Source organism: Pongo pygmaeus, chromosome 2 (assembly GCF_028885625.2).
Source record: "Pongo pygmaeus isolate AG05252 chromosome 2, NHGRI_mPonPyg2-v2.0_pri, whole genome shotgun sequence".
Taxonomy (NCBI): domain Eukaryota; kingdom Metazoa; phylum Chordata; class Mammalia; order Primates; family Hominidae; genus Pongo; species Pongo pygmaeus.
The window spans coordinates 206,724,682-206,868,434 of record NC_085930.1 but is presented as its reverse complement, the minus strand read 5'-3'; the positions used below and the strand labels follow the sequence as shown (position 1 = coordinate 206,868,434).

Below are 143,753 nucleotides of genomic sequence, written 5' to 3'. Positions count from 1 at the left end.
TAGAACAGTTCAGTAATAATAATGAAAAATACATTGAATGCTTACTACACTCCTGGCACTGTTCTAAGTGGCTCAATGTGCGTTTCATGTAATGCTCACATCACCTTTTAAAGTAAGTAGCATGATTCCCCCCGCCCCCCCATTTTACAGATAAGGGAACTGAGGCATGGAGGGATCAAGTGTCCCACCCAGGGTTACAGAACTAGTAAGTGGTAGAACGTGGGTTTGAATTCATGACTCCAGAATCCATGCCCCTAACCACTACACTAAGTACTTTACAAACACTGGGTTACGAATGCAACCTGACAAAGACCTTCCAACAAATCTATAACACCTTAAAACTGTTCCTGGCCTTTCCCATGGTTCCGGTGAACAACCAAACACAGCATCAAAGTTGCCTCCAGAAAGAAACAGAATTGCTAGAGAGAAAAAGTAAAAGGTGTGTTTCCTAGGGTTGCCACAGCAAAGTACCAGAAACTTGGTGGCTTCAACAACAAAAATGTGTCGTCCCTGGCCGGGCGCGGGGGCTCTCGCCTGTAATCCCAGCACTTTGGGAGGCCGAGGCAGGTGGATCACCTAAGGTCAGGAGTTCAAGACGAGCCTAACCAATATGGTGAAACTGCGTCTCTACTAAATATACAAAAATTAGCCGGGTGTGGTGGCGGGCGCCTGTAATCCCAGCTACTCAGGAGGCTGAGACAGGAGAATTGCTTGAACCTGGGAGGCGGAGGTTGCAGTGAGCTGAGATCATGCCACTGCACTCCAGCCTGGACGACAGAGCGAGACTTCCGTCTCAAAAAAAAAAAAAGTATCGTCCCATAGTCCTGGAGGCCAGAAGTCTGAGATGAAGGTGTCAGCAGGGCTGGTTTCCTCTGAGCGTGGTGCGGAAGAATCTGCTCCCCGCACCGCTGCCCGGCTTCTGTTGGTTTGCTGGCAGTCTCTGGCACTTCTTGGCTTCTGCTGGATAGCCCTGATTACTGCCTTCTTCACATGGAATCCTCCTTGTGTGCATGTCTGCATGTAAATCTCTCTTTTTCATAACGATACCAGTTATCTTAAATTAGGGACCCAGTCTTTTCTGGTATGACCTCATCTTAACTAGTTACATCTGAAATGACCCCATTTACAAATAAGGTCACATTCTGACGTACTGGAGGATTTCAACATATAAATTTTCAAGGGGATGCAACTCAGCCCGTGACATTAGGTTTTATTGTTTCTTTCCTGTAGCAATTTTCAATCATTATACCTCCTTTTTTCAGAGGTAAGAAGTTTGATTTTAAGATGTGACAAACCACAGGTGCAGCTGCTCAGCTTTGGTTAGGCACCCAAATGTCATTGCCACTCCGATATAGGAAGGACCAAATCACTAATTCCTGAAAGAATCCTGATAAGGACACCTCTTTTTTTTTTTTTTTTTCTGAGACGGAGTCTCGCTGTGTGGCCCAGGCTGGAGTGCAGTGGCACCATCTCGATTCACTGCAACCTCTGCCTCCTGGGTTCAAGCGATTCTCCTGCCTCAGCCTCCCGAGTAGCTGGGATTACAGGCACCCACCACCACATCCGGCTAATTTTTGTATTATTAGTAGAGCTGGGGTTTCACCATGTTCGCCAGGCTGATCTTGAACTCCTGACCTCATAATCTGTCTGCCTTGGCCTCCCAAAGTGCTGGGATGGCAGGTGTGAGCCACCCCACCCGGGCCAGAACCTCTTTTAAATGACAGCCTCACTTTAGCTCACTAAGGGCCATAGAAAGACCCACAGAAGAGACAGTCTTGCCTCAGGTGCTCACTCTGGCGCTGCCATCACCTTGCTCTTGGTCTCTAGAGCTAGCGCTGTTTTTTCTCATACAGTTTTCCTGGTTATAAACCAGAGATTTTTGCCTGGCATGGTGGCTCACGTCTGTAATCCCTGCACTTTGGGAGGCCCAGGCGGGTGGATCACAAGGTCAGGAGTTCGAGACCAGCCTGACCAACATGGTAAAACCCCGTCTCTACTAAAAATACAAAAATTAGCCAGGTGTAGTGGCACTTGCCTGTAATCCCAGATACTCAAGAGGCTGAAGCAGGAGAATCGCTTGTACCCAGGAGGCAAAGGTTCCAGTGAGCCGAGATCGCGCCACTGCATTCCAGCCTAGGCAACAGAATGAGACTCTGTCTCGAAATGAATAGAGTAGAGTAGAGTAGGGTAGGGTAGGGTAGGGTAGGGTAGGGTAGGGTAGGGTAGGGTAGAGTAGAGTAGAGTAGAGAGTAGAGTAGAGTAGAGAGTAGAGTAGAGTAGAGTAGAGAGTAGAGTAGAGTAGAGTAGCGTAGCGTAGCATAGAGTAGAATAATAGAATAGACCAGAAATTTTTGCCTCCACTTGAGGCTGCTCAAATGTCACTCCTGAATGGTGGTCTCCTATTTCAGGGGAGAAGTACCTGGAGACTTAAAAACAAACAAAAGGCCAGGTGCACTCCAGCCTGGGCGAGAGCGAGACTCCATCTCAAAAAAAAAAACAACAACAAAAACAAACAAACAAAACTCCACTCTACCACTCCATGGAATTTAATTTGCCAGGGCATCTTATTTATTTATTTGAGACGGAGTTTTGCTCTTGTTGCCCAGGCTGGAGTGCAATGGCTCGATCTCAGCTCACTGCAACCTTCCCCTCTCGAGTTCAAATGATTCTCCTGCCTCAGTCTCCTGAGTAGCTGGGATTACAGGCACGCACCACCACACCCGGCTAATTTTTGTATTTTTAGTAGAGACGGAGTTTCTCCATGTTGGTCAGCCTGGTCTCGAACTCCCGACCTCAGGTGATCCACCCGCCTCGGCCTCCCAAAGTGCTGGGATTTACAGGCGTGAGCCACCGCACCCAGCTGCATCTTATCTTTTAAAAGCTTCCCACATATAGGCTATCTTGATTGTGATGGATATATACATACATCAAAGCTTATCAAATTGTGCACTGGTAAATATGTATAGCTTATTTGATGTCAGTTATTATCTCAATAAAGCTAATTTAAAGAAATAAAAAGCTCCCCAGGTGATTCTAGTGGGCATCTCAAAATGAGACTCATTGAACTAGGTCAGCCTCAGCAACAGCCCCAGGAAGGAAGACATCTGCTCCGGAATCGCGTCGTGACCAGCAGCTCCCCCAGGACTTAGACTGTGTGAGTCCTGTGCTATTGATCCAGTGGTCTTGCCTCAAGACCAAAATGATAGAACATTGCTGAGCTTCTCCCAAAATTAAAAAGAGGCACCTAAAAATTTTGAACTGAGGCTGGGCGCAGTGGCTCACGCCTGTAATCCCAGCACTTTGGGAGGCCGAGGCGGGCAGACTACGAGGTCAAGAGATCAAGACCATCCTGGCTAACACGGTGAAACCCCACCTCTACTAAAAATACAAAAATTAGCCGAGCGTGGTGGCGGACGCCTGTGGTCCCAGCTACTCAGGCGGCTGAGGCAGGAGAATGGCTGGAACCCGGGAGGCGGAGGTTGCAGTGAGCTGAGATCGCACCATTGCACTCCAGCCTGGACGACAGAGCAAGACTCTTGTCTCCAAGGGAAAAAAAAAAAAAAATTGAACTGCTAGGATTGTTATTCAGAGGTGTGGGGTATGTAAGAAAAAAGGAAAATCCCGAAACAACAAAATGAACACGCCCGCAGCCTTTAGTCGGCAGAGTCATGGTTTAGAAGGCAGTTGGTTGTCCTTTGAGGGTATTGCAGACCCGCCTCCCTCGCTCTACCTGCTGGATTGTGGAGCCAGCACAGCCAGTGAGGAACACGACACACCAGCAGCTCTCTCATCCAGTTGGCTGCCGATCTCCTTAACTCCAGGCTCACTAGTTCCAACTGCCTTTTCAGTATTTCCACCTCCGATTTAACATGTTCAAAACTGAACTCATTACCCTCACCCCCCAATCTTTTTTTTTTTTTTTTTTTTTTTTGAGACAGTCTTGCTCTGTCACCTAGGCTGGAGTGCAATGGCGCAATCTCGGCTCACTGCAACATCCACCTCCCAGGCTCGATCCTCCTGCCTCAGCCTCCCAAGTAGCTGGGATTACAGGCACCTGCCACCATAACCAACTGATCTTTGGATTTTTAGTAGAGGCGGGGTTTCACCATGTTGGCCAGGCTGGTCTCGAACTCCTAGCCTCAGGTGATCTGCCCACCTCAGCCTCCCAAAGTGTTGGGATTACAGGTGTGAGCCACCGCGCTCGGCCCCTCACCTCCCAATCTATTCCTCCTTTTCAATATCCTTTCTTAATAAACAGTACCATTATTGTCTCAAATGTCTGCACCAAAAAGTGTCTCACTCTTGACATACAAATGGTGTCCACATTTGTTCCTGAATTCTCTTATATACATCCCTCCTCCATCTTTAGTCACCTTAGTTTAGGTCCTCATCATTTTCTGCCTAGACGTCCTGACTCCCACCTTTCAGATATTGCTTTTTGTAGCTAATCAGGCCCCTGCTGAAAACCTTTGAATGGCTTCCTCCATGAAAAAATAGACAAAACCCAACTATTTAGTATGGCAATTATAGCCTCCCTCATCACTTGTCCAGCATGGTTCCAGACACAGCGGACCTATCTGTGCCTCCGTATCATAGCACGTCCTATCCCACTTGCCTGGAACAGTGGATTTATCCTCATTAGCTCCCACCTACTATCTTCTAAGCTCAGCTTAAACATCGCCCCAGGTTAACTATTCCCTCTCCTCTGCCACCCTGGGCCTCACCTGTAATTTCGTTAAAGCAGTTACCTCAGTTTCACGGTAGTCTGTTTCCACATTTGCTTTCACAGAAGCTTGTCAGCAACTTCGTTTTTTCCTTCTCATCTTTCCATCTCTAGTACCTGGTAAAAGCCTGGTATATAATGGATGTTAGAAAATAATTTGATGAATTATCTTTCCTGCCTTTTTCATTCTTTCTACATTACCAAGTGGATGACTAGTAGCTGGGTGGGCAGCGAGATCCTTCAAAATTTCAGAAGCTCAACTATGGCCAAATAAAACCTAGAGTGGCCTATGGAGTCACTGTCAGCTCCGTGACTCCATCGGCACTGAAGTTCCTGTAGGCTGTGCTCAGAAGGGTGGATTGCGCTGGCTTTGCCACCAGTCTCTGCTCAGAGCAGCGTCTTTGCTACCAACATGTCTTTTAGTAAGTAGCCCTCTGTCCATGCTGTTCTGGGCAATTTGATCATGAACTGTATCACTCTTTGGCCTATTGAGGGGTTAGAGATGTCATCAGCAACTCTCATTCCAACCTTAAGCCTCCTTTCCTTCCAAGGTGAAGATGACCAACAAGGGGACACAGATGAGTAATATACTCTTTAAACATGGGTTGGGAGTATGAACAAGTTAGCTACATTAAAATAAACAAAGATATCTGGTCTATTCCCACTACAATATGCCTCTAATGAATCTAACTTGAGATGCTACAATTTTAATACATTATTTCAAGGAGACTTTCTCAAGGGAGATATGACCTCAAAACCATTACTTGATTTTATCCCCATTTTATTTATAGAGGAAAGGGAGCAGAAATATAATATGGTGTACAAGTATCATATCATATCATAGACAGGACTTGACTTCCCTATCTTTTCTTAAATGTTCTCCTGCCTTAAAAGAAACAGAAATTAAGCACTATCAACAGGGTGACCTAAGGAAACTCCCCAAATGATTCCTACTTCTTGAGCCACTCATCATGAAATCCTACATACAAAAGTTGAATAACAATCTTAAATCTTAAAGGGCTACTTCTTTCAGCAAACTATATTCTGAAGACTAGAGAACATGTTGCTCTCAACTGTATTTTAGTGAACACATTAAATAAGAAGCAAACAGTTTGGGGGAGGATCCAAAAAAGAAATCAGGACAACAGACTGGTAAAGCTGTCTCTGGCATCTCCTTCCACTAAACAAAGCGGCAAATACACAAATACAGAACATTTACACCTATTTTTCTTTTACAAAATTTAAATGCTTTGGGCTGGGCACGGTGGCTCAAGCCTGTAATCCCAGCATTTTGGGAGGCCGAGGCACACAGATCACCTGAGGCGGGGGTTGCAGTGAGCCAAAATCACATCAACTGCTCTCCAGCCTGGGTGACAGAGCAACTTTGTCTCAAAAAAAAAAAAAAAAAAATTAAAATGCTTTGTATGAACTTTAACATATTAGGCAACTTGTTTAGCAACATAATCAACTGATTCTCTTTTAAGCTTTTGGATCACAGGAGCCATTTATTCAGCCAGTTCAGGAATAGCATGCCTGTCTCTTATAATTCTTGGCAAACAACTGCATTATCAAACAAGTGTCAGCAGGAGGGTGGGGTAGGGGGGCAGTAGAGGCAATTGGGAAATAAGACCCTAGTGAATTACTGTTCTCTGTCCACTTTCCATTCTAAACATGGGGAATGTGGATTCTATTATTAAAGCCATGGAATTTATAGGTAAATTCCATCACCACCTTTGGCTATTAAGGCACCCCAATTTTTCTTTCTGACCAATGTGTAAAAACTTTCTTTAAATGTAAGCAATCACAGGTGGTTAATGTTTAACTTTTTATTAAGAAACTAAGGCAAAACAACAGAATTCCAAAAAATAAAGATACAGAATTCTAATTTAAATTCTAAACAAATATAAAAATCAGAGTTTACCAGTATTTTTGAGTAGAGGGGAGTGGCTAAATGCATTCACAGTAATTATTTCTTCCTTACTAGCCTCAAGTTTGCAACCCTTTCCTTCCTGCTTCACTTGGACTAGAACAGACTTTCTCATTCATCTTTTGCTTCTACAATTTTTGCTTCTATAGTCTAAAACTTCAGAGGAGCTTTTGTCTTTCTCCGTAGTTCTTTCTCTGTTCCTTCAGCAAATATGTGAGCTCCTGCCTATTGGGCTTACATGTTGTGGCACAAAGATGAGTCCGTCAGAGATCCTGTCCCAGTTTAGGGGCGATATGACACCAATAAATAATCAATAAATAATTTTAAACAAGGTATAAATAAATACAGCATGAGTCAACTATAGACATATAAAACTAGGGAAATTTCAAGGAGAGATTACATTCAGCTAGAGAAACTAAGGAATGTTTTTGAGGACAGCATTTGGGCTGGGTGTGGCCTGTTCCTAATAAAGGCTTTGAAGTGGTCCTGATTATCTACCACAGTCCCAATTGTGGAACTGTGGTGGTCTCGATTTCTGGAAAGTAATCTTTTCAATGCTAACCTTTAAAACTCCTTAAATTTCTGGCCTGGAACGGTGGCTCACGACTGTAATCCCAGCACTTTGGGAGGTGAGGTGGGTGGATGGCTTGAGGCCAGGAGTTCGAGACCAGCCTGGCCAACATGGCAAAACCCCCTCTACTAAAAATACAAAGATTAGGGCCAGGTGCAGTGGCTCACGCCTGTAATCCCAGCACTTTGGGAGGCTTAGGTGGGTGGACCACAAAGTCAGGAGTTCGAGACCAGTCTGGCCAACCCGTCTCTATTAAAAATACAGAAATTAGCCAGGCATGGTGGCAGGTGCCTGTAATCCCAGCTACTCGGGAGACTGAGGCAGGAGAATCACTTGAACCCGGGAGGCAAAGGTTGCAGTGAGCTGAGATCACACCACCGCACTCCAGCCTGGGCAACAGAGCAAGACTCCGTCTAAAAAAAAAAGAAAAAAAAATTAGCCAGGTGTGGTGGCACATGCTACTCACGAGGCTGAGGCATGAGAATCGCTTGAACCTGGGAGGCAAAGGTTGCAGTGAGTCAAGATCGTGCACTCCAGCCTGGGTGACTCTGTCTCCAAAAAAGAAACACACACACCACTCCCTAAGTTTCTATCTCTTCAAACTACTCGCTTCTTCAAAATAACCAAAAAAATTAATATTAATATGACAATCTACATAGTTTGGGGATTTAAAAGTTAAAGCTGGGTACAGTGGCATACACCTGTAATCCCAGCTACTTGGGAGGCTGAGGCAGGAAGATTGCTTGAGCCCAGGAGTTCAAGACCCGCCTAGGCAGTAGAGTGAAACCCTGTCTCCAAAAACAAACAAAAGTTCATTATACAATAGTAGTTTCTTTATGGTTTAGGGCTCTGTTATTTTTGAAACTCTTTCTCCAGTCAAATAATTCTAAAAGGCAGAAAATGACTAATCACTGAGCAATGATTTCAAATATTAACTGGGTAAATCTTACTTTCTTTAGGTGTCTTATTGAATCCGTATCTACACTTTATGTGAATGAGGGAGATGAAATAAATGGCTTAACATTCAAGTCAAATAATGAGAAAATAATGGCAATTATGAAATGACATTAACCACAAATTCCTTGTATGAAAAGATTTAATGAATTATGAGCCATTGACCATTACAAACTTTAAGCCTTAATATTTCTTCTTTCCTATGTAAAACCAGGTAATTAAAACAGCCTGTCTCAGTATGACAGAAGACCATAGTAGGGATAACAGTAATGTCTGCTTCCACATCTGCATGCTTCGTTAACGAACCAAAGAAAGTGCTCCAGGTTCCCCAAGTCAACAAAGTATAGTCAGTTACACTTTCCCTGATCATACTATGAATTGAAACAGAACACTCCTTTGACTTTAATAGCACTTTCCATCCACAGCACAAGCACTTTCCCATTATTTTCTCCTTTACCCTCAATATCCTTGTGAGGTAGTGAAGGGAGGGAGCAAGGATTTTTTTTTTCTATTTTGCAGATGAGAAAACTCAAGGTGAATTTTAGAACAATGGTTCTCAACCTTGGCAGCATATTGAAATGACCAGAAAGTTTTTAAAAATCCTTATGACCAGCTCATATTCCAGACCAACATCAGAATCTTGGCATACGGAACCCAAGCATCGATGCGTCTTCAAACATTCCAAAGTGACTACAAAGTGTATTCAGCCAACGTTGAGAACCACTGGTTTGAATGATTTATACTCAATCTTCAGGTGCAACTGTCTTCTACCTAAATACTCTTCTCAGCACCAATGACAAAGATATCCCATTTCCTTGAACACTGTAGCAGTTTAATATTTTGTAGAGCTACTACTGGGTTTAAGTGACAAATTTACGTAAATGAAGGCTCTTCATTACCCAGATGCTCGTGCTGTTAACTTCAATTGCATATGATCTGCAAATGGGCTATTCGGGAATTTAAATCTTTGAGATAAGAATGGCTTGTTGTTAAATATTGAGGCAATTATTTCATTCTAGGTCCAATATGCAATAACCATGTGTTTCAGTTTTCCACTCAGCACCTTCAAAACTGTTGCAAATGAATGTTTACTAACAAGACAAAAGAGACAATTATAAACCAAACTCTCAACAAAATTCGGAATGGCCACATCACAACCTGAAAAAGAAACAAGTACTTAAAGGACTTGATCACTTTCTAACAAGTCCATCTTCAACCTGAACCACTTCTCTTGTTTAATCAAATTTTAAACTTTGCCGAATTGAGTTGTTCCACACCAAGAAAAATCAATTTCTATACCATCTACATTCTCTAATACGTTTAACATATAATTTCACTCAGTACACGGAGGTTTCTTCTTAACCTGGACATCGAAAAGAATCTTTAACAGATTTCATCTTTTCAAGCAATGTATCAAATACACAATAAATACTTGTAAACTTTTCAGGTGGCAACAATAAATCTTTGTTCTATGGCTAAAATCCCTTGCTTCGCAGGAGTATTGACAATCTTAACTCCCAAGGAGCAATCCAAGAATCCCGGCCAGCTGCTGGGTGTCCCTAATCAGATTTAAAACAAAACATACATACAGCAAGAACTCAGAAGTACAAAGATTTCGCTCGCCTTTGTCAATTCTTATGTATCTAAAACCATACAATTTATACTTTCATACAGAAAGATGTCTGTTTCTTTTCTAACAAAAGAAAAACTCTCAGCTCATGTGGGTTGGATTATTAATTCAAAAGCATTTTAGTGATGAGAAATAAGATTTGTAAGTCAAAATAGGAGTTAATGTTAAACTCTTCTACAATGAAACCTTCAAATATTGCCAACCTGAAGTTTTCAGCACAAGGTGTTATATTTCAAGTCCCATGGGGGCAATTATCTATAATGAGATTAAGAATATTCTTAACCTGTTTCAGGTGGGTAAGTAAACGTTTTCTTTATAGCCCCAATAACGAGTTTGAGGCTTAGATTAGTTGCATGATGTAAACAATATGAAATTAAAATTTTTTTGATAATATCTACAGCATTTATAGGGTTACAAAATAAAAGGACCATTAATCAATTCTTTTTTTTCTAGGCTCTATGACTAATAGCTTTCATATTTGAGGCCTACAAGAGCAAATGGCAATGTTCTGTGTTATGAGACACTTTCTTAGAAGGCCAAAAATAAAACTGGATACCAAAAGATACACATTACTATTATGTTGAGATCATCCTTACTGATACATGTATAATTAGAAATAGATTTGCCTTCCTTCAATCTTTAGCCAGGAGATTGAGAGATCTTTACTATGATTTTGAGAGTAAAAACAAAAACAAACCAGACTCTAACAGCTATGGGAACTGTAAGCCAAAAATAATACAAAATGAGTCAATACAACACATTTCCTTCTACAAAGAAGAAAATCCTCTTCTTTGTAGTTAACCCAGCTGTCCCCAAATGTTATTCCAATTTTGTAACCATGTAGTGGTTTTTAAGAAATTAGAACTAGAACAAAGCAACCTGTTTGTCCTTTTTTTTTTTACAGTTTTTTTTACACACATATTATATACAACTTTTAAAATAGCTGCACAATTTTATATCTCACTTTTAGAGAAGTGCAGTCCAGGCAGACCATGCTTCTCAATATATTAAAAATATTAAATAAAACCCAACCAGTTTCATACTTTTCTAATAGTCAAGCTGGCTGGAAAAAAAGGGACTGGAGAAAGAACAGGCAGTTGTAAAATGGGATCAGTCTTCACAAACACACTACTTAAAAATCTTGCTATTTCCTTATCTTATCCCTTTGACAGCATCTCTACAATCTCACCTTTAAAGCTGGAAATAACACATTGCTAACTCAGAGACAACATCGGGTGCAACATGCATATGTCAACTGCCCACTCAACCAACTGCAACCCTGAGGATTTTTCTGGCCCAGTAGAAAGAGGAAACACGAAGATAATCTCTGCTGTAGAGCTGCTTCTCCAGTTTACAACCTCATGTGTTTTCAGGATGTTTCTTGGACATGCACGTGTGACAGTCACTTCATGGTTCTACTTCCCATAAGCAGATCTCTCCTCCATTCTGTCTGTCATCACGAGAAAGCCACTGTCATCCGTCCAGAGGTTTTCCAAGGTAAACCAAAGTCACTTCTGTGTTGCCATATACAGCAGAAACTGCTGGGTATAAGCAGACCTTCGGAAGTCCTCTAAAGGCAACCCCCAGGAACTCATATCCACGTTCAAAAGCTAAAGTCTTATCTTCCATGTCCAAGATGACTCGAATTCTTTCTCCTATCTGCAAACAGACATCAAAAGGTTAGAAGAAAATCTGCCAAGGGCATAGCTAGAAGAAACAAGACACAAATCAAGAAGCTGAAAATATTAAGAATATTATCCTGAAAGCTATCTAGAAAAATCAGAAGGGAAGCTTTCTAGTCAGGAAGAAACATCTATAAAAAAAGGACATACATCTGGCCGGGCATGGTGGCTCATGCCTGTAATCTCAGCACTTTGGGAGGCTGAGGCGGGAGGATTGCTTGAGCCCAGAAGTTAAAGACCAGCCTGGGCAACATGACGAAAACCCATCTCTATTAAAAATACAAAAATTAGCTGGGTGTGGTGGCGCAAAGCCGGTATCGCACCACTGCCCACTGCACTCTAGCCTGGGTAACACATCACAAATGCTTACTTTGATAGTTTTGTTTTTAAGACTCACATGGAATCTACATTTAATTACTTACAATTTAATGTTTCACCTGAACACTCCCTAGATTGATTTTATTTACTCTTTGTTTAAAGGTTTTTCTTAAGGTTAAAACTAAAATCTATAACTTGGCATATTTTACCAAAAAGAGCAATCTAAATCAGCTTCTCAAATTACTATACTATACATACAACGGATTTTTTTTTTTTTTTTTTTTTTTTGAGACGGAGTCTCGCTCTGTCGCCCAGGCTGGAGTGCAGTGGTGTGATCTCAGCTCACTGCAAGCTCCACCTCCCAGGTTCACGCCATTTTCCTGCCTCAGCCCCCCCAGTAGCTGGGACTACAGGCGCCTGCCACCACACCGGACTAAGTTTTTGTATTTTTAGTAGAGACGGGGTTTCACCGTGTTAGCCAGGATGGTCTCAATCTCCTGACCTCCTGATCCGCCTGCCTCAGCCTCCCAAAGTGCTGGGATTACAGGCATGAGCCACCGCGCCCAGCCATACAATGGAATATTATTCAGCCATAAACAGAAATGAAATTTTGATATATGCTACAACATAGATAGACCCCGAAAATATTATGCTAAGTGAAATGAGCCAGACACAAAAGGCTAAATGGTATGATTCCATTTATATAAAGTATCTAGAATAGTCAAATACATATAGTTGTAGAATAGAGTTTACCAGGGGTGGGGAGTGAAGGAAATAGGGAATGAACATAATAGAGATTACGTTAGGGTGCAGAAAAAGTTTTGGGTATATAGAGAGGTGATGGTTACACAACACGTGTGAATGTATTTAATGCCACTGAATTGTATACTTACAAATGGTTAAAATAATAAATATGTATGTTTCACCACAATTTTAAAAATCACCATAGTAAGACACAGGTTTTAAAGTTTACAAAGCAGTTCCACATGTAATGTGGAATCATGAATAATCCAATCGGCCACAAATTCTAATGTAGAATATAGAATAGGCTTATTAAATAGTCAATTTGTGGTTCACAACTCTGAAACACCTGTTTGTTATAAAAAACAGCAGCACTGATTATTAAACGAAACTGGAAGCAGAATATATCCAGTTTTTTCCCATTTGGAAAAGTAAGCAAAAAAAAAAAAAAAGGATGTTTCATCTTTATAGTTTGCATTTATAAAACGATGTTGTATCTACAAAATTGGAAACAGAAAGTCCTAATGTTTGCAATCAAAATTTAATTCTACCTGATTATAACCCCTGCTTTTGTCATTTACTTTCTTTCACTGTACTTCCTGTTAACAGTAACTGCCAACATCTGCTTTTTTCCTCCCTTTGCCCACCTCACAGAGTAACCCACACCCCATTTTATGGATCTAAGAACCTCCAAATCATCATCACCACCACTCCTACCAACAAAATATTAACAAAGTAGAAATGAAAAGCTAATTTTGTTGGGTATTTGTGTTGTGTCGTATTTGTATTATCCCGTTTAATCCTCACACTAATCCTAGGAATTATCCCTATTTTACAGAAGATGAAACTAAGTAACAATTACTCCTGGTGAAATCTGCAAATCTGCTTCACCTTTGAGCACACAGCACGCACAAAGCACGCACAAAGCACAGGGTGGAGAAAGCGGAAGTCTTACCATCTTTAGGTGCCGGGGGTAAAATGTGGGAGACGGCAGAGCAACTGTAAACTTAGAGGAGGAACTCCAGAAGCAACAGAACCACAGAAAGGATGAACCCCAAAATCTGAGAATTAACTGCCCAAATCCCTGAGTGACCACTATATTACAAAGGCACAAGGTAAACCCCCAGAACTGAAAAAACAGCAAAGCTGAAAAAACTGAGCAGACATTAGCTGCTACACATCACATGAGACAGAGTTTATAGTCTGAGTATAGGCAAGTTAACTGCCTACTAAAGCAAGAAAACCTATACTTTTCAGAAGAATAAAGCAGTTTCTAGAAACAAAACATTCAGGAGTTACTACTACATATTATCTACACATCTAGGTTTCAATTAAAAAATTACTAGATATGAAAAGAAACAGGAAAGCGTGATTCATATTTAGGGGAAAAAAGAGCAATCAATAGAAGCTGAACTCAAGTGGGCCTAAGTGTTGGATTTGGTAAAGACTTCAAAGCAGCTATAATAAACATGTCCAAAGAATTTTTTTAAAATATAGTGTAAGTAAATAAATAAGGAATCTCGAAAAGGAAATTTACTCTAAAAAAGAACCAGGCCCAGTGTGGTGGCTCACGCCTATAATCCCAGTACTTTCACTTTGGGAGGCCGAGGCGGGTGGATCACGAGGTCAAGAGATTGAGACCATCCTCGCCAACATGGTGAAACCTCATCTCTACTAAAAATACAAAAATTAGCTGGGCATGGTGGTGGGCACCTGTAGTCCCAGCTACTCGGGAAGCTGAGGCAGAAGAATCGCTTGAACCCGGGAGTCGGTGGCTGCAGGGAGCCCAGATTGTGCCACTGCACTCCAGCCTGGCGACAGAGCGAGACTCTGTCTCAAAAAAAAGAAAAAGAAAATTCTAAAGCTGAAGTGTACAATAAGCAAAATTTACTAGCTCAGTTCAATAGCAGAGGTGAGATGGCAAAAGAAAAAAATTTATAACCTTGAAGACAGAACAACAGAAATTACCTAATTTAGGTCAAGCCCAGTGGTTCATGCCTGTAATCTCAGCATTTTGGGAGACTGAGGCAGGCAGCTGCTTGAGCTCAGGAGTTCAAGACCAGCCTGGGCAAAATGGCAAAACTCTGTCTCTACAAAAAATACAAATATTAGCCGGGCATTGGTGGGGAGCACCTGTAGTCCCAGCTACTCTGGAGGCTGAGGTTTGGGAGGATCGCTTGAGCCTGGGAGGCAGAGGTTTCAGTGAGCCAAGATCATCGTGTCACTACTGCACCACTGCACCACTGCACCACTCCAGCCAAGGTGTCAGAGCGAGATCCTATCTAAAAAAAAAAAAAAAAAAAAAAAAAAAAGGAAAAGAAATTATCTAATGCAAAGATTAGAGAGAAACAAGGTTGGGGAAAAAACAAGAACATAGTTTTAGAGGCAGAGATAAGGACAACAATCAAGCAGTCCAACACTTACATTAAAGGTAAATGAACTAAACACTTAAAAGTCAGAGACCGAAGCTGGGCGCAGTGGCTCACGCCTGTAATCCCAGCAATTTGGGAGGCCAAGGCAGGTGGATCACTTGAGGTCGGGAGTTCGAGACCAGCCTGACCAACATGGAGAAACCCCGTCTCACCAGGCGCGGTGGCTCATGCCTGTAATCCCAGCACTTTGGGAGGCTGAGGCAGGCAGATCACGAGGTCAGGAGTTCGAGACCAGCCTGGCCAACGTGGTGAAACCCCGTCTCTACTAAAAATACAAAAATTAGCTGGGTGTGATGGCACATGCCTGTAATCCCAGCTACCCAGGAGGCTGAGGTAGGAGAACTGCTTGAACCGGGACCCGGGAGGCAGAGGTTGCGGTGAGCCGAGATCATGCCATTGCACTCCAGCCTGGGCAACAAGAGCGAAACTCTGTCTCAAAAAAAAAAAAAGTCAGAGACAGAGACTGGGTTACATAAAAATCAAGAACAGCCAACTATATGCTGTGTAGGAGCTCCACTTTAAATACAAAGACAGAATGACAGAGGATTACTAGAGTCAAAGGAAGTCATTTCATAATAAAAGAATAAATCAGTCAGGGAGGTATAACAATTACAAATCTATATGCACCAGTAGCAACAAAGCTCCAAAATACATGAAGCAAACACTGAGAGAACTAAAAGAAAGAGACAAATTAGCAAAGATAGATGGAGATTTCAATACTCCTCTCAGTAAATAATAGAAGGGGTAGAAAAAAATCAGTAACACTATATAAGACTTGAACATTATCAATCGACTTCACCTAATTCTCATTTACAGAATATTCCATTCAGCAAAAGAATATACATTTTTTCAAGCACACATGGGACACTCATCCAGACAGACCACATATTAGAATAAAACAAATCTCAATAAATTTAAAAGGACTGAAACCATAGCGCATGTTCTCTGAAAAACAGACTTAAGGACTTTTCACTTACAAAATCATTACAAGGGTAGCGACAGGACTTCCTTTTTAGTGATAAATTCTACACACCCTTCTCCTTATAGTATCCGCAGAGCCTAAAAGGATAGTGAGGAAACATTCTATGAAAAAAATCCTTCCAGCTTTTATACCTCAGAAAATGGGATGTATTTTTGGTTCTTCTGCTTTAGTATGCCTGACTTGAGGTCATTACTGAGGCTGGAACTTTCACACCACAGGTGGCTCTGAAATATTCAATCTATAGTTCTTTAAAGACTTCCAACTTCTTATCAGATTATTGTATATTACACCCTGTTAAGTCTATAGTAATAAATACGGCTTTTACAAATAGGAACTATAATTTTAACTTGAGGCAAATGAGTATGCCTTAAGCCTAAGATGAAAAGAATAAAAAATACAGCAGTTTGCCTGAATTTGCCTGTCTCTGCAGAAATCACTGATGCCTCCAGGGGCTTTGAATCCACAAACAGAGGGTACACGCGTATGTGCATGCACAGAGCTATATTTACTGGGGTAAGGAGCCTAGAAAAAGATTTGGATGTGCTGTGATACAGGAAAGACGACCATCTAGAGCAGGGGTATTCAATCCTTTGGCTTCCCTGGGCCAGACTGGAAGAATTGTTTTGGGCCACACATAAAATACACTAACACTAAAGATAGCTGATCAGCTTTAAAAAAAAAAAATTGCAAAAAAACCTGCTAATGTTTTAAGAAAGTTTATGAATTTGCATTGGGTCGCAATCAAAGCCTCGTGGGCTGCATGCAGGCTGTGGGTTGGACAAGCTTGTTATAGAGCATGAACTGGCAAACTACAGCCCCTGGACCAGATCTGTCCTGCAGCCCGTAAATAAGGTCTATGGAATACAGCCACGTTCATTCATTTACATATTATCGATGACTGCTTTTGTACCATAAATAAGGTCTATGGAATACAGCCACGTTCATTCATTTACGTATTATCGATGACTGCTTTTGTACCATAAATAAGGTCTATGGAATACAGCCACGTGCATTCATTTACGTATTATCGATGACTGCTTTTGTACTATATATAGAGTTGAAACTTGTGACAGATCCTTACCTTGAAAATGACATTAAAAAAAAAAAAGTTGTGACAGAGACAATATGGACTGCAAAGCCTTAAAGATTTACTACCTGGCCCTTACAAAAAGCTTTGCCAACCCCTGATCTGGAGCAAAAATAGGCTGCTTAAAGTTGTATTAGGAAACAAATATTGAGATAGATCATTTATACATTTATTTTAAAATGGTCAAAAAATCTCCTTGAGGCTGGGCGTGGTGGCTCACGCCTGTAATCCCAGCACTTTGGGAGGCCAAGGCAGGTGAATCACGAGGTTAGGAGTTCAAGACCAGCCTGGCCAAGATGGTGAAACCCCATCTCTACTAAAAATACAAAAATTAGCCAGGCATGGTGGTGGGCGCGACTGTAATCCCAACTACTCGGGAGGCTGAGGCAGAGAATTGCTTGAACCTGGGAGGCGGAGGTTGCAGTGAGCCAAGGTTGCGCCACTGCACTCTAGCCTGGGCAACAGAGCGAGATTCCGTCTAAAAAAAAAAAAAAAAAGAGTATTTTTCTGCATAGCCAAAATCAAAATATAACACCCAACAAAATTAACTATAACCTCCTAACATTAAAAAAAAAAAAAATCTCCTTGAAGTCTGGGTATTTGAAAAAATAAAAATAAATAAAAATAAAAATTACCAAAAAGACAAACAAAACTGCTATATAAAAATTTGTAAATTTAAAACAAATTAAGGCGTGATTTGACAAAGGCCCATACTTGAGAAAAACCCCAGTTTCTCACCTGATATTTTGGTGCGTTGTTGCACTGTGGAAAACTGCCATTGACTTCTCCATTATGTAGTAGATTATTGTCCACCAGATTCCAGCCCCAGCTCTGGTCATCACTGCCCAGCAATGCCACATAACCTTGGCACTGCATGGGGGCCCGTTTCGTGGCAATTCCAATCACTGCCACAGTGCCCAGAGGGCCCTCCCACCACACTTCCCATGCATGGCGGCCCTCACTGAAACCAATCTTGGTCCTTGCACCATCAGTGCTCTGAGCAATGGGGTTTCGATGTAAAGTAAAGCCATTCTTCTTAATGTAGACATTCCTGGAGCAGTCATTAGTGCTGAAGGCATGTTGAAAAGCACGTATCTAAAAAGATGAAAAACAGACCAAATAAATAACAATTTTATTTTTCTTAAATATTAAAAAGTACCCAAACTTCAGGCTATATGTTTTTAAATAACGAAGTTATATATTTTAAAATAACACAAGTATTTCCAAATAATGGCTGAAGTTTCAGGATGGGATACTAACAGAATAAATAACATTAAAAATAACTGCCAACTGTTTCATCACTGACCAAAATTTTAAATTGTAGTATTTCCTCAAACAGACTTCTTAAAACATCAAAAGATACAAAAAAAAAAATCCTTATATCTTACAGATAATACTGAAACGTTTATGGATAAAATAATGGTACCTGGGAATTGCTCTGAAATATCCAGAGATGGAGTGGGAGAGTGTGCGATAGAAACATGAAACTAGACTGGCCATAAATTAATCATTGGCAAAGCTTGGTGATGGGTATAAGGAAGTTCATCAAACTATTTTCTCTACTTTTGTTTATATTTGATATTTTTATACCAAAAAGTTGAGATGTACAGTTTTCATATGGGCAATGTTGTCATCAAGAATAATTATATTTTACATAAAACAGAAACTTTAATCCTAGCAGCTCTAAAGTTTACGAAAAATTTTAGTAAACACAAACTACCTTAGATCCTCAGCCTACTTGCTGGATATGACTTATACAATAAAAAAATCACCAATCTCATTTTACCAAATCTAATAATCCCCTAGATAGCATCTAGGTTCAACTACTAGAATTTATAAAGAGAAGCTATCAATAAGACAAGTTAGTTGACTCTTCAGTAAATACAAAGGTTTACACTTCCAAAATAAAGAGGGTATGAAAATAGCTCTTCTATACAATTTCGCATAAACAATTTTAAACTTTTAGTTTGTGTATTTTAAATTTTTTTTAGACAACGTCTCACTCTGTCACCCAGACTGGAGTGCAGTGGCACAATCATAGCGCACTGCAGCCTTGAACTCCTGGGCTCAAGTGATACTCCCATCTGTCTTCCGAGTAGCTGGGGTTACAGGTTCGAGTCACTACGCCTGCCTGGTTTGTATGTTTTAAAAAAATCCCTTCTCTACTTTAGTCAAACTACCCAAAAGCAGTGGAAGGCTGGGACCTATGCTTCAGTTAACCTGAAAAATCAACTCCAGAGTCACAGAATGTCAGCATTTAGGAAGACCCTTAAAGGTCACCTAGTCTTTCTCAGGGATTTCAACTGCGAGTTAGTGCAAGAGGCCCAAAGAGAGATCAAGGATCCAGTTCCCTCATCACCTGTTCATTTACCGTTCGCTGGTACTCTACTGTTTCATTGAACTGCAGAGCACAGATTTAAAAAAAGACAACTATTTGTTTCCAGTATCCCATGCATTCACAATAAAACTGAAGCATTCCCAATGTTTTTCCTATCTGCTGGTATTATAAAATACTTTAAGGCACTTATAAGACCAAAACATAAGATTCAAGGAAGGCGCCGGGCGCAGTGGCTCACCCCTGCAATCCCAGCACTTTGGGAAGGCAAGGTGGGCAGATCGCCTGAACTAGGAGATCAAGACTAGCCTGGGCAACATGGTGAAACCCCAACTCTAGTAAAAATACAAAAAATTAGCTGGGCATGGCGGTGCACGCTTGTAATCCCAGCTACTCGGGAGGCTGAGGCAGAAGGAATGCTTGAGCCCAGGAGGCAGAGGATGCAGTGAGCCAAAATCACACCACTGCACTCCAGCCTGGGTGACAAACCGAGACCCTGTCTCAAAAAAAAAAAAGAAACAAAGACAGGAAAAGGAGATTAAATGGGGAAGGAACATGTTCCCAAAATAGCAAATACTGTCTAAATAACTCAAGAGAATAATATCAATAATTCGCTATAAAATATTTAATTAATATTTCCCTATGCCTACTCCCCAGTTCTTATAAATTCCAATTTCACATTGACAATATTGACAACCTCTTCCTCAAACTTCCTTTTTTTTTTTTTTTTTTGAGACGGAGTCTCACTCTGTCACCCAGGCTGGAGTGCAGTGGCTCAATCTCAGCTCACTGCAACCTCTGCCTCCTGGGTTCAAGCAATTCTCCTGTCTCAGCCTCCCCCGAGTAGCTGGGATTACAGACATGCACCACCACACCTGGCTAATTTTTGAATTTTGAATAGAGACAGGGCTTCACCATGGCCAGGCTGGTCTCAAACTCCTGACCTCAGGTGATCCACCTGCCTCAGCCTCTGCAAGTGCTGGGATCACAGGCGTGAGCCACCACGCCTGGCCCTCTCTTCCTCAAACTTCTATGACATCTTCCTATTTCCCTGGACTGATCCTGTATCATTTCCTTTTTTGGTGACCACCCTTCCTCTGCCCCAACCAAATTCTCCAAACTCAGTCCTCAACTCTCTATGTGAATTATTTCCAGACCTGTCTTTCTAAAACAGCACCTTTACTACATCTCATCCCAGTTCTATAACCTTTGGTAGTTCCATACTTAGTACCATTACCAACTGCAAATTTTTCTGCCTGGCTTTCAAAGCCCTCCAAATCTGATTCTTCCTATTTCCCTTTCTACCTTGATGATGTTCTTCTTGCTTAAAGTATTATATGTGCTTTCTTCTCCCACACATTCTCTAAGATCACCTCTATTAAGCTATTCTTAACCAGGGCCACCCGATTCCCTTTATTTCTCTCTCTGCTGAGTGCTTACCCACCACTTTCTGTACCACGTAACAATTTAGTAACTCTTATTTCCTAACACATCTTTAACCATTGATTCTAGTAAAAAATAACTTGCAAAAAAAATCTAATCTAATCTAAATTGATCAAACCTCAATAGGAAATAGAGGACAGAAGAACATGTCAAGCAACATGATGATAATGAAATCAGCAAAATCGAGCTGAGAGTAAACAACCTTGTTTCCTCAACAAATAAGATGGGAGGTTGGGGAGACGGTGAGTGAATATATAGACTAAAATAGCCTTAAGAGACATGTCAACCTTTGCCATGGGACCCTTATATAGATCTTGATTATATAAAATATAAGTTTAAAATGCAACATTTAACATTTATGAGACAACTGGGAATTTGAACACTGCATTTTTGACATTAAGGAATTAATGTACATTTATATTTAGATGTGATAACCATATTGTGATTACATTAAGTGTCTTTATTTTTTAGAAACAGATACTGGAAACTTCATATGAAATGGGAAAATAGGCCGGGCATGGTGGCTCACACCTGTAATCCCAGCACTTCAGGAGGCTGAGGCGGGCGGATCACGAGGTCGAGATCGAGACCGTCCTGGCCAACATGGTGAAAACCTATCTCTACTAAAAATACAAAAATTAGCTGGACGTAATGGCAGGCTCCTGTAGTCCAAGCTACTTGGGAGGCTGAGGCAGGAGAATCGCTTGAACTCAGGAGGCAGAGGTTGCAGTGAGCTGAAATCGCGCCACTGCACCCCAGCCTGGGCAACAGAGCAAGACTCTGTCTCAAAAAAAAAAAAAAAAAAAAAGGAAAATGAAGACCAAATTAATAAGTTAAAAACAACCCATAGCCTCACAGTCCCATGCACAACCTGGATTTTGTTATAGCAAAAGCAGCATGAAGACCTAGCTTAAAATCTAAGTCTGAACTTTAGAGAATTCTCATCAGATGCCAAGTATGACTGAAATAATTAACGCTACGGGGTGATATGTAAAACATGAACTTAAAAAAAAAAAAAAAAAACTAAACAGATTAACAAACTCCACTTTCCTGTTTTATGCTATCCTAAACCTTTTCCTGTCATTCTCTGTTATCCAGGCTCCTGGGAAAATCCATTTGACACCTCCATCTTCCTCATCCCATTCACCCAGTCAGCTGTCTACCTATGTATATTGTTTTCTACGACAGCTCTCCAGCCATCCCTTCTCTCCTCGACGTGCCTGTCTGGTCTTAAGTATCTCTGGTATAGGCACTAAGACCTGCCCTCTCCAACTCACCTATGGCCTAGCGTTTTTAAAGTACAGCCTTTGTCACTCTGCTGTTCAAACTTCTATGCTTTACAACTGTAGCACAAAACCCAAACTATAGACTGAAGGCTATATTTCAAAGCCCTCCGTGATATATCTAGTCCCATAATACAGCTTTATAATATTTCCCACTACTTCCTTTCATTCAATCTAACTATATTATTTTATATCTTTAGCGCAGATCTCTCCTCTAAGCTCCAACCTCCAACATTGCCTATTTGAAATCTCTGTCTCAAAAATACTGTAAATGCTGCTCTCTCAAAACTGAACTAATTGCCATTTCTTCAAAACCTAGCCCACCAGCCTGGGCAACATAATGAGACCACATCTCTACAAAAAAAAAAATTAAAAATTAGCTGGGCATGGTGGCACATGCCTGTAGTCCCAGCCACACAGAAGGCTGAAGTGGGAGGATCGCTTGAGCCCAGGAGCTCAAGGCTGCAGTGAGCTATGATCATTCCACTGCACTCCAGCCAGGGCAAAAGAGCAAGACCTCATCTCAAAAAAAAAATCTAGATCGAATGATCTCTACATTATGGGAGCAAAATACTAGGAGTCATCCTTACCACTTCCCTCTTCCTCATCCCTATTTCAAATCTATTGCCAATTCTATAGATTTTACTAAATCTGCCCATTTCTATCTCCTCCACTACCTATTTCTTAATCGGTCTACCATATTTCTAAGGTCCCCTTCCAACCAACAATTTAGTTCTCCATACTAAAGTCAGAAATAATCTCTTAAAATGCAAAATAATCATATCACCAATCCCCACACCTCAAATCCTTCTTGCTTACAACTCAAAATGGCTTCCCTACACTTTGGTCCCAGTCCACTTCTTCCATCTTATCTCAAACCAGCATCATCTTTGCTCTCTGTGCTCCAGCCACATTGATATATTTTCTGTCCCTCACACTCATAAGGTTCCTTCCTGGAAGGCTGTTCTCTCTCCCCTTGGCCTACTTATCATCCTTCAGGTCTCAGTACATGGATCACTTCCTCTGAGAAAGCCTTCCCTCACCTCTCCACCTAGGTTAAATTCTCCACTACTGACAATCAGAGCACTAGGTATTTTTCCTTCATACTACTTACCAGATGCGGTTTTACATCTGTGTGATTATTTGATTAATATCCATTTCCCCTACTAGACTGTAAGCTCCATAAGGCAAGACAACCATTAAGAGTCTGTGTTTGTTTTATTCGTCAGTGCATCTGCAAAACTGAGCATAGTGCCTGGCACTCATTTTTTTAAATAAAAATATATGTTGTACAAACCCTTTACTTTCCTCTTGTCCTGCTTCTGCTCAGAGTACTTCCTCTTCCTAAAATACTCAACTCCTCCTCATCTTTAAAATTCAGCTCAAATATAACCTCAACCTCAAATCTTCTGCAATCCTCCACTCAATTTGTAAATTCCTCCTTTCACTGAACTTCTAGTATACTTTATGTCTGTAACAGTAAGGAGCAATTTCTACCACACATTAACAGTTCTTTCTATACATTTTTCTCTCCTCTACTAGATTGAAAGACTTTCCTACTAGACCATTTGACTCCTTTTGAATTAATCTTTTATCCTCAAAATATTCAAGGAAAGTCCTACAATGTGTGAATGAACAGTGATTGGTACAAGTCTACAACATCTATAATGCACATAGCAGAAAGGCAAAGTATTAAAAACCTCAGAAACCTAAACTATCTCTGGAAGGATACAAAAGAAATCGTAAGACAGGTTGCATACATGGAGAGGAACTGGGTAGCTGGGGGACAAGGATGAAAGGAAAACATTTTGCTTGATATCATTTTGCTTCTATTGAAGCTTGACTCACACGAACACATTATCTATTACATATTATAATATGAATCTTGAATCATGTGAACATTTCTATTACAAGTCAATTATCAAAACAACAACTCCTAATTTAGGCTGGGTGCAGTGGCTCATCCCTGTAACACCAGCACTTTGGAAGGCTGAGGCAGGAAGATCGCTTGAGCCCAGGAGTTTGAGACCAGCCTAGGCAACAAGGTGAGACCTAGTGTCTGTAAAAAATAAAAAATTAGCCAGTGTGGTGGCACTTGACTGTAGTTCCAGCTACTCGGGAGGCTAAGCTAAGGAGGATCCCTTGAGCTCAGGAGGTCGAGGATGCAGTGAGCTATGATTGTGCCACTGCACTCCAGCCTGGGCGACAGAGGGAGACCCTGCCTCAAAAACAACAACAAAAACTCCTAGTTTAAAATAAGCAAAAACAATACACTTTATGGAAAAATAAAAACTAAATAAAATTTATGAAACCGACACATTTATCAAAGTAGGACAAAATTCCAATCGTCTGCACTCACCTATATAAATTACAAGCAGTATCCACTGAATAGCCACCACGCACAAATAGTCCTAGTAAATTATTGTTATTTCGCTTAACAGAAAAACAACTTGAGGCCGGGCGCATGAGCTCACGGCGGTAATCCCAGCACTTTGGGAGGCCAAGGCGACGATCACGAGGTCAGGAGATGACACCATGCTGGTTAACACGGTGAAACCCTGTCTCTAGTAAAAGTACAAAAAATTAGCCAGGCGGGGTGGCGGGCGCCTGTAGTCCCAGCTACTCAGGAGGCTGAGGCAGGAGAATGGCGTGAACCCGGGAAACGGAGGTTGCAGTGATCTGAGATCGCGCCACTGCACTCCAGCCTGGGCTACAGAGCGAGACTGCGTCTCAAAAAAGCAAAAAGAAAAAAGAAACAACTTGATAGTTTACATATTTAATGGCAATGTTCCCTATCTTCTATAACTAAAACCGGTTTCACTACGTAAGTATAAATTTTACATGCTTCACATGAAAAAAAAATTTTTACTTCTTACTCCGACCCGTTGGCAAGCTAGCATTAAAAAGGGGTGTTATCATGCGGTGGCTCACGCCTGTAATCCCAGCACTTTGGGAGGCCGAGCAGGGCGGATCACCTGAGGTCAGGAGTTCGAGGCCAGCCTTACCAACATGGAGAAACCCCAACTCTACTGAAAATACAAAATTAGCCGGGCATGGTGGCGCATGCCTGTATTCCCAGCTACTCGGGAGGCTGAGGCAGGACAATCGCTTGAACCCGGAAGGCAGAGGTTGCGGTGAGCCGAGATGAAGCCATTGCACTCCGTCTCAAAAAAAAAAGGATGTTATCCTTTTAGTTACTAATGCATTTATTATGTTTAATACATTGCAATCAGACTTCATCTTCTCTTATATATGATCTTGGTTGACTGCTATACTGAATAGCTGTTAACCATTCAACTGGACCCAAGGCCAAGACCCTTTGTTTATGCGGCCTGAGAGTCCTTTCAGCCCTACCACAACTTGTTCCTTGACATTTTTATTTTGTATATGAAGGCGGGCAGAATATGCAGGAAGGATGCAGTGAAACTGTAATCAGCACGTTAGATGACAAATAGAAAAAAAGAGACACCATTAACGTGCAACTATTAAAAAGTTAGGAAGGAAAACAGCCAATAACAGTAGGACAAAGCAGTATGTTAGGTGGTGCCCGTGGACGTTCTATAAAAGCCTGTATCTTTTAAGTGAGCAGGATGACCAGGACTACACTCACTTGTAAGCCTCAAATATAGTGGAGGGAAGTAAAGAGAACTTGGGGGAAAATAATGAAAAAAAATGCTTAAAAATCAGAGCTTGGAAAAGATGAGATAAACGTGGAGTGAAAGCAAACTAGAAACTTAGAAACTAAGCCCATGTTAAGGTAGCCGGGATAATTTAATATAATGTCTATTTGGAGGCCAGGGAGAAAATTAGGATGAAGGCATTAAAAGGTACAAGACTGGTGGTCTGTCTTTAACGGGGAAAACTGTCAGAAGTTGAATGAGTGATGCAAACTACCCAGCTGTTTGAAAAGTGGATCACGGAAGTGGGATGGTTAAGGAGCAGAACTTCGATCCAAAGAAAAGAGAATCTTTATGTTGGGGGGAGGTGAGGAAGATATTGACTGGAGCCATGGAAAGGCGGGCTGGTGAGGCGAGGCTTCTGACTCAGAAGCTTGGATGAGAAACACCGCCAACGACGCCGGGAAGCGGGACTGGGGGCAGCGGTGTGGCCCGGGGCTCTCTCACCTTGGCCTTGTAGCTGGGCAGGTTGCAGAGGATGTCCGTGCGCAGAGCCTCTTCTGCCAGGCTGCGGGTGCACAGGCTCCGCCACACCTCGCTGTTCTCATCGCCGTGCAGGCAGCGGTACCAGTGCTTGCACACCAGGGCGCAGCTCCGCAGCTCGGACAGCTCCAGGTAAGAGAACACCAACTCCAGCACCCGGCTGGGCAGCCGGCCCCCGGCCCCCGCGGCCCCAGAGCCCGAGCCCGCGCCCGCGCCCGCGCCGCCGCCGCTACAGCCAGCGCCGCCCGAGGCTGCCCCAGCCCCCGGGGCCGGCGCCGCCATCGCCTCACCAGCCGGCCCGAGGGCCGCCGCTGCCGCCGCCGCTTCCCGCCGTCTCTGCTCGGAAGGCCAAGCCTCGCCCGGAGACCGGAGCGGCTCGCTCACCGCCCCTTTCAGTGCCAACCGCCGGCGCCTCCACCACTCCCGCCCCTGCCCGGGGGCGTCCGCCGCGCGCCCCGCCTCACTGAGGGCAGACGCACCGGCTACACCGGCGTCCTCAGCCCCTCCCCCGCGGCTCAGCGCGGGCGCCGAAACCGCCCGACTCGCCCGGCCTCTCCGCGGCGCGCCAGCGGCTCCGCCATGCGGGTTGAGGGCACGAAGCAAGGGCGCACGCCCAGTTCGTTCGCGGTTCCTCTCGGCCCCGGATGTGACTGTTTGGCTGCGCCGTCTCACGCCTTCCGCTCGACGGGATTGGGCGCCGGCGGGTGAAGTCATCACTAGGCGCCGAGGAGGGGAGCGGGAAGCACAGGTATGAGGCTGGCGCAGGTGGCTTCGATGCTGCTTTCCGGTGACTTCGATGCTGTTTTCCAGTGCTTTTTCCTCTTTTTGGTCTGGTGGCTCCGCGTCTGCTCTCCTGGGCCCCCTTTCCTGTGATGTTTCCCTGTGTCCGTTAGGTCCTTGCTTCAGACTCCAACTCAACGCATGAAACTTTTCTTTCCTTGCTTGCCAGTTCCTAGCTCCCCCACCTTTTTGTGTAGCTTGGGCAGCGGAGGCCGTCTTTACCTGGTCAGGCCCTCTCGTTCTCCCTAAATGTGCCTTCGGAAAGTAAGGTGGCTGCGACTGAACACCCCCGCGCCCAAACCTTCAAGTGCCATTTGAGTGTTAGTTAAGTGCTGCCGTCTTTTGGACAAGATGTGGTCTTTACTGGATCCACCGCTTAGTAAGCAGATGAAGGCAGTGTAGTTTCAGTCAATTAAACATTCAAATAGGGAGAATGACGTGGAGGCTATAATTATAGATGGATTATAGAAGGGGAAGAACTTCAGCATCCCAGCTTGGGCAACATTGCGAGACCGTGTCGCTACAAAAAAATAGAAAAATTAGCCGAGGGTGGTGGCGTGCGCCTCTGGTCCCAGCTACTTGGGAGGCTGAGCCCGGGAGGTCGAGGCTGCGGTGAACCGTAATCGCACTGCTGTGCTCCAGCCTGGGCGACAGAGTGAGCCCCTAACACACACACACACACACACACACACACACACACTCCAGCCTGGGCGACAGAGTGAGCCCCTAACACACACACACACACACACACACACACACACACAGTGAGCCCCTAACACACACACACACACACACACACCCCCAAAGAATTTCAGCATTATTTGATTATACTACGGTTTCCTAGGTGGCCCCAAAAGTTTTCCGACAGCCTTTAAAGAATGCTTAGTAAGAGAATAATAATAACCATCATTTGAGCCACGGTGTGAACCAGGCACTATATACTACGTCATTTACGCAGATTTTTATATACGTAATTCTCAAAACAACTCCAAGAGCTAAGTAATTAAAATAATAGGGTTCACAGACTCCCTTGGTCAACTCCAATGTCTTGGAACCTTTATGTAGTAAGAAATGTTTTCTGAAGCTTCTTGCTATGTATAATCCATTTCTTAGTCTCTAGTAAAAGCAAAGGAACGGCGGCTACCTTCCCTACCCTCTGATTCATGGTGTTTGAGTATTACTTGCCTGTCCCTTCTCCTCATATGTCTTTTTCACCAAGTCCAGTAACCCTAATTCTTTTCATTCTTACCAATGCCAGCGCCACAGCCCTTCAATCATTGTGGTTGCTATCCAGCTTCTCCACATCAAGTCCAACTTTAGAATCCCCAAGCCTGTAAAGAAAAGTTGACCTGTGCTAACTCTGGTGATGGTGACTGTCTCTCACTAATTTCTTTGAAGTCTTCAAAGATAAGCAGAGTTGATCCATCTGAGAAAGGGATCATGAACTAGACAGAATGAACAGCCTTAAAGGCACAGACACTTGAACGGGACGGTGGTGGTATGACTGGTACAGAGTGTTTAAAGTAGAGATCATTCAGTTTTTGAAGACTGGCCTTTATCGTGTCACAGTACAGCCGAGGTAGAGCCTTTGAAGGATCGGATGTTGTTATTCTGGTACTAATCTAGTCCAGCCGCTTAGGTGACTTTCAACGGCAGACCGTCTCCTAAGCGCCCCAGGTAGAATTTCAAAGTAAAAGATGACCCTTCTCAACCCTCCTTTTCTTTTTTACAAATCTTTCACCTGCTCATCGCCTACCCCACCAAGCCCCTTCCCCATATTCAGTACTCTCATTCTGCGCTCTGGCTGATGAGAACTGCCAGCTGTGGCACTTCACGCTTTTAAAAAATGCTCTCGGCCGGGTGCCGTGGCTCATGCCTGTTATCCCAGCACTTTGGGAGGCCGAAGCGGGCGGATCACCTGCGGTCAGGAGTTCGAGACCAGCCTGGCCAACATGGCGAAACCCCATCTCTACCAAACATACAAAAATTAACCGGGCGTGGTGGTGCATGCCTGTCGTTCCAGCTACTCAGGAGGCTGAGGCACAAGAATCGCTTGAACCTGGGAGACGGAGGTTGCAGTGAGCCGAGATTGCACCATTGCACTCCAGCCTGGGCGACGAGAGCGAAACTCTGTCTCAAAAAAAAAAAAAAAGAAAGAAAAAATGCTCTCAAAATAACTCACCTGGCAGGGCACAGTGGCTCATGCCTGTAATCCCAGCACTTTGGGAGGCCAAGGTGGGCGGATTGCTTGAGTTCAGGAGTTAGACCAGCTTGGGCAACATGGTGAAACCCTGTCTCTACAAAAAATACGAAAATTAACTGGGCGTGGTGTTGCATGCCTGTAATCCATGCTACTTGGGAGACTGAGGTGGGAGGATTACTTGAGCCCAGAAGGTGGAAGTTGCAGTGAGCAGAGATTGGGCCACTACACTCCAGTGTGGGTAACAGAGGGAGACCCTGTCTCAAAAAAAAAAAAAAAAAAAAACAAGAAAAAACTCTCACCTTTCCCTCACCCACTCTGTGTGATTTCATTAGGTATTAGAAGGAAGTGATCTATTGTCTAATTAAAGTAATTTACAGTAGGATATGATTAACTGCTGTGCTTAACGCTTTAGGCAACTCCATAGGAAAAGAGAAGCTTGTTGACGTGAATGTGGGGATGGTGACACTTCACCTCTTTCTGCCAGGCTTTCCAGTTGCAGTCATAGAAAAGCAAGAAACAGTGGCTTGCCAACTCATTTCTGAAAAATTGTTTTGATTTAACCCAACTTTAATTACATTTTTTCCCACTACCCTTCTATCACAGCAATCTGATTAACTTTTTGATAGTGTTCTTTGGTGTGTTTCAAATAATAACAAATCATTTTAATTTTAGAGACTAAGTAAACAATTTTGGAGGCTCTAGTTGAATCACTGAGCAATAGTTTGCATAATAAATCTTGATTGACTAAAATTAATAGCCTCAGAGTGTATGGATTTCTGTTTCTGGGGCTTTCCAAACTCCCCCCCGCCCCCTCCCTCGCCCAGGCTGGAATGCAGTGGCACAATCTCAGCTCACCACTGCAACCTCCACCTCCCAGGTTCAAGCCCTCAGCTTCCCGAGTAGCCGGGATTACAGGCATGTACCACCATGCCCTGCTAATTTTTGTATTTTTAGTAGAGACAGGGTTTCTCCATCTTGGCCAAGCTGGTCTTGAACTCCTGACCTCAAGTGATCCGCCTTCCTCAGCCTCCCAAAGTGCTAGGATTGCAGGCGTGAGCCACCACACCCAGCCTCCCCCTGCCCCCGCCTTTTTTTTTTTTTAACATTCCCAGTAACAGTTATTTATTTTTATTTTTCTGACTAGATAAATGATCAGTAAATATTATCTATGTTATTTAGAGAGTAGGAGTTTAGTGTGTAGAGTTTAATAAGATGGAAGTGTTCTTGGGGTCTTGTGAGACTAATAGAACAAGAGTTACTACTGGTTCCATTGTGGAAAAATTTATAGGAACTGTAGTCTTTATAATAATCACTTTAAGGACAAAATTCGTTTATTGCCTATCTTCTCACACTTCAGAGTAAAATTTAACTGAATGAACCTTGAAGATTGAGTTAATCTTTTCTAGAAAAGAATTAAATTAGGAAGAAAACCTGCTAAAACTTTTGTCTGTCAGTCAGCATTTATTTGGCTCTCCTGTGGGTAGATTTGTAATGGAGAAACAGGAGCACTAGCAACCCTGCCTCATTCTTGTTTCAGAGAAAGCCTAAAATCTCAGCTGGGCCCCAAAACCTGTATGCACACAAATACCAGCAAATCTTAATACCAGCAAATCTTAATGCTCTAGAGTACAGACTTCCTGACTTCAAAGTTGATTCATCATAGCAAAATTAAAACTATAACTTGGCAAAAAAGTGATCGACATTCTAAAGATTTGAAAGCATTGGCTGGGTGCAGTGGCTCATGCCTGTGATGCCAGCACTTTGAGAGGCTGAGACGGGAGGATCGCTTGAGCCCAGGAGTTCAAGAACAGCCTGGGGAATGTGGGGAAACCTCATCTTTACAAAAAAAATACAAAAAATTAGGTGGGTTTGGTGGTGAGAGCCTGTAGTCCCAGCTACTCAGGAGGCTAAGGCGGGAGGATCACTTGAGCCTGGGGAGGTCAAGGCCTGCATGACAGAGCAAGACCCTGTCTCAAAAAAAGAAAAGAAAAAAAAAAAATTGAAATCGTTAAACAAAATTATTTGTAACTTAAATTGACTTTTCAATACTCAATTCAAATTTGTAGGATAGCATCTTTATCATGAGATAAGTCAGTATTACAGTTCCTAAGCCTAAATACTATCAGTGCCTTTCGTTTAAAATTTTGTTTTATCTGGAACTTTTGGCAACAGTCTTCGTTACGGCGTATTTACCTGCCACTGTTTCAGTATTTGTCAGCAAAAATCAAACCACCAGGGCTCCCTGTTTTTACCTCCCTCTGAGTCATTTCCTCTCCAATTCTCTCCTTTAAATATTATTGCTTTAGTCTCCAGTTAGTTTCCTCTGTATATTAGTTGAGTGCTTCTGCTTGAAAACAAAAGTTTAATTTTGTTTTTTTATTTTGTTATTTTTATGAACATTTCTGTATTTGATTTTGTGATCATGTTTCTGTTACCTTGATTACTAATAGATCAGTGATTTTTTTGCAGTCTAATCAGTGATCCTATAGTGTGACTAAAAGTAGGGGGAGGCTGGATGTGGTGGCTCACGCCTATAATCCCAGCACTTTGGGAGGCTGAAGTGGGTGGATCACTTAAGGTCAGAAGTTCAAGACCAGCCTGGCCAACATGGTGAAACCCTGTCTCTACTAAAAATGGAAGTTAGCCTGGCCTGGTGACAGGCGTCTATAATCTCAGCTACTTGGGAGGCTGAGGCAGGAGAATTGCTTAAACATAGGAGGCAGAGGTTGCAGAGAGCTGAGATTGTGCCATTGCACTCCAACCTGGGCGACAGAGCAAGACTCCGTCTCAAAAAAAAAAAAAAAAAAAAAAAAAAAGCTTTGTGTTGGGAATGGAAACTTTGGGCAGATTGCCAGATTATTTTAAATGATTTTATCTCTGTACCACTGGGCTAAATTCAAGTATCTTATCTGAAAATAGCACAACAGCTCAGGGGCTGGCATTCGGGTAAGCTCTCCTTTGCTTATGAAATGAAAAACTAAATTTGTCCAGGTAGATTTGTTTGCTTCCTTTTGTCTTGACCAAGATTACAGTTGTGTAAATTGCCCTGATTTCCTTTTTGCCTTGACCAGCAGGCAGGCAAGGCAGGCCGGTATTGTGTGGCATTTCCGGTGTGTGTATATCTGGGATTCCTAGAGGATGAGAAATCTAAATTTTGCACTGTTGTGTAAGTGCAGGTAGATGATAATATGATTAAACATATATGAGTACATTTTCAAGCACTGATGACTTACTGGTAACTTTTGGTCATTTTCTGTTTCTTCAAAGAATAATAACAAAACTGTTGTCAGGTGGAGTTGTTAGAAAAGGACCTTCATTATTTAAATATTTGGAGCCTGGGCAACATAGGGAGACCCCGACTTTGCAAAAAAAAATTTAATAAAATAAAAATTAGCCAGGCATGGTGGTGCACATAAGTGGTCTGAGCTACTCAAGAGACTGAGGTGGGAGGATTGCTTAGGCCTGGGAGGTCGAGGCTGCAGCGAGCCACGGTTGTGCCACTGCACTGCAGCCTGGGTGACAGAGCAAAACCCTGTCTCAAAACAAAAAACATTTGGGATCCATTACAAATCCTAAGAGTTAAGTGACCTTGGGAAAATTATTTAACATTTCTGAGACTCAGTTTTATTATCCCTAAAATGGAATAATACCAATCAAAAGGGTTGTTTTGAGATAAAATTAGATAACCTACTGAATAAGTGTCTGGTGGGGAGACCAAGGGCCTGCCATTTTCACCATTTCCCCAGGTGGTTATTAGTTTAATACAGATTCTGCAATTCCACCGTACATCAGGATCACCTGGAGGACTTACTAAAACACATTGCGGCCGGGCATGGTGGCTCATGCTTATAATCCCAGCACTTTGGGAGGCCAAGGCAGGTGGATCACCTGAGGTCAGGAGTTCGAGACCAGCCTGGCCAACATGGTGAAACCCCATCTCTACTAAAAATACAAAAATTAGCCAGGCATGGTGCCGGGTGCCTGTTATCTCAGCTACTCGGGAGGCTGAGGCAGGAAAATTGCTAGAACCCGGGAGGCGGAGGTTGCAGTGAGCCGAGATCATCCATTGCACTCCAGCCTGGGCCAACAGCAGCGAGACTCCATCTCAGAAAACAAAACAACAACAACAAAAGCACATTGCTTGGTCTCACCCCCAGTTTCAGATTCAGTAGATCTAGGGTTGGGTCTGGCAATTTGCATTTCTGACAAGTTCCTAGGTGATGCTGATGCTGCTAGTCTGGGGACCACACTTTGAGAGTACTGGTGCAGTATATGTGATGCCACTTTGCACCAACCTAATAAAAATCGAAAAAGTAACAATAGCAATACTTGTTGAGGATTCATTATGTATCAGGCACTATTATGTGTGATTTACATATATTATGATCCTATGAAATGAGTGTTGTTATTATTATCCTCATTTTATAGAGAAGAAAAGTGAGTGACAGAGAGGTTCAGTAATTTGTCCAGTCACCTAGCTACTACAAACCTGGAGAGCCTAGCTACAGAGCTCACCATCTAAAACATTATTTAGATAAGAGGTATAACCTGATGATTTTGCAGCCCTCTCTTTAAAATAATTTTTCTTAATTTAAAATATTTAGTGTTTATTCTTCTGTGGGTTCCATATGAAAGACTGGAGGACCAGCCTTACCTAGATCCCTGATGGCAAATGAAGCCCACTGAAGCATTTGCCAGCCAGGATATAACCCTGTGTTCAGCTAGGCTTTTGGAGACGTGATCTTTAAGTGTCTTTTTTTTTTTTTAATTAATTGAGTTTTTTAAAGATGTCTTTTTAAAACGTTTAAATGAAATATTGTTTATTACATCTGTCTCCTCCCATCAAGTCGATGTATAAAACATCAGATTACAGTTGTTTCCCCCACTTCACAGAGTCTCCGGGACCATTATGGCAGTCAAGTGGACGGGTGGGCATTCTTCTCCTATCCTCTGCCTGAACGCAAGTAAAGAAGGGCTGCTGGCTTCTGGAGCAGAGGGTGGAGATCTCACGGCTTGGGGTGAAGATGGAACTCCATTAGGACACACGCGGTTCCAAGGGGCTGATGATGTTACCAGTGTCTTATTTTCTCCCTCCTGCCCCACCAAGCTCTATGCCTCACATGGAGAAACCATTAGTGTACTGGATGTCAGGTCCCTCAGAGATTCCTTGGACCATTTTCATGTGAATGAAGAAGAAATCAATTGTCTTTCATTGAATCAAACGGAAAACCTGCTGGCTTCTGCTGACGACTCTGGGGCAATCAAAATCCTAGACTTGGAAAACAAGAAAGTTATCAGATCCTTGAAGAGACATTCCAATATCTGCTCCTCGGTGGCTTTTCGGCCTCAGAGGCCTCAGAGCCTGGTGTCATGTGGACTGGATATGCAGGTGATGCTTTTGCACAGAGTACTTGGGGAATTTCTAAGTGGGATTTGCTAACAGTCAAATTATTGATCACATGAAATAGCTTTGCTTTTTCTGTTTTCTACTAACATATCCATTTATGAACGATAAGCCTTATTTCTACATTTAATGCTAGTCTGATAAAACCTAATAGAATTTATTCACAAAGTAATCATTAATCCTTTACTCTTCCTTTCTCTATACTGTAAGATATTCCTAAAACCTGAAAATTCAAATATTTGATTGTAAACATCTGTTTAAACAAACAGTGAGTACTAAAGGCAGAGTTGGTTCACCCATTCTGTATAAACTCTGTTTAAACAAAAAGTTAGAGGGGTCTGTTTTTACTTTAAAGTTCTGGGGTACATTAACTGAAATAGTGTGTATTGGTGATCAGGATCAGAGCACTGTATTCAATGCTGAGTTTTGAAAGGAGCATCACGGCTGGGCGCGGTGGCTCACGCCTGTAATCCCAGCACTTTGGAAGGCCGAGGTGGGCAGATCACTTGAGGTCAGGAGTTCAAGACCAGCCTGACCAACATGGTGAAACCCTGTCTCTACTAGAAATACAAAAATTAGCCAGGCATGGTGGCGGGCGCCTGCAATCCCAGCTACTTGGGAGCCTGAGGCAGCAGAATCGCTTGAACCCAGGAGGCGGAGGTTGCAGTGAGCCGAGATCATGCCACTGCACTCCTGCCTAGGCAACAGAGTGAGAGAGTGAGACTCTGTCTCAAAAAAAAAAAAAAAAAAAGGAAAAAAGAAAGGAGCATCACAAATTGCCCAAATACAGAGGAAGTCCATCAGGAGAGTAGATGTGTCTAGAAACCCATTATGTAGAGAACTGGAGGCATTTAATTCTTAGTTTTCATGAGAGGAAAAAATGGAATATGCTGGTCTTCATAAGAGAAGTCATGGGAAAGCAGATTTGGGCTTAATGTAAACGTTTTCAAATAGCTTGAACATTCCTATGGCAGGATGTGCTTCCTCTTGAGAGAGTAAATCTCATCACTGGAGTGAGAGTCCTCATGATTTCTGTCTGTTGAGCACTTAGTTCTTGTCAATGCTTTGTGTATATTAGTTTTAATTCTAATCACACCCTCCTAGTTACTTTTTTTTTATAAATAAAGAAATTGAAATTCACATTAAGTATCTACATAGCCACCTGACTGGGATTCAAACCTCAATCTCTCTGGCTCCAAAGGCTATGTTTTTTCTCTAGGATGGCAGGTATTCAAGCAGAGTATCATCAATAATGTCACAGAAAAGTTTCTTGGTTTGGGGTCAGGTGGCTTCTAGAGAGAGAACCATTGTGAATGACCGATGTTTCCAGCACTGTTTAGGCATTTAATCTCTGTTCTCAGTTACATACAGTATCTTCTAAGATTCCATGTTCTTTTTAATACCATCAGAAGTTTTGACTTCCACCCTCTTGGCTAGTGGTCTTTACCTCTCCCTCCCCAACCCTGCATTCCCCTCATAATTGAATGATGAGACTTTTTGTTGTCACCATGCTGTTCCCCTCTCCTGCAAGCTACCAGTATTCAGTAGGCAGAATCAGTGGGTATCCTGCAGTGCTGGGATAGTCTCCAAACAATAAAGAATTGTCCCCCCAAAAACATCTGTAGTGCCTGGGTTGAGACTCACTCTACATGTATGGGGCATAGTGACCCTACAACCTCTACCTTCCTTTTCCACTCCTAGATTTTGACCAAGCCCTTTATAAATCTCCTACATTCTCCACCCTAGTGGTGATAATCTGCCCTTGTAGTTGTAAAGAAAGACCTATACAACCAGATGGATATGTTTTAAGTAGGCAGATTGTACAGTGTGTCTTCGAGTAGTCATTCTGTCATCCTTCAGCTATACCAGTTTTCCGTCAGTGGCTCATTAACCACTAGGCATGGCAATAGACAATTGTGTATGCAAAAGTGATGTGTACTTTTCAGATTAGATAAGGAATGGGCATTCAGAATTTACTGTCTTGCCCCTAGTTCCAGATAAGACGTTTTAGTGGCAGGCACTTGCTAGTGAACAGCCCAGGAAACAAGTATTTTGAAAAAGGGAGGCTCAGGTAATTTCTTATTTTGATTTGCCTGGTAAAATTGCTAAAGGTTCACGGTAGATTTGTTTCTACACTGGGTTGTGATGTAACACCCATACAACCATGCTTTTAAGAAATGACTTCCTTAACCGAAGTTGAAACTCTATAATTTTTTCCACGTTTGTCTTCCTAAAACCTGTTCATCCAGTATTATCCTGAACTTTAAGGATAGCCAGTCTATGGGGGAGCCCAAGAATGTAGGCATAATAATAGTGGAAGGGAGTTCTGACTATTTTGAGTTACTTCTCTCTGAGCAAACAAATTTTATCTCAAGGCAGGAATTGAATGATTGCCATGTTCAGCATACCTATCTTTGTTCTTATGTAACAGTAATTATAAAATTATTTCTTTTGACTTAGGTTTAAATAATTAGGCAGGGCCAGGAGTGGTAGCTTACGTGCCTGAGGGCTCATGCCTGGGATCCCAGCACTTTGGGAGGCCAAGGCAGGCAGATCGCTTGAGCCCAGGAGTTCGAGACCAGCCTGGACAACATGGCAAAACCCTATCTCTACAAAAAATACAAAAATTAGCCAGGTGTGCTAGCATCCACCTGTGGTCCCAGCTACTTAGGAAGTTGATGTGGGAGGATCACCTGAGCCCAGAGAGGTGGAGGTTGTAGTGAGCCATGATCTCGCCACTGCACTCCAGCCTGGGTGACAAAGTGAGACCCTGTCTCAAAAAAATAAAATAGGCAAAGTGCATTCAAAGAGGCAGGGACCCTGATAGCAAAGTGTGGTTCGTTAAGACACATGAGACTGCTTAATTTTTTATTTAATAAGTACAAAGTAATATTTATATATATGAGGTGTAAAGAATAACATTAGGCCAGGCACAGTGGCTCATGCCTATAATCCCAGAACTTTGGGAGGCCATGGCAGGTGGATCACTTGAGCTCAGGAGTTTGTGACCAGCCTGGGCAACATAGCGAAACCCCGTCTCTACAAAAGATACAAAAAGTAGCCAGGTGTGTGGTGAGTGCCTGTAGTCTCAGCTACTTGGGGGGCTGAGATGGGAGAATTGCTTGAGCCCGAGAGGTTGAGGTTGCAGTGAGCCAAGATTGCGCCACTGCACTCCAGCCTGGGTGACAGAGTGAGACCTTGTCTCAAAAAAAAAAAAAAAGAAAAAAAATTAAATAAATACCTGTATACCTACCATTCAACTATAGTTTTTTTCATGAAAGACTTAGAAAATTAAAACTGTCATATTTCTGTAGCATACATGTTGATTTTCTTTCCCTGCCCCTTTCTGCATCTGAAAACAAATGATTGAAGGGTTTGTTGTTCTTTCTGGATTTTTAAGACCAAAATACCAACACTTACAGACCAGGATGGTGGAGAAGGCTCTTTTGTTTGTTTATTTTTGAGACAGGGTCTTTGTCATCCAGGCTGGAGTGCAGTGGTACAATTACAGCTCACCGCAGCCTCGCACTCCCTCAAGTGATCCTCCCACCTCATCCTCCTGTGTAGCTGGGACTACAGGCACAAGCCACCACACCCAGCTAATTTTTTTTATTTTTGCTAGAGAGGAGGGCTGGCTCCCTGTGTTCCCCAGGCTGGTCTCAAACTCCTGGGCTCAAGCAGTCCTGCTTTGGCCTACCAAAGTGCTGGGATTATAGGCATGAGCCACTGCACCTGGCCTGAAGAGGCTCTTTATCTTGAAGATGAGTCTTTTATGTGGAAAGAAACGTTTTTGTAAAAGGGGAATTTTTTTTTGAAAGGTCACTTTGTTATGATTACATTCACTTCTGAACATTTGCTGGTTCCCCACTTTTTCTCCCTTCGATGTTTTGCAGAACCATAAGCCCCAAACTCTTTCATTCTTTTCTTTCACTATCTCTAGCTCTCTTGCTTAGGGTGAGAACTGCTTGAACAGCTGGTTGAGAAATTAAGTGTGAAACACCTCAGCGTCTTTAGCATTTTGGAAAAGTCAAGAAGCATAAAGGGAATGTCCAGACAAGAGCAGTCTGGAATCCTCAATCCATGGAAATGATTCTAGACTTGGCAGAATCTGGGATGGCTGTTAACACATTTAGATGATTTAAGTCAAATACAAAAGGTGTTTCAGCTGTTGAAACACTCTGGGTGCAGTTCATGTTTGAATGTCTTTGGAGGACAGAAAATACAGTCCATTCATAAGGGCTGTATGAGAAAGAACTGGGGCTATCTGCCAATATAGTGAAGCTAGCAGATTCTAGAATGTCCATTTTCCTTGTGTGTGTGTGTGTGTGTGTGTGTGTGTGTGTGTAAAGACGGAGTCTTGCTCTGTCCCCTAGGCTGGAGTGCAATGGTGTGATCTCCGTTCACTGCAAGCTCCGCCTCCCAGGTTCACGCCATTCTCCTGCCTCAGCCTCCCAAGTAACTGGGACTACAGGCACCCGCCACCATGCCCAGCTAATTTTTTGTATTTTTAGTAGAGATGGGGTTTCACTGTGTTAGCCAGGATGGTCTCAATCTCCTGATCTCATGATCTGCCTGCCTCGGCCTCTCAAAGTGCTGGGATTACAGGCGTGAGCCACCGCACCCAGCCATGTTTAGATTTTTTAATAGAAACTGTTTTGGGGCATTGTGGCTGATGCATATAATTCCATGACTTTGGGAGGTGGAGATGAGTGGATCGCTTGAGCCCAGCAGTTGGAGACCAGCCTTGGCAACATAACAAAAACCCGTCTCTACAAAAAAAATACAAAAATTAGCTGAGTGTGGTAGCATGTGCCTGTAGTCCCATCTACTTGGGAGGCTGAGGTGGAAGGATCACTTGAACCCAAGAGGTCAAGGCTGCAGTGAGCCATGGTCGTGCCACTGCACTCTAGCCTGGGTGACAAAGTGAGACCCTATTTAAAAAAAAAAAAAAACTATTTTCATATCAAGTTTCAGCACTCCTTCGTGTTATATTTTCTAATATTTATTTATTTTACTTTAGCTTATTTCAATTTGTTAGTACTTTAACTTCACCCAAATAGTGATTGTTAGTCACATAGTATAATGTTATAAACCCAATTCAAAGAGATTTTCATCTAAGAGAAGCAGAATGTAAGTGTTACTAGATGTCACTGCTTTTGAAAATAGGCCACTGAGAATAACCATAAGGGAAGTTACCTTGAATAGGAAACCAAATTCTTAATAGCATCAGCAATGGTAATCTTGCCAATTCAGATCTGTGCTTTTCACTGTCTAAACAAGCTCATGCTTTTTCCAGTGTCTGTTAAAATTGTGAGTTATAATTCAGGGATGATGGTAAACTACATGATAAAGCTGTCTGTTTGCTTTGAAAGTATTAAGAGTATTTTTATTTGCAAAATGGTTGATACAGGAAAAGAATGAATCACTAGATGATAATGTAAAACCCATTCACAAAGCTTATTAAAAAAAAAAAAAAAAACAGGTCGGGAAAAACAACGAAAAGCCAAATGAAATTAATACCAGGATGTCATATTAATCAACAGACATGTTTGGAATTTCTCCTCTTTCTCGGCCATTATGCTAGGCGTTAGCAAAGACTAAGTAAGTCTCAAGAAACTGATAAGCTAGTAGAATATGTCAGTTAATAGAATAGAAACTAGATACAGGAAGGAGAAGCCGGCTGAAATAGGAAAGCCTTCTTGGAGGCACCGGGACTGGGCTTAAGCCTCTTGGATGGGTAATTGGGTAATGTGAAAGGAAAGGAAGGCATTCCAGATGGAAGTCATTTCAGTGATATTCCAGATCGAGTTTATTTAGTTGATAGGCCTTTTGACCTATAACCAGCATAGACTAAAACTAGCAAATTTGATAATCTTTCGTTTTACTTGAAGAGATGAGAGCAGAAAAACCTTTAGAAACCGGCAGCTGCTTAACAATTACACTTTAATGGAGTTTATTAATCAAAAATTATTCAGGATCTTGTTTAATTCTACCTTAATTCTACCTTACCGCACTCTAGTTTTAGTCCCAGGGTAGCATTCCACTGGCATGTTATGGCAGCATTTGATTATTTTTTAATACTGCTGAGAACGTGCACTACTGCTCATTCTCAGACTACTTTAACGATTTTATTAGAAGCTGAAAAAGCATGATAGTTGAGCAAATTGGCTAGCATTTTGTATGACTGTGTAATTTCTTCTTATGTAAAGGTGATGCTGTGGAGTCTTCAAAAAGCCCGACCACTCTGGATTACAAATTTACAGGAGGAGGAAACAGAAGAAATGGAAGGCCCACAGTCACCTGGCCAGCTCTTAAACCCTGCCCTAGCCCACTCTATCTCCGTGACTTCGTGTGGTAATATTTTTAGTTGTGGTGCAGAAGATGGTAAGGTTCGAATCTTTCGGGTGACAGGAGTTAAGTGTGAACAGGAACTGGGATTTAAGGGCCATACTTTAGGGGTATCCCAGGTCTGCTTTCTCCCGGAATCCTATTTGCTGCTTACTGGAGGGAATGATGGGAAGATCATGTTGTGGGATGCAAACAGTGAAGTTGAGAAAAAACAGAATAGTCCTACAAAACGTACCCACAGGAAGAAACCTAAAAGAGGAACTTGCACCAAGCAGGGTGGAAATACTAACGCTTCAGTAACAGATGAGGAAGAACATGGCAACGTTTTACCAAAGCTAAATATTGAACATGGAGAAAAAGTGAACTGGCTCTTGGGTACAAAAATAAAGGGACACCAAAATATATTAGTAGCTGATCAAACTAGTTGTATATCTGTATACCCCTTAAATGAATTTTAAATCCAATAAAAACATTTGAAGAATTGTGGCAAAACTGTTTTTCAGATTAAAAGAAAGGTCCTGGTTCTTTATTTAAGCTGTTTGTTATATGTAAAATCATACTATTCTACTGTACAGATTTTAAGATATTTGAACAAAAGACAATTGGGTACTTATATAGTAAGTGATATATTAAAGTTTGGAGGAAGAGAATGAATATTCATTGTGTACCATGTACCAGCCATTTTACGTATATTTGATTTCTTGTTCCGAATCATTGAAGTGATTTCCCCCATTTTAGTGCCACAGGAATTAAGACTTAGAGATGTTAAGTAACTTAAAGATCCAGGAAAATTGCAGGCACAACGACTTGTCTGGAAAGGACCTTGTTAAGCTGCCTACCGTAGGGAGGCCCACATCCTGGTCCAAATCGGTCACCATATTAGTTATTTCTGTCAAGGCGCAGTGGCTCACGCCTGTAATCCCAGCACTTTGGGAGGCCAATGCGGGCAGATCATCTGAGGTCAGGAGTTAGAAACCAGCCTGGCCAACATGGCAAAAACTCATCTCTACTAAAAATACAAAAATTGGCTGGGCCTGGTGGCCTGTACCTGTAATCCAAGCTACTCAGGAGACTGAGACGGGAGAATCGCTTGAACCCAGAAGGCAGAGGTTACAGTGAGCCAAGATCACACCACTGCACTCTAGCCTAGGTGACAGAGCGACTCTGTCTCTAAATAAATAAATAAATAAATAACATTGGTTATTTCTGATCCCAGGATGTCATGAGGAGCATTACCAAGTTGGAAGAGGAAACCTGTTCTTGCTTGTTCTGTGTAAAGCCCAAATTGCTTTGCTGACAATTACCTTTCACTGTGTTTCTAAAAAACAAAAAGGGTTCCAGGGTCCAATCAGTTTAGGGTATTATGCAGCAATCCAGGCCATGATGCTGGTGGAGTGAGAATAAGTTGCAGTTATTAATAAGCAGAAATTCTGACTAAGCAGAAGATAAAAAAGAGAATAGAGGCCTAGATAGGGTGTCAAGAGTTAGGTTCCTTTTCATTAAGGCCTGGATTGCTGTCTTCTCTGCATGTTCTTTCAGCTTTCACTCATACTGCCTACTCTTATATTTAGAGTTTTTTAAATTTTAATTTAATTTTTTTATAGAGAGGAGCCTTGCTATGTTGGCCAAACTGGTCTCAAACTCCTGGCCTCAAGCAATCCTCCTGTTTTAGCCTCCCAAAGTGCTGGGAGTACAGGTGTGAGCCACCGTACCTGGCCTATATTCAAAGCTTTGAAGAGACCATCTGATTGGTTACCATTATTCTTGTTTGTGGAGATCTCTTTTTCATAAGTTCAGTTTTAGTCAGGACTCCTGTTGCAGGTGACAGAAACCAAATTCAAATTGGCTTAACAGAATAAAAAGGAATGTATTGGCTTAACAGAATAAAAAGGAATGTATTGGCTTACATAGCTGAGAAGTCCAAGAACAGTCAGGTGCATACTGCTGAGGCGACTATGCTGGCAGGGTAAGCAAAAGAAGCACCCCAGCCTAAGTTTACAGAGAAACAGGACATCATTTTGAATATAGCTTAGTTCTAATTGTCAAGTGGCCACTCAAGGTGACAAATAGGAACTTCAGTGGTCACCCCCCAGAAGCAAGCTTTCAATGTCCCCCACCTGTAGAAGGCTGAAAAACATCCTCCAAAGATAACAGGTTCTAATCACTGGAACCTGTATTACTTATTACCATTAAATATAAATTTTAATTAATTTAAAATATTAATTGTGAATATGAGATTGCTATGTAACTTAAATAATATAATATTATTAATATTTAATGATAAGTAAATTTATAAACATTTGGCAGAAGGATCTTTGCAGATCCGATTAATGAATCTTAAAGAATTATGTTAAAATAATATTTTGCAAATAACCTATGTACATCCTCCCATATACGTTAAATCATCTCTATTACTTATAATCCCTAATACAATGGAAATGCTATATATAGTATTCTGTATTTTTTATTTGTATTATTTTATTTTTTATCATTGTATAGTTGATTGACTCCACAGAGTGTGGAACCCATGAGTACTGAGGGATAACTATGTGCTTTTCTATTTTTATTGGAGTGTAAGATGCTTGAAGGTAAAGACTACCCTCTTTCACTTCAGAGCATATTGTGTGGCCTGTCCTAGGCTCCCCAGCCAACACAAACAGTACTCATAAGATATTAAATGAATCAAAGGAGATCCAGAAAGTTAAAATGTGGTTAGGAAAAAAAGCCTGAAGGGAACTGGTGGCAGGATTGCCTGACAACTAGACCCAACCCTTTGCTTGTTCTTCAAGTTATTTTTATTTTATTTATTTTTATTTTTTTGAGATGAAGTCTTGCTGTGTCACCCAGGCTGGAGTGCAGTAGTATGATTTCAGCTCACTGCAACCTCCACCTCCCAGGTTCAAGCAGTTCTCCCGCCTCAGCCTTTTGAGTAGCTGGGATTACAGGCACCCGCCACCACACCCAGCTAATTTTTGTATTTTTAGTAGAGACTCAGTTTTGCCATGTTGCCCAGGCTGGTCTCAAACTCCTGACCTCAGGTGATCCCCACCTCGGCCTCTCAAAGGGATGGGATTACAGGCATGAGCCTCCACACCCGGCCTCTTCAGATTATTTTTAACACCAGCTAACAGGGCTACACATTCTCCTAACCAATGCTGAACTCACAGACGCCTAAACATGCTCATTTCACATTTCTTTTTTCTTTTTTTTTCTTTTTTTTTTGAGACAGTCTTACTGTCACCCAGGCTGGACTGCAATGGCATGATCTTGGCTTACTGCAAACTCTGCCTCCTGGGTTCAAGCGATTCTTGTGCGTCAGCCTCCTGAATAGCTGGGATTACACAGGTTTGCCACTACACCCAGCTAATTTTTGTTGTTGTTTTCAAGATGGAGTTTTACTCTGTCACCCAGGCTGGAGTGCAGTGGCACCATCTCGGCTCACTGCAACCTCCACCTCTCAGGTTCAAACAGTTCTCATGCCTCAGCCTCCCGAGTAGCTGGGATTACAGGTGCCCACCACCAGCTAATTTGTATTTTTAGTAGAGATGGGGTTTCACCATGTTGGCCAGGCTTGTCTTGAACTCCTGACCTCAAGTAATCCACCCACCTCGGACTCCCAAAGTGTTGAGATTGCAGGTATGAGCCACCGCGCCGGGCCAATTTTTGTATTTTTAATAGAGATGCGGTTTCACCATGTTGGCCAGGCTGGTCTTGAACTCCTGACCTCAGGTGATCCGCCCACCCTGGCCTACCAAATTATTTCACATTTCATGTACCCTCTCCAAATTACAATCAGTTTGTGGTCCTGGATACACAAACTTGAGGCTGATACAGTGCCACCTACCGTAGGGAGGCCCACATCCTGGTCCAAATCGGTCCAGGATACTCTTTGCCAAGGGCAGAAATACTTTTCAGGATTAATCAGTCACATTCTGGCAGAATCATGTGTAGTTCTGGTGCCATCAGCCTATGACCAGCTCTCTCTTCCCTTGACCACAATTTTCCTATTTACAAGCAAAGAATTAGTGAAAAACAGTAATGCACAGCACATATGTTTTGTATGTATGTATGTGTGTGTGTCTTGTTGGCTGAACTATTTGAAAGTGAGGTACCTTGATACTTTGTATTAGTCTGTTTTCATGCTGCTGATAAAGACATACCCGAGTCTGAATAATTTATACAGGAAAGAAGTTTAATGGACTTACAGATCCACGTGGTTGGGGAGGCCTCACAATCGTGGTGCAAGGCAAGGAGGAGCAAGTCATGTCTTACATGGATGGCGGCAGGCAACCCGAGAGAGAGCTTGTGCAGGGAAACTCCCCCTTATAGAACCATCAGATCTTGTGAGACTTAATTCACTATCATGAAAACAGCATGGGAAAGACCTGTCCCCATGATTTAATTACCTCCCACTGGGTCCCTCCTACAACATGTGGGAATTCAAGATGAAATTTGGGTAAAGACACAGCCAAACCATATCATTTCACCCTTAGCCCCTCCCAAATCTCATGTCCTCACCTTTCAAACCCAATCATGCTTTCCCAACAGTCCCCCAAAGTCTTATTTCAGCATTAACTCAAAAATCCACAGTCCAAAGTCTCACCTGAGACAAGGCAAGTCCCTTCCTCTATGAGCCTGTAAAATCAAAAGCAAGTTAGCTACTTCCTAGATACAATGGGGGTACAGGCATTGGGTAAATACAGCTGTTCCAAATGGGAAAAATTGGCCAAAACAAAGGGGCTACAGTCCCCATACAAGTCCAAAATCCAGCAGGGCAGTCAAATCTTAAAGCTCCACAGTGATCTATTTTGACTCTCTGTCTCACATCCAGGTCACACTGGTGCAAGAGGTGGGTTCCCATGGTCTTGGGCAGCTCTGCCCCTGTGTGCTTTGCAGGGTGCAGCCTCCCAGCTGCTTTCACAGGCTGGTGTTGAGAATCTGTGGCTTTTCCAGGTGAATGATGCAAGCTGTCAGTGGAGCTACCATTTTGGGGTCTGGAGGATGGTGGCCCTCTTCTCACAGCTCCACCTGAGGGTGCCCCAGTAGGGACTCTGTGTGGAGACTCCTACCCCACATTTCCCTTCCACAGTGCCCTAGCAGAGGTTCTCCATGAGGGCTCTGCCCCTGCAGCAAACTTCTGCCTGGACATCCAGGTGTGTCCATACATCTTCTGAAATCTAGGCAGAGGTTCCCAAACCCCAGTTCTTGACTTCTGTGCACTCACAGGCTCAACACTATGTGGAAGCTGCCAAGGCTTGGGGCTTGCACTCTCTGAAGCCACAGCCCAAGCTCTATGTTGGCCCCTTTTAGCCATGGCTGGATTGGCTGGGACACAGGGCACCAAGTCCCTAGGCTGCACACAGCATGGGGACCCTGGGCCTGACCCACTAAACTATTTTTTCCTCCTTAGGACCTGTGATGGGAGGGGCTGCCATGAAGACTTCTGACATGCCCTGGAGACATTTTCCCCATTGTCTTGTGGATTAACATTTGGCTTCTTCTTAACTTAAGCAATTTTCTGCAGCTGGCTTGAATTTCTCCTCAGAAAATGGGATTTTCTTTTCTATTGCATTGTCAGGCTGCAAATTTTCCAAATTTTTATTCTGTTTCCCTTTTAAAACTGAATGCTGGCTGGGTGTGGTGGCTTACACCTGTAAACCCAGCACTTTGGGAGGCCAGGGCAGGCAGATCACAAGATCAGGAGATGGAGACCATCCTGGCTAACACAGTGAAACCGTGTCTCTACTCAAAATACAAAAACAAAATTAGCAGGGAGTGGTGGTGGCGCCTGTAGTCCCAGCTACTCAGGAGGCTGAGGCAGGAGAATGGCATGAACCCTGGAGGTGGAGCTTGCAGTGAGCTGAGATTGCACCACTGCACTCCAGCCTGAGCGACAGAGTGAGACTCCATATCAAAAAAAAAAAAAAAAAAAAACCTGAATGCCTTTAACAGCACCAAAGTTACCTCTTTAATGCTTTGCTGCTTAGAAATTTCTTCTGTCAGATACCCTAAATCATCTCTCTCAAGTTCAAAGTTCCACAAAGCTCTAAGGCAGGGGCAAAATGCCACCAGTCTCTTTGCTAAAACATAGCAAGAGTTACATTTACTCCAGTTGCCAACGAGTTCCTCATCTTCATCTGCAACCACTTCAGCCTCAGTTTCATTGTCCATATCATTATAAGCATGTTGGTGAAAGCCATTCAACAAGTCTCTAGGGAATTCCAAACTTTTCCACATTTTCCTGCCTTCTTCTGAGCTCCCCCAACTGTTCCAACCTCTGCCTGTTACCCAGTTCCAAAGTCGCTTCCACATTTTCAGGTATCTTTTCAATACCACTCTACTGGTACCAATTTACTGTATTAGTTCGTTTTCATGCTGCTGATAAAGACATACCCAAGACTTGGTAATTTATGCAGGAAAAAGGATTTAATGGATGTACAGTTCCACATGGCCGGGAGGCCTCACAATCAAGGCAGAAGGCAAGGAGGAGCAAGTCACATCTTAAATGGATGGCAGCAGACAAAGAGAGCTTGTACAGAGAAACTCCCCCATATAGTACTAGTGGAAACAAGCATATAACAGCCTCCCCAAGTGCTGTTACAGGCATGCGCTACCATGCCCAGCTGGAACAAACTTAAATTCAACAATTACGTATTTTTGGATTTTAAAAACTGCCTTATTGAGGTATAGTTCACATGCCATACAATTTATCCACTTAAAGTATACAAATCTACTTCTCTACAAAGTTCACAGAAGAATAAAGTATAAAAGTCAATGGTGTGTTTTTTTTTTTTAGACCAAGTCTCAGTCTGTTGCCAGGCTGGAATGCAGTGGCACGATCTCGGCTCACTGCAACCTCCGCCTCCCAGGTTCAAGCGATTCTCCTGCCTCAGCCTCCCGAGTAGCTGGGATTACACGTGCCTGCCACCACACCCGGCTGATTTTTGTATTTTTAGTAGAGACGCTGGCCAAGTCAATGGTTTTTAATAAATTGAGGAGGTCCTACTGGCGTCACCACAAGCTAATTTTAGAATCCCCTTATAGAACCATCAGATCTCATGAGACTTATTCACTATCACAAGAATAGCACGGGAAAGACCTGCCCCCATGATTCAATTACCTCCCACCGGGTCCCTCCCACAACACGGAATTCAAGATGAGATTTGCGTGGGGACACTCAAACCATATCACACTTGATCTCAAAACTTCAGCATGCGTCTCCTAAAAAAGGACATTTTCCAGTATAACCCTAATACTGATATCATGTATGAGAAACTTAGCAATAACTCACATTCTTGGTCTTGACTAGCAATTATGCCTCATGCCATCCTTACTGCACAAAAGCCCTGGTGGCAGGAGAGGGTAGCAGCCAGAACTGGTCAGAAGACAAGCCCCTCAGCAGCCATGAGCAGGGCTTATGGAGGTGAGAGGCTGGGGACAAGAGAAACCTATAGCTCAGTCTGGGGTTTGAGCAGAGGCAGGCCTTCTTTCTAGTCAGCCCTCTTCCTGTGGGATATTCCCAGCTGGGGAAGATTGTCCCTTTCACTGAGCTAGAGTTCACTTAGAGACTAAGTTGCTAGGCCAGGGCGACATTATGGAACAGTATAGAGTCTCGGCTGGAGTGAACAAGATACGCTGCCATCACCAGTACCACCTGGGTCATATCCAGCCCGAGGAGCAAGATCGAATCTAGGCCCAGGAGAGCATGCAGGAAAAATACAGACCACCTCCCCAGTACTTGATGACATCCCCTGCTAATCCCTGATTCTTGGTGAGGAACGGGGCTGGGCTGGGGCTGAATACAGCCTCCATCAAGTCCTCTCCATAGCCATAAAAAATGCTCGAACCCGAAGTTTACTTGGGCATTATTTTCCTGTAATTCTAGTCAGTGAATAAAGAAGCATCCAGAGCGTGGAGTGATCAAGTAAATACAAGTCCTATTGATTTACAAATATTGACACAACTGGTCACAGGTATGTAGTGGCCTAAAAATTGAGTGCAATTTTTTTACGTTTAGCTACTAAGTACTTAGAATTTCTACAAAGTGCACCATCAAATATGTAACATTATAAATTTAATACAGTGAAAAGTGTTTATAAGAATTGTATGCCTTCTGAGTTCACAGACTCTATTTTTATTTTTTTGAGACAGTCTTGCTCTGTCACTCAGGCTGGAGTGCAGTGGTGTGATCTTGGCTCAATACAACCTCCGCCTCCTGGGCTCAAGTAATTCTCCTGCCTCAGCCCCCCGAGTAGCTGAGATTACAGGTGCCCACCACCACACCCGGCCAATTTTTGTACTTTTAGTAGAGACGGGGTTTCACCACGTTGGTCAGGCTGTTTTCGAACTCCTGACCTCAGGTGATCCGCCCACCTCAGCCTCCCAAAGTGCTGGGATTACAGGCATGAGTCACCACGCCCAGCCTCGAAACAGAATTTTAAACACACAGATGATGGCACATTCCTTCCTTCTTAACTGTATCTTGGCTCTTTCACATAGATCTTTCAAAGCAGAAATTAAACCTCTGGGGAAATGTTGTTTCTAATATAAAAACAGGATCATATGCAGGAGAACTTGGAAGCCCACAGGATTGATGTCTTCCCGTACAGGAGGGGCTTGGGGAGGCAGCAGTTCCATATTCTAACTGGTCAGGTGATACCCATGCGTCAGGGGAACAACCAGATTGAAACTCAGGTCAGTCGGGATTCCCAGTGGTCTGCAGGTTCTCCAGTGTACTTTATTTTTACTTCACTTGCTGTTTCTTTATGTAATTAACCTATCAATGAAACTTACTAAACTTACTTACTAAACTTTTTTTTCTTTCTTAGTATGCCTATGTGTGTGTGTTGTGACTTCAGAAAAAATTTTAACAATGTCAGAGAGAAGACACACAGCGCTGTTTCACACACTGGAAATAATTGTTTTATAGTAGTAGTGGAAACAAGAATATAACTTTAAGGAACAAAACTTTATTTATTTTGAGACGAGGTCTTGCTTTGTTGCCCAAGCTGGAGTGTGTGGCACGATCATGGCTCACTGCAGCCTCGACCTCGTAGGCTCAAGTGATCCTCTCACCTCAGCCTCCCCAAGTGCTGTTACAGGCATGAGCCACCATGCCCAGCCGGAACAATCTTTTAAATTCAACCATTATATATTTTTGGATTTTAAAAACTACCTTATTGAGGTATAATTCACATGCCATACAATTTACCCACTTAAAGTACACAAATCTACTTCTCTACAGAGTTCACAGAAAAAATAAAGTATACAAGTCAATGGCTTTTAATAAATTGAGAGGGTCCTGCAGCATCACCACCACCTAGTTTTAGAAAACTTCTCTCCCCTAGCCTGGGAAAACCCATTGCTACCAAAACAAACAAACAAACAAACACACACAAAAATTAGCTGCTGCATGCCCGTGGTCCCAGCTACTTGGGAGGCTGAAGCAGGAGGACTGCTTTAGCCCAGGAGGCAGAGGATGCAGTGAGCCAAGATTGTGCTACTGCACTCCCAGCCTGGGCAACAGAAACAGACTGCCTAAAAACAAACAAAAAAAAATTATCTTCTCCCAAAAAGAAACCTCACTGGAAACAATTGGAACCCATTAGCAATTATTTCCCATTTCACCTTATACCACCACTTCACCCCTACCCTAGGCAACTGTTACTCTACTTTCTGTCTCTGTAGTTTGCCAACTCCAGACATTTCATATACATTGACTCATGCAATATGAGGTTTCTTCAGGCCTGCTTCTTTCACTTGGCATTATGTTTTCACGATAATGTTTTAGCATGCATCAGTACTTCATTCCTTTTTAGGGCTGAGTAATATTCCATTGTACTCATATACTATACCACAATTTGTTTATCTTCTCATTAGCAGATGAGTATGTGGACTGTTTCTGTTTCTGAGCTGTTATGAATAATGCTGCTATGAACAAGTATATACCTAGGAGTGAAACTGATGGGTCATATGGTAAATATGTGTTCATATTTTGAGGAACTGCCAGATGGCTTTCCAAAGTGACTATACCATTTTACATTCCCAGCAGCCTGTCTTTTTTTAATTATAGTTTTCTGAGTGAGTATGAAGTAGAATCTTACTGTAGTTTCAACGTGCATTTCCCTAATTACTAATGATGTTCTGCATCCCTTCATATGCTCACTGGTTTACACGTTCATGGCAAACAAATTGTTAGCAAAGGTACCAAGGTTATTCAATGGGGGAAATTTTAGTCTTTCTAACAAGTATTGCTGGAACAATTGGAAGCCATATGCCAAAAAATGAACCTCAACTGTTACATCATAAATAATGGGTCACAAAACTAAAAATAAGAGCTAATGCTCTAAAATGTAGGAAACATAAAAGAAGATCTTTGTGACCTTGCATTTGGCAAAGATTTCTTAAGACACAAAAAACATGAACCATAAAAGAAAAAATTGGAAAATTGGACCTTATCAAAGTGGAAAACTTTTGTTCTTCCAAAAAAAAACTATTAAGAAAATGAAAAGCTGGCCAGGCATGGTGGCTCACGCCTGTAATCCTAGCACTTTGGGAGGCCCAGGCCAGTGGATAGCTTGACCTCAGGAGTTTGAGACCAGCCTAGGCAACATGGTAAAACCTCATCTCTACAACAAATACAAAAATTAGCTGAGTGTGATGGCTCATGCCTGTAGTCCCAGCTGCCCAAGAGGCTGAGGTGGGAGAACTGCTTGAGCCCAGGAGACGCGGGGCGCAGTGAGCTGAGATCGTGCCACTGCACTCCAGCCTGGGTGACAGAGTGAGACCCTGTCTAAAAAAAAAAAAGAAAAAGAAAAAGAAAGAAAGAAAAGAAAAAAAAAAGGCAAACCACAGACTGGGAGAAAATATGTGTAGAATGTATACCTACTATAGAGCTTATATCCAGAATCTATACATATGGAACTCTTACAACTTAAAAAGAAGACAAAAAAACTAATTTAAAAATGGGCAAAAGATTTGGACACCTCACCAATATGCATATATAAATGGCCAATAAGTACATGAAAAGGTGCATGACATGAATAGTCATTAGGTAAATGCAAATTAAAACTACAATGTAACACCTGTATACACCCACTAGAATGGCTACAATTATAAAGACTGACAATGTTGACAGGAATGCGGAGCAACTGGAACTCTCATACATCGTTAGTAGGAATGCAAAATGGTACAGCCGCTTTGGAAAGCAGTTTGGCCACTTTTAAAGCTAAGCATATGCTTATAATATGACCTAGCAATTCTATTTTTAGGTATTTACTCAAGAAAAATAAAATACTATCACATTTGGGATTTTTAAGAAAAGAAAAAGAAATAATAAAAAAATTTTAAAGAGAAATGAAAAAATACGTTCACACAAAATTCTTGACCCAAATGTTTATAGCTACTTTGTTCATTATAGCCAAACTGGAAATAACACAAATGTCCCTCAACTGTTCAACAACTCACAGTGTGTCCGTGCACTGGAATACTATTGAGCAATAAAAGGAACAGATTGTGGACACAGGCAAGAACATGGACAAATCTCAAAAGCATTATGGTATGTGAAAGAAGCAAGTATATGCCTAGCAGACTAAATACTAATGATTCCATTTATATCCAAATACTATATGATTCTATTTATATGACATTCTGGAAAAGGCAAAACAGAAAGCAGCTCAGAAGTTTCCAGGGGTCAGAGGCAGGGTATAGGATTGGCTGCAAAGAAGAACAAGGGAAGTTTTCAGGGCGATGGAGGATATTCTGTGGTATTTATCGTGATTCTGGCAGTTGTTATATGACTGTAAACATTTGTCAGAGCTCAGCAAGCTGTACTTTTTAAATTATTGAATTTTATTGTATGTAAGTTATATCTCAAAACTAATTTATTTTTATTTTTTTAAATTAGAGGTGGGGTCTTGCTGTGTTGCCCAGGCTGGTCTTGAACTCCTGGCCTCAAGCAATCCTCTGGCCTCAGCCTCTCAAAGTGCTAGGATTATAAGTGTGAGCCACTGAATTGGGGCTGAAAACTAATTTTTTTAAAGGTTCCTTGCTACAAAGTGCAGTTTCAAGACAAGTGTCTTAGTGCTTTTTCTGGACCTATTACTACCCCAAATCTCTTGTACTAGAGCTTCAAGCTTTCACCACCATTAATGTTTATATTGTCTTGATTTACTTTAATTCTACTAATTTTTCACTTAAAATAAGGATTTTTTTTTTGTTTTTGGAAACAGAATCTCGCTCTGTCGCCCAGTGCAGTGGTGCTATCTCGGCTCACTGCAACCTCCATCTCCCAGGTTCAAGCAATTCTCCTGCCTCAGCTTCCCATGTAGCTGGGATTACAGGCGTGCACCACCAGCCTGGCTAATTTTCGTTGTGTGTGTGTATGGGTTTTTTTTTTTTTTTTTTTGAGACGGAGTCTCACTCTGTCACCCAGGCTGGAGTGCAGTGGTGCGATCTCAGTTTACTGCAAGCTCTGCCTCCCGGGTTCACACCATTCTCCTGCCTCAGCCTCCCAAGTAGCTGGGACTACAGGCGCCTGCCAGCATGCCCAGCTAATTTTTGGATTTTTAGTAGAGACGGGGTTTCACCGTGTTAGCCAGGATGGTCTTGATCTCCTAACCTCATGATCCGCCCACCTCGGCCTCCCAAAGTGCTGGGATTACAGGCGTGAGCCACCGCACCCGGCCTTTTTTTTTTTTTTTTTTTTTTTGAGATGGAGTTTCACTCTTGTTGCCCAGGCTGGAGAGCAATGGTGCGATCTCAGCTCACTGTAACCTCTGCCTCCCAGGTTCAAGCGATTCTCCTGCCTCAGCCTTCTGAGTAGCTGGGATTACAGGCACGCACCACCATGCCTGGCTAATTTTTTGTATTTTTAGTAGAGACAGGGTTTCAGCATGTTGGCCAGGCTCGTCTTGAACTCCTGACCTCAGGTGATCCACCCACCTCGGTCCCCAAAGGGCTGGGATTACAGGTGTGGGCCACCGAATTTTCATATTTTTATTAGAGACAGTCTCATCATGTTGACCATGCTGATTTCGAACTGACCTCAAATGATCCACCCGCCTCGGTCTCCAAAAGTGCTGGGATTATTATAGATGTGAGCCGCCATGCCCGGCCTAAAATAAGGATTTTTAAAATTAGGCTTCACAACTTAAATTAATACTTTTTCCATATTTTCTTTGTCTCGTTTGAAGTTATGATGTTAGAAATAATAATACAGGCCTGGTGTGGTTGCTCACGCCTGTAATCCCAGCACTTTTGGAGGCCTAGGCAGGTGGATCACCTGAGGTCAGGAGTTTGAGACCAGCCTGGCCAACATGATGAAACCCTGTCTCTACTAAAAATACAAAAATTAGCCAGGCATGGTGGTGCACACCTGTAATCCCAGCTACTCAGGAGGCTGAGGCAGGAGAATTGCTTGAATCTGGGAGGTGAAGGTTGCAACGAGCTGAGACCACGCCATTGTACTCCAGCCTGGGAGACAAGAGTGAAACTCCATCTCAAAAAAAAAGAAATAATAATACAAGCAGGGCATGGTGGCGCATGCCTGTAGTCCCAGCTACTCGGGAGGCTGAGGCTGGAGGATGACTTAAGCCCAGGAGTTTGAGGCTAGCCAGAGTTTGAACTGGGCATGTGTTCAACAGAAACACCTTGACTGGCTTTTCAGCAAACACAGTCCCCCCAGAGTTAACAGTGACTCAAAACAAGGGCCAGTAACCTCCTTCCCCAGTTCCACCATCAGTTCTCCTTAAAACAAGGGCCAATAACCTCTTTCCCCAGTGTTCCACCATCAGTTCTCCATAAAACAAGGGCCAGTAACCTCTTTCCCCAGTTCCACCATCAGTTCTCCATAAAACAAGGGCCAGTAACCTCTTTCCCCAGTTCCACCATCAGTTCTACATAAAACAAGGGCCAGTAACCTCCTTCCCCAGTTCCACCATCAGTTCTCCATAAAACAAGGGCCAGTAACCTCCTTCCCCAGTTCCACCATCAGTTCTCCATAAAACAAGGGCCAGTAACCTCTTTCCCCAGTGTTCCACCATCAGTTCTCCATAAAACAAGGGCCAGTAACCTCTTTCCCCAGTTCCACCATCAGTTCTCCATAAAACAAGGGCCAGTAACCTCTTTCCGCAGTGTTCCACCATCAGTTCTCCATAAAACAAGGGCCAGTAACCTCTTTCCCCAGTTCCACCATCAGTTCTCCATAAAACAAGGGCCAGTAACCTCCTTCCCCAGTGTTCCACCATCAGTTCTCCATAAAACAAGGGCCAGTAACCTCCTTCCCCAGTTCCACCATCAGTTCTCCATAAAACAAGGGCCAGTAACCTCTTTCCCCAGTGTTCCACCATCAGTTCTCCATAAAACAAGGGCCAGTAACCTCTTTCCCCAGTTCCACCATCAGTTCTCCATAAAACAAGGGCCAGTAACCTCCTTCCCCAGTTCCACCATCAGTTCTCCATAAAACAAGGGCCAGTAACCTCCTTCCCCAGTGTTCCACCATCAGTTCTCCATAAAACAAGGGCCAGTAACCTCTTTCCCCAGTTCCACCATCAGTTCTCCATAAAACAAGGGCCAGTAACCTCCTTCCCCAGTTCCACCATCAGTTCTCCATAAAACAAGGGCCAGTAACCTCTTTCCCCAGTTCCACCATCAGTTCTCCATAAAACAAGGGCCAGTAACCTCTTTCCCCAGTGTTCCACCATCAGTTCTCCATAAAACAAGGGCCAGTAACCTCCTTCCCCAGTTCCACCATCAGTTCTCCATAAAACAAGGGCCAGTAACCTCCTTCCCCAGTTCCACCATCAGTTCTCCATAAAACAAGGGCCAGTAACCTCTTTCCCCAGTGTTCCACTATCAGTTCTCCATAAAACAAGGGCCAGTAACCTCTTTCCCCAGTGTTCCACCATCAGTTCTCCATAAAACAAGGGCCAGTAACCTCTTTCCCCAGTTCCACCATCAGTTCTCCATAAAACAAGGGCCAGTAACCTCTTTCCCCAGTTCCACCATCAGTTCTCCATAAAACAAGGGCCAGTAACCTCTTTCCCCACTTCCACCATCAGTTCTCCATAAAACAAGGGCCAGTAACCTCTTTCCCCAGTTCCACCATCAGTTCTCCATAAAACAAGGGCCAGTAACCTCTTTCCCCAGTTCCACCATCAGTTCTCCATAAAACAAGGGCCAGTAACCTCTTTCCCCACTTCCACCATCAGTTCTCTATTCATCACGGTGGTAGTTGAAGTAACGGAAGAATGTATCTTCCACGTCATATCATAGAGCGTCTTGGGTTTGAAAACACACAATATCTAAAATGTTTAAAATAAATGACAGGTATATATATTCAGATTTTTTTCATCTAAAATTTATAAACTGAGAATGCATAAACCAAGTGATGGGTGTAATTCAATTAGAGAAAAATTTTATGATTGAGTCATTTCTCTGCCCAAAGGTAGTATCAACTTGCCAAATGCAAAAGAACCTGCTGTAAAGCAGCTTTGTGAAATCTATGATGTGAGAGATGACTTAGTTTCAACAAATCAGCATCAGCCATCATAGTATGTTAATGCTGTCAATTTAATTTTATTACTTGTAATTTGTTTTGTATTTAATACGTAGGTTTGTTTTGCTCTTATAGTTGCATAAGAGCTATAAGCATAAGAAATTTACACTTGGCCGGGCACGGTGGCTCACGCCTGTAATGCCAGCACTTTGAGAGGCTGAGGTGGGCGGATCATGGGGTCAGGAGTTTGAGACCAGCCTGGCCAACATGGTGAAACCCCGTCTCTACTAAAAATACAAAAATTAGCTGGGCGTGGTGGCGAGTGCCTGTAATCCCAGCTACTCAGGAGGCTGAGGCAGGAGAATTGTTTGAACCCCAGAGGTGGAGGTTGCAGTGAGGCAAGATTGTACCACTGCACTCCAGCCTGGGCGACAGGGCAAGACTCCATCTCAAAAAAAAAAAAGAAATTTACACCTGATATTGGGTTTAGACACATTTAAGCAGCATTATGCTAAAAACAATTTTAGTATAATAATTGTAATCAATCCTGAAAGCGTAATAATTTTTTCTTTTAGAAGTGTACAGTGCTCATAGCCTTGACACGGTGGCTCACTCCTGTAATCCCAGCACTTTAGGAGACCAAGGCAGGCAGATCGCTTGAGTCCAGGAGTTTGAGACCAACCTAGACAACATGGCAAAACCCTATCTCTACAAAAATACAAAAATTAGCCAGGCCTGTAATTTCAGCTACTCAAGAGGCTGAGGTGGGAGGATCACTGGAGTCTAGGCGGTTGAGGTTGCAGTGAGCCAAGATCACACCACTGTGCTCCAGCCTGGGTGACACAATGAGACCATGTCTCAAAAAAAAAAAAAGAAAGAAATATACAATACTCAGCCCAGTACGGTGTCTCACACCTGTAATCCCAGCACTCTGAGAGGCTGAGACTGGAGGATTGCTTGAGCCCAGGAGTTCAAGACTGCAGTGAGCTATGACTGTGCCACTGTATTCCAAACTGGACAAGACAAGGAGACCCTGTCGGAGAAGGAGGAGGAGGACGAAGGAGGAGGAGGAGGAGGAGGGAGGAGGAGACACAATACTCAAACTTGAGTTCATAGACTTGTAGATAGTGTCCTAAAAATTCTCTTGAGGGACCTGTAGCATTTCGAGACCAGGACTCGGTCAATGGCGATACTGGGAAATGTGGAGAAGATAGAAAGGTTAGAACTCAGTTTGCTGCGGAAGCAGTTATTCTGATGGAGCACAAGGATTTTTCAGTCTAAATTCTAAGATAGCCAGGTAGCAAAGCTAGTGAAATTATCATTAAGAGATACTGGAGTGGAAAATGGAGCCCAGGTTTCTGGCCTCAGTGACTGGGTGGATCCCGATTTCATAAATCCAGGTGGGAAGCACAAGACGGTGAGCAAGTTTGACTACTCAGACCTTATCCGCCCTGACTGGCTCTGACTAGCCATTTGGGTGACATGACCACCAGTTCTCCAAATAGCACGTCGCTTCTGGTATTAGTCAGAATTCTTGCTGGCATATGACAGAACCCACTGGAGAGGCCGGGGCTGTTTGGAAAAGGCTGTTTGCCTTCCTCTTACCAGAGTAAGGCAGAGGAGGCACTGGGCAGAACTTCTCTTTCTCCTTCTCTTAAATGTCTTACTCTTAGACTTGCTCTTTTTTAAATAACATACTCTAATTTTCTAATTGGTGTTCCTTGTCTTTTATAGAGAAGTGTTACATGTAGGGTTCTAAGAATTTTAAATTTGCCCTTCCTGCATTGCTCTGTAGAGGTTCAGCGCCCCCTAGCGACACAATCCACAATTTTCCTAGGTAAGCCGATTGATTGATTGATTGATTGATTGATTGATTGATTGATTTTGTTTTTTTGAGAAGGACTCTCGCTCTGTCGCCCAGGCTGGAGTGCAGTGGTGCGATCTGGGTTCACCGCAACCTCTGCCTCCCGGGTTCAAGAAATTCTCCCGCCTCAGCCTCCCCAGTAGCTGGGATTACAGGCACCTGCCACCACACCCAGCTGATTGTTGTATTTTTAGTAGAGACGGGGGTTTCACCATGTTGACCAGGCTGGTCTCGAACTCCTGACCTCAAGTGATCCACTCACCTCGGCCTCCCAAAGTGCTGGGATTACAGGCATAAACCACCGCGCCCCGCCCAGAGATTTTGATATCCTTAATAATCAATTAACTTGACTACTCACCACCTGAACTTTTTCAATTTTTTTCTTTTCTATGTAAGTTGGGCAATCATACATATCTTTTATCAACTGTATTTCTTGTTAATAAATGCTTTATGGCTCTAAGGAACCGTTATTATTTCGGTATTTAAATTTAAAATTTTTTTGCCCAAGTAGATTTCTTTACAATCAATCTATTTTAAATTTCCAGGGCTGAGCACAGTGGCTCATGCCTGTAATCCCAGCACTTTGGGAGGACGAGGCGGGCCTCGTCACTTGTGACCAGGAGTTCAAAACCAGCCTGGCCAACATGGTGAAACCCTGTCTCTTCTAAAAATACAAAAATTAGCTGGGCGTGGTGGCTCGCGCCTGTAATCCCAGCTACTCAGGAGGCTGAGGCAGGACAATCGCTTGCACCCAGGAGGCAGAGGTTGCAGCAAGCCAAGATCACACCACTGCACACCAGCCTGGGCTACAAAGCGAGACTCTGTCTCAAAAAAAGAAAAAAATAATTTCAAAAGTTTAAAAATTATTTTCCAAAAAATGTTATTTCCCAGGGTAATGGCATCCTTGTTTATGTTTATGCAACATCATTCATCTCTGCTATCCCACTGTGTATTCCCATTGTCTCTTCCCATCATTGACTGTGGTCACTTCCCTCAAAGCTTGTGTCTTCTGAGACCAGTGGTTCATAACCCTGGTTGCAAATCAGATTCACCTTTGTTGATTTAAAAACTATCTAGGCCTGGCGCAGTGGCTTACTGCCTGTAATCCCAACACTTTGGGAGGCTGAGGCTGGTGGATCACTTGAGGTCAGGAGTTCAAGACAAGCCTGGCCAGCATGGTGAAACCCCGTTGTCTGTACTAAAAGTAAAAAAATTAGCCAGGCATGGTGGCTGGCACCTGTAATCCCAGCTACTCAGGAGGCTGAGGGAGGAGAAACACTTGAACCAGGAAGCAGAGGTTGCAGCGAGCCAAGATCATGCCACTGTGCTCCAGCCTGGGTGACAGAGCAAGACCCTGTCTCAAAAAAAAATAATAATAATTAAAAAAAAATTAAAACTGTCTAGATGTCTGGATCCTATCTGTCAAAAAACTGATTCAATACCAATTACAGAATGAGTTTAACAGGTTACAGTATCATTTAGCATGTTGCAAATCAACTTATCCTTCCAGAATACTAACAAAATCTGTATGAAATATTTTTAAAAATGAATCTGTACACTTATCAGAATGGTTAATATAAAAAATAGTGACAATACTAAATGCTGGTGAGTATGTGGAGAAACTGAGTCACTCCTACATTGGTGGTGGGAACGCACAGTGGTACAGCTACTCTGGAAAACAGTTTGGCAGTTTCTTACAAAACTAACCATGCTACTACCGTATTACCCATATTATCCAGCAGTTGCACTCCTGGGCATTTATTCCAGAAAAATATTGGACACAAATATTTATAGCAGCTTTATTTGTGATAGCTCAAAACTGGAATAAGCCCAGATTCCTTCCACAGGTAAATGGTTAAACAAATTATAGTACACCCATACTATGGAATACTACTCAGAATTAAAAGAATCAAACTATTGATGCATGCAGCAACCTGAACGTTTAGATAGATTTTTTAATCTATTGCCATGAATTTGTTTGTAATATCTGCTTAGCTTTTTTTTTTTTTTTTTGAGACAGTCTCACTCTGTCGCCCAGGCTGGAATGCAGTGGCATGATCTTGGCTCACTGCAACCTCCGCCTCCTGGGTTCAAGCGATTCTCCTGCCTTAGCCTCCTGAGTAGCTGGGATTACAGGCGCGTGCCACCACGCCCGGCTAATTCTTTGTATTTTTAGTAGAGACGGGGTTTCACTGTGTTAGCCATGATGGTATCGATCCCCTGACCTCGTGATCCGCCCGCCTCGGCCTCCCAAAGTGCTGGGATTACAGGCGTGAGCCACCACGCCCAGCCTATAATATCCTCTTAGCTTTTTGTCATCTGTTTACATGTATAATGATGTCCCCTTCTTCAATCCTGTTATTGGTTATCTGTGACTTCTCTTATTTATTAATCTTGTCAGGAGTTTTTCAGTATCAGTAACCTTTTCAAAGAACCATTTAAAAATTATTTATTTATTTAGAGAGATGATCTCACCCAATTGCCAAGGCTGAAGTGCAGTGGCACAATCATAGCTCACTGCAGCCTCAAACTCCTGGGCTCAAGTGATCCTCCTACTTCAGCCTCTCGGGTAGCTGGGACTACAGGTGCACACTGCCTCACCTGGCTAATTTTTAATTTTTTGTAGAGACAGGATCTCCCTACATTGCCCAGACTAGTCTCAAACTCTTGGCCTCAAGTGATCCTCCAACCTCAGCCTCCCAAAGTGCTGGGATTACAGGCTCAACCCACCATGCCCCACCTAAATTTATTTTTTAATGACAAAAAATATATATATTTATGGTACATAACATATATGTGTTTACATATATATATATACACATATATATATGTAAACATGAAATATGTTTACATGTGGAGTGGCCAAATCAAGCTTGCTAACATATACATTATCTCACAAAAAAAGTCACTTTTTAAAAAATTCAACCCTCAAGTGGAACCAGAAAAGACATTTTATTTCTTTAGATATGTGGTCTTGGTATGTTGCCCATGCCAAGCTCAAGTGATCCTCCTGCCTCAGCCTCCCAAGTAGTTGATACCACAGGCACATGCCACCATGCCCAGCTTCTTACCTTTTTTTTTTTTGCGATGAATTGTGGGAACTCAGGGACCCCAAACGGAGGGACTGGCTGAAGCCATGGCAGAAGAACATAAATTGTGAAGATTTCATGGACATTTATTAGTTCCCCAAATTAATACTTTCATAATTTCTTACGCCTGTCTTTACTGCAGTCTCTGAAGATAAATTGTGAAGATTTCATGGACATGTATCACTTCCCCAATCGATACTCTTATAATTTCCTATGCCTATTTTTACTTTAATCTCTTAATTCCGTCATCTTCGTAAACTGAGGAGGATGTATGTCACCTCAGGACCCTGTGATGATTGCGTTAACTGCACAAATTGTTTGTAAAACGTGTGTTTGAACAATATGAAATCTGGGCACCCTGAAAAGGAACAGGATAACAGCGATGTTCAGGGAACGAGGGAGATAAGCATAAGGTCTGACTGCCCACGGGGCTGGGCAGGACAGAGCTGTATCTTTCCTATTGCAGAAAACGAGTAGGAGAAATATCGCTGCATTCTTTTCCCAGCAAGGAATCACCCTGGGAAGGGAATGCATTCCCGGTGGGGGGGCATGGACGGCCACTCTGGGGCTGTCTGCCTTATGCCGTTGAAGATGAGGAATGAGATAACGCCCCGGTCTCCTGCAGCGCCCCCAGGCTTGCTAGGATTAGGAAATTCCAGCCTGGCGAATTGTAGTCAGACCAGTTCTCTGCTCTTGAACCTTGTTTTCTGTTAAGATATTTATCAATGACAATGCGTGCACAGTGGGACATGAAACCTCATCAGTAATTCTAATTTTGCCCTGGCCTTGTGACCTTGCTCTGCCCTTCTGCCTTTGTGAGCTTTTATTGCCATTTGAATGAAGCGTGTGATCTCCGGGACCCACTCCCTGTTCATCCCCCCTCCCCTTTTGAAATTCCTAATAAAAACTTGCTGGTTTTGCAGCTCAGGTGGGCATCACGGAACCTGCCGACATGTGATGTCACCCCCGGAGGCCCAGCTGTAAAATTTCTCTCTCTTGTACTTTCTCTTTTTTTCTCAGACCAGCTGACATCTAGGGAAAATAGAAAAGAACCTATGTTGAAATATTGGGGGCTGGTTCCCCCAATAATGAGCACACTTAAGAACTATTCTCTTAGCAAATTTCAAGTATACAATACAGTATTATTAACTATAATCACTGTGCTGTGTATTAGATCTCCAGAACTTATTCATGTTATATTGAAAGTTTGTACTCTTTGGCCAACATCTCCCATCTCCCCAGCCTCCTAACCAGCCCTGGCAACCAACATTCTACTCTCTGGACCTGCTTCTAGAAGTTTCACTTTTTTCAATTCCTCATATAAGTGAGATCATGCAGTACTTGTCTTCCTATGCCTGACTTATTTCTCGTAACATAATGTCCTCCAGGATCTTCCATCTTGTTACAAATGACAGAATTTCCTTCTTTTTAAAGGCTGAATAGTATTCCATTGTGTATATATACTATATTGCTTATGTACTTATTTTTTAATGTCATCCATGATGAGCATGTAGCACATTTTTTCAGCATATTGTTTTTCAAATTAATTTTTTTTTTATTTTGTAGAGATGAGGTCTCACCATGTTGCCTAGCCTGGTTTCAAACTCCTGGGAAAAAGTGATCCTCCTGCCTCAGCCTTCCAAAATGCTGGGATTGTAGGCATGAGCCACCATGCCTAGCATACCACATTTTAAAACTTCGTTTGTTGATGGCTCCTTAAGGTGATTCCGTATCTTGGCTATTATGAATAATGCTGCAATTAATGTGGGAGTGTAGGTGTCCCTTCAACACACTGAGTTCATTTCCTCCAGATATGCACCTAGTATATATCATTGCTGGATCATATGGTAGTCCTATTTTTAATTTTTTCAGAAACCTCCACACTGTTTTTCATAATGGCCGTACTAATTTACATTCCCATCAATAGTGCGCAAGGGTCGAAGAACTAATATTTGCCTTTGATAATTCTATTATTTATTTCTTTATATTTCATTAATTCCTGCTCTAATCTTTATTATTTCTTTCATTCTAATATCTTTAGGTTTAATTTGCTCTTTTTCTAATACCTTGAGATGAACACTTATCTCACTGATATGTCCAGCTTTTATTTTGCATTTGAGACTAAAATTTCTTCAAAGTACAGTTTTAGCTACCTCCTTATTGTCTTATGTCACATTTTCATTGTTTTTCAATGAAACATTTAAAATTTTCATTATATTTTCTTCTTTGAGACATGAATAATTTAGAAACATGGTAAAACACTGAAACTTTCTTCATGATGTTGGTAACAAGAGAATAGAATGAAGCCTGTAATCCCAGCACTTTGGGAGGCTGAGGCAGGCACATCACCTGAGGTCAGGAGTTTGAGAATAGAATGAAATTCCCATGATTAATTCTATTCAACATTCTGTTGAAGGTGTAGACATTACAACAAAACAAGAAAAAGAAATGAAAGACATAAGAATTGGAAAGGAAGAACTAAAACTGTCATTCACAGACAACATGATTGTGTTTGCAGAACAAGGGCGGATGCGGTGACTCACGCCTGTAATTCCAGCACTTTGGGAGGAAAAGGTGGGCAGATCACCTGAGGTCAGGAGTTTGAGACAAGCCTGGCCAACATGGTGAAACCCCGTCTCTACTAAAAATACAAAAATTAGTCAGGTGTGGTGGCATGCGCCTGTAGTACCAGCTACTCAGGAGGCTGAGGCAGGAGAGCCACTTGAATCCAGGAGGTGGAGGTTGCAGTGAGCTGAGATCATGCCACTGCAGTCCGGCCTGGGTGACAGAGCTAGACTCCATGAAAGAAAGAGAAAGAAAGAAAGAAGGAAAGAAAGAAAGAGAGAGAGAGAGAGAGAAAGAAAGAAAGAAAAAGCATCTACAGATGAACTACTAAGTGAAAAATGGATTTAGTAAGGTTGCTGAATAAAAAGGTAAATATAGAAAAATTGGTCGTATTTATAACAGCAATAAGAAAAAAATTAAATACTACTTACAACACCATCAAGAAACATCAAATACCTAGTAATAAATCTAATGGAAAACATGCAAAAACTCTACAGAGGAAACTACAAAACATGACCGAGGAAAATTAAAGAGAATCTGAATAAATATACATATCATATTCATGAATTAGAAGGCTAAATATTATGAAGATGTCAATGTAATTCTACCCAATATCCCAGCTTGTAGTGTTCTAAAAATTATCAAGCTTATTGAAAATTTTATATGAAAATGCAAATGGCCCAGAATACCCCAGATAATCTTGAAGAACATAGCTGGAGGACTCACACTGTATGTTATTAAGACTTTTTAATGAAGCCAAAATAATTAAGATTGAGTGTGATTTGGGCACAAGAATAAATAAGCAGACCAATGGAACAGAATAGAGGATAGAAATAGATGCTTACATGTATGCAAACTTGATTAATGACAAAAGTCCACTGCAAAGCAGTGAGGAAACTCTTTATAATAAACGGGATTGAGTCAGTTGTATATCCATATGGAGAAGAAAAGAATCTTGACCTACTTCACATTAATCCAAAAAACTAAATTTTAGGCATATTACAGATATAAATGTAATAGGTAAAGTGGTGAAGCTTCTAAAAGGAAAAAAATATTTTCATGACCTTGGGGTAGGAAAAATTTCATATATAAGACATCAAAATGAAAACATGATAAATTGGACTACTTTAAAATTAAGAACATTAGTTCATGAAAACACACCACCAAGATGATGAAAAGTAAGCCACGGAGTGGACCGGGCGCGGTGGCTCAAGCCTGTAATCCCAGCACTTTGGGAGGCCGAGGCGGGCAAATCACGAGGTCAAGAGATCGAGACCATCCTGCCCAACATAGTGAAACCCCGTCTCTACTAGAAATACAAAAATTAGCTGGGCTTGGTGGCATGTGCCTGTAGTCCCAGCTACTCAGGAGGCTAAGGCAGGAGAATCACTTGAACCCGGGAGGCACAGGTTGCAGTGAGCCGAGATTGTGCCATCGCACTCCAGCCTGGGCGACACAGAGAGACTACATCTCAAAAAAAAAAAAAAAGATACAATGCACTTTGGGTGTTCAGGGGAAAGGGTGGGAAGGGGGCGAGGGATAAAAGACCACACATTGGGTACAGTGTACACTGCTCGAGTGATGGGTGCACTAAATCTCAGAAATCACCACTGAAGAACTTATGAAACCAAACACCACCTGTTCCCCAAAAATCTACCGAAATAAATAAAAAGTAAATAAAATATAAAAATGGTAAATTTTGTTATGTATATTTTTGCAAAATTTAAACAAACTTTTCTGGCTCACACCTATAATCTCAGCACTTTGGGAGGCCAAGGCGGGAGGACCACTTGAGCCCAGGAGTTGGAGACCAACCTGGGCAATATAGCAAGACTATGTCTTAATTAATTAATTAATTTATTTATTTATTTATGGAGACGGAGTCTCGCCCTGTCGCCCAGGCTGGAGTGCAATGGCACGATCTCGGCTCACTACAACCTCTGCCTTTTGGGTTCAAGCGATTCTCCTGCCTCAGCCTCCCGAGTAGTTGGGATTACAGGTGCGCGCCACCACGCCCGGCTAATTTGTCGTATCTTTAGTGGAGATGGGGTTTCACCATGTTGGCTTGGCTGGTCTCGAACTCCTACCTCGTGATCCGCCCGCCTCAGCCTCCCAAAGTGCTGGGATTTCAGGCGTGAGCCACCGCGCCCGGCCTCAGAAGCCCCACAGTGGGCCTCTTCTTACATTTCATGGGCCAGAATTCTGCCACCTGTCCGTTCCTAAACCAATGATAATGGCAATAATAATAAAATTGCTGTGATTGATTTATTCTAAGACTCACCCCCCATTCTCACACTGGGAAGGGGCTCAGCTTCCCCTGAAGCACGTGGCTGCCCAATACTCAAAACAATATCTGGATTTTGCTAAGGAGAAAAAAGCAGTGGCGGGGATCAGGGAGGACCCAGCAAGGTTTTTCCCACTGGAGCAGGGACTGATTCCCAGGGGGCACCGAAGTTTTTCCGGAGACGCACCTGAGACGGACTGACTCCCACCCGGAGTCCCTGGGGAGTTATAAATGTCCCTTAGATCTGTCCCCTCAGCTCTCCATTCCGGGGACCAGCGTCCTGAGACCGGCCGCCATCGCCTCACGCTCAGCGGCGGGCGTGGCCCGGAGCCGCCTGCGGGTGGAGGAAGCGGCCGCCAGCGCCCCCTGGAGGCTCGGACCGGCTCCACTCCCGCGGCCCCCGCCACCGCCCAGCTCCCCGCGGAGGCGCCCAGGCCGGTCTGATCCCGAACCCAGGGCGGAACAACCGCGGCGGCGTTGCCCTGAGTGGAAACGCGGCCTCCGCAGGGGGAGAAGATGCTGGGAGCCGGGTGGGGCCGGGAGGCGCGACACCGCAGTTCTCCGTACTTGAAGACACCCATCCAGGCCATCTTTCCAGTCGGCTGCAGGGACACGTCCTACAAGGGCGTGCTGGAGGCTGAGCTAGCAAAGCTGGGGCGAGGGCGGGACGGTGGATCATTCGCAGACGCGGAGGACTCGACATCATCACACCAGGGTGTCCGGCACCTTACCCAAGGCCAGGAATAGCAACTCAGATGTTAAATCGTGTCAAACATCTGTGGAGAAGATGGCACCTTTTTCTTCTTTCTTTCTTTTTCTTTCTGTCTGTCTGTCTGTCTGTCTGTCTCTCTCTCTCTCTCTCTCCCTCCCTCCCTTCCTTTCTTTCTCTCTCTCTCTTTCTCTTTCTTTCTCTCTTTCTTTTTTTCTTTTTTTTTTTTTGAGATGGAGTCTCGCTCTGTCGCCCAGGCTGGAGTGCAGTGGCGCAATCTCGGCTCACTGCAACGTCCACCTCCCGGGTTCAAGTGATTCTCCTGCCTCAGCCTCCCGAGTAGCTGGGATTAGAGGCGCGCCACCACGCCTGGCTAATTTTTGTATTTTTAGTAGAGACGGGGTTTCACCATGTTGGCCTGGCAGGTCTTGAACCCCCGACCTCAGGAGATCCGCCCGCCTTGGCCTCCCAAAGTGCTGGGGTTACAGATGGGAGCCACAGCGCCTGGCTAATTTTTGTGTTTTTAGTAGAGACAGGGTTTCACCATGTTGGCCAGGCTGGTTTCGAACCCCTGGACTCTAGGGATCTGCCTACTTCAGCCTCCCAAAGTGCTGGGATTACACTGCCCAGCCAAGATGGCACTTTTGACAACATCTGTTTGTCTAGGTCAGCAATGAGTCAGCAATTGACTTCTACAGAAGTTTGGCTTTGAGATGACTGAGACAAAGACAGATAAAGGATAAGAGGATGGAGCCTGCAGATGCTCAGGAGTTGCAGAAAAACCTCAAAGTCCCTTCTGATCAGAATGGAGATATGCAAAACACAACTGAACAAGTCACAAAATGAACCTTCTTGCACTTGGTTGTCAACAAAAAAAAGACAAGCTCATTGGTTTTCACCCCCTCTTTCTTTTAAAGCTTTCCTGCACTGCCATGTTTTTGTTTTTCCTTCTTTCTTTTCTTTTCAAAGTTTTAATACTTTCAAGGACTTTAAAAATGAACATGTTTGGGCGCAGTGGCTCACGCCTTGTAATCCCAGCTCTTTGGGAGGCTGAGCTGGGTTGATTACCTGAGGTCAGGAGTTCCAGACAAGCCTGGCCAACGTGGTAAAACCCCATCTCTACTAAAAATACAAAAATTAGCCAGGCGTGGTGGCGTGTGCCTGTAGTCCAGCTACTCAGGAGGCTGCGGCAGGGGAATCGCTTGAACCTGGGAGGCAGAGGTTGCAGTGAGCCGAGATCGTGCCACTGCACTCCAGCCTGGGTGACACAGAGCAAGACTCCAACTCAAAAAAAAAATCATGTTTTGATTGTTTCAGTTCTCTTATTTTTGTGAGGTAGTTTGAAGGCAGGAGAAGGTAGATTTGTTTAATTTCACAGTTAAGATGGATGGTTCTAAAAATTTGGGTGTCAAATAATTTCACATTTCTTAGCTTGGAGTTCGAGACCAGCCTGGGCAACATAGCAAGACTCTGTCTCTGTTTTTTTTTTTTTGGAGATGGAGTCTCACACTGTTGCCCAGGCTGGAATGCAATGGCGAGATCTCAGCTCACTGCAGCCTCCGCCTTCTGGATTCAAATGATTCTCCTGCTTCAGCCTCCTGAGTAGCTAGGACTACAGGCGCCTGCCACCGTGCCCGGCTAATTTTGGTATTTTTTTAGTAGAGACAGGACTTCACCATGTTGGCCAGATGGTCTTGACTTCTTGACCTCGTGATCCGCCTGCCTCGGCCTCCCAAAGTGCTGGGATTACAGGCATGAGCCACCGCGCCCGGCCCTCTTAGCTGTTTTTTTTTTTTTTTAGTCCTGCTTTCACATCGAAGGGCAGAGCCTACAAAATATTGTATATTTCAAAAGACAAAAAGAAGCAGCAGTGATATCTTGTTTTCTAATTCATAGACGAGTTTAGTGTGCTTGTGGTACCTTGGGCTTTGAAAGCCTTTGTGGGATACCAATCCCTAGACATTATCTTCACTCCAGCTTTAGTCCTTCCGAGCACTCTCAGGAGTGGGACCATTACTATCTCTGGAAGAAATGCTGAGCATATTTTTTATTATTATTATTATTATTTTTGGATACAGAGTCTCGCTCTGTCGCCCAGGCTGGAGTGCAGTGGCAGATCTCGGCTCACTGCAACCTCCGTCTCCTGAGTTTAGGCGATTCTCCTGCCTCAGCCTCCCGAGGTAGCTGGGACTACAGGCACGCGCCACCACGCCTGGCTAATTTTTATATTTTTGGTAGAAACAGGGTTTCACCATGTTGACCAGGCTGGTCTTGAACTCCCGACCTCAGGTAATCTGCCTGCCTTGGCCTCCCAAAGTGCTGAGATTACAGGGGTGAGCCACGGTGCCTAGCCGCATATTTTGATTTTTAAAGCAATTATTTCTTCTCTTCTTGCTGGTGGGTGGGGCACCTTGGGTAAGTAGTGTTATACTTTGGTCTAAGTATTTGAGTTAAACTGCTTTTTTGCTAAAATGAATGGGCTGGTTTTTAGCAGGTTTATTTTTCCTGCTGTTGTTACTAATGGCATTAACTTTTAGAGTCGGAACTGGTAAGATTGATTTTTTAAAATGTCCCAGAGATATGGCTTCTGACTGACCTAGAGATTTGTCATAATTTAACTTTTTTCTCCTGCCCTTTTTCTTCAGTAAATCCAACAATAACCCAGGTGTGGTGGCTCATGTCTGTAATCCCAACACTTTGGGAGGCCAAGGCGGGTGAATCACTTGAGCCCAGGAATTGGAGACCAGCCAGGACAACATAGTAAGATGGCTGTCTCTACATAAAAATTAAAACAAAAAAAAAATTAGCCGGGCGTGGTGGTGCATGCCTGTAGTCCCAGCTACTTGGGAGGCTAAGGAAGGAGAATCACTTGAGCCCACGAGGTCGAGGCTGCAGTATGCCATGATCATGCCACTGCACTCCAGCCTGGGCAGCAGAGTGAGACCCTGTTTCTAAAAAAGAAAATGTTGGCTGGGCGCAGTGGCTCACGCCTGTAATCCCAGCACTTTGGGAGTCTGAAGACCAGCCTGGGCAACATGGTGAAACCTCATCTGTACAAAAAAAATCCTAATTCCATATAGGTTATTAACCCTAAATAAACGGAAGCAGGTGTTTTCTCTTGGACATACTGAAAATATTTAAAAGAAAGCTTAGATGGCAGCATGAGCATGAAGAACCAAGAAAGCATACTTGGAGTCAGTGTATTGTTAACTACCTTTCCTTTGCTTAATTCAAGTGCTCGAGTAAGAGCTATCAGCTCAGCTAATTGAGTGCTTGGAGGGAGAGACACACTTTCAATGACGTCATTTAGAGTGACTACTGCGTATCCTGCCTTATGGATTCCTTGTTCTACAAAAGAGCTCCCATCTGTGAAGAGGGTCCAGTGCGGGTTCTCTAGCGGTTTCCCTGAGATCTTCCCTGGCTGCATAGGTCTGTATTAGGACTTGTTCACAGTCATGTTCAGGTTCCCTAGTTTCCTTGGGTAGGAAAGTGGCTGGATTTAGGCGAGAACAATTTTTTTTTTTTTTGGAGACAGAGTCTCACTCTGTCGCCAGGCTGGAGTGCAGTTGGCACAATCTCAGCTTAATGCAACCTCCACCTCCTGGGTTCAAGTGATTTTCCTGCCTCAGCCTCCCGAGTAGCTGGGACTACAGGCATGCACCACCATGCCCGGCTAATTTTTGTATTTTTAGTAGAGATGGGGTTTCACTATGTTGGCCAGGCTGATCTTGAACTCCTGACCTCATGATCCACCCACCTCAGCCTCCTAAAGTGCTGGGATTACAGGCGTGATGAGCCACGGCACAAGTTTTTAATTGGATGTTGGAACCCTCTAACAGCAGGGCCTGATAGTTAAGGAGTCGACTATTTGTTAGCCAAAGGCTCCCCCTAGAGTACAGTAGTCCTGCCATGTTATGTGGGGTGTAAACATTTAAATCATTTCCCAGGGTTAATTTGGGGGCTTCTGGAACCAGTAGGGCCACTGAGGCAATGGCTCAAAGGCATGCTGGCCATCCTTTAGCCACCAAATCAAGTTCCCTACTTAGGTAACCCACTGGCTGTTGAGCTGATCCTCAAGCTTACGTTAAAACTCCCAGGGCCATTCCCTTCCTTTCTGATACATACAGATGGAAGGTCTTCCCTACGGGAAGGCTGAGATCTAGTGCCTTAAGCAAGGCTCGTTTTAGCTGGTCAAAGGCCTTTTGAGCTTCAGGTTCCCAGGTTAAAAGATGAGTTTTAGGCCGGGCGTGGTGGCTCACGCCTGTAATCCCAGCATTTTGGGAGGTCGAGGTGGGCAGATCACGGGGTCAGGAGATCAAGACAATCCTGTCCAACATGGTGAAACCCCGTCTCTACTAAAAATACAAAAATTAGCTGGGCGTGGCGTCGCGTGCCTGTAATCCCAGCTACTCAGAGGCTGAAGCAGGAGAATTGCTTGAACCCGGGAGGTAGAGGTTGCACCACTGCACTACAGCCTGGCGACAGAGCTAGACTCCGTCTAAAAAAATAAAATAAAATAAAGATGAGTTTTAGCTCCCTGAGCTTCTTTTATGAGGTTATAAAACAGGTGGACTATTTCACAATACCCAGGTATCCATAGTCTACAAAATCCTGTAATGCCCCCAAATCCTCTTAGTTGCTTGAGGGTTTTAGGGAGAAGGGAGGAAGAAATAGGCTGAATCATTTCTTCCCCTAATGCTCCAGTTCCCTTGGACAGCACTAAACCCAGGTACTTCACTGAGATTTTGCAAAGCTGGGCCTTGGGTTTTGAATCCTTATATCGTCTGTTAGCTAAGAAGTTAAGAAGAGCTTCAGTGCCTTCCTGAGAAGCTTCCTTAGTTGGGGCACAGAGCAGAGTATCATCAACGTATCATCATCCCATCCCATTTGAGGATGGGAACACTCAGAGACATCTTTTGACAGTGCCTGTCCAAACAGATGAGGCCTATCTCAAAATCCCTGAGGCAGCAACATCCATGTTAACTGCGTGGTCTGGCCAGTGGGATCTTTGAAGGCAAACAGGTATTGAGAGTCAGGATGTAACAGTATGTAGAAAAAGGCATCCTTTAAACCTAGGACTGTAAACCATTTAGTTCCCTCAGGTATTTGAGTTAACAGGGTAAAAGGATTAGGTACCATTGGATGGATTGGAACTACAGCTTCATTAATGAGGCAGAGGTCCTGAACTAGTCTCCATTCCCTGTTGAGTTTTTGCGCTGCTAATATTGGGGCGTTGCAGGGGCTATTACAGGGTTTGAGGAGGTCCTGCATCTTTAGGTTATCGACAATGGCTGCTAGCCCTTTCCTAGCCTCTGGATTTAGGGGATATAGTCTCTGATTAGGAAAAAAAATGAGATCCTGACTAGGCATGGTGGCTCACGCCTGTAATCCCAGCACTTTGGGAGGCCAAGACAGGTGGATCACCTGAGGTCAGAAGCTCCAGACTGGCCTGGCCAACATGGTGAAACCCCGTCTCTACTAAAAATACAAAAATTAGCCAGGCATGATGGCACATGCCTATAATCCCAGCTACTCAGGAGGCTGAGGCAGGAGAATCGCTTGAACTCAGGAGGCGGAGGTTGTGGGGAGCTGAGATCACCCCACTGCGGTCCAGCCTGGGCGAGAAAGCAAGACTCTGTCTCAAAAAGAAAGAAAAGAAAAGAGAAAAGAAAATAAGTGGGATCCTTAAGATGAATCTGGACTGGCCTAGAGGTTATAGCTCAACCTCTTCTTTGTTGAGTAGCCCACATTTCTGGATTAATGTTAGCTTCCATCAGGGGGAGACAAAGAGTTTGTCCTGGGGCTGTAAGGATGCTGGCCCCCCTGTGAGCTAGAATATCTCTACCTAATAAAGGAGTGGGACTTTCAGGCATGATTAAAAAGGCATGTGTAAATAATAGGTCCCCTCCATCTGCAGCTAAGGGGTTAAGAAAAATATTGGATTAGAGTTTTTCCTGAGACACCCCTTACAGTTGTGCTATGGGAAGAGGGGAGGCCTGGATTAGAGAGAAGCGAGAGTCTGGCTCCAGTATCCGGAAGGAGATCTACCTTCCTTCCTTCAATTTCTAGAATCACCTGGAGCTCCTGTGCTGTAATGGCAGTTTGAGCTGCTGGAGCAGGGGGTTGAGCCCTGGGACTCATCAGTCCTGCTGGACCATCAGTGAGACTGGGTCTGAACCTAGTGACCTCCATCTCTGGGAACAGTTCAATCTCCAGTGGTCTCCATCACAGACTGGACAGGGTTGAGCTGGCTTCTTCTTGCTGTTTGGGCATTCCTTCTTAAAATGCTTTGACTTGCCACATCAATAACAGCTAGTGGACGCACCTTGGGGATCCTGGACTTTGCAAGCTTGCAATGCTGCCACTAGAGCCTCTGTCCTTCTCTTGTGCTTCCTCTCTTTTTCTTGGGCCTCCTCCTGATCCCTATTATCAAAGACCAAAGTGACTATTCTCAGGAGGTTTTCTCGGGTGCTATTTGGTTCTATAGATTGCTTCTGTAGTTTCCTTCTAATATCTGGAGATGCCTGTGTGATAAACTTGTCCTTCAGGATGAGCTGTCCCTCAGCTAAATCAGAGGATAAAGAGGTATGTTTTGTTAGTGTCTCTCTCAGCCTTTCCATAAAGGCTGTGGGATTCTCATCTGGTTTTTGGTCTATTTTAGATAGTTTAGAGTAATTAAGAGGTTTGGCTCTGGTTTTTTTAGGCCTCTAATATGCACATTAAAAGTGCTTCATTTTCCATTCATCTACTGAGCTGTTGTAGTTCCCATGAGGGTTGTCTACCAGAACTGTTTCTCTTCCTAGTGGGAACGGAGTTTCCATTTTTAGTTCACCTTCCCTATTTCCTTTTTCTTTCTTTGGTCTGCTATAGGAGACATGTTGCTTATCTCTGTAGGGTCCAACCCTACGGGGCTTAGCAGGTATTCTCCCCATGTACAGAGATGAAAGATGGTAAGAAATAAAGACACAAGACAAAGAGATAAAGAGAAAACACCTGGGCCCGGGGGACCACTACCGCCAAGACGCGAAGACCCATAGTGGCCCCAAATGGTTGGGCATGCTGATATTTATTGCATACAAGACAAGGGAGCAGGGTAAGGAGGGTGAGTCGTCCAAGTGATTGATAAGGTCAAGTAAGTTACTTGATCATGGGACAGGCGGCCCCTTCCCTTTTAGGTAGCCGAAGCAGAGAGAGAAGGCAGCATACGTCAGTGTTTTCTTCTATGCACTTATAAGAAAGATCAAAGACTTTAAGACTTTTACTGTTTCTTCTACCACTATCTACTACAAACTTCAAAGAGGAACCCGGAGTACGGGAGGAACATGAAAGTGGACAAGGAGCATGACTATTGAAGCACAGCACCACAGGGAGGGGTTTAGGCCTCTGTATGACTGCAGGCAGGCCTGGATAATATCCAGCCTCCCACAAGAAGCTGGTGGAGCAGAGTGTTCCCTGACTCCTCCAAGGAAAGGGAGACTCCCTTTTGCAGTCTGCTAAGTAATGGGTGCCTTCCCAGGCACTGGCATTACTGCTTGACCAAGGACCCCTCAAGTGGCCCTTATGCAGGCATTGACAAGAGGGCTCACCTCGTGCCTTCTAGGTCACTTCTCACAATGTCCCTTCAGCACCTGACCCTATACCCGCCAGTTATTCCTTGGTTATATTAGTAATACAACAAAGAGTAATATTAAAAGCTAATGATTAATAATGTTTATACTAATTATTGATAATGTCCGTGATCATCTCTATATCTAATTTGTATTATAACTATTCTTATTCTAACTATTTTCTTTATTATACTGAAACAGTTTGTGCCTTCAGTCTCTTGCCTCAGCACCTAGGTAATCCTTCACCCACACATCTCCGTATTTTTCTGCTGCCTGAAGAACTGCCTGCTTTTCAGCTGCAGTGAGAGTCTGACTTAGGAGCAACACGTGAGGTCAAACACCTGAGTTAAATTTTGGAAAGTTTCTATATATCTATCGGGGTTGTCAGAAAATCGCCCTGTCTCCCTTTATTTGCTTAAGATCCTGTAATGAGAAGGGAACATGAACCTTCATAGCACCATTTCCATCAGGCATTTCCTGCAGAGGTAAGAGTGAAGCGGGCAAAGTGGGTAATATTGAAGATGGTGGAGCTGGAGGAGCTGATGGCATGATTGGAGGGGGTTCTGGATGAGGGGGACTAGAAGGGTTGGGACATTCAATAGCTGTCTCAGATTGCTCCTCTGGAATCTGCTTTAGCTCTGGGGAATTATTCCCTATGGGCTTGCCTGCCATGGCTGCTAAAAGAACTGAGTCCATTGTACAAAACTTGTGAAGATCTGGGTTGTCTCACAGGGCAAAGAAAGCCTGTACATAGGAGACCTCAGACCATTTGCACTTCTGTCTGCAGAAAAGATCTAATTGTTGGATAATATTAAAAGCAAGGCTCCCTCCAGCGGGTTTGTCTGTCCCCAGGATGGTAAGAAGGCCATACCCTTGTGCAATAGAACATGAGGTGCTTTTTCTTCAAAGTCTCAGGGTTGAAGGAATCCCAGCGCTTTAGAATGCACTCTAGAGGAATGCAGGTCGTAGATGGTCTGTTTCCCATCTAGAAAGAGAAGTGAGAAAAAGCCATCCATTTAGTCTCGTTCCTTTCAGTGTGTGACCCAGGGTGGAGAAGAAGACAGTGGGAGCGTCCCCCCCCACCCCGACTGTTTTCCCTCCTTGGTTCCTGGGTCCTGCCACCTTGTTAAATGTGCCGCCCATGGTTGTAGGGGTGACTCTCCAAGCCATGGAACCAGAGAAACTAGAAGATGGGATTAGTAATGCATACCCATGCTATCCTAGTTCTCTGTGTGTGGTTCCCATTTTATTTCCTAGGCTTGTGTGATCTATGTGCCTCCCTGAAAAATGGATCTCGGGAAAAACTATGTAAAAGGCAAGGCTCCTTTAACAGAGGGAATGTGCTGGATTGGCTGCTATTATGGCCCACACTAAAGCATTTACCCTTAGAAAATGGTTCAGGTTAACTTCCAGACTTAAAATCCCCTTACTAATTAAGTACTGTTTTAATCAGAGACAGAATAGGTGCCTTAAAGGGACTTAAGGACCTAATGGCAATTTTCCTGCTGATGGGACAGTATCAGGACTAAAATTTGGCTGCAGAGGACATTTTACTCCTAATTGTTGGGGCAGAATTTTCCCATTCACAGAAGCAGCATAAAGAAAGCTGCAAAATGGAAAAATTGGGAAGCTGCAGTGGACCAACAATGTGTCTTATGGAGGGGATATCTATTTCCACGAGGTGGAGCTGTTGGCTTAGAAATACCATGTGCTCACGCGAGGAATCGTAGTGAGTGACCTCACTGTGTGGGAAAGGGGAGGCCCTCTGTTCCTAAAAGATCGCAAGATCCTGAACTACATCCATAGTTACTACAGCATTTCCTGATCTTCCCTAACAGGATTACTTCCCTGGGCTGTAAAAATTCCCTAACATTTGACACACAGAGAAAATAAGAGACATAGTGATCGCAGATAGAAAAAGAAGGGAAATTTTGCAACAGGCTAGCTGGGGACCCTTTACCAACACCTGGGCAGGCTATTGGAGGCTGAGTCCAGTCCAGAAGCATTTGAATAACACAAGGGTGTGCACTGGCCAGAAATTCTCAATTGCTTCAGAACTTTTCCTGGCCTCACAGGATGGTGAGGTTTCCTCGTTGAAAGGAAGCTGGTTTGAAGCATGGCCAACGTGCCCAGTGACCCATGGGTATTGGGGGGGTCTCCATGTTCTCCCCAGTAAGCCTGACATCCAAGTCTCTACGAATGGCAGCCACACTAACCGTGTCTTTAACTGGCTGATGGATGCTTGTTATTGATTTGATTAGATTTTAAAATGGAGGCCCGAAGCCTTGGAATGAAAGGACAGATTTTGAGTCCGCTCCTCTATTCACTGCTCCACTGAATGTTGTACCTTGGGATTCCGGATGAGCCCCCAAAAATGATATGGCTCCATTGTCTAGGGAAACACCCAGGGTCCTTTGTCTTGTGCCAGGGTCCTTTGTCTCCAGCACTTTGGGAGGCTGAGGCAGGTGGATCACTTGAGGTCAGGAGTTAGAGACCAGCCTGGCCAACATGGCAAAACCCCGTCTCTACTAAAAATACAAAAACTAGCTGAGCGTGGTGATATGGCTCCATTGTCTGGGGAAACACCCAGGGTCCTTCGTCACGTGCCGAGAAAATTAGCAACATAGACACACATAGAGTGGATTAAGGAGTGGAAAGTTTAGTAGGCAAGAAGGAAGAGAATAGCTCCCCTGTACAAAGGGAGGAGGGTTCCAAATGGAACCAAATGCAGAAAGCAGTTGGTTATGTCAGGAGGCTTGAGGAGGTGGCGTCTGATTTGCATAGAGCCCAAGGGATTGGTTTGACCAGGTGTGGCATTCACGTAGCCCACAAAAAAACTGGCCCTCCCACCCTAACCTTTTATTATGCAAATGCAGCTACCTGGCTGGTTGCCATGATACCTGTACATATTGCTTCTACCTGGCTGGCTGCCATGATATCTGCACATGTGGCAACAAAGAAAAAGTGGCAGGAACTGCCATATTGGGTGAACCTGGCTCTTAGCCACCAGCATTTACATATGTAAGCCTGTGACTTGCAAATCAATGCTTGCAGGTCTGGTTTTTCCAGCTACTTTCTGTTAGAAAAGAAATGTTTGCGGGGGCTGCTTTTTTATTAAAAGAAAAAGCATTACTGAGGACTCTTTTACCCTCTTTTACCCTTTCTAGCTGACTAAAATAATTTTTTAATAACTCGTGTAATAGTGGTTGTACACACCTGGAATCCCAGCTACTAGTGGGGCTGAGGCAGGAGACCAACTTGAACCTGGGAGGCGGAGGTTGCAGTAAGCCCAGATCATGCCACTGCACTCCAGCCTGGGCAACAGAGTGAGAGTCCATCTCAAGAAAATAAAGTAAATAGAATACAGATGAACAGGCAGTTTTAGAGATGCATAGGGGAAGGCATGGGGGGGTGCTGTTAGATATGTATAGAGCAAGGTATAGGGGATTCTGTTAGAGATGCATAGAGGAAGGTATGGGGGAGGGTGCTGTAGAGCTTCCACACCCTCTCTGCAGCACCATCCCACCAGCGCTTCCTTATATTCAGCAACCTAGAAGCTCATCAAACCTCATTGTCCAAGAGTTTTTATGGAACTTAATCTCCAGCTTACTCATTTCATTTCCTAGAGGTTGGTGGTTGGGGCTGAAAGTTCCAACCTATAATCACTAGGTCTTTCTAGTGACCAGCCCCATCTGGAGGCTATTCTAGTTGCACCACCCTAAATCACCTCATTAGCATAAACTCACATGTGATTGAAAGGGGCTCATTATGAATAAAAAAAGACACTCCTATCACTCAGGAAATTCCAAGTGTTTTAGGAGCTTTGTGACTGAAATGGAGACAAAGACCAAATATATTTCATATTATACTACAATATCACTGCTAGATTAGATTAATCTTTTTTTTTTTTTTTTTTTTGAGATGGAGTCTCGCTCTGTCGCCCAGGCTGGAGTGCAGTGGCGCAATCGCTATCTCTGCTCACTGCAACCTCCACCTCCCTTGTTCGAGTGATTCTCCTATCTCAGACTCCCAAGTAGCTGGGACTACAGGTGTGTACCACCACGCCCAGCTAATTTTTGTATTTTTAGTAGAGATGGGTTTTCGCCATGTTGGCCAGGCTGGTCTCGAATTCCTGACCTCAAGTGATCCACCCACCTCGGCCTCCCAAAGTGTTGGGATTACAGGTGTGAGCCACTGCACCTGAGCCTAGATTAATCTTCTAGAACCACAGCTCACATCTGTCCAAACTCCTTACCAAGCTAGCTAAAAGCATCCCCTCTCTTATAAGCCTTATGTGCTGTCTCCCTGCTAGTATGTTCCTTGAGGACAAGGATTTCGCCTTACTTATCACTATATTACCAGTGCCTGGAATAGTGCTGCTCATCCATTCGTAGGTTTTATCCATTCAATTAATATCTATGATGTTCAGTAAATATTGAATAAGTGAATAAAGTATTCAATGAAAGAACAAATACGTGACATGGCTCTTACCAGTTTAAATGGTGTGGTTATTTTCTTTTTCTTATATGAATCTTTTGCTCAAAACATACCTACTCATTGTTTCCTGAACACATCATTTACTTTGCCACCTCTGTGATTTTGCTCACACAATTTCTCCAGTTTGTAACACCCTTAACACTCTTCTCTGATAATCAAAGACCTTGACCTTTAAGGCCAAGCCAAGCACCACCTTCAGGGTGAGTATTTCCCCAAGGACCCAAGATTTCAGTGACTTAGTCTCTCAACTTCTATTATTTTTATGGTCTCTATCTACTTAGCACATATCCCATATACATTTTCTATTTAAGGGTATATTCTTTCTTCCCAATTAGATTTTAAATCTCATGAAAACAGGAGTCCTATTTTATTTCCACATTTATATTCAATTCCTAATCTAATATATATATGTGTATATATATATATACACATATATACATATATATATATATCCATACACATATATATATATATATATATATATATATATATATATATATATATCTCCTCTTGCCCGGGCTGGAGTGCAGTGGCATGATCATAGCTCACTGCAGCTTCAAACTCCTGGGCTCAAGCAGTCCTCCCACTTCAGCCTCTTGAGTAGCTGGGACTACAGGCATGCACACCGCTCCTGGCTAATTTTTATATTTTTTGTGGAGACAGAGTCTTGCTCTGTGGCCCAGGCTGGTCTTGAATTCCTGGGCTCAAGCAGTCCTCCCACCTTGGGATTACAGGAGTGAGCCACCATGCCCAGCCATAACAAGTATTTAGTAGTTTCTAATGATGGTTAGGTTTTTGCTTCGATATCATCATCATAAAAGATCTGGGGCACTCTTTAAACCTAATTTAGGTTGTCATTGAATAATGAAGCTGTTAAAATATGACAGTGACATTTTCATCAAACTTAATCCTATATGTTACGTTAATGTATCTGCATATACATTTACCATCATATACAGAGTCATCAATTATGCATGGTTGTTGCTGTATGTTGATGTACTATGGTTCAGTTTTGAAAGGCAAATGTTACAGTGCATTCCAGGACACCTGTGTCCACACGATCAGTTCTTTGAAACTATATTTGGATCTGCAAGCTATTAAAAGCTTCTTGTACTGAGTGACCTTTCAGGCAGAATGTAGACTGAGTGCTCCTGCTACTGCTGCCTGTTGCTGAGAGGAAGACAGCAGAAAATTCTGGATTCAAACATTTATTGCTTTTTTTGTTTTGCTTTGTTTTTGTTTTCTTTCCTTCTGCCTTCAGAAGATGAACAATGAAACCACAACCCTGATATCCTTGAAGGAGGCCATGAAAAGGTTGCTGAGGGCTATGGGGAGGGAGCAAGCATGGGTCTGCTCTTCGGGGAAGATGGGTAAGAATGAAGAATGGAAATAAAGAACCGCAGACGTGCTCATTAGAATTCTGTTTCCAGGCCGGGCGCGGTGGCTCACGCCTGTGATCCCAGCACACTGGGAGGCCGAGGCGGGCGGATCACGAGGTCAAGAGATCGAGACCATCCTGGCCAACGTGGTGAAACCCCGCCTCTACTAAAAATACAAAAATTAGCCAGGCATGGTGGCGGGTGCCTGTAGTCCCAGCTACTTGGGAGGCTGAGGCAGGAGAATCACTTGAACCCGGGAGGTGGAGGTTGCAGTGAGCCGAGATCATGCCACTGCACTCCACCCTGGCAACAGAGCAAGACTCCGTCCAAAAAAGAATTCCGTCTCTGTTACAGTGGTTTAAGTCTTCCAGGCCCAAACCTATGTAAATTAACAATAAAGAAAAGTCTGCTCCCAGGTGCTGTAACTCCATTGAATGTATGCATATGCTAAATCCTAGATTTACAAAAATAAGTAAAGTGTGGTTTCTGCCCTCAAGGGCCTTTCCTCACAGCCTGTAGGAAAGAGAAAAGTTTGAAAAACATTTACAATTTAATGTGACTGAGCTTACAATGGTGATGTTCCTAAAGGTCTATGCGAACATGAAGGGAGGATCAACCAATTTTGCCTTTGACACGAGAAAAAGGAATTCTTCATATACGGTCATTTAAGCTGGATCTTAAAGTGCAAGTAGGAGCTTATGAGGGAGAAAAATATGGGAAGGCATTCTAGGCTGAGGAAACAGTGCATATAAGCCATATGTAAGCTTGGAACCACATAATGTATTCAAGCAGCAACTAGATGTCTCGTGTAATTGGTGACTAGGATGGGTGAGGGGACTGGTGGAAGACAGGAGCAAAGGGTGAAGGCCCTTGACTTTCCTGCCGAGGAGATCCAGTTTGCCTCTGAGTATATCACTGGGCAAGCCAGGATGACACAAACCATTTGCAATCAGTTGAGTTACAGAATCAGAATTGTGTTTTAGAAGAATTTGTCTGGAGGATGGATGGGAAATGGAAAACGGGGGTCCAGTTAGGCTACGGTAATCTTGGGTCCTGGTGAAAGATGCTGAGAAACTCATTTAGTGGCGATGGAGAGGCAGGAATGCGTCAGAGAGACATAAATCAGGGGAAGAAAAAAGTTGAGAATTATTCCGAGATTTCTAGTTCAAGCAGTTGATTGGATGGTGAGGTCATTAACGAAACTAGGGAACTGTACTAAAACAAAACAAAACAAAACAGCCTGCACTCAGATTTGCATGTTGGTTGAGATTTATTTGGAAAGGCCCAGGACTGTCCTTTGGTGAGAGGATTCCAAAGAACTGCTGCAACTGTAAATTTTTATACTGATTGACAAGCTAGACTTCTTCCCTAAGTTTCAAACTACAGATGACTTAAAAGCAATATAGTCTTAAAGGTTTAAAAGTTAATACAAATAGTATGCCAAATGACTTTTTTTTTTTTTTTTTTGAGACAGAGTCTCACTCTGTCACCAGGCTGGAGTGCAGTGGCGCGATCTCAGCTCACTGCAACCTCCGCCTCCCAGGTTCAAGTGATTCTCCTGCCTCAGCCTCCTGAGTAACTGGGACTACAGGTGTGCATCACCACACCCAGCTAATTTTTGTATTTTTAGTAAAGAAGGGGTTTTACCATGTTGGCCAGTCTGGTCTCGATCTCTTGACCTCATGATCCACCCGCCTTGGCCTCCCAAATGGCTGGGATTACAGGCGTGAGCCACTGCACCCGGCCAACTATTTTTTTTTTTTTTTTTTTTTTTTTTTTGACACAGGGTCTTGCTGTGTTGCTCAAGCTAAGTGCAGTGGCATGATCACAGCTCACTGCAGCTTTGACCTCCTGGGCTGAAGCAATTCTCATACCTCAGCTTCCCCAGTAGCTGAGACCACAAGTGTGCACACCACCACACTAGGCTAATATTTTATTTTTTGTAGAGATGAGGTCTCACTATGTTGCCCAAGCTGGTCTCAAACTCCTGGACTCAAGTGATCCACCCACCTTGGCCTCCCAAAATGCTGGGATTACAGGTGTGAGCCACTGCACCCAGCTCAAATCCCATGGTTTTGACTTGTAGACAGAAATTACAGGCATATCAGGTCACACAGGCTTCTATTCCTACAAAATGAACATTTCATATTGAGTCTTATCTATGTGTAAAGCAGTGACAACATTTCTTCATAGTAATTTCTGAAGATGGGGGAGGTATTAGTAGGTTAAGCTTAGGAGAGTTGAGTTTGACATCTCCATCTTTGTGGAGATGCACAAAACATAATGAAAATACATCTCTAGGCCGGATGCGGTGGCTCACGCCTGTAATCCCAGAACTTTGGGAGGCCGAGGTGGGCGGATCACCTGAGGTCAGGAGTTCGAGACCAGCCTGGCCAACATGGCAAAACCCCATCTCTACTAAAAATACAAAAATTAGCCGGATGTGGTGGTGCCTGTAATCCCAGCTACTCAGGAGACTGAGGCAGGAGAATCGCTTGAACCCGGGAGACAGAGGTTGCAGTGAGCCAGGATTGTGCCACTGCACTCCACCCTGGCGACACAGCAAGACTCCATCTCAAAAAAAAAAAAAAAAAAAAAGAAAAAAAAAGAAAGGAAATACAGGTTTAAAGCATAGGAGACATGTAGTACCTGAAGGTGAATTACCCTAGGGAGAAATTCAGGACCAAGAATAAAACATGATCAAGCATAGAATGCTGGGCAATCACAAAGGTATTCAGGTCACTGGGGATATGGAAGCTCAGAGAAGTAGCATGTGTGTTGACGCATCACTTCCCTCATAACAACAATCTAGGTGGCTCAGGCAGGTTTCCCTCATAACCACAATCTACTTGGCTCAGGCAACTTTCCCTCATCAAGACAATCTAGGTGGCTCAGGCAAGTTTCCCTCATAATGACAATCTAGGTGCTCAGGCAAGTTTCTCTCATGATGACAATCTAAGTGGCTCAGGCAAGTTTCCCTCATAACAAAAATCTACTTGCCTCAGGCCAGTTTCCCTCAAAGACAATCTAGGTGGCCCAGTCAAGTTTCCCTAATAACAACAATCTACTCGGCTCCAGCAAGTTTCCCTCATAAAGACAATCTAGGTGGCTCAGGCAAGTTTCCCTCATAATGACAATCTAGGTGGCCCAAGCAAGTTTCCCTCATAACGACAATTTAAGTGGCCCAGGCAAGTTTCCCTCATAACGACAATCTAGGTGGCCCAAGCAAGTTTCCCTCATAACGACAATCTAGGTGGCCCAGGCAAGTTTCCCTCATAACGACAATCTAGGTGGCCCAGGCAAGTTTCCCTCATAACAACAAACTACTTGGCCCAGGCAAGTTTCCCTCATAACGACAATCTAGGTGGCCCAGGCAAGTTTCCCTCATAACGACAATCTAGGTGGCCCAGGCAAGTTTCCCTCATAACGACAATCTAGGTGGCCCAGGCAAGTTTCCCTCATAACGACAAACTACTTGGCCCAGGCAAGTTTCCCTCATAACGACAATCTAGGTGGCCCAGGCAAGTTTCCCTCATAACGACAATCTAGGTGGCCCAGGCAAGTTTCCCTCATAACGACAATCTAGGTGGCCCAGGCAAGTTTCCCTCATAACGACAATCTAGGTGGCCCAGGCAAGTTTCCCTCATAACGACAATCTAGGTGGCCCAGGCAAGTTTCCCTCATAACGACAATCTAGGTGGCCCAGGCAAGTTTCCCTCATAACGACAATCTAGGTGGCCCAGGCAAGTTTCCCTCATAACGACAATCTAGGTGGCCCAGGCAAGTTTCCCTCATAACGACAATCTAGGTGGCCCAGGCAAGTTTCCCTCATAACGACAATCTAGGTGGCCCAGGCAAGTTTCCCTCATAACGACAATCTAGGTGGCCCAGGCAAGTTTCCCTCATAACGACAAACTACTTGGCCCAGGCAAGTTTCCCTCATAACGACAATCTAGGTGGCCCAGGCAAGTTTCCCTCATAACGACAATCTAGGTGGCCCAGGCAAGTTTCCCTCATAACGACAAACTACTTGGCCCAGGCAAGTTTCCCTCATAACGACAATCTAGGTGGCCCAGGCAAGTTTCCCTCATAACGACAAACTACTTGGCCCAGGCAAGTTTCCCTCATAACGACAATGTAGGTGGCCCAGGCAAGTTTCCCTCGTAACGACAATCCAGGTGGCCCAAGCAAGTTTCCCTCATAACGACAATCTAGGTGACTCAGGCAAGTTTCCCTCATAAAGACAATCTAGGTGGCCCAGGCACATTTCCCTCAGAACGACAATCTAGGTGGCCCAGGCAAGTTTCCCTCATAACGACAATCTAGGTGGCCCAGGCAAGTTTCCCTCATAACGACAATCTAGGTGGCCCAGGCAAGTTTCCCTCATAACGACAAACTACTTGGCCCAGGCAAGTTTCCCTCATAACGACAATGTAGGTGGCCCAGGCAAGTTTCCCTCATAACGACAATCCAGGTGGCCCAAGCAAGTTTCCCTCATAATGACAATCTAGGTGACTCAGGCAAGTTTCCCTCATAAAGACAATCTAGGTGGCCCAGGCACATTTCCCTCAGAACGACAATCTAGGTGGCCCGGGCAAGTTTCCCTGATAACGACAATCTAGGTGGCCCGGGCAAGTTTCCCTGATAACGACAGTCTAGGTGGCCCGGACAAGTTTCCCTCATAACGACAATCTAGGTGGCCCAGGCAAGTTTCCCTCGTAATGACAATGTACTTGGCTCAGGCAATTTTCCTTCAAAGACAATCTAGGTGGCCCAGGCAAGTTTCCCTTATAAGGACAATCTAGGTGGCCTAGGCACATTTCCCTCAGAATGACAATCTAGGTGGCCCAGGCACATTTCCCTCAGAACAACAATCTAGGTGGCCCAGGCAAGTTTCCCTCATAATGACAATCTAGGTGGCTCAGCCAAGTGAATTGTGTTGCTGCAGTCTTTGTGGTTAATTAAACATAATTCTGGTGCCACAGCAGCCTCTGATGATCATGGCTGTTCATAGCTACTCAAATCCCCATTTTGGGTTACAGAACTCAGCATTTCATTCGCATCAAAGATGTCAATCATACAGGGAAACTTTTATTACTGTGCAAGAACTTTGCTGGGTATTGGGGGACAGGCATAAAGGTATCTAAGAAATAGTCTCTGATTCCTTCCCTCCAAGAACGTAGTTTAGTTCATGAAAGGCTAACCCTAGTAGTAAAGCAGGAGGTGGGAGATAGGTTCACAGAGGCAGTGCTTGTAAGCAAGAAGCAGGAGAGCAAGGAGACCACCAGGTAGATGGGGATTCAAAGAGGCAGTGGATTTGAGCTGATTCTGGAAGAAAGGATAAGAGTTGGACAATTAGAATCGGGTAGAAAATAGGGTATAAGCCATATGTAAGCTTGGAACCACATAATGTATTCAAGCAGCAACTAGATGTCTCATGTAATTGGTGACTAGGATGGGTGAGGGGACTGGCGGAAGACAGGAGCAAAGGGTGAAGGCCCTTGACTTTCCTGCTGAGGAGATCCAGATTATATACTGGTCTCAGCACTAGCTAACTTTATGACATTAGGTCTCAATCCTCTTGAGACTCAATTTCTTTAACAGTAAAATAGTAAAAATGACTGCTTTACTTTTTATGGTTGCTGTGAACACCAAAGTAATGCTTACATAAAATATTCTCTAAAGTGTAAGGTATAGCCCGGGCATGGTGGCTTATGCCTGTAATCCCAGTACTTTGGGAGGCTAAGACAGGTGGATCACTGGAGCCCAGGTGTTGAAGACCAGCCAAACATAGCAATACCTGGTCTCTACAAAAAATATTTTTAAAAAATGAGCCAGGCTGGCCGGGCACGGTGGCTCACTCCTGTAATCCCAGCACTTTGGGAGGCCGAGGCGGGTGGATCATGAGGTCAGGAGATCGAGACCATCCTGGCTAACACGATGAAACCCTGTCTCTATTAAAAATACAAAAAAAAACAAAATTAGCTGGGTGTCGTGGTGGGCGTCTGTAGTCCTAGCTACTCGGGAGGCTAAGGCAGGCGAATGGCGTGAACCTGGGAGGCGGAGGTTGCAGTGAGCCGAGATCGTGCCACTGCACTCCAGCCTGGGCAACTGAGCAAGACTCCGTTTCAAAAAAAAAAAAAAAAAAAAAAATTAGCCAGGTATGGTGGCACACAACTGTAGTCCTAGCTACTTGGGAGGCTGAGGTGGGAAGATCACTTGAGTCTGAGAGGTAGTGATTGTGCCACTGCACTCCAGTTTGGGTGACAGAGTGAGACTCTGTATTAGAAAATAAATACATAAATAAATAAAGTATAAGGTATAATACTAAAACAAGACATGACAGGCAATTCAAATAATTAGACAATTCAAAAGTTTGCAATATATGGAATGAAAGGACAAGGATGATGGCTAGAGGGAACGGCAAATGGAACCATTTGTTGAAACTTTCAAATTCAAATAGCTACCCATTTTCCCTTCATAGTTTAAAGTAAAAGTAAAAAAAAAAAAGTTATCCAAATTTGGTAATGGTTGTAAATAATGTATTAGAGCCTCAGCTTAAATCAAAACCTTAGTTTTGTCCTGTAACCCAAACTAACCCTTGATTCTGTTATCCTACAGAGTAGACCACAAACTCCAAGCGTTAGAAACACAGTTCAAAGAACTAGACTTCACCAAGGATAACCTGATGCAGAAATTCGAACATCATAGTAAGGCCTTGGCAAGCCAAGCAGCCCAAGATGAGATGTGGACAGCAGTTCGGGCACTCAAGTGAGTATCAGTTGAGAAATCAGCGGGATTCTGTGGCTTTGTGAGAGCTTCCAGTGGTCATTGCAAAATTGAATTTCTTAGTATGTTTCCCACAATGGATTGTAAAGCAATTACATTTTCTTAGGTTCATTTATTTTTTTAAAAAAAGATTAATTTGGCTGGGCGCAGTGGCTCACACCTGTAATCCCAGCACTTAGGCCGAGGCGGGCAGATCATGAGGTCAGGAGATCGAGACCACCCTGGCTAACACAGTGAAACCCCGCCTCTACTGAAAATACAAAAAAAAAAAAAAAAAAAAAAATTAGCTGGGCGTGGTGGCAGGCATCTGTAGTCCCAACTACTCTGGAGACTGAGGCAGGAGAATGGCGTGAACCCGGGAGGCGGAGCTTGCAGTGAGCTGAGATCTCACCACTGCACTCCAGCCTGGGCGACAAAGCGAGACTCCGTCTTAAAGAAAAAAAAAAGATTAATTTGAGCATCTCTTTATATGCCAGGCACTATAGCACACATCTCATCACAGAGTCTCTTGCTTGCCAAAGCCTTATTTGCATTAATTTTTTTTTCTTTTTTTTTTTTTTTTGAGATGGAGTCTCACTCTGTCGCCCAGGCTGGAGTGCAGTGGGGCAATCTTGGCTCCCTGCAAGCTCCACCTCCTGGGTTCACGCCATTCTCCTGCCTCAGCCTCCCGAGTAGCTGGGATTACAGGTGCCTGCCACCATGCCCGGCTGATTTTTGTATTTTTAGGAGAGATAGGGTTTCACTATGTTGGCCAGGCTGGTCTCAAACTCCTGACCTCAGGTGATCCACCCACCTCGGCCTCCCACAGTGCTGGGATTACAGGCGTGAGCCACCACGCCCAGCCTATCTGCATTAATTCTAAAGTAAGTACTGGCTGGGCATGATGGCTCACGCCTTTAATCCCAGCACTCTGGGAAGCCGAGGCGACAGGATCACTTAAGCTCAGGAGTTCGAGAACAGCCTGGGCAACAAAGCAAGACCCCATCTCTTTAAAAAAAAAAAAAAAAGGTAAGTATTTGAATTTGAATTTAAATTCTAAAGTAAATATTTTGTAAATTACAACAGCTGGTTCTCCCAGTGGGTTCATATTGAGTTATCCTAAAAGAATTCATTTTCTGTTTCTATATAAAATATTTTTGACCACTTAAGAAGCTCTCCATATTTTTTGTAGGCTCACTTCAATGGAATTGAATATTTTATACAGCTACGTCATTGAAGTACTTATTTGCTTGCATACTCGTGTGCTTGAGAAGCTGCCAGACCTGGTGAGAGGTCTTCCAACCGTAGCCTCTGTACTCAGACGAAAAGTTAAGAACAAGCGCATTAGAGTTGTATGGGAGTCCACTCTGCAGGAGTGTGGGCTGCAAGAAGGAGACATCACAGCACTTTGTACCTTCTTTATTGCACATGGTAACAAGGCAGAACACTATACTGTGAAAGTGAGGCAGATGTATATCAGGGATGTCACGTTCCTGATTACTAACATGGTAAAGAACCAGGCTCTGCAGGACAGTTTGCTGAGGGCTGTGCAGGTAATTGAGAAGGGGAAAGCAGTTAGGACCCCTGAAAAGCAAAAGTCATCCCTCAAAGAGTTGATACCATCCGTCAAAAACTAACCTGTTACCCTATGACCCAGTGATTCCACCTCCAGTAATTTATCTTGGAAACAGCAAAAAGTATGCACAATTTATTATAGTCTTATTTTTATAGCAAAGAGTGAGAGGATGTTAAATAAATTATGACAAATTGATACAATAGATACTTTCTTTGTAGCCATATAAAAGAATGAAGAAGCTGTTTGTGTAATGATATGAAGTGATCACCAAATGTATTGTTGTTTTCAAATGTTTATTTCCAATATACATTGCTAAGTGGAAAAAAGGTGAAAATCAAATATATATATATATGAATATACATATAACACGTATTAGTTTATATATCCATAAACTCCTTCTGCAGAGATACACAAGACAGTGATAACATTAGTTGTCAGGAAAGAAAGCTAAGAGGCTAGGAGTCAAAGATAAGAGGAAGTCTTTTCACTGTTAATCCATTTTTTACATTTTCAATTTTGAACCATGTGAATGTATTACCTATTTAAAAAATAAACAAGGCCAGACATGGTGGCTCATGCCTATAATCCAAGCACCTTAGGAGGCCAAGGTCGGAGGATCACTTGAGCTCAGGGGTTTGAGACCAGCCTGGGCAACATAGTGATAGCAATAGGAGGCAGGTAAATTCCTAGGCAGACAGGGAGGGGTCCCTGGTGAAACTCAACCTTCAAGCCAAGGACAGTCTAAAGCCTGAAAACCAAGCTATAAGTTCTGGATAAATCCATGAGCCAGACTGAGAGCTCTCATTCTCGTCCTGGCACCCTCTCTCCTGATTGGTCCTTACCCTTCACCTATTTTATACATACCTACCCTTCCGCGATTGGTCCTCTACACTATTGTGCCTATTTCTGAATAGTGCTTTGTCAAGCATAGCCACAGACCAATCAGCATGCACATGCCCCATTTCTAGCCCACAAAAACCCATAGACTCAGGCTGGTGGCCAGCAACCCACCTTCAGGTCCCCTCTCACTGTCAAGAGCCTTTCTGTCACTCAATAAATTCTACTCTGCCTTACTCACTCTCCAGTGTCCGTGTACCTCATTCTTCTCAGTCATGGGACAACAACTCAACTCATCAAATTCGGGAGAAAGAGCTGTAACAATAGTGAGACCTCATCTCTATTTTCATAAATTAAAACAAAAACACCTAAAATATACATCATGAGATCCTATAAATTGTATCTTAATGTGTATTTGTTCTCTAATGAAGTACCATAGTTATTTATACCAGAAAGGAGATTCTTACATCTTGACCATTTATTTATAATATTTATCGAATACCAAATGCCATGTACTAGGTGCTGTGGATAACAGAAACATTAAAAATGTGGATCCTGCCCTCGAGGTAAAGATTAAGTGCCGATGCTTTATTTGGGAGGTACACATTCAGGACAGCCAGAGTGAAGAAAGCTGGAAGGAAGTTAGGTAGAGAAGGATGTGAAGTAATACATGGTGATGTGTTACCTTGCTGTCCCCTCCTTGAAAATGAGCCACAAGAGACGCAGCAGCTTTTTCAGCAGGCACACTCACTCAGTCTTACCTGTCTCCAGACACACTGGAGACACCATCCTTGGAAGGAAGAAGAAAAGGGAATTTAAGTATTGTGCTTACTCAGTTCACTGGTTTCAATTGGCAAAAGTTACTCCATGGGGAGTGACCCCCCCCATACTCCCAGCATGCATTACCCAGGCTCTAGCAGCCTCTGAGAAGTCAGCTCCTGCATTGTTCAGAAGTGGCAGGAGAAGCCAGAGATTCTGGAAATGCGACTGGTGAGCCCCCAAAAGAGCAGGTGATTATGGGTACAGAAAGCAAACAAGGTGAAGGAAATCTGAGGAAGTACATGAAATATATCCATTACACAAGACATAAGCACCTGAAGATAGAAATCAAAATACAGGAGTTCAACAGTAAAACTGCAATAAAAATCAGTATCATTGGGCAATATATGACTGGGTGAGTTTAGAAAAGGGGCATTACTGGTGGTGGGGAGTGCATTAAATTGCACATAAAAGTGCACTCTGGAAGAAGTGAATTAATTTTTTTTTTTTTGAGATGGAGTCTTGCTCTGTCAACCCAGGCTGGAATGCAGTGGTGCAATCTGGGCTCACTGCAACCTCTGCCTCCCAGGTTCAAGCAATTCTCCTGCCTCAGCCTCCCGACTAGCTGGGATTACAGGCATCTGCCACCACACCCAGCTAATTTTTGTATTTTTAGTAGAGGCTGAGTTTCAACATGTTGGTCAGGCTGGTCTCGAACTCCTGACCTTGTGATTCACCCTCCTTGGCCTCCCAAAGTGCTGGGATTATAGGCATGAGCCACCGTGCCTGGTTGAACTGCATTAAATTGATGTTTGAAGTAGGCACAGCCACAAAGCAACCCATTTAGGATGAACCGAGAAAGCAATGTCATGAAAGCAAAACGTTTGGATGACAGAGAATAAATCATAGTTGCATGTTTAAAAGAATAATGGGAGATTTCACGGGAAAAGCAGGTTGTGGACATATTAGGAAGCCTGAAGGCTGGGTGCAGTGGCTCACGCCTGTAATCCCAGCACTTTGGAAGGCCAAGGTGGGTGGATCACCTGAGGTCAGGAGTTCGAGACCAGCATGGCCAACATGGTGAAACCCCATCTCTACTAAGAATACGAAGATTGGTATTACAATGCACGTGGTATTACAAGGCACTCGCCTGTAATTGCAGCTACTCCGGAGGCTGAGGCATGAGAATTGCTTGAACCCAGGAGGTGGAGGTTGCAGTGAGCTGAGATCACACCACTGCACTCCAACCTGGGCGACAGAATGAGGAGCCATCTCAAAAAAACAAACAAACGAACAAAAAACAAGCCTGAAATTCCAAGCTAAGGGACTAATACCGTAGACAACCAGATGACAGTCCCAGGTTTCTTTTTTTTTTTTTTTGAGACAGGGTCTTGCTGTGTCATCCAGGCTGGGGTGCAGTGGTGCAATCACCGCTCACTGCAGCCTTGACCTCCTGGGCTCAAGTGATCCTCCCACCTCAGCCACCAGAGGAGATGAGAGTACAAGTGTGAGCCAGCACACCCAGTTAATTTTTTTATTTTTTGTAGAGACAGGGTCTCACTATGTTGCCCGGGCTGGACCTGAACTACTGGGCTCCAGTGATCTTCCCGCCTTGGCCTTCCAAAGTGCTGGGATTACAGGTGTGAGCTATCACAGACAATAACAGGCTTCTGAATCCACATTGAAATAAAAGTTCCCAAAGATTTCTACCAAGGACCCATGTCTCCCTGTTCTCAACCTGGAAACCACTCCCCTACCCAGCCTGAACGCTCTCAGCAGCCTCAAAACAACTTAAAGGCTGCTTTCACGCACAGTGATTTTCTTTTCTCTTCCTTCACACGGGTTGAATATTCCCTCAAAAAATGCAGGTCTGGAGCTGGCTATGGAGTTGTAAGCTCTAGACCCAGCTACTCCAGAGGTTGAGGCGAAAGAATCCCTGGAACCCTGGAGTTGTAGTCCAGCCTGGATAAAACAGTGAGACCCCAATTCTTTTATTTATTTATTTATTTGTATTTTTTGAGGTGGAATTTTGCTGTGTCCTCCAGGCTGGAGTGCAGTGGCACAATCTCCGCTCACTGCAGCCTCTGCCTCCCAGGTTTAGCGATTCTCCTGTCTCAGCCTCCTGAGTAGCTGGAATTGCAGGCGCTTGCCACAATGCCCAGCTAATTTTTGTATTTTTAGTAAGGATGGGGGTTTCACCATGTTGGCCAGGCTGGTCTTGAACTCCTGGTCTCAAGTGATCCACCTGCCTCAGCCTCCCAAAGTGCTGAGAGTACAGGCGTGAGCCACCGTGCCTGGCTTTTTTTTTAAAACGAGTCTCACATTTTTTTTGTTTTGTTTTGAGACGCTGTGTCCCCCAGGCTGGAGTGCAGCCGGCGATCTTGGCTCACTGCAACCTCCGCCTCCTGGGTTCAAACGATGTGAAACCCCAATTCTAAAACAAAAGAGAAAAAAATCTCAGGGCCCAGCACCCCAACTCTAAAACAAAACATAAAAACCTTAGGCCGACCGGGTGCGGTGGCTCACGCCTGTAATCCCAGCACTTTGGGAGGCCGAGGCGGGGGCGGATCACGAGGTCAGGAGATCGAGACCATCCTGGCTAACAAGGTGAAACCCCGTTTCTACTAAAAATACAAAAAATTAGGCGTGGTGGCGGGCGCCTGTGGTCCCAGCTACTCAGAAGGCTGAGGCAGGAGAACGGCGTGAACCCGGGAGGCGGAGCTTGCAGTAAGCTAAGATCGCGCCACTGCACTCCAGCCTGGGCGACAGATGGAGGCTTCGTCTCAAAAAAAACAAAATAAATAAATAAACCTCAGGCCAGGCTCCTAAGTACTAGGGATCACATTCCTTATGTATTTCCCATCATTTTCATAGCCAAATTCTGCTTTTTTCTTAGGACTCATTCTGTAGGATCAGTTGTCAATTCAAAAGGTTAATGCCAAGGCATAAAAACTTACTTCAACATGCATAAAATGTGAAATTATATTCTTGTTAATCTCCTTTGTAGAATTTTGATTGTTGAAACTGAATAAACAATATATTATCTAAATGATGCCCATTAATAACATCTAAGCTCTAGGACTGAGACAGCCTTAACGTTTGTTGCCCAAGCCAAAGGGCCTCAGGCCCTTTTAGAAGGGAAGGAAATTCTAAAACAACCTACTCTGGGCTGCAGACTTTAAGTGGCTGGGCCATACAGAAGGAAGTGTAAGTGTGTGTTAAATTGTCCCAGGTGTGTGGATTCTCTGACCACAATATTTCTTGGAGATGCTTTTTTAAGAATTTTGGAAAGGGACCTAAGGGGCTTCGTTACAATTCAACAGAAAGGAAAAGGTACTCAGAAGGGTACTGAGGGAAGTATTACAAAAATTAGTTTGGCTTTTTTTTTTTTTTTTTTAAAGACAGAGTCTCGCTCTTGTCGCCCAGGCTGGAGTGCAGTGGCACGATCTCGGCTCAGTGCAACCTCCGCCTCCCGGGTTCAAGCGATTCTCCTGCCTCAGCCTTCTGAGTAACCTGGACTACAGGCGCGCACCACCAGGCCCGGCTAATTTTGTATTTTTAGTAGAGACGGGGTTTGGCCATGTTGGCCAGGCTGGTCTTGAACTCCTGACCTCAGGAGATCCGCCCGCCTCGGCCTCCCAAAGTGCTGAGATTACAGGCGTGAGCCACCATGCCCGGACTTGTTTGGCTGTTGAATTTGTTTTGAGGTTTCCCTTTTTCTACCCAGAAACCAAGAAACCACGGGTGTCTGAGGCCTCGCAGAAATCTCAGGGAAAGGTCAGGCTCCACCCAGGCTGCACTAGGAGGAGCTGCGACGCCAGGGCGGGACCGTCTCGGGCTGGGAGGGCGGGCGGGCGGTGCGCAGACCCCGGAAGTCCCGCCCCGGGAACGCCCGCCCCTGGGCAGTTTTCTGGGTGGGAAGTGCGATTTTGGCGGGCGGTTGTGACGTTACTAGCGCTTGTGCGGTGGCTGCTGCGCTGCCGCAACGAATAGGGTTTCTGGCTGCGTAAGAGGGACAGGGGCGCGGAGCTCTGGGAAACTGCGCCAGGCGCCCGAAAGCTGAACACGGGAGTCGCGCGTCTCCCCCGCAGCAGCGGTAAAGCGGAAGTTATGCTGCAGCCGGAGCTCGGGGTTCCTCCCGGAGCCGCGTCCCGGGGCCCGGCTGCCCCGAGCTGAGCGGAGCATCCTTTCCGGGTGAGGGGAGGAGGGGACTTGGCGCGTTCCCCTCGCTGCACCGGGAGCCGCAGTCGCGGTGTTCATGCCGCGGAGCAGCCAGGCTCCTCCGACGAAAACCTGCATTTATTTGCTTGCGGGACGTTTGCCTTAAAAATGGACAAAGACGCCGCCCTCCGGGGTATTCCTGTTTGCCTGACCCTGAGAGCTCCTTTTTGCTGCAAGACGTGTTGGATGCTCCTGTTCTCCGAATTCTGATACGCTTCTGGGCATAATATTGAAACACAAAACTGTGCTTTTGCTCTCTCTGTGGTTGGCTGAAAATAGGATTATTTTTCGTGCAGGTGTCGTTGTTTAGTCGGCTTTATTAACATATTAAAATGGCTCTACCCAAAGACGCCATCCCCTCGCTGTCCGAGTGCCAGTGCGGGATCTGCATGGAAATCCTCGTCGAGCCCGTCACCTTCCCGTGTAACCACACGCTGTGTAAACCGTGCTTCCAGTCGACCGTCGAAAAGGCGAGTTTATGCTGTCCCTTCTGTCGCCGCCGGGTATCTTCGTGGACTCGGTACCATACCCGAAGAAATTCTCTTGTCAACGTGGAACTGTGGAAGATAATTCAAAAACACTATCCCAGGGAGTGCAAGCTTAGAGCGTCTGGGCAAGAATCAGAGGAAGTGGGTGAGTAAACCATGGCGTGTTTGTTGGCCAAAAGCCGCAAATCTTTGAAAAGGTGAATCATCATTTTTCCATTTAAAAAGTAAAAACAAACCAAAAAAACCCGACTAGTATTCGTCTAAATAGTTCTCAGAGGTTTGGGGGTTTATGGGTCCCCAAATGTCGATGGATTATAAATTCAAGGGCAAGATTTTGTCCATTGTCAAAATGCCCGCGCTGTGTTCTATCGGTGTTTGTTGTGTTAAAAATTAAAGAATTGCCGGTCTAGAGCCTTTTTTTTTTTTTTTTTTTTTTTTGACAGGGTCTCGCTCCGTCCTCCAGGCTGGAGTGCAGTGGCGCGATCTCGGCTCCCTGCAACCTCCGCCTCCCGGTTTCAAGCGATTCTCCTGTCTCAGCCTCCCGAGTAGCTGGGATTACAGGCGTGCACCATCACGCCCGGGGAATTTTTGTATTTTTTAGTAGAGACGGGGTTTCACCTTGTTGGCCAGGCTGGTCTCAAACTCCTGACCTCAAGGGATCCGCCCGCCTCGGCCTGCCAGAATGCTGGGATTACAGGCTTGAGCCACCGCGCCCGGCCTCTGATTTACTTATCTATACATCTTCATTCATTTAATTCTTTATTCTCCTAATCATGCGACGAGGCTAAAATCGCCTTTTTATCGCTAAACCCTACACCCGGTAGACTCAGGAGCCCCAAACTGAACCCTTGACTCTTTCCTCCACTAATGTGATCAATAAGCCGGGCGGTGGTTCCTGTCTGGGCTTAGGATATGATGTCTCTGTTCTCTCGTGTACAGGTCTTTTTTTTTTTTTCTAATTCTTTTTGGTCACAGTTATATGTGTACCTGCCTTTTAAACATTTATTTTTTTGTGGTAAAAAAAAAAATTGCCATTTTAAACATTTTTAAACAATAGTTAAAAAAAAAGCTTTATTGAAATGCTCACAGACCATACAATTCACCTACTAAAAGTGTGCGATTTGGCCGGGTGCAATGGCTCACAGCTGTAATCCCAGCGCTTTGGGAGGTGGAGGTGGGAGGATCTCTTGAACCCAGGAGTTGAGGCCAGTCTGGGTAACATAAATTCAATAAAATGTTTAAAAGTGTGCAATTTAATGGTTTTTGGTATATTGCGTTATTTTAAAAATATTGTCCAAAATGTATATAACAAACTGACATTTTAACCATTTTTAAGTACAATTCAATAGCATTAATTACATTCACAATGTAACCATCACCACTGTTTCCAAAACTTTTTCATCGCCCCAGATAAACTCTAACCGTGAGGCACTGACTCCCCATTTCACCTTTCCCCCTAGCCTCGGCACCTTCCATTCCACTTTCTGTCTCTATGAATCTGGCCATTTTAGGTATTTCATATAAGTGACTTATGCAATATAGGATCTTGTGTGTCTAGCTTATTTCACTTAGCGTGTTTCTGAGGTTCATGTACAGTGTGGCATGGATCAGTACTTCATTTTTCGGGCTGAATAATAATTAGTTTTACGGATATACTTGTTACATTTTGTTTATCCATTGGATGGACATCGTTTTTTTTCACCTTTTCGTTATTTGAATACTGGCGATACGAACATTTATGTACCAGTATTTGTTTGAATACCTGTTTTCAGTTCTTTTGTCTATATATCTAAGAGTAGAACTGCTGGATCGTATGGTAATTCTATGTTTAACTTTTTGAGGAACTGCCGCATTTGTTTTCTACAGTGGCTGTACCATTTTACATTTCCATTAGCAGAGTACGAAGTTTCCAATTTTTTCACTTCCTCACCAACACTTGTTATTTTCCGTGCCATGCTAGTACATGTGAACTGGTATCTTAACTCTGTGTTTCAAAAAATTGCGGGGCCGGGCGCGGTGGCTCACGCCTGTCATCCCAGCACTTGGGGAGGCCGAGGCGGGCGGATCACGAGGTCAGGAGATGGAGACCATCCTGGCTAACACGGTGAAACCCCGCCTCTACTAAAAATACAAAAAATTAGCCGGGCGTGGTGGCGGGCGCCTGTAGTCCCAGCTACTCGGGAGGCTGAGGCAGGAGAATGGCGTGAACCCGGGAGGCGGAGCTTTCGGTGAGCTGAGATCGCGCCACTGCACTCCAGCCTGGGAGACAGAGCGAGACTCCGTCTCAAAAAAAAAAAAAGGCATAACCTGAATCTAATTGTGAGAAAACAAAAACCCAAATTGAAATTCTACAAAACATAATTGTTAGTACCTCAAAAATGTCAGTGTCATGAAGGCAAAGCCTTAGGAATCATTCTAGTTTAAAGGGAGATTAAAAGAGAATGACAGCTAAATGCAGTGCATGACCCTGGATTAGAATATGGATTAGGACAAAGGTTGTTATTAAAGACACGGGGATAGCTGGTGAAATTTTTATCATTGATATGATGGGTAATATATCAATGGTAATTTTCTTGAACTTGATCATTGTGTATCAAGATCAAGAGAGAAGGACAGCATCTCTTATGAGGTGGACACTTAAGGATTTGGTGAAGGGTTATGATCATGCAACTTTCAAATGGTTCAGAAAATACACACACACACACGAAAGACAGTGTGGCAGTTTAAAAACTTCATGAATCTAAATGCAGGTTAAATGGGGGTTTATCATACTATTTTTGCAATTTCTGTAGATTTGAAAATTTTCCAAATAAATATTGAGGCAGAAAGTGCAGATTTATTTTATGTTATTTTATTTTCGAGATAGGGTCTCACTCAGTTGCCCAGGCTGGAATGCCAAGGAGCAATCTTGGGCTCACTGTACCCTCCACCTCCCGGGCTCAAGCAATCCTCCCCACCTCAACCTCCTGAGTAGCTGGGACCACAGGCACACACCACCACGCCAGGCTAATTTTTTTATTTTTTGTAGAGATAGGGTCTCACTATGTTACCCAGGCTGGTCTTGAACTTCTGAGCTCAAGTGATACTCCTGCCTCATTCTCGCAAAGTGCTGGGATCACAGGCGTGATCCCAGCACTTTGCCCCGATTGCCGTTTATAGCCACTCTACTTGGTGATGATCCAGCCGCACTGATGGACATACTGCTTCACAAATCATATGCTTATTTTCCAGAGCAATTTTGGGCTTTTTATTTTTTAACTGTCTCTTTGTGTTTTGCACCCTGTGCCCAGCCCAGGAATGTAAATTTAGTTGGGAGAAGGAAACTGCCATTTACATGGTGCTACAAGCAGTCTAGTTCAGTGATAGGAGGACAGTTTTATGAACAGCTCAACTGTTCAAGTTAAGGTTTATTATTTATTTTTATTTTTCATCCAGTATTATACATTCAGGTCTTTAACTAACTTGGATTTTTCCTTCAAAATAAAATAAAAAGCATGGGGACATATTTCCTTTTTTTTTTTTTTTTAATTCCTTTAAGTGTCTTTTATTTCATGATATGATCTGACTTAATCTTTTCTGTTTGCAAAATGACTATTCAGTGTGTTCATTCAGCAGAGACCAAGTTTGTATAACAGGTACATGTCTATGTGTCTGACATTGTGCCAAGCATATTTTATAAAAGATATGACACGAGCCTGGGCAAAAAAACACAAGCCTGAGACCTCGTCTCTACAGAAACTTTAAAAAAATAAGCTGGGGGTGGTGGTTCACACCCATAGTCCCAGCTACTGGGGAGGCTGAGGTGGGAGGATCACTTGAGCCCAGGAGATTGAGGCTGCTGTGAGCTGTGGTTGTGCTACTGCACTGCAGCTTAGGCAACACAGACCATCTCAAAAAAAAAAAAAAAAAGAGAAATATACACACAGATAACATCAACATATGACTATTAGCTAGATCCCTGATTTCAAGGAACTCAGTGTAATGGCAAAAACATACAAGTAACCATATGAATAAATAGTATGATAAATAAGCAAGATAAGTTCAATGATAGAACACGTTAGGAGTGCACGGTAGAAAAGCACCTAATCCAGTCTGAGGGAGAGATGAGGAGGGGCTTCCAGAAGAGACAGTGCCGAAGCCGAGTCCTGAACACTGGACAGGGGAAGGAATTCCAAAGTGGAGACATCATGAGCAGGGCGTGGAGGTAGTGAGAGGATGCGGTCCATTGGAAGATCTGCAAGTTGCACGTGTAGAGGGTTTCTAGATAGGGCACTGGAGAGGCAAGGAAAAACCATTCTGGGAGTTTGGGATTTTGGTGTGTGTGGGAAGCTCAACAAGTCAGGAAGCCAAACAAGTATTTAAACCCTTCATTCATTCGTGTAACAAACGCTTTCAAGATGCCTGCTATATTCCAGGCATTACATTAGTTCTAGGGATGATACAGTGGTACTGAGAAAGATGTACCTGTCTCTGCCCTCATGGAGCATACTATCTGCACTTTTTAAAAAAATTTTTATTATTATACTTTAAGTTTTAGGGTACATGTGCACAATGTGCAGGTTAGTTACATATGTATACATGTGCCATGCTGGTATGCTGCACCCATTAACTCATCATTTAGCATTAGGTATATCTCCTAATGCTATCCCTCCCCCCTCCCCCCACCCCACAACAGTCCCCAGAGTGTGATGTTCCCCTTCCTGTGTCCATGTGTTCTCATTGTTTAATTCCCATCTATGAGTGAGAACATGCGGTGTTTGGTTTTTTGTCCTTGTGATAGTTTACTGAGAATGATGATTTCCAATTTCATCCATGTCCCTACAAAGGACATGAACTCATCATTTTTTATGGCTGCACAGTATTCCATGGTGTATATGTGCCACATTTTCTTAATCCAGTCTATCATTGTTGGACATTTGGGTTGGTTCCAAGTCTTTGCTATTGTGAACAGTGCCGCAATAAACATACGTGTGCATGTGTCTTTATAGCAGCATGATTTTTACTCCTTTGGGTATATACCCAGTAATGGGATGGCTGGGTCAAATGATATTTCTAGTTCTAGATCCCTGAGGAGTCGCCACACTGACTTCCACAATGGTTGAACTAGTTTACAGTCCCACCAACAGTGTAAAAGTGTTCCTATTTCTCCACATCCTCTCCAGCACCTGTTTCCTGACTTTTTAATGATTGCCATTCTAACTGGTGTGAGATGGTATCTCATTGTGGTTTTGATTTGCATTTCTCTGATGGCCAGTGATGATGAGCATTTTTTCATGTGTCTTTTGGCTGCATAAATGTCGTCTTTTGAGAGGTGTCTGGTCATATCCTTTGCCCACTTTTTGATGGGGTTGTTTGTTTTTTTCTTGTAAATTTGTTGGAGTTCATTGTAGATTCTGGATATTAGCCCTTTGTCAGATGAGTAGGTTGTGAAAATTTTCTCCCATTTTGTAGGTTGCCTGTTCACTCTGATGGTAGTTTCTTTTGCTGTGCAGAAGCTCTTTAGTTTAATTAGATCCCATTTGTCAATTTTGGCTTTTGTTGCCATTGCTTTTGGTATTTTAGACATGAAGTCCTTGCCCATGCCTATGTCCTGAATGGTAATGCCTAGGTTTTCTTCTAGGGTTTTTATGGTTTTAGGTCTAACATTTAAGTCTTTAATCCATCTTGAATTAATTTTTGTATAAGGTGTAAGGAAGGGATCCAGTTTCAGCTTTCTACATATGGCTAGCCAGTTTTCCCAGCATCATTTATTAAATAGGGAATCCTTTCCCCATTGCTTGTTTTTCTCAGGTTTGTCAAAGATCAGATAGTTGTAGATATGCGGCATTATTTCTGAGGGCTCTGTTCTGTTCTATTGATCTGTATCTCTGTTTTGGTACCAGTACCATGCTGTTTTGGTTACTGTAGCCTTGTAGTATAGTTTGAAGTCAGGTAGCGTGATGCCTCCAGCTTTGTTCTTTTGGCTTAGGGTTGACTTGGCGATGCGGGTTCTTTTTTGGTTCCATATGAACTTTAAAGTAGTTTTTTCCAATTCTGTGAAGAAAGTCATTGGTAGCTTGATGGGGATGGCATTGAATCTATAAATTACCTTGGGCAGTATGGCCATTTTCACGATATTGATTCTTCCTACCCATGAGCATGGACTGTTCTTCCATTTGTTTATATCCTCTTTTATTTCATTGAGCAGTGGTTTGTAGTTCTCCTTGAAGAGGTCCTTCACGTCCCTTGTAAGTTGGATTCCTAAGTATTTTATTCTCTTTGAAGCAATTGTGAATGGGAGTTCACTCATGATTTGGCTCTCTGTTTGTCTGTTATTGGTGTATAAGAATGCTTGTGATTTTTGTACATTGATTTTGTATTCTGAGATTTTGCTGAAGTTGCTTATCAGCTTAAGGAGATTTTGGGCTGAGACAATGGGGTTTTCTAGATATACAATCATGTCATCTTCAAACAGGGATAATTTGACTTCCTCTTTTCCTAATTGAATACCCTTTATTTCCTTCTCCTTCCTAATTGCCCTGGCCAGAACTTCCAACACTATGTTGAATAGGAGTGGTGAGAGAGGGCATCCCTGTCTTGTGCCAGTTTTCAAAGGGAATGCTTCCAGTTTTTGCCCATTCAGTATGATATTGGCTGTGGGTTTGTCATAGATAGCTCTTATTATTTTGAGATACATCCCATCAATACCTAATTTATTGAGAGTTTTTAGCATGAAGGGTTGTTGAATTTTGTCAAAGGCCTTTTCTGCATCTATTGAGATAATCATGTGGTTTTCGTCTTTGGTTCAGTTTATATGCTGGATTACATTTATTGATTTGTGTATATTGAACCAGCCTTGCATCCCAGGGATGAAGCCCACTTGATCATGGTGGATAAGCTTTTTGATGTGCTGCTGGATTCGGTTTGCCAGTATTTTATTGAGGATTTTTGCATCAATGTTCATCAAGGATCTTGGTCTAAAATTCTCTTTTTTGGTTGTGTCTCTGCCCAGCTTTGTTATCAGGATGATGCTGGCCTCATAAAATGAGTTAGGGAGGATTCCCTCTTTTTCTATTGATTGGAATAGGTTCAGAAGGAATGGTACCAGCTCCTCTTTGTACCTCTGGTAGAATTCGGCTGTGAATCCATCTGGTCCTGGACTTTTTTTGGTTGGTAAGCTATTGATTATTGACTCAATTTGAGAGCCTGTTATTGGTCTATTCAGAGATTCAACTTCTTCCTGGTTTAGTCTTGGGAGGATGTATGTGTTGAGGAATTTATCCATTTCTTCTAGATTTTCTAGTTTATTTGCATGGAGGTGTTTATAATATTCTCTGATGGTAGTTTGTATTTCTGTGGGATCAGTGGTGATATCCCCTTTATCATTTTTTATTGTGTCTGTTTGATTCTTCTCTCTTTTCTTCTTTATTAGTCTTGCTAGCAGTCTATCAGTTTTGTTGATCTTTTCAAAAAACCAGCTCCTGGATTCATTAACTTTTTGAAGGGTTTTTTGTGTCTCTATTTCCTTCTTTTCTGCTCTGATCTTAGTTATTTCTTGCCTTCTGCTAGCTTTTGAATGTGTTTGCTCTTGCTTTTCTAGTTCTTTTAATTATGATGTTAGGGTGTCAATTTTAGATCTTTCCTGCTTTCTCTTGCAGGCATTTAGTGCTATAAATTTCCCTCTACACTGCTTTGAATGTGTCCCAGAGATTCTGGTATGTTGTGTCGTTGTTCTCGTTGGTTTCAAAGAACATCTTTATTTCTGCCTTCATTTCATTATGTACCCAGTAGTCATGCAGGAGCAGGTTGTTCAGTTTCCATGTAGTTGAGGGGTTTTGAGTGAGTTTCTTAATCCTGAGTTCTAGTTTGATTGCACTGTGGTCTGAGAGACAGTTTGTTATAATTTCTGTTCTTTTACATTTGCTGAGGAGTGCTTTACTTCCAACTATGTGGTCAATTTTGGAATAGGTGTGGTGTGCTGCTGAAAAAAATGTATATTCTGTTGATTTGGGGTGGAGAGTTCTGTAGATGTCTATTAGGTCCGCTTGGTGCAGAGCTGAGTTCAATTCCTGGGTATCCTTATTGACTTTCTGTCTCGTTGATCTGTCTAATGTTGACAGTGGGGTATTAAAGTCTCCCATTATTATTGTGTGGGAGTCTAAGTCTCTTTGTAGGTCACTCAGGACTTGCTTTATGAATCTGGGTGCTCCTGTATTGGGTGCATATATATTTAGGATAGTTAGCTCTTCTTGTTGAATTGTTCCCTTTACCATTATGTAATGGCCTTCTTTGTCTCTTTTGATCTTTGTTGGTTTAAAGTCTGTTTTATCAGAGACTAGGATTGCAACCCATACCTTTTTTTGTTTTCCATTTGCTTGGTAGATCTTCCTTCATCCTTTTATTTTGAGCCTATGTGTGTCTCTGCACGTGAGATGGGTTTCCTGAATATAGCACACTGATGAGTACTGACTCTTTATCCAATTTGCCAGTCTATGTCTTTTAATGGGAGCATTTAGTCCATTTACATTTAAAGTTAATATTGTTATGTGTGAATTTGATCCTGTCATTATGATGTTAGCTGGTTATTTTGCTTGTTAGTTGATGCAGTTTCCTCCTAGTCTCGATGGTCTTTACATTTTGGCATGATTTTGCAGCGGCTGGTACCGGTTGTGCCTTTCCATGTTTAGTGCTTCCTTCAGGAGCTCTTTTAGGGCAGGCCTGGTGGTGACAAAATCTCTCAGCATTTGCTTGTCTGTAAAGTATTTTATTTCTCCTTCACTTATGAAGCTTAGTTTGGCTGGATATGAAATTCTGGGTTAAAAATTCTTTTCTTTAAGAATGTTGAATATTGGCCCCCACTCTCTTCTGGCTTGTAGAGTTTCTGCTGAGAGATCCGCTGTTAGTCTGATGGGCTTCCCTTTGTGGGTAACCCGACCTTTCTCTCTGGCTGCCCTTAACATTTTTTCCTCCATTTCAACTTTGGTGAATCTGACAATTATGTGTCTTGGAGTTGCTCTTCTCGAGGAGTATCTTTGTGGTGGTCTCTGTATTTCCTGAATCTGAATGTTGGCATACCTTGCTAGATTGAGGAAGTTCTCCTGGATAACACTCCTGCAGAGTGTTTTCCAACTTAGTTCCATTCTCCCCGTCACTTTCAGATACACCAATCAGACACAGATTTGGTCTTTTCACATAGTCCCATATTTCTTGGAGGCTTTGTTCGTTTCTTTTTATTCTTTTTTCTCTAAACTTCCTTCTCGCTTCATTTCATTCATTTCATCTTCCATCACTGATACCCTTTCTTCCAGTTGGTCGCATCGGCTCCTGAGGCTTCTGCATTCTTCACGTAGTTCTCGAGCCTTGGCTTTCAGCTCCATCAGCTCCTTTAAGCACGTCTCTGTATTGGTTATTCTAGTTATACATTCGTGTAAAGTTTTTTCAAAGTTTTCAACTGCTTTGCCTTTGGTTTGAATTTCCTCCTGTAGCTCGGAGTAGTTTGATTGTCTGAAGCCTTCTTCTCGCAACTCGTCAAAGTCATTCTCCGTCCAGCTTTGTTCCGTTGCTGGTGAGGAACTGCGTTCCTTTGGAGGAGGAGAGGCGCTCTGCTTTTTAGAGTTTCCAGTTTTTCTGCTCTGTTTTTTCCTGATCTTTGTGGTTTTATCTACTTTTGGTCTTTGATGATGGTGTTGTACAGGTGGGTTTTTGGTGTGGATGTCCTTTCTGTTTGTCAGTTTTCCTTCTAACAGACAGGACCCTCAGCTGCAGGTCTGTTGGAGTTTGCTAGAGGTCCACTCCAGACCCTGTTTGCCTGGGTATCAGCAGCGGTGTCTGCAGAACTGTGGATTTTCGTGATCTGCGAATGCTGCTGTCTGATCGTTCCTCTGGAAGTTTTGTCTCAGAGGAGTACCTGGCCGTGTGAGGTGTCAGTCTGCCCCTACTGGGGGGTGCCTCCCAGTTAGGCTGCTCAGGAGTCAGGGGTCAGGGGTCAGGGACCCACTTGAGGAGACAGTCTGCCCGTTCTCAGATCTCCAGCTGTGTGCTGGGAGAACCACTGCTCTCCTCAAAGCTGTCAGACAGGGACATTTAAGTCTGCAGAGGTTACTGCTGTCTTTTTGTTTGTCTGTGCCCTGCCCCCAGAGGTGGAGCCTACAGAGGCAGGCAGGCCTCCTTGAGCTATGGTGGGCTCCACCTATTTCTAGCTTCCCGGCTGCTTTGTTTACTAAGCGAGCCTGGGCAGTGGTGGGCGCGCCTCCCCCAGGGGCGCCCTTGCAGTTTGATCTCGCTGCCGCCTTGCAGTTTGATCTCAGACTGCTGTGCTAGCAATCAGCGAGACTCCGTGGGCATAGGACCCTCCCAGCCAGATGCGGGATATAATCTCCTGGTGCGCCGTTTTTTAAGCCAGTCGGAAAAGCGCAGTATTCGGGTGGGAGTGGCCCGATTTTCCAGGTGCCGTCTGTCACCCCTTTCCTTGACCAGGAAAGGGAACTCCCTGACCCCTTGCGCTTCCCGAGTGAGGCAATGCCTCGCCCTGCTTCGGCTGGCGCACGGTGCGCTGCACCCACTGTCCTGCGCCCACTGTCTGGCACTCCTTAGTGAGATGAACCCGGTACCTCAGATGGAAATGCAGAAATCACCCGTCTTCTGCGTCACTTACGCTGGGAGCTGTAGACCGGAGCTGTTCCTATTCGGCCATCTTGGCTCCTCCCCCGCCGACATATTTCCTTAAATGAGTCCTGGCTGCCTAGGAAGACCACTTGCTGCGAAGAAGCAAAATATCGAGTATAGTAGGAGTGTTTAACTGAAGTGGGTTTCAACAGAAATTCTCGAGTTAACCAGAACTGAAGAGTGTCGAGAGTTGTTTCCAACAGATGGCAAAAATTGTGTAGTCACTTTAAATCTATAAAACTGAGATATTCAAATTCTCCATAAAATTAGAGTTGTTTAAGAAATAGCAAACAGGCCAGGTGCGGGGGCACACACCTGTAATCTCGGTACTTTGGGAGTTCAAGGCAGGCAAATCGCTTGAGCCTGAGAGTTTGAGACCAGCCTGGCCAATATGGCAAAACCGTCTACAAAAAATACAAAAATTAGCCGGGTGTGGTGGCAGGCGCCTGTAGTCTCAGCTACATGGGAGGCTCAGGCAGTAGCATCACTTGAGCCCGGGAGGTGGACACTAATGAGCTGAGATTGCGCCACTGCACTGCAGCCTGGGTGACAGTGAGACTTTGTCTCAAAAAAAATAAAAAATAAAGAAACAAATAGCAAATGGAAGGCTGGGTGCGGTGGCTTACACCTGTAATCATGGCACTTTGGAAGGCAGGTGGATCACCTGAGGTCAGGAGTTCGAGACCAGCCTGGCCAACATGGTAAAACCCTGTCTCTACTAAAATTACAAAAAATTAGCTGGGCGTAGTGGGACATGCCTGTAATCCCAGCTACGCAGGAGGCTGAGGCAGGGGAATCGCTTGAACCTGGGAGGTGGAGGTTGCAGTTACCTGAGATTGCGCCATTGCACTCCAGCCTGGGCAACAAGAGCGAAACTCCGTCAAGAAAGAAAAAGAAACAGCAAATGGACTGGGTGCAGTGGCTCACACCTGTTATCCCAGCGCTTCAGGAGGCTAGGGCAGGAGAATCGCTTCAGCCCAGGAGTTGGAGGCTACAGTGAGCTGTGATCACGCCACTGAACTCCAGCCTGGGCAAGAATGAGATCTTGTTTCCAAAAAAAAGAAAAAGGCAAATGAAGACAATTTTAACTTGTGTCTGCAGTTGAATAACTTACCGATCTTAATTTAGAGTCAGTTTATGTAGAAATAAGTAAACTAAAAATCTGTCATTCCATGGTTTAACAAAAGTTCAGTTCTCTGCTTACTGTAGTTGGGCATCTTCTGTAAATTGCATGTGCTTTTCCTTTGCCTGTTGTGGTTTTTAATCTGTGGAAGTTCTAGTTATATTCCTGACACTAATTCTCTGGTGATTTATGTATTTGCAAATAACTTCTAGTTTGTTTTTAACTTTCTGATGTCTTTCATCACATGGAAGTTTTAATTGTTTTGGAATTTATCTCATATGTTCTTCTTAGTCGTTTATAGTTTGTTTTTTCCATGTTTTAATCCACCTTGAATCTGAGTATTGTATGAGGTGTAGGCATCTTAGCTCCCCCTGCCCTCAATTGCCACTTATAGCCACACTACTTGGTAGTAAATACAGCCATATTGATATACATACTATTTCACTAATCATATGCTTATCTTCCAGAGCAATTTGGGGCTACTTATTTATTTATTTTTTATTTTTATTTTATTATTATTATTATTTTTTTTGAGATGGAGTCTCTGTCACCCAGGCTGGAGTGCAATGGCACGATCTTGGCTCACTGCAACCTCCGCCTCTCGGGTTCAAGCGATTCTCCTGTCTGCCTCCTGAGTAGCTGGGATTACAGGTGTGCACCACCACGCCCGGCTAATTTTTATATTTTTAGTAGACATAGGGTTATTTGCCTTGTTGGCCAGGCTGGTTTTGAACTCCTGACCTCGAGTGATCTGCCTGCCTCCACCTCCCAAAGTGCTGAGATTACAGGCGTAAGCCACGGCACCTGGCCTGGGCTTTTTTTTTTTAAACTATCTCTTTATCAGTAGCTGTGTCAGTACCACACATGCTTAGTTTAATTCTGCTTAATGATATGTTTTGCTTTCTGGTATAATACATCTGTCTTCATTATTGTTTTCCTAAATTAGCTACTTAAAAAAAATTTTTTTGAACAAAGATGGGGTCTTGCTATGTTGCGCAGGCTGGTCTTGATATCCTGAGCTCAAGTGGTCCTCCTGCCTCAGCCTTCCAAAGTGCTGGGATTACAGGCATAAGCCACTGTGCCCAGCCTCTTAGCTACTATTTTATTGTATCTAATGTGTAAAGTGATTTACTTTTTTTCCGGTTTTATTGTAAAAGATACATAAAATCCGCCATGTTAACCATTTTTAAATGTACAGTTGCGTGACATGACGTACATTCACGTTTTTGTGCAGCTGTCACCACCATTCATCTCTGAATTTTCTCATCTTCCATGCTTGAAACTGCACATTAAACAATAATTCCGCATTCACCCCTCCCCTGGGCCCTGGCGACTGCCATTCTTTCCGTCTCTACGGGTTTAGTTGCTCTAGGTGTCTCGTACGAGTGGAACCATACAGTATCTGTCGTTTGGTGACTGGCTGTTTCATGCAGCCTAGTGTCTTGAAGGTCCATCATGTTCTAGCATGTGTCCATTCGGTTTCCTTTTTTGGCCGAATACTCCATTATGTGTGTGTATATATCTTAATGGATGACTGTTATTAAAAAAAAAAACAAGTGTTGGCCGTCCTCTGAAGCGGTATCTCTGTACTCAGGATTTGCATTTCCCTAATGACTAGTGATGTTGAATGTGTGTTTTTTTTTGTTCGTTTGTGAGACGGAGTCTCGCTCTGTCGCCCAGGCTGGAGTGCAGTGGTACAATTTCGGCTCACTGCAAGCTCCGCCTCCTGGGTTTACGCCATTCTCCTGCCTCAGCCTCCCAAGTAGCTGGGACTACAGGCACCTGCCACCACGCCCGGCTAATTTTTTTGTATTTTTAGTAGAGATGGGGTTTCACCGTGTTAGCCAGGATGGTCTCAATTTCCTGACCTTGTGATCCGCCCGCCTCGGCCTCCCAAAGTGCTGGGATTACAGGCGTGAGCCACCGCGCCCGGCCGATGTTGAACATCTTTTCATGTGCTTATTGGTCATTTGTATATAATCTTTGGAGAAATGTCTATTTAAGTCCTCTGCCCCTCGTCTTTTTTTGTAAAGACCGAGTCTCACTATGTTGCCCAGGCTGGAGTGCACCGGCACAATCACAGCTCACTGCAGCCTCAAACTCCTGGGCTCAAGTGACTCACCCACCTTGGCTTTGCAAAGTGCTGGGCTGATAGGCATAAGCCACCACACCGGCCTTTGCCCCCACCCCACCCCCACCTTTTATTTATTTATCGAATTTTTGAGACCGGATCTTGCTCTGTTGCCCAAGCTGGAGTGCAGTGGCACGATCACAACTCACTGCAACCTCCGCCTCCAAGGTTCAAGCAATTCTTCTGCCTCAGCCTCCCGAGTAGCTGAGACTACAGGTGCACGCCACCACGCCTGGCTACTTTTTGTATTCTTAGTAGAGACGGGGTTTCACCATATTGGCCAGGCTGGTCTCGAACTCCTGACCTCATGATCCACCTGCCTTAGCCTCCCAAAGTGCTGGGATTACAGGCATGAGCCACCGCTCCCACCTTACCTTAATTTTTTAAATGAAAATAGTTTGACTCTGCAGTTTCCCTAAAAAAAGTCTCGGATACCTTCAGGGTTTCATAGATTCTACTTTAAGACTTGTTGATCTAGATCTCAGTTTAAGCCAGCTGAATATCCTTCTGCTTTTTAAGGAGCCTTAGGTATGTCTCTGCTGTATATACCATTGTATTGTCTTGAATAGATCCTCCTAAGTGACTAAAATAAATGAGAATTCAGCATACTGCATCCCTAATTGTTTTGGAGTTACATCACTGTTTTTTAGTGTCTCTGTTGCAGATTTTTCAAACTGCTGGCCTGCAGGCCATAGGAATCCTGTGTGCATGTTTTTTGTGACCCATCCAATGCCAATATTTAAGTTGGAAGATTTCTTATTAACATCTGGATTGCTGGATTTTCTTTTTTTTTTTCTTCTTCTTTTTACTTGGATAAATTTATGGGGTGCAAAGGTAATTTTGTTACATATATAGATTGCATAGTGGCAAAGTCAGGGCTTTTTAGGGTATCTACTACCCAAATAATGTACATTGTACGCATTAAGTCATCTCTCACCATCCACCTCTGCCACCTCTGGATTTTCTTGAGAAAGCAAAAATATGGCACGGACAGGCCTGAGTTTCCTGATAGTCGTAGTCAGCTGGAGTTGAGTAGCAGCTGCCCCTTGAAACAGGCAGATGCGTTCTCTTTTTTGGGTGTTCCCTTTTTACACTTTATAAAACAGTGTCTTGTTTTATAGAATAAAATTCTCATCAGATTTGCTGAGGATACATACACGCATTTAGGTTATTTTCTGACCCAGAATTATCTTTTCAACTCCAGGGTGATGATTTTTTCTCTTTGTATAGCTTACTGTTTCTCTAGTCCTGCAGATGTATTTCAAATGTCTGACGATCCTTGGATTAGCTTTGAGAATGAGGCCCGGGACAAAAGCTCTGTGTACACGGAAGGGTATTGGTGATGGGCAGACGTTGAGTTGAAGCTGATGGAAACCTGGCCTTTGTGCTTTGCCATCCCTAACTGCCCGATTGCAGAGGACTTTGCTCTGGGTCACCACCTCTTACATTAGCTGCTCTGGCTCTCTCTAGATCTGTTTCTTTAAAGAAATACACGTGTGTGCACCTGCACCCGTATCCAGGGAGAAATGCCGATAAGTCGAGGATTCTGATTTAACAGCTTATAAATCTCGAGTTCTGTTTTTGGTCCCACACTTACTCTGGACTCTATGAGCCTCTCTCTAGGCAAATAGGAGGCAGATTCCCTTCTAATTCTACCTCAGCTGTAGTCTTCCCTTCCAAGGATTTCTTTTCCTTCATTTCTGCTGTATCAATTATCTCTATTTCATTGCCTTCCCATTTTCTAGAAATTCGTTAAAAATTTTTTCACTAGAGCCGGGCACGGTGGCTCATGCCTGTAGTCCCAGCACTTTGGGAGGCTGAGGTGAGCAGATTGCCTGACGTTAGGAGTTCGAAACCAGCCTGGCCAACATGGCAAAAACCGGTCTCTATTAAAAATACAAAAATTAGCTGGGCATGGTGGGGCATGCCTGTAATCCCAGCTACTCAGGACACTGAGGCACAATAATTGTTTGAACCCGGGAGGCAGAGGTTGCAGTGAGCTGAGATTGCACCACTGCACTCCAGCCTGGGTGACAGAGCAAGACTCTTTCTCAAAAAAAAAAAAAAAAAAAAAAAAAAAAAATTTTTTTTTTATTGGTTAACCTCCTCTGCTATTCTCTGCTGTTGTAGGATTACAGTTTTTAGAAATTCCTTTACTGTTATTTTAATGGAGTTTAGAGGAAGGGTTAAGTATATGCATTCATACGCCATTTCAAACCCAAAACCCTAAACCTCTGGCCTTACAAAATGGAATTCTAGGCCGGGCACAGTGGCTCACGCCTGTAATCACAGCACTTTGGGAGGCCGAGGCGGGTGGATCACTTGAGGTCAGGAGCTCGAGACCAGCCTGGCCAACATGGTGAAACCCTGACTCTACCAAAAATATAAAAAATTAGCTGGGTGTGGTGGCGCGTGCCTGTAATCCCAGCTGCTCAGGAGAAGGCTGAGTCGGGAAAATCGCTTGAACCTGGGAGGTGGAGGTTGCAGTGAGCCGAGACTGTGCCACTGCACTCCAGCCTGGGCAACAGAGCAAGGCTCTGTCTCAAAAAAAATAAATAAAATAAATCTAAAATAAATAAATATAATAAATTTTAAAAATGGAATTCCAAAAGAAGATATTGCTGTAGTTATTAATAGTTGTATATTTTAATTTTTCATTTTAATATTAGTAAGTTTTAATGGAAGACCAAAGTTACCATAAAATTGTGTTGCCTATAATGTTACTTTCTTTTTTGATATGAAATAGCTGATGACTATCAGCCAGTTCGTCTGTTAAGTAAACCTGGGGAACTGAGAAGAGAATATGAAGAGGAAATAAGCAAGGTAGGTGCTAAATAGTTATTCTTTTTTTTTGGAATAGTTCTCTGCTGTGTTTTTTAGTTTCAGATTTTAATTTAGTTTTTTGTGCTTATATAACTAGTATATCTTGAAATATGGATAATTTTTTTTTTTTTTGAGATGGAGTCTCACTCTCGCCCAGGCTGGAGTGCAGTGGCGCAATCTCGGCTCACAGCAAGCTCCGCCTCCTGGGTTCACGCCATTCTCCTGCCTCAGCCTCCCGAGTAGCTGGGACTACAGGCGCCCGCCACTACGCCTGGCTAATTTTTTTGTATTTTTAGTAGAGATGGGGTTTCACAGTGTTCACCAGGATGGTCTCAATCTCCTGACCTTTATGATCCGCCCGCCTCGGCCTCCCAAAGTGCTGGGATTACAGGTGTGAGCCACTGCGCCCAGCCAAAATATGGATAATTTTAGTGTACTTTATAAGGGCTTTGTTTTTTGCTGTAATTTACTTCTACATAATTAATGCTCTTATGTGATAGTGTTCCCTAAGCATTTACATATGAAGAAAATTTTTAAATTCTTCTTTTTCCTAATTTAATCCATACCAGGATATTTTTTTATTTCCTCAGAGTTTTGAGCTTAAAGAAAAAGGGTGGTAGATTATGGGTTTAGATGAGGAAAGGTTAAAGGGCTAGCTGTGAAGTTCCTAAATAGGAAAAGTACCTAAAAAACAGTGTTTATAGTGAAGCATTATGTTTTAGTTACATATGAAGTTATACATAAATATAGATTTTTCTCTTTTTTTGTTAGTCTTCAAAATTTTGTGTGTAGTTTTCACTTGTAATACATCTCAGGCTGGGTGTAGAGGCTCACACCTGTAATTTCAGTGCTTTGGGAGGCTGAGATGGGACAGCTATCTTGCAGGAATCTACTTCTCCAGATTTGTACTTCATTTGAGATCATTTAAATTTCTGCCAATTTGTTCTTTTTCTACTTTTCTATTCTTGTTATGAAATATTGCGAGTATACCAAAACGTTCAGAGAAAGATTGCTCTTTACTAATCACTTTTAAGGTGGAGGCAGAGCGACGGGCCAGCGAGGAAGAAGAAAACAAAGCCAGTGAAGAGTACATACAGAGGTTATTGGCAGAGGAGGAAGAAGAGGAAAAAAGACAGGCAGAAAAAAGGCGAAGAGCGATGGAAGAACAACTGAAAAGTGATGAGGAACTGGCAAGAAAGCTAAGCATTGATATTGTAAGTTTTAGGAGAGAACGTTGAAGTACGGTCATCCCTTGGTATCCGCTGCAGAACCCGCTCATGGGAAGAGTCACCTCCTTGTATTTCCAGGTTCTGCATCCCACAAATACTGTCTTTTCCACCCCAGGCTGGTTGGATTTGAGTGTTTGGAACCTGCTGATACTGAAAGCTAACTATTAACATTCCTATTGCTTTGACTGTGGTTTTCAAAGAACAGAAGAGACGGCGTTGCCATAATTAGAAGCTATTGATGACATTTTTGCTTTACTTAAAGTCAAATTGTTTTGCATATTGTTACATATTTGCTCTAATCCAGGTTTTTGGGTTTTTTGTTTTTTGAGACAGGTCATACTCTGTCATGCAGGTTGGAGTGCAGTGGCACAATCACGACTCACTGCAGCCTTGACCAGCAGGCTCCAGTGATCCTTCCAACCTCCCGAGTAGCTGGGACTACAGTCTGGCACTACCATCCCTGGCTAATTTTTTGTGGAGACAGGGCTTTGCCATGTTTCCTGAACTGGTGTTGAGCTCCTGGGCTCAAGCCATCCACCTGCCTCGGCGTCTCAAAGTGCTGGGTTTGTGGAGTGAGCCACCGCAGGTTGTTTAACAACTTTTTTATATGTAGGAAAGCTATTCAGTGAAGAATGAAAGCTTCCTTTTTCCTTCTTCCACCTCTCCACTCCCGTTCCTTTTCCATTTATATCAGTCTCTTTCCCCAAAGGTAACCACTATTAACAGTTTCTTACAACTTTTTTCTTGCCAGGGTGCAATGGCTCAGGCCTGTAATCCCAGTACATTGGGAAGCTGAGGCGAGAGGATCGCTTGAGCCCAGGAGTTTGAGACCAGTCTGGGCAACAAAGTGAGACCCTGTTTCTTCAGAAAAATTAATAATGAGCCGAGTGTGGTGGTGCGTGCCTGTAGCTCCACCTACTGGTAGGGGCTGAGGCAGGAGGATCCCTTGAGCCCAGGAGTTTGAGGTTATAGTGAGCTGATCTCGCCACTGCACTTCAACCTGGAAGACCGTCTCAAAAAAAAAAAACTTTTTTCTTTATTCACCTAAAAAGGATTATATAAAGCAATCACACTGTTTTGCTGCTTGCATTTTTTCCACTTGATACGTCTTAGAGATTTTTCATATTACACATGTAGTCAATCTAATTCTTTTAAAGAGCAGAATAATATTCCATTTTATGGATGTAAATCACATTTTGAAAGTAAAGTACATTAAATTTTTAGAAAATGTATTAAACTTGGATGTTCTGCTTCCTGTAGTTAAATTGCTGCCTGTAAGAAAATGAACTAAATGGTGTGTGATAAAACACATACTTTAAGATCAGAGGGTACTGTGGGGCCCAGTGGTTTGAACAAGCCTGTCAGAGTAACCTGGGAATGCTGTTGAAATACAAACTCTCATATTTACTCCAAATCTATTAAGTCAGAGTCTCTAGGGATGGGACCTAGGGAATACGATCTTCAGAGGCATGTAGGGAAGTGTGAAACATTCAGGTTTGAGAGCCTCTGAAAACAATTCCTCAGCTTTCAAACAACAAATATCTTAACATACACTTACCATTGAATCATGGGAAATTCAATAGAATAAAATGTGTATATATATATATACACACACTTAGCAAAATGAGTATACTCAGAATTGGGAATTTTTTTCTGAGAGGCCTACCATTCATAATAATATACCCAAATTTTGGGTTATATGCCCCTTTTTATGTGTCTTTTTTGAGTAGAATCGCTTTAGAAAGATACACAATCAGGAAACTAAATAAAAGTCATTGACCAATGGAATAATCAATGGAATAGGGAAGAAGTATATCTAGTTTTCCCATGGTATTATAAGAGTAGATTTGTTGATACTGTAGGATAATTTTTTTAACTTATTTTTTTTGAGACGAGTCTCACTCTGTCACCCAGGCTGGAGTGCAGTGGTGCAACCTCAGCTCCTGGTTCAAGCGATGCTCCTGCCTCAGCCTCCAGAGTATCGGGGATTACAGGTGCCACCACCACACCCTGTTAATTTTTGTAGTTTTAGTGGAGACGGGGTTTCGCCATGTTGGCCAGGCTGGTCTTGAACTCGTGGCCTCATGTGATCCACTCACCTCGGCCTCCCAAAGTGCTGGGATTACAGGCATGAACCACCATGCCCAGCCTAGAATAATTTTCTATTTATTTATGAAAGTTTGGTGGTTTAAGGCCAAATATTCACCATCACCATATATGAACTTTTCCATTAGGGTAGTAAGAAACTTACGAGACTGGTACAGCAAGTAAATATTTGTGATTTTTATTAATATGCCCTTAAAGTCCAGAACTAAAATATTATTACATAAAACTCTTCTTTCGGGTATATCCGCAGCTCTATGAATATGTCCATATAGATAAAAGTAATTATATAAAAGTATTTATTAGAAAAATCAGGAGGCTGGGCGCAGTGGTTCAGACCTGTAATCCCAACACTTTGGAAGGCTGAGGTGGGGGAATCACTTGATTCCGATAGTTGGAGACCAGCCTGGGCAACATGGGGAGACCTCATCTCTACAAAGCATTTTAAAAAAAAGTAGCTGGGCATGGTGGCACATGCCTGTGTCCTGGCTACTCGAGAAGGTAAGATGGGAGGATTGCCTGAGCCCAGGAGGTTGAGGCTACAGTGAGCTATGATCACTCCACTGCAATCCAGCCTGGATGACAGAGCAAGACCCTGTCTCAAAATAAAACAGAAACAACCCACCTAGCCAAGCACGGTGGCTCATGCCTGTAGTCCCAGCTACTTGGGAGGTGAAGGCGGGAGGAGCACTTGAACCTGGGAGGTCAAGGTTGCAAGGAGCCATGATTGCTACACTGCACTCCAGCCTCAGCAACAGAGTCTTAAAAAAACAGAAAAAGGCCGGGCGCGGTGGCTCACGCCTGTAATCCCAGCACTTTGGGAGGCCGAGGCGGGCAGATCATGAGGTCAGGAGATTGAAACACATCCTGACTAACACGGTGAAACCCCATCTCTACTAAAAACAAAACAAAACAAAAAATTAGCCGGGCGTGATGGCGGGCGCCTGTCATCCCCGCTACTCGGGAGGCTGAGGCAGGAGAATCGCATGAACCCAGTGGGTGGAGCTTGCAGTGAGCTGAGATCGTGCCACTGCACTCCAGCCTGGGCGACAGAGCGAGACTCCGTCTCAAAAAAAAAAAAAATAGGAAAGAAAAAAAAAACCAACAGGAATTATCAGCTGATGAGGTTAGTATTATGCCTTATTTTGTGCTTGATGTACAGTAAAAATGTAATTAATTTAGACCAACTTGGATGAACATAGTTTATTCTGATTTTTGCATGGTCAGTATTCTTCGAGGGATGTATAGAATTTAAATGTAGCTATAATTTTTGAAAAATGCTGTGGATTTCTGAATTAGTCAAATTAATAGCTTACTTTATCATAAAGTTGTCTCTCATAATGTCTGTTATGCTTTTTCTATTGTTGAAGAACAATTTCTGTGAGGGAAGTATCTCTGCTTCTCCCTTGAATTCCAGAAAATCTGATCCAGTTACACCCAAGTCTGAAAAGAAAAGTAAGAACAAACAAAGAAACACTGGAGATATTCAGAAGTAAGTGAACATGACTATGAATTATTTGTTGACCTCCTACTGTATGCCAGCATTTTCTGTTCATATAGACTACTACTGATTCTCAAAGTTTGGTCCGTGAACTTTGTATGAAAATAGTCTGAGGTTGAGGTAAATTGAAAAGGAGAGAGCTACTCACACAGCTTCCTCTTGGCTTCTCACTCAGCCACTTACTGTGGCAGATTCATACTTTTATCTTACTGCCTCAGGATTTCCAGTTTTCTCAAAGTGAACCATTGGATTCCTTTTTCTCTTGGTTTAAATTCAGATGAAGAAAATGGGTCCCAGATAGGCTTATCTTCATTGAAAGAGTTTACAATTTGTCATCATATTTCTTCTCTATTACACAAAACGCATAAGCCAGGTAGACAAAGGTGGCGTGATTGAGTTTCACCACAACACCCCTCCAGGGTCAGGTACTAGGTGGAGTTGGTGGCTTTATGAAAACATCAGCTTTCCCATGGTAACTCACAGTTGGAAAAGTTTAAAAACCACAATCTAGACTTGAAAAATACGTAAGGACTTCTGGTTCAACTGAGGAAATATGTGCAGGTAACTCATCTCTTTCCAAGATTTGTTGGAATTTTGGATTTGAGATGGGAGGAAGCTTAGGAGAAGAGAATGTTAAATGAGGGAGGTACTATTTTAAAAAAAAAAAAAAAGGTGACAATATCAGTGTCGCCAGTACTCATAATGTGCAAAGTAAAAATGAAGAGAAAACCGCTAAAATGCAGAAGTATTTCATATTGATACAATATTCTGCTTAAGGCTATAACTCATGAATCTTCATATATCTAAATATATACTTTGAAATAAAAATAAAAAATTACCAGAAATACAAGAAAAAACGAAGGATTTAAAAGCAAAAATTGGGAAACTGATGGATTAAAGTTGTAACTATTAAAAACAGATAAAGTGTGTTTTCTAGAATATATGAAAACTCTTATAACTCAACAACAGAAGACAATTAAAAACTAGACAAAGGGACTTGAGTAGACATTTTCCCCATGATGTACAAATGGCCAATAAGTACACGAAAATATGTTTAACATCATTAGTTATTAGGGAAATGCATATCAAAACCACAGTGCGATAGCATTTCATACCCATTAGGATGGCTATAATCCACAAAAAGGGAAAATAATAAGTAATAAGTGTTGACAAAGATGTGGAGAAATTGGAATCCTTGCGCATTGCTTGGTAGGAATGTAAAGTGGTATCGTGGCTGCAGAAAACAGTTGGTGATTCCTCGAAAAGTTAAACAGAATTTGCATATGACCCAGCAATTCCACTCCTAGGTATGTACCCAAAAGAATTGAAAGCAGGTATTCAAACAAATACTTGTACATGAATATTTGTGTCAACATTATTCAAATAACCAAAAGGTAGAAACAACCCAAATGTCCATTAACAAATGAATGGGTAAACAAAATGTGGCATTCCATTTTATGTGAATTACACCTCAATTCAAAAGTTTAAAAATGAGTAACAGGATTATATAGTTTTAAAATTAAGAAAAATTTCTAAACAACTTGTTGATTAAAGAGTAAATTTTGGGCCGGGCGCAGTGGCTCAAGTCTGTAATCCCAGCACTTTGGGAGGCCGAGGCGGGCGGATCACAAAGGTCAGGAGATCGAGACCATCCTGGTGAACACTGTGAAACCACATCTCTACTAAAAATACAAAAAAATTAGCTGGGCGTGGTGGCAGGCGCCTGTAGTCCCAGCTACTCGGGAGGCTGAGGCAGGAGAATCGCGTGAACCCGGGAGGCGGAGCTTGCAGTGAGCTGAGATCACGCTACTGCACTCCAGCCTGGGTGACAGAGCGAGACTCCATCTCAAAAAAAAAAAAAAGTAAATTTTGTTGGAAATACAGAACTGAAAATATGCATGAAAACTGGTATGTGGCTAAAGTGGTATTTAGAAGGCTTTACATGCTGTATCAGAAAAGAAGAAAGGGCAGCCAGGTATTGTGGCACGTACCTGTAATCCCAGCTACGTGGGAGGCTGAGGCAGGAGGATTGCTTAAGCCCAGGGAGGTTGAGTTTGGGACCAGCTTGGACAGCATAGCAAGATCCTGTCTCTAAAAAAAAAAAAAAAAGCCAGGGACAGTGCCTCATGCCTAGAATCCCAGCACTTTGGGAGGCTGAGGTCAGATGGTAGGATTGCTTGAGGCCAGGAGGAGTTCAAGACCAGCCTGGGCAACATAGTAAGACCCTGTCTCTACACAAAATAAAAAAATTAGCCGAACGCAGTGGCACATGCCTGTAACCCCAGCCACTTGGGAGGCTGAGGTAGGAGAATTGCCTGAGCCCAGGAGGTCGAAGCTGCAGTGAGCTATGATCATGTCTCAAAAAAGAAAGAAAACAGCAGCTGAAAACGTATTTAAAAGGACAATTCCAGGAATACATTGCTGGTTTAATGGTAGAAAATGAATCAATGCAAGTTATTCCATTAGCTGTATAAATATGAAATACGCGAGATGATAAGTCTTAACGAAGTGGTAACAGAAGGAAACTTTCTTAACCTGTTGGAGGATATCTGCCAAAATCTTACATCACATATACTTCATAGTGGAACATCGAAATTATTTCCTTTTTTTTTTTTTCCAGACAGTCTTTCTTGCCCTGTCACCCAGGCTAGAGCACAGTGGTGCGATCATGGCCCACTGCAACCTCAAACTCCTGGGTACAAGTGATCCTCCCGCCTGGGCCTCCCAAAGTGCCTGGATTACAGGAGTGAGCCGCCACGCCCAGCCATTCCCCTTTTAAGGTCAGGAAAACACAAGGGTGGCCTGCTACTCTCCACCTGTATTCAGACTCATGCTGCAGATTTTAGTCTGCACAATAACACAATAAAAGGAGATAAAACATATCAGCCTGGAAAGGAAGGAAAAAGCAGCTATCATTCTTCAGAGGCAGTATAATTATCTATGTAGAAAACCCAAAACGTCAGAGGTACATTTTTAGAATGAAGAGTTTAGCAAGGTTGCCAGATATAAAATCTGTACAAAAAGTCAATTGTAAAATGTAACTTTAAAAATACTCTGTCGATAGTAGTATCAGAAAATAAAAGTACTTAGAAATAAATGTATTAAAATCTGAGCCAAGCATGGTGGCTCACGCCTATAATCCCAGCACTTCGGGAGACCGAGGTAAGAGGATTGCTTGAGCCCAGGAGTTCAAGACGAGCCTGGGCCGCATAGGGAGACCCTGTCTCTTAAAAAAAAATTAAAAAATTAACCAGGCATGATGACGCACACCTGTAGTCGCAGCTACTCAGGTGGCTGAGGCAGGAGGATCACTTGAGCCTGGGAGGTTACGGCTGCAGTGAGGTGTGATTTTACCACTGCACTCCAGCCTGGGCAACAGACAAGACCATGTCTCAGAAAAATAAAAATCTGTAAGACCCATGGAGAAAATTGTATTATATTAAATATACAATATTCATGGGTTAGAAGATGCCTAATGCTACAAAATGGTCAGATCTCCTCAAACTAATCTATAGAGTCAGTGCAATTCAAATCAGAATTCCAACTTTTCAAATTTTTTTTTTTGAGACGGAGTCTCGCTCAGAATCACACAATACTAATCAATAAAGTGTTTAGAGATGCAAAAGTGTGGTAAATCTGTTTTAAAAAGTAAGATATAAGAAACTCAGGATAGTATGAGGTGGGAGATCACGAGGCCCCATAGGAGACTTTAAAACCAATGATTTCTTTTCCCTTCAACCAAGTAATAAGCGTATGGGCTTTCATGGTAATATAAACTTTTAAACTTTTTAGAAGAATAACACTTTTTTTGTTCTGTTTTTAATGGACCACAGAGCAGCAAACACATATTTTAAAGTGCACCACCAGTCTTCGGCACCATAAGACAGGGTAAAAAAGAAAAAGTAAAAAATTTAAATTTAAAGAGACGGTATACCAATCCTAAGTATACTTTCTGGTGAATTTTTGTGTGTGTATAAACCACCCTCCAGATGAAGACAGGGAATATTTACAAAGGTTTGCTCGTGCCCTTTCCAGTCAGTGTCCCCCTCTTCGTAACCGTGCTGTACTGTGATTCTTACACGTATTGTATGACTGTTCTCTCATAAACTTTGTTTTCATGAGGCAGACTTGGAAAGATCTTAAGACATTAGTGAAAAAAGCAAATCACAAGCTGGGAGCAGTAGCTCACGCATGTAATCCTAGCACTTTGGGAGGGTGAGGCAGGTGGATCACTTGAGGTCAGGAGTTCAAAACCAGCCTGGCCAACATGGTGAAACCCCGTTTCTACTAAAAATACAAAAAAATTAGCCAGGCGTGGTGGCGGGCACCTGTAATCCCGCTACTGGGGAGGCTGAGCCAGGAGAATTGCTTGAACCTGGGAGGCGGAGGTTGCAGTAAGCCGAGGTCACACCACTGCACTCCAGCCTGGGCGATACTCCGTCTCAAAAAAAAAAAACAGCATGAGGCTGGGTGTGTTGGTTCATACCTGCAATCCCAGCACTTTGGGAGGCCAAGGCAGGTGGATCACTTGAGCCTAGGAATTTGAGACCAGCCTGGGCAACATGCGGAAACCCTGTCTCTACAAAAAATAACAAAAATTAGCCGGGCGTGGTGTGCCTGTGGTGTCAGATGTTTGGGAGGCTGAGGTGGCAGGATCACTTGAGCCTGGGAGGTCAAGGCTACAGTGAGCTATGATGGTGCTACTGCACTTCAGCCTTGGTGACAGAGCAAGACCCTGCCTTAAAAAAATAATGAAGCCAGGCACGGTGGCTCACACCTGTAATCCCAGCACTTTGGGAGGCTGAGGTGGGTGGATCACCTGAGGTCAGGAGTTCAAGACCAGCCTGGCCAATATGGCGAAACCCCATCTCTACTAAAAATACAAAAATTAGCCAGATGTGGTGGCGAACACCCGTAATCCCAGCTACTTGGGAGGCTGAGGCAGAGAGAATTGCTTAAAACCCAGGAGGTGGAGGTTGCAGTGAGCTGAGATTGTACCACTGCACTCCAACCTGGGCAATAGAGTGAGACTCCGTCTCAAAATAAATAAATAAATAAAATAATGGCCAGGCGCGGTGGCTCACACCTGTAATCCTAACACTTTGGGAAGCCTGAGGTCAGGAGTTCAAGACCAGCCTGGCTATCCTGTCTCTATCAAAAACACAAAAATTCGCTGGGCATGGTGGTGCAAGCCTATAATCCCAGCTACTCGGGAGGCTGAGGCAGGAGAGTTGCTTAAACCCAGGAGGCGGAGGTTGCAACGAGCAGAGGTCGTGCCATTGTACTTCAGCCTGGTCGACAGAGCGAGACTTTGTCCCCCAAAAAATAAAATAAATAAAATAAAACAAATCAAAAAGTGTGTATTTCATAGAAATCATATTTTTAAAAAATTGATTACATATGTTAAAAGGAAAACCTTAGACAAATTAACAAGAGTTTAATTGAGCAAAGGACAGTTCACAAATTGGGCAGCCTCTCGACCTGGAGCAGGCTGAGAGAGACTCCAGTGGAGCCACATGTTGGAAGAAGATTAACGGACAGAAAAGGGAACGTGATGTATGGAAAGCAGAAATGAGGTGCAGAAACAGCCAGAGTGGTTACAGTTTGGCATTTGCCTTATTTGAACATGATTTGAACAGTTGGCCCCCTTCGGCCAAAGCTTGGTGACTGGCACAAGAGTAGTTTGCAGGCTGTTTACACCTCCATTTAGGCTGTAGTTCACTATATACAGAGAAATCTTTGGGCTGAACTTAAAATATGTAAGGAGGCAGCTTTAGGGTAAACTTAATTTAAAACGTAAAAGAAAGCAAATGGGAATGGATCCCAGAAATTCAGACTCAAGGAAAAAAGAAAAAAAAAAAGTTCTTAAAACCTGAGAAGGGAAAGGGTTGATGACATATATTTCCTATATTTCTGTTTTGTTTAAGAGACAGGGTCTCACTGTTACCCAGGCCATAGTGGCAAGAAAATAGCTCACTGCAGCCTCAAACTCTTGGGCTCAAGCGATCCTCCCGCCTCAGCCTCCAGAGTAGCTGGGACTATAGGCACACACCATTATATCCAGCTAATTTTTCTTTTTAATTTTTTGTAGAGATGGGTCTTGCTGTGTTGTCCAGTTTTCGGATTCCTGGCCTCAAGCGATCCTCCCACCTCAGCCTCCCAAAGTGTTAGCGTTACAGGCATGAACCACCACGGCCAGTTCCGCTTATTTTCAGAATGAGCATGTATTCATACATTACTTGGTTATTATAAATAAGGAATATCCAAGAGAGTTAATGAATCTTCAAGTGATTCTGTTGGGTAAATAATAACATTTTGTTCTCTGCTTATGAACGTCGAAACAGCTGTTTTAACAGTGATACTTTGGTACTGGTATACTTGGTAAGTAGTGGTCCAGCATCGGCATTGCCAGAAAGAATTCTTCGGCCTAAAGAAACTAAATGAGACGACGCTTCTTTTCAACTGAAAATTTGGTTCTTGTTCTTCTAAGTTTACAGAGTAAATATACAGATTGATATAACCAAATATATGGGTTAGGTACTCTTGTTTGCCCATAAGGAATATTCATTAGTTCTTTATATGAGATCTTTGTTTAGGTTTGATTGTTCCATATGCTACTTGTTGGTGCTTTTGACACAGTGTAACTTATGGATTTGTGTATTATTTATAGTCACTTTTTTTTTCTTTAATTCTAAAAGCAATAGCTAGCTGCTCTTTGAAAATCACCCAAAGTTACCACCAATTGGAGACAACCAACATTTTGGGAAATTTCTGCCATTTGTAAACATAGTTATATGCGTGTTTGGATATTTTACAATTTTTAAACTATACCTACCATCTTGTAGCCTGCCTTTTCTATTTCCCATTCTTTTATAACATTTTCCATTCTATTAAAAATGTAGTGTTTTCAGTGGCAAACAGCCTGTTATATTGAAGATTCTTAGAAATGTAAAGATATGACCAGGCGCAGTGGCTCACGCCTGTAATCCCAACACTTAGGGAGGCCGAGGCAGGCGGATCACCTGAGGTCAAGAGATTGAGACCATCCAGGCCAACGTGGTGAAACCCCGTCTCTATTAAAAATACAAAAATTAGCCGGGCGTGGTGGCAGGCGCCTGTAGTCCCAGCTACTCAGGAGGCTGAGGCAGGAGAATCACTTGAACCCGGGAGGCAGAGGTTGCAGTGAGCCGAGATCATGTCACGGCACTCCAGCCTGGCGACAGAGCGAGACTCTGTCTCAAAAAAAAAAAAAAGAAATGTAAAGATATGTGTTTCTAAGAAGAGAGTTGAGGGCCAGGCACGGTGGCTCACGCATGTTATCCCAGCACTTTGGGAGGCCAAAGCAGGCAGATCACCTGAGGTCAGGACTTCGAGACCAGCCTGGCCAACATGGTGAAACCCCGTCTCTACTAAAAATACAAAAATTAGCTGGGCGTGGTGGCACACGCCTGTAATCCCAACTACTCAGGAGGCTGAGGCAGGAGAATCACTTGAACCTGGGAGGTGAAGGTTGCAGTGAGCCGAGATTGCACCAATGCACTCCAGCCTGGGTGACAGAGCAAGACTCTGTCTCAGAAAAAAAAAAAAGAGAGTTGATATAAAAGTATATATGATAACGTCTCTATACCAGAATAGTAAGGAATTTAATCATGGACTTTTTCCCAATAGTAGAAATTTAAAATGTAGTGAACAGCCAACATTTCCAGCATAAAGAGGAAACTAACAACATATCCTTTCTCCTGGTTTAAAGCATCATTTTCATTACTTTTGGGAAGACTATAGAGTCTTGCATTGTTTTGATGCTATCAGCTTTTTTAAGCTTTTTTCAAGAATTAAGAAATATTTATGCCGGGTGCAGTGGCTCACGGCTGTAATCCCAGCACTTTGGGAGGCTGAGGCAGGCGGATCACCTGAGGGTCAGGAGTTCGAGACCAGCCTGACCAACATGGTGAAACCCGTCTCTACTAAAAATACAAAAATTAGCCAGGCATGGTGGCAGGCGCCTGTAATCCCAGCTACTCAGGAGGCTAAGGCAGGAAAATCACTTAAACCCGGGAGGCGGAGGTTGCAGTGAGCTGAGATCGTGCCACTGCTCTCCAGCCTGGGCGACAGAGGGAGACTCTGTCTCAAAAAAAAAAAAAGAAAAAAAGAAAAAAAAAGAAAAGAAAAAAAAATAGCCGGGCTCAGTGGCTCACGCCTGTAATCCCAGCACTTTGGGAGGCCGAGGCGGGTGGATCACGAGGTCAGGAGATCGAGACCATCCTGGCTAACACGGTGAAACCCCGTCTCTACTAAAAATACAAAAAATTAGCCGGGCGTGTTGGCGGGCGCCTGTAGTCTCAGCTACTCGGGAGGCTGAGGCAGGAGAATGGCGGGAACCCGGGAGGCGAAGCTTGCAGTGAGCTGAGATCGCGCCACTGCACTCCAGCCTGGGCGACAGAGCGAGACTCCGTCTCAAAAAAAAAAAAAGAAAAAGAAAAATATTTAGATTTGACTTTAACTTCCTCTTCTGTTTTTCACTAAAATATCAATACTCAACCATTTAAGTTTTGTCCTGGAATTGACCAAAATATCTGAAGCACGGAAATGAAATACAGTCTGATAAATCAGCCAAGCAGCAAACCAGACAACCTTCGGTATAAATAGCTTTATTATGTTGGGTATATACCACCTGTCTTTGAAAGCATTCAAACTTTGGTAAACTTTTCTTTCAGGTATTTGACACCTAAATCTCAGTTTGGGTCAGCCTCACACTCTGAAGCTGTACAAGAAGTCAGGAAAAACTCCGTATCTAAGGTATGTTGATACTGAAGATGTTCTGAGTTTTGCTAGTTTATTAATGCTATAGATTAGTGCTATCCATAGTTTTCTACCTTTTAACAAATGCCACCATATTTAATCACACACCCTTTCTGAGTCATCTTAGGCTGACCTAGAGAAAAAGCACTTTTTCTTTAAAGGAAACTACAATTTTTAAAATAAACATACTATAAAAAGCAAATCTACCTTAAAAAGCAAAGTTTTTTTCTAAGAGAAAACTTTTTCTCTAGAATAAAACCGCCTTTGCGGTTAGTACGGTCTGTGTCACAGCTTCTCAGCTCTGCTGGTGTAGTGTGAAAGCATCTATAGATAATATGTAAACACATCAGCTTGAATGCATTCAAGTAAAACTTTGTTTACAAAAACAGGCAGGAGGCTGGATTTTTCCATGAGCCGTAGATTACTGATCCTTGACCTACGTAATCCAAACTCACAAAACTGAATAGGTTATACCTGGCACCAGCTTCACTTAGAATATTAAAAGATAGAGCCGGATGTGGTGGCTCGTGCCTGTAATCCCAGCACTTTGGGAGACTGAGGCAGGCGGATCATCTGAGGTCGGGAGTTCAAGACCAGCTTGACCAACATGGAGAAACTCCATCTCTACTGAAAATACAAAATTAGCTGGGCGTGGTGGTGCATGCCTGTAATCCCAGCCACTCAGGAGGCTGAGGCAGGAGAATTGCTTGAACCTGGGAGGTGGAGGTTGTGGTGAGCTGAGATCGTGCCATCGCACTTCAGCCTGGGCAACAAGAGCGAAACTCTGTTTCAAAAAAAGAAAAAAAAGAAAGAATATTACAAGATGGGAGGCCAAGCACGGTGGCTCATGCCTGTAATCCCGGCATGTTGGGAGGCTGAGGCAGGTGGAAAGTTGGGAGTTCGAGACCAGCCTGGCCAACGTGGTGAAACCCCATCTCTACTAAAAATACCAAAAAAAAATTTAGCCAGGTGTGGCATATTACCTGTAGTCCCTGCTACTCAGGAGGCTGAGGCAGGAGTATTGCTTGAACCCAGAAGGCAGAGGTTGCAGTGAGCTGAGATCGTGCCATTGCACTCCAGCCTGGATGACAGAGTAAGACTCCACCTCAAAAAAAAAAAAAAAAAAAAAAAAGAATATTACAAGATGAGAAAAAGTGTGCTAGTAAGGCAGCATCAGGCACGTGTGTTCAGCAGGAGTCCTCAGCAGCAGAGCTCCAAGGTGATAGCCTGGAAAAAGACCGCACAAGTGAGTGTATTAACTACTTTGAGGCCGCATGCCCTGTAAGGGTCAATTATTTCTTGTAACAAACAATGGGTGTAGCTTCCAGGGGTCTTGGTAAGAAGTATACCCAGTCAAGTTACTTACAGAGGTAACTTAGAGAAGTCCCAAGCTTTGTCTTCCAAACACTAGGTGTTTTTTTTGTTTGTTTTATTTTTTTGAGAGAGAATCCGTCGTCCAGGCTGGAGTACAGTGGATGCTCGGTGCATCCTCAGCTTCCCTGGTAGCTGGGACTACAGGCTTATACCCCCAAGCCTGGCTAATTTTTGTATTTTTAGTAGAGATGGGGTTTCATCATGTTGGTCAGGCTGGTCTCAAACTCCTGACCTCAGGTGATCCGCCTGCCTCAGCCTCCCGAAGTGCTGTGATTACAGGCATGAGCCACCGTGCCCGGCCATGTTACAGATATCTTTAAATATCATTTATACTTATCTCTACGTTGATATTAGACTGCAGTTGTGCCTTGTGGCAAAACAGAGTGGGTGTACTGCATCAGAGATGACACAGATAATTAGATATTATGAGTTACTAGACTGGCTGATAGATTTTATTATTTAGTGTATTATAGATGCACATTATTACATCACATTTTTTGAACCTTTTAATGATTGTGTTACAATATAAATTGTTCCTTTTGTAAAGCTACTATGTATCTTAATTTTTTAGTTAAAAACATTATTCTCAGAAGTGGTCTGTAAGCTTCACCTAAATGCCAAAAGGAGGGTCCACGGTAGAGAAAAGGGTTAAAAACCCCTATGCTGCCAGACCTTTGTAAGGTGAAAGGAGGTCAGGTCCTGATACCAGCTATTGGCCATATTTGGAATCTAGTCTGTGGGTTTTAATCTGTAGGTTTTCATGGGAGTGAAAATGAAGTAATAGCTTAATCTAAATTTGCCCATGAAATAAAAATACTATTAAGAATAAATATACACCTACTTGGGAGGCTGAGGCAGGAGAATCACTTGAACCTGGGAGGTGAAGGTTTCAGTGAGCTGAGATCACGCCACTGCAGTCCAGCCTGGGCGACAGAGAAAGACTCTGTCTGGAAAAAAAAGAAAAGAAAGAAAGAAATATACCTTATTAGTAATAATAATGTATAGTGACAGTTCAGCTATAGTATCAGTGTAATTAGACTTAGATCTTATGATTTGATATTTTCCCCTGGTTCACTCAGTCTTTTTCTGTTTTCTACAGGACTTTGACAGTAGTGATAGGAAAAGCCCAACAGGGCAAGACACAGAAATAGAAGATATGCCAACACTTTCTCCACAGATATCCCTTGGAATTGGAGAACAAGGTGCAGATTCTTCAATAGAGTCCCCTATGCCATGGTTATGTGCCTGTGGTGCCGAATGGTACCATGAAGGAAACGTCAAAACCAGACCAAGCCATCGTGGGAAAGAGTTATGTGTCTTAAGTCACGAGCGACCTAAAACCAGAGTTCCCTACTCGAAAGAAACTGCAGTTATGCCTTGTGCCAGAACAGAAAGTGGGTGCGCCCCCACATCAGGGGTGACACAGACAAATGGAAACAACACAGGTGAGACAGAAAATGAAGAGTCGTGCCTACTGATCAGTAAGGATATTTCCAAAAGAAAAAACCAAGAATCTTCCTTTGAAGCAGTCAAGGATCCATGCTTTTCTGCAAAAAGAAGAAAAATGTCCCCCGAATCTTCCCCAGATCAAGAGGAAACAGAAATAAATTTTACCCAAAAACTGATAGATTTGGAGCATCTACTGTTTGAGAGACATAAACAAGAAGAACAGGACAGGTTATTGGCATTACAACTTCAGAAGGAGGTGGATAAAGAGGAAATGGTGCCAAACCGGCAAAAAGGATCCCCAGATGGGTATCACTTACGCGCTACATCCTCCCCTCCAGACAAAGTGCTAAATGGACAGAGGAGGAATCCCAAAGATGGGAACTTCAGAAGGCAAACTCATACAGAGCATCCAACACCAGAGAGAGGCTCAAGGGATGAAAATAGGCAACTGTCTTTAAAGATGCAGTTGAAGCAGTCAGTTAGTAGAAGAAAGATGCCAAGTTCTACTAGAGATCACTGTAAGGTATCCAAAAGTGCTCACTCCCTCCAGCCTAGCATTTCACAGAAAAGTGTTTTTCAGATGTTTCGGAGATGCACAAAGTAAGGCCTAGTAAAGGGAGTGCTTTGTGATCTAGTAAAGCTGGATTGTGAAGCTTTTTCCTGTCATGGAATCTTCATCCACGTGTCATTCATGCTGCTCTCTAGGCACACTCATTGTCCTTAATAAAGGTCTGTGTGATTGTAAGGACTGCATAGACACATGAGCTTCTGCACAGCTCAGCGGTAAGCAGGGGTCCCCTGTCGTTTCCTTTCTTAATAACAGATGTGTATTAAGCTTTACAATTCTTATAGATATCTTAAGCTTTGGCCAACTCCAGGAAATCTTCAAGTGCCATTGTCTTTCCAAAAAATGCATGTTTTATGGCCTTTGCTCACCTTTTTGTCATGACTGGTAATCAAAGCAAGATTATACTATTCTGAGTGATTAAGGAGCCCATGCAGGGTTTAAAATCCATTTTCTTGCTATTGTCCAATGTTTACAGAGTACTCAAAAGGTTTTCCTAAGGTAATCTAATTTCCATCTCCAATTTAATTCAATTTTCAGCATTGTAGCATTTCCTTTGGTGTTTTTTCTTTTTTAGACGGAGTTTCAAAATTTGGATTCATATTCATATGTGAGAAATCCCAGATTTTTTTTTTTTTTTGAGACGGAGTCTTGCTCTGTCATCCAGGCTGGAGTGCGATGGCACGATCTCAGCTCACTGCAACCTCTGCCTTCTGAGTTCAAGCGATTCTCCTGCCTCAGCCTCCTGAGTAGCTGGGATCACAGGCATGTGCCACTACACCCAGCTAATTTTTTTTTTTTTTTTTTTGTATTTTTAGTAGAGATGGGATTTCACCATGTTGGCCAGGCTGGTCTTGAACTCCTGATGTCAGGTGATCCACCTGCTTCGGCCTCCCAGAGTGCTGGGATTATAGGCGTGAGCCACCATGCCCGGCCTGTTTCCTTTGCTTTAAAGTGGATTTGAATCAGTGTTAAATCAGAAAATCAGGGTTTTCTAGGAAATTGGGAATTAGTTGCCAGAAAGGAAACTGGACTATGCAGAAGGAGTTAAGAGCTGGGATGAGGCTGGATGGGGTGACTGACAGTCCGGATCATTGAAACTGATTGGGTCGTCAGAAACTGGTCCAGATGAGGATGAGGCTGGATGGGGTGACTGACAGTCTGGATCATTGAAACTGATTGGATCGTCAGAAACGGGTCCAGATGAGGATGAGGCTGGATGGGGTGACTGACAGTCCGGATCATTGAAACTGATTGGGTGGTCAGAAACTGGTCCAGATGAGAATGAGGCTGGATGGGGTGACTGACATTCCGGATCACTGAAACTGGTCCACCATGACGCAGCAGGGGCAGTTTGGCAGAGCATCCTCTTCCCTTGTCCTTGTGAAAGAACACAGGAAACATTTGGGTTTTACAGCTTTTCACACCCTACTATCAGGCATCAGAATCAAAATTAGTTACTAAATTGGGTGAATTTTTGGAAACCTGCGTTTCTGTTCATCTGCTATTCCAGAAAAAAATGGGAATGTATTACAGGAGAGTTACCTCACAGTATCTTATGTTGTGGAACCTGAAACGTAACCATGTGTTTTCTTATATGATCATTTGTGTTGATACTGCTTTTATTTGAGTTTATGAACAGAAATAGAAAGTATGGTGCTTGGGTTTTGCCCTTTCTTACTCCTGAAAGTTAAATCAGAAGACACTGATTTCATTTTGTGAAATTTAGCTCAGAGACGATTGATCTTTTGTTTCATTAATATGAACGACTATTAGTAAAAAAATAGCTTTAGCAGCATTTCTGCTGATATCTAGTAATCTATTCTTTTAATGTGAAAATACGATAAAATGTCCTGGAGCTAATTCTAGCTTAAATTTGCCAGTATTTCTGTATGTCATTAAGTTTTTTTCCTCTAAGTTTGGTAATAGAAATTTTGTTAATCTTTGCATACTTGATGGCATCTATGTCAATGCTGATTGGTTAATTATAAATTCTGTGCTAATTTAAAACAATTTGCCTCTTAAGGTGATTGCCCTCTGAGTAACAATTGTAGTTAAATGAAGTATAGTTTGCAACTATACTATCACATTGGTCGTTAAGTAAAAATAAATAAACTAACCAAATTTGTCTAAGACAGGCTAAGATCAATCTTCTCATCAAATCAGTTTTTCTCTAAGAGTAATTTCACTTTAAGTTTTAGGGTGGACATTCTTGAATGCCTCAAATTAAAAGTTATCTATTTAATCTTCGTGGAATAGTCTGTGACCAAAAAGGAGGGTGTGATATATTCAGGTGTAAATATATCAAAGTGGCCCGGTCGGGCAGCGTCCGCATCTGCACCACCTAAGAACTTGTTTAAAATGCAAATTAGTGGATTCTACCCCAGAGTTAGGGAACCAGGAACTCTGAGGATTGGGTTGACCCATCTGTTTTAACAAGCCCTCCAGGTAAATATGATACATGTAAGGCTTCCTCTCTTCTCTGGGGGCTGCACCTGGGCCTGTTGAGAAAGGACGATTGTGTAAACAGGGTCAAAGAGTAGGGGACCAAAAGTGCACTGCCGCGGCATCAGCGGTTGGTGGTAGAGCGAAGTCTTGAGTGTTGAAGGAGAAAAGACAGTTGGATGGGTGCGTCCGCTTTTGCTGGGGTCAGAATGTGCTAGAGGAGAGGTAATTGCGTTAGAAATGATCAAGGTCAGATTACCAGAAGCAGGGAGAATCCCCAGGCAGGGGATTTAGGTGTAAATATATCACATATATGGTGTGATATATTTGGGATTTATATATTCAGCTAATTCTCTGTGAAGAAGTCTTCCTGACTAAAATTGGTTTCAAGATAAACTAATTTCTCTGTTAGTATTTCTACTCTGCCTACCATGTATGCCTTTTTGTTAGAAACTAATAAATGTATCAGTCACTAGCATGCACTGGTCCTTTTTCCTCTCATTTTTGTGGAAAGGATATGCAAACATTGAATTTCTCGGGGAGTACTAAGGCTGTGCAGAGGCTGAGAATCTGAAAAATAAAATATTAAAAATAAAAATGGATTATTATGTGTGTTTTACCACAACTTAAAAATATGTAAAAATCAGCTACATAAAAATTAAAAGTTCTGCATAACAAAAACTACCATCAAGGGAAATTGGAAGCTGTGGCAAACTTGGGAAGAAGTAGTTGCAATTCATCACAAAGAGCTAATTTCTTTTTTTCTTTTTTTTTTTTTCAGACGGAGTCTCGCTCTGTTGTCCAGGCTGGAGTGCAGTGGCGCGATCTTGGCTCACTGCAAGCTCCACCTCCCAGGTTCACGCCATTCTGCTTCAACCTCCCAAGTAGCTGGGACTACAGGCGCCCGCCACCATGCCCGGCTAATTTTTTGTATTTTTAGTAGAGACGGGGTTTCACCGTGTTTGCCAGGATGGTCTGGATCTCCTGACCTCATGATCTGCCCGCCTTGGCCTCCCAAAGTGCTGGGATTACAGGTGTGAGCCACTGCGCCCGGCCTAATTTCCTTTATATAAAGTATCCTCCAGTTCATTAAGAAAAGACCAATAACTCGGCCGGGCATGGTGGCTCACACCCGTAATCCCAGCACTTTGGGGAGGCCGAGGCGGGCAGATCACCTGAGGTCAGGAGTTTGAAACCAGCCTGGCCAACATGGGAAAACCCTGTCTCTACTAAACATACAAAAATTAGCTGGGCGTGGTGGCGCGTGCTTGTAATCCCAGCTACTCGGGAGGCTGAAGCAGAGAATTGCTTGAACCCAGGAGGCGGAAGTTGCAGTGAGCCAAGATTGCGCCACTGCACTCCAGCCTGGGTGACAGAGTAAGACTTCGTCTCAGAAAAAAAAAAAAGCAAAAAAGAAGTCCTCAATAGGAAAACCAGAAATGCTTATGTTCCCAAGAAACATCATTCACAAGAAAGTAACTATAACTGGTTCTTAAATATTAGGTGAAAAGATGCATAATATTATGCTAATACTCATAAGTTTGTTCATCCTTCAGATTAGCAAAGAATAAGGTTTTTTTTTTTTTTTATCTTGGTAAGAGTGCGAGGAACTAGGCATTCTTATACATTGCTTGGTATGAGTAGATAATTGAAAATCTCTGTGGAGGTAAGTTTGACTATTCTAGGAATTTCTTAAGGCTGTCTTCACATGTATGCAGAATGACATGTACGAGAAATTTTTGGCTGGGCGTGCTTGCTCATGCCTGTCTCAAAAAAAAAATAAAAATAAGCCGGGTATGGTGATGTGTGCCTCAAAAAAAAAAAAAAAAAGGTCAGGGCGGCGGGCACGGTGGCTCATGCCTTGTAATGCCAACAACTTTGGGAGGCCGAGGCAGGTAGATCACCTGAGGTCAGGAGTTTGAGACCAGCCTGGCCCACGTGGAGAAATCCCATCTCTACTAAAAATACAAAAATTAGGTGGGTGTGGTGGCGGGTGCCTGTAGTCCCAGCTACTGGGGAGGCTGAGGCACAAAAATCACTTGAACCCAGGAGGCAGAGGTTGCAGTGAGCCGAGATCGTGCCATTGCACCCCAGACTGGGCAACAGAGCAAGACTCCATCTCAAAAAAAAAAAAAAAGTCTTTATAGGAAGTCTGTGATGTTGTTTTTCATAACTCCAACCCACCCCCAAAATCAGGGTGAATACCCAGAAAACACCTTGAGAAGGGAGTATGGGGCTGGACTCAGTGGCTCACACCTGTAATCCTAACACTTAGTGAGGCTGAGGCGGGCAGATCACTTGAGGTGAGGAATTTGAGACCGGCCTGGCCAACATGGTGAAACCCTGTCTCTACAAAAAGTAGAAAAATTAACCAGTTGTGGTGGTGCACGCCTGTGGTCCCAGCTGCTCAAGAGGCTGAGGTGGGAGGGTTGCTTGAGTCCCGGAGGTCAGGGCTTCAATGAACCAAGATTGCACCACTGCACTCCAGCCTAGATGATAGAGTGAGACCCTGTCTCGAAAAAGATTTTATTTGTTGTAGTTTTTTTTGTTTGTTTGTTTTGTTTTTTGAGATAGTGTGTCGCTCTGTCTCTCTGGCCCCCCCCAAAATTTTGAAAGCAAAATGTAGGGCCGGGCGCGGCGGCTCACGCCTGTCATCTCGGTACTTTGGGAGGCTGAGGCAGGTGGATCACCTGAGGTCAGGAGCTTGAGACCAGCCTGGCCAACATGGTGAAACCCCGTCTCTACTAAAAATTCAAAAAAATTAGCTGGGCATGGTGGCGGGCGCCTGTAATCCCAGCTACTCAGGAGGCTGAGGCAGGACAATTGCTTGAACCCAGGAGGAGGTTGCAGTGTGCCCAGATCGTGCCACTGCACTCCAGACTGGGCGACAGAACAAGACTCTGTCCCAAAAAAAAAAAAAAAAAGTAGCCGGGCGCAGTGGCTCACGCCTGTAATCCCAGCACTTTGGGAGGCCGAGGCAGGCAGATCACGAGGTCAAGAGATCGAGACCATCCTAGCCAACATGGTGAAACCCCATCTCTACTAAAAATACAAAAATTAGCTGGGGGTGGTGGCGGGCACCTGTAGTCCCAGCTACTCAGGAGGCTGAGGCAGGAGAATCGTTTGAACCCAGGAGGCGGAGGTGGCAGTGAGCCGAGATCGCGCCACTGCACTCCAGCCTGGCAACAGAGCAAGACTCCGGCTCAAAAAAAAAAAAAAAGTAAAAGAGGCCTGGTGTGGTGGCTTATGCCTGTAATCCCAGCACTTTGAGAGACTGAGGTGGGCAAATTGCTAGAGCTCAGGAGTTCGAGACCAGCCTTGAGCAACATGGTGAAACCCCCTTCTCTATGAAAAACACCAAGTGTGGTGCACGCTTGTAGTCCCAGCTACATGGGAGGCTGAGGTGGAGGATCGCTTGAGCCTGGGAGGCGGAGGTTACAGTGAGCTGAAATTCTAAGATTGTACCACTGCACTCCAGCCTGGGTGACAGTGAGACCCGGTCTCAAAAAAAAAAAAAAAAGAAGGAAGGAGAGAGAGAAAGAAAAAAAAAAAAAGGAAAAAGAAAGGAAAATAGCATTGTGAGGAATTTTTGACTTATTTAGCTTTAGTGAACTATTTTAAAAATATTTGAAAAACAAAACGCTTTTCAGATTGGATTGCAGGACATTTACAATCCTGTGAACAATGGGAGAAGCCAGATAAAAATATAAAATTACTTAAAAGCATTAGTGAGCTGCTAAGACAATGAGGGCCAAAGGGGCTAAGATTCTGGAGAGGGGAGACCTAAAATGCAAACTGATGTTTGCAACCACTTTTTTCCCTGCTAGTCTGAGCTACTTTGTAAGATAAGGCTGGGCAACGTGGCTCATGCCTTTAATACCAGCACTTCGGGAGGCTGAGGCAGGAGGATCACTTGAGTCCAGGAGTTAAAGACCAACCTGGGCAATACAATGAGAATCCAACTCTACCAAAACTTTAAAAATTAGCCAGGTATGGTGGTGCGTGCCTGGAGTTCCAGCTACTTGGAAGGCTGAGGTGGGAGGATTGCTCAAGCCCAGGGGTTTGAAACCAGCTTGGGCAACATAGTGAGACCTTGTCTCTACAGAAAGAAAAGAAAAAAAAATTAGCTAGGCATGGTGGCTTCAGCCTGTAGTCCCAGCCACTTGGGAGGCTAAAGCAGGAGGATCACTTGAGCCTGGGAGGTCAAGGCTGCACTTCAGCCTGGGCAACAGAGTGTGAGAGTATCTCAAAAAAAAAAAAAACCAAACCAAAAAGGAAATTGAACTATAGGATCCGTAGCTTTTTTTTTTTTTTTGAGAGACAGGGTCTTACTCTGTTCCCCAGGCTGGAGTGCAGTGGTGCAATCATAGCTCACTGTGACTTCCAACTCCTGGACTCCAGCAGTCCTTCTGCCTCAGCCTCCCAAGTGGAAAGGTTGCTGGGACTACAGGAACATGCCACAACACCCTGCTAATTCAAACAATTTGTTTTGGTAGAGATGGGGGTCTCACTGTGTTGCCCAGGCTGGTCTTGAACTCCTGGCTGCAAGCAATCCTCCCGCCTCGGCTTCCCAAAGCATTGGGATGACAGGTGTGAGCCACCATGCCTGGCAGGCCCAGTGACTGACGTGAGTTTGAGAATCAAAACAGTCATGTCATGCAGGAGGGAAAAAATAAAATAATTTTCTTTTTAACGTGGTCTCTACTTGTGTGACCTTGCGGGAGCTAGTTAGCTTTCATTACCTCACTTTTAAATTTGTAATGAGGCTGGGGGTGGTGGCTCACACCTGTAATCCCAGAACACTGGGAGGCCGAGGCGGGTGGATCACCTGAGGTCAAGAGTTTGAGACCAGCCTGACCAACATGCTGAAACCCTGTCTCTACTAAAAATACAAATACTAGCTGGGTGTGGTGGTGCACGCCTGTAATCCCAGCTACTCAGGAGGCTGAGGCAGGAGAATCACTTGAACCTGGGAGGCAGAAGTTGCAAAAGCAGAGATGGCACCACTGCTCCAGCCCGGGCGACAAAGTGCGAGTCTGTCTTAAAAAAAAAAAAAAAAAAAAAAAAGATTGTAATGAATATCATAATGTAACCACCAGAGTGGCTATGGTAAGTGTAGAGCAGCTGGCATGGCCCTCAGAAAAATAATCCTTAAAAAGTGACAGTTCCTTCCTTCTGGCTCTTCTCCGCCCCCACTGCTCTGCCAGCCCCACTTTTTTCTTGGAAGAGTCTCACTTCTTGGAGTCATCCAGTGACTATGCCGCCGTAAGTCCCCAGATACGGCATCCAGTAAATTGCAGTGATCTGTCTTCTGATGAAGCCTCCACTTACCTCTTCTCTGCCAGATGTATCCTGGGTCACAAGAGACCTTGGCTCCAGAAGAAACTGATTCTCAGAAATACCTTGTGACTTACTCAAGTTCTCATACTAGCTCTGCATATGTGGTGTGGATAAAAATTTGGAAAACACACTAAAAACTTGGAGATATTAAAAAGGCAGGATCATGCAGGTGCAAAGTAATCCCACCTGTAATCACGACATTTTGGGAGGCCGAGCTGGGAGGATTGCCTAAGCCCAGGAATTCGAGACCAGCTTGGGCAACATGTCGAAACCCCATCTCTATTATATTAAAAAATTTAGTTATTTTTTAAAGACACGATCCATCTGGAAGGACATACAAGAAAAATAAGACTGCAGAGTTCAGCCTGTATTGTAGGAGAGTTGAGTCTGTATTGTGGGAGAGTTGAGTCTGTATTGTGGGAGAGTTGAGTCTGTATTGTAGGAGAATTGAGTCTATTGTGGGAGAGTTGAGTCTGTATTGTAGGGGAGTTGAGTCTGTATTGTGGGAGAGTTGAGTCTGTATTGTAGGGGAGTTGAGTCTGTATTGTGGGAGAGTTGAGTCTGTATTGTAGGGGAGTTGAGTCTGTATTGTGGGAGAGTTGAGCGTGTATTGAGGAGAGTTGTATTTTATTTTTACCCATTTCTTCCTGTGTAAAAGTTATAATAAATAATCATAACTTTAAATTTTGAGTCTGATTTTTTTCTGGAATATTTTGCCTGGTTTTGGCAGGATTTGTAACATGGACCCTGAGTTCAATGTGAGTTGGGGGTGACCTTGACTTTTGTGGTGTCAGGCTGCTACAATTAGGCTTCATCCCTAAAGCTTGAATTCAGAAGTCTCTCTCGGGGAGGGATCATAAATTGAGTCTGTCTGTCCATACTTTCTTTTTTCTTTTCTTTTTTTCTTCAGACAGACTCTTGCTCTGTCTCCCAGGCTGGAGTGCAGTGGCGCCATCTTGGCTCACTGCAACCTCCACCTCCTGGGTTCAAGTGATTCTCCTGCCTCAGCCTCCAGAGTAGCTGGGACTACGGGCATGCACGACCACGCCTGGCTAATGTTTGTATTTTTAGTAGAGATGGGGTTTCACCATCTTGGCCAGGCTGGTCTTGAACACCTGACCTCAGGTGATCCACCTGCCTCGGCCTCCCAAAGTGCTGAGATTACAGGTGTGAGCCACTGCGCCCGGCCCCTGTCCATACTTTCCATCATTGCCCTCCATGTCTTAAGGCTCATGAAACGTTCAGTTGTCTCTTTTTACCTCAGGTTAGACTGACTCACTGTGGACTTCCTGAGTTGCAGGATGAGAAGGAGAGCTCATGCTGGTTATAACTGGGCATACTGATCAGGATCTCGTTGAGAAAAGAGAAATCACAATAAAGATTTCAGCAGAGGGTATTCAGTAGAGGGAATTGGTTACACAGGTTTTGGAGCAAAAGAGAACACTGAGATCACCCAAGGATGATAAGCGGAGGAAGTGGCAGCTGAGAAACTGAAGGGAAGGGTTTCGATCACTAGAATGTAGGAGTTGAGGGTTGGGGTAGGTGGACCCCGCAGACCCTGCAGAATTGTGCAGATCTCTGAGGAGAAAATACCTCCCAGCTGCTGCTGCTACCTCTGAAATGTCCCAGTGAGTCTACTTCTAGAAGAGCTGGAATAATTTGGAGGCTGGAGTCAACTGGCACTGCTGGGCAACACGGACTAGAGGAACAAAGAAGAAAGAAGCATCCTTGGCCGGGTGCGGTGGCTCACGCCTGTAAACCCAGCACTATGGGAGGCCAAGGGCGGGGTGGGCAGCTCACTAGGTCAGGAGTTCAAGACCAGCCTGGCCAACATGGTGAAACCCCGTCTCTACTAAAAATACAATAAATTAGCCAGTGTGGTGGTGCACGCCTGTAATCCCACCTATTCAGGAGGCTGAGGCAGGAGAATCGCTTGAACCTGGGGGACGGAAGTTGCAGTGAGCCGAGACCATGCCACTGCACTCCAGCCTGGGTGATGCAACAGGACTCCGTCTCAAAAAAAAAAAAAAAAAAAAAGTAGCCCCCTTTTCCTTTCCTCCTTCCTAGAACCGCTTATTGATAGAACTTTACAAGAAGCCAACTGGCAAAGGAGTCTGGGCAAATGGTTTTTGTATCAGCAGAGTTTAGAATGGCAGGTTTGACGCTACAAGATAAGAGGGGGAAAGAAAACACACCAGAGATATTATCCTTTAATAGATTCTGGACTAAGGTGTCTTGAAATGTCTAAGGCAAAACCTATAACGCTCCTATCTAGACAAGATGGATTAGTATGTGTGGAAAAATGGTGCTTATCCACAAATTCCTAGGAGAAGTTAAGCCTCATGAAGGATCTATGGGAGAAAACTGGAGAACCTTTATTTTCATTTATTTTATTTTATGTTTTTGAGATGGAGTCGTGCTTTGCTTTGTCACCCAGGCTGGAGTGCAGTGGCATGACCTCGGCTCACTGCAACCTCTGCCTTCCGGGTTCAAGCGATTCTCCTGCCTCAGCCTCCCGAGTAGCTGGGACTACAGGCGCCCGCCACCATGCCTAGTTAATTTTGTATTTTTAGTAGAGACGGGGTTCTGCCATGTTGGCCAGGCTGGTCTTGAACTCCTGACCTCAGGTGATCCGCCCGCCTTGGCCTCCCAAAGTGTTGGGATTACCGGCGTGAGCCACCGTGCCCGGCTGCCTGGAGAACCTTTAAGTACCTATAGAAAACACTTCCAATTCTTTAGTTTTTTGTTGTTGTTGTTTTGATTATGTCCAGAGCTGATGATTCAGAGAATAAGGTTGTGTTTGCCATCCCCATACACAAATGGGTGGTCACCTAAAGCGACCATTGTCCCATTTTCCTACACCCCTACAAGCCCTACAAATCCCACAATGCCTCACCTACCAGGTGAACCCTCTTTGAAACTTCCTCTGTAGGAAATTAAGCCCTCAGACATCATCACTAAATTCCCAGAGCTCCTAGAAGGATACAATCCAGAAATAATAGAACACCAGGATAAGATTTGATCATTTTTTTTCCCCAGGCTGGAGTGCAGTGGTGCAATCTCGGCCCACTGCAACCTCTGCCTCCTAGATTCAAGCGATTGTCCTGCATCAGCCTCCCGAGTAGCTGGGATTACAGGCGCAAGCCACCATGCCTGGCTAATTTTTGTATTTTTAGTAGACATGGGATTTCATCATATTGGCCAGGCTGGTCTTGAACTACTTACCTCAGGTGATCCACCCACCTCAGCTTCCCAAAGTGCTGGGATTACAGGCGTGAGCCACTGTGCCCAGCCTGATCTGTCTATTAAAAGGAGGGCATTTGCCAGGCGCAGTGGCTCACGCCTGTAATCCCAGCACTTTGGGAGGCCGAGGCAGGCAGATCACGAGGTCAAGAGATCGAGACCATCCTGGCCAACATGGTGAAACCCCCGTCTCTAGTAAAAATACAAAAATTAGCCAGGCGTGGTGGCAGGTGCCTGTAGTCCCAGCTACTCGGGAGGCTGAGGCAGGAGAATGGCGTGAACCCGGGAGGCGGAGCTTGCAGTGAACCGAGATCATGGCACTGCACTCCAGCCTGGGCGACAGAGCAAGACTCCATCTCAAAAAAAAAAAAAAAAAAAAGGAGGGCATTGGAAGTAATTAAAAATAGATCATAATGAAGTAACTCTCCAGAGTAAACCTACATTACAACAAATCAAGAGAGAGGAGTTGTGTAACAATCCTAGCAAGAGGCACTGAGATGATATTAAATCAACTTGGTTTTAACATGAGAGAGAACCTTTCCACCCACAAAGAGCTCGAGGTGCTATAATTTGTACAACACTATTATCAGTTTATTGACTTGAAAACAGTGCTTAAAAATCTCAGAATCTCAAGAATAACTTCTGGAAAAGCATCTTATAAACAACAACAAAAAAAGAATTGATTCCTTCTACTGGCAAATGCTTAGAAAACTTATTTTAAATCTTTTATTTGGATAAAGCTAAAAATTACATGAATTTAACTAGTTTGATTTTAGAAGAATTTAACTTTTTAAACTAATAGTACTTTTTGTTTTTTACTTGCCAAGCATTGGGCACAAACCAGTGGTACTTTTTAAAGCATGATCTTAAAAACAAATTTTCCTTTGGGGCTGAGAAGAATAGGTCACAGTCTGAAAAAAAGATGAGGGCTAATTATCTCAGACTTAGGTCTTTAGAGGAAGAAGTAGCAATTTTAATGTTACGTAATAGCAAAAGCCCTAAGTTTCTAAGGCAACCAAAAAGGTTCTGAACTAACCACTGCTCTTTTCTTTGGCTCTAAAAAATCATTCGTGGCCAGGCCTGGTGGCTCACGGCTGTAATCGCAGCACTTTGGGAGGCCGAGGCAGGCAGATCACCTGAGGTCAGGAGTTCGAGGCCAGCATGGCCAACATGGAGAAACCCTGTCTCTACTAAAAATACAAAATTAGCCAGGCATGGTGGTGCACACCTGTAATCCTGGCTATTCGGGAGGCTGAGGCAGGAGAATCGCTTGAACCCGGGAGGCAGAGGTTGTAGTGAGCTGAGATCACACCACTGCACTCCAGCCTGGGCGACAGACCAAAACCTCAGTTTCAAAAAAAAAGAAAGAAAGAGAAAACATTTATTATGAATGGGATTGAGGTTAGGTTTTTTTTCCCCAGTGTTCTGAGCCATTTGTAATTATTTGAGTTCTTTCCCTATTTTTCTATTGGTTTATTGGTTGTTTTCTTCTCAATTTCTAGGGGCCTTTTTTTTTTTTTTTTTTAACAGGATGTTGCTGTTTCCCAGGCTGGAGTGCAGTGGCGTGATCATAGCTCGCTACTCCAGGCTGGAGTGCAGTGGCGTGATCATAGCTCGCTACAGCCTTGATCCCCTGGACTCAAGCGATCCTTCTACATCAGCCTCCCTATTAGCTAGGACTACATGAGTGAGCAACAATAACTGGCTGAAATTTTTTTCTTTGGCACGGTGGGTGGTAGAGACAGGGTCTCACTACGTTGCCCAGACTCTTCTCCAACTCCTTGCCTCAAGCAGTCCTACCACATCGGCCTCCCAAAGTGCTGGAATTGTGAGGGTGGGCCACTGTCCCCAACCTTAGGTGGTCTTTGTATATTAGGAAGATTGACCCTTTCTATATAATGAGTTACAGAAACATTTCCAAATGCAAATCAGAGTTCCCACACTCCTAGGAAAAGACACATTGTTCTATAGCTGTGCCAACAAGTAACCACTAGAACAGTTTAGAAATCTATCGCATCAGTCAGGGACAACTTGGTTCATTGACTACACCTCTGAAAACCAACAATCATTGACAGCCTCATATTTTGAAAGTCAGCTCATGGCTGGGCATGGTGTCTCACGCCTGTAATCCCAGAAGTTTGGGAGGCCCAGGTGGGCGGATCACCTGAGGTTGGGAGTTCAAGACCAGCCTGACCAACATGGAGAAACCCCATCTCTATTAAAAATACAAAATTAGCCAGGTGTGGAGGTGCGTGCCTGTGATCCCAGCTACTCGGGAGGCTGAGACAGGAGAATCAGTTGAACCCAGGAGGTGGAGGTTGCAGTGAGCCAAGATCACGCCATTGCACTCCACCCCAACCTGGGCAACAAGAGTGAAACTCTGTCTCAAAAAAAAAAAAAAGAAAGAAAGAAAGTCAGCTCATATTAGTGATTTCATACCAGAAAATGCAGTTCTTTTTTTTTTTTTTTTTTTTTTTTTGAGATGGAGTCTCACTCTGTCGCCCAAGCTAGAGTGCAGCAGCACGATCTCGGCTCACTGCAACCTCTTCCTCCCAGGTTCAAGTGATTCTCCTGCCTCAGCCTCCCAAGTAGCTGGGACTACAGGCATGTGCCACCATGCCCAGCTAATTTTTGTATTTTTAGTAGAGATGGAGTTTCACCACGTTGGCCAGTCTGGTCTCAAACTCCTGACAGGTGATCTGCCTGCCTCGGCCTCCCAAAGTGCTGGGATTACAGGTGTGAGCCACCGCGCCCAGCTGTCAAGGGAGTTCTTGCTTGACAGCGCTAGCTTTCCTAGTCTCCGTTGAGAGTAAGCAGGACAGTGGCTAATGAGATTTGCAGAGAGAGACAGTAGAGACACTTCTTTGGATTCCTCTGGTTTACATTTTTCTTATGGCAGCCACTACTACAGCAACCAGTTCTTTCTTCTAGTTTTTTTAGAGAAAAGGTATCCCTCTGTTGCCCAGGCTGGAGTGCCATGACGTGATCTCGTCTCACTGCAACCTCAAACTCCTGGGTCAAATGATCCTCCCACCTCAGCCTCCTAAGTGGCTGAGACCACAGCCATGCACTACCATGCCCAGCTAATTTTAAAAAAAATAATGGTAGAGACAAGATCTCCCTATATTGGTCGGGCGCGGTGGCTCATGCCTGTAATCCCAGCACTTTGGGAGGCCAAGGCGAGTGGATTGCCTGAGCTCAGGAGTTCAAAACCACCCTGGGCAACATGATGAAACCCCATCTTTACTAAAATACAAAAAAATTAGCCAGGCATGGCAGCAAGAGCCTGTAATCCCAGCTACTCAGGAGGCAAAGGTGGGAGAATCACTTGAGACTGGGAGGCGGAGGTTGTAGTGAGCCGAGATCACGCTACTGCACTCCAGCTTGGGCAACAGAGTGAGACTCTGTCTCAAAAAAAAAAAAAAAAAAAAAAAATCTCCCTATATTGCTCACGGTGATCTCAAACTCCTAGGCTCAAGCAATCCTCCTACCTCAGCCTCCCAAAGTGCTGGGATTACAGGCGGGAGCCACTGGGCCTGGCCTATAGCACCCAGTTCTCACTGGACTCTCAACAGCTTCTGTGGTTGCCACCGCATAGCACCTGACCTCAAGCCTGTGCCATGTGTCAGGTCTGGGATGATTTTACCCTACTCACAAGCTAATAAGTTAGCCTGTTACTGCTTCATGAGTGTTGGCAGAAGACATCAAATTCCTGGTACGAGAAAAAGGACTTTATTACTCATGGCACAGCAAGCAGCAGGAGTATCATGTTTGTGTCAGTTCTCCTTGCCAAGGAGATGAGAGCGTGGCAGTACTTAAAGGAAACTCATTCTTGGATAGCT

General features: G+C 43.4%; 4 protein-coding genes across 6 annotated transcripts; 3 read left to right on the top strand and 1 right to left on the bottom strand.

Annotated features, from left to right (window-relative positions):
* Positions 1-8,299: 8,299 nt before the first annotated feature.
* FBXO45 (F-box protein 45) lies at positions 8,300-26,550 on the bottom strand. Its single transcript, XM_054480540.2, has 3 exons — positions 26,233-26,550; positions 17,786-18,142; positions 8,300-11,464 (listed from the first exon to the last, which is right to left on the bottom strand). Exons 1-3 carry the CDS (start codon positions 26,548-26,550, stop codon positions 11,279-11,281), a joined length of 861 nt encoding a protein of 286 aa, XP_054336515.1. The 3' UTR covers positions 8,300-11,278.
* WDR53 (WD repeat domain 53) lies at positions 26,501-41,495 on the top strand. 2 transcript variants are annotated; one of them, XM_054480533.2, is made up of 3 exons: positions 26,877-27,016; positions 34,145-34,640; positions 40,865-41,495. In XM_054480533.2, exons 2-3 carry the CDS (start codon positions 34,161-34,163, stop codon positions 41,459-41,461), a joined length of 1,077 nt encoding a protein of 358 aa, XP_054336508.1. In that variant the 5' UTR covers positions 26,877-27,016; positions 34,145-34,160; the 3' UTR covers positions 41,462-41,495. The 2 variants fall into 2 exon arrangements, with proteins under 2 accessions (XP_054336510.1, XP_054336508.1); XM_054480535.2 differs by lacking the exon at positions 34,145-34,640 and having other exon boundaries at positions 26,501-27,016.
* Positions 41,496-80,241: 38,746 nt separating this feature from the next.
* SMCO1 (single-pass membrane protein with coiled-coil domains 1) lies at positions 80,242-89,914 on the top strand. Of its 2 annotated transcripts, none has more exons than XM_054480545.1 (3): positions 80,242-80,428; positions 87,115-87,264; positions 88,454-89,914. In XM_054480545.1, the coding sequence occupies exons 1-3, from the start codon at positions 80,379-80,381 to the stop codon at positions 88,896-88,898; spliced, it is 645 nt and encodes a 214-aa protein (XP_054336520.1). In that variant the 5' UTR covers positions 80,242-80,378; the 3' UTR covers positions 88,899-89,914. The 2 variants fall into 2 exon arrangements, with proteins under 2 accessions (XP_054336520.1, XP_054336521.1); XM_054480546.1 differs by having other exon boundaries at positions 80,242-80,484.
* Positions 89,915-94,186: 4,272 nt separating this feature from the next.
* Positions 94,187-131,806, top strand: RNF168 (ring finger protein 168). Its single transcript, XM_054480494.2, has 6 exons — positions 94,187-95,287; positions 111,787-111,863; positions 112,898-113,077; positions 116,566-116,687; positions 125,411-125,492; positions 127,969-131,806. Exons 1-6 carry the CDS (start codon positions 94,987-94,989, stop codon positions 128,920-128,922), a joined length of 1,716 nt encoding a protein of 571 aa, XP_054336469.1. The 5' UTR covers positions 94,187-94,986; the 3' UTR covers positions 128,923-131,806.
* The last annotated feature ends 11,947 nt before the right edge of the window (positions 131,807-143,753 follow it).

Coding starts and splice junctions, on each gene's coding strand:
- FBXO45 (XM_054480540.2), bottom strand. CDS start 26,550: ATGGCGGCGCCGGCCCCGGGGGCTGGGGCAGCCTCGGGCGGCGCTGGC. Junction 18,143..26,232: donor TGCCCAGCTACAAGGCCAAG/GTGAGAGAGCCC, acceptor TCATCTTTTTAG/ATACGTGCTTTTCAACATGC. Junction 11,465..17,785: donor ACAACGCACCAAAATATCAG/GTGAGAAACTGG, acceptor GTCTGTTTGCAG/ATAGGAGAAAGAATTCGAGT.
- WDR53 (XM_054480533.2), top strand. CDS start 34,161: ATGGCAGTCAAGTGGACGGGTGGGCATTCTTCTCCTATCCTCTGCCTG. Junction 34,641..40,864: donor CATGTGGACTGGATATGCAG/GTGATGCTTTTG, acceptor TCTTATGTAAAG/GTGATGCTGTGGAGTCTTCA.
- SMCO1 (XM_054480545.1), top strand. CDS start 80,379: ATGAACAATGAAACCACAACCCTGATATCCTTGAAGGAGGCCATGAAA. Junction 80,429..87,114: donor TTGAAGGAGGCCATGAAAAG/GTTGCTGAGGGC, acceptor GTTATCCTACAG/AGTAGACCACAAACTCCAAG. Junction 87,265..88,453: donor ACAGCAGTTCGGGCACTCAA/GTGAGTATCAGT, acceptor TATTTTTTGTAG/GCTCACTTCAATGGAATTGA.
- RNF168 (XM_054480494.2), top strand. CDS start 94,987: ATGGCTCTACCCAAAGACGCCATCCCCTCGCTGTCCGAGTGCCAGTGC. Junction 111,864..112,897: donor ATGAAGAGGAAATAAGCAAG/GTAGGTGCTAAA, acceptor ATCACTTTTAAG/GTGGAGGCAGAGCGACGGGC. Junction 113,078..116,565: donor GAAAGCTAAGCATTGATATT/GTAAGTTTTAGG, acceptor CTATTGTTGAAG/AACAATTTCTGTGAGGGAAG.